Below are 133791 nucleotides of genomic sequence, written 5' to 3'. Positions count from 1 at the left end.
GTATTTGTACTTTGTACTTGAGTATCAAATTTCCAATACCTTTACTTTTACTCCACTACATCTCAGAGGTAAATATTGTACTTTTACCCACAACATTTATTTGAAAACTTTGTAGATTCATTGATTATTACAAAACATACATTAACCAATTCAACCCTATATACATTTCGGCCATTCAAAAATGGCCGATCTACAAGATTCTTTATACATTTTATACATTAGAAAACTTGACATCTACATAATGCATACTTTTTACTTTTGTCACTTTAAGTACATTTTTATACAAATACTTTGGTACTTTTACTCAAGTAGACCTAAATGTTTAATTCCAGACTTTTACTTGTGTTTCTACACTGCTGTATTGAGTAAAACCAACACCACAGATTGTTACTATACAACTGAGTTCCTGTTACAAACCTTCACAGTAGGACCTTAAGGTCTGATGCGCAATCATCAAATCATTGTTGGAACTACTATGGATATTGATGGTAATCCATCTGGAGCGAACATACTGTCGCGTCTCAAACTCCTGCAAATAACAGAAAACAAAACTCTTCTTAAAGTTCTATTAGTTGTGTGCAGGAATCAGGGAAGTGCTGGGCCCCTGATTCAGCCCGGGAAAAAGAGTTGTAGAGGCCCTCATTGCGCGCTATAGAGAGAGCTGCTACTCAAAGATTTGCCATTTCAGATCATGACAAGTGACAAGCCAGTGGGCGGCGGGCCGATTACATGAGTTATATTTTGTCATTGTCGGGTGGAAACCTTGTATGTCCAATACTAGTGAAAACAGCCGATCTACAAGCACACAACGCCTCGCACCACGAGGCGTTGTGTGCTTGTAGATCGGCTGTTTTCACTACTTTTGTGCGATAGCCTTGTATGATGAAGCAGGGCTTTGCTTTGCAAAGAAATGTACAAATTTGAAACTTGGAGATATGAGGTTTCTGCCCGACAGTGACCATTTACTTTGTTGGCCGCCCAGCCCCCAAAATGGAACGAAGGCCGACATTTTATTTTTATTTTTTTCCTAATGGCTGGCCTGGACCGGCCGGGAATGAACCGGCCGTTCGGGAGTTGTCCCGCTTTTCCCAATGGCCAGCACGTCCCTGAGAGGAATTCATCACAGGAATTCTGGTCCTATCTATCTATCTATCTATCTATCTATCTATCTGTCTATCTGTCTGTCTGTCTGTCTGTCTGTCTGTCTGTCTGTCTGTCTGTCTGTCTGTCTATCTGTCTATCTATCTATCTATATATCTATCTATCTATCTATCTATCTATAATCCCTTAGAGACAGGTAAGGTATCTAGTTATTGCAATTATCTTTGAACACAATAGATTACTTACCTCATTGATGTCTACAACACTATATTGTGGACAGGGTTCACCCCTACAGAAGGCGGTTGTCCAGCCCTGCACTGCAGACTGCATCCCCAAGACGAGGAGTAGTAGAAACACACGTTGTTCCATCCTCCCTGCTTCTCCAAAATGACAGCTCAGTTACAGTGAAGTAGTACTGTATGGACAAACTGATGACATAATGTCACTCTCATGAAGTGACTCCTCTTTATCAAAGCAGGTAAACGCAGACACTCCCCCAAAGATTCTAATCTTGAGAAGCTGAGGTATTTCTCCTCCTTCCTCAGATAAGAAATGCTGCACGTACTGCATACCTGTCACTTAAAGGAGAATTCAGTGATATATCGATTTGTTAGGCCTATACCCTGTTTTCCTGTTATTAGGTCTAGTCCAGTTTTATATACTGTATAAAAAAGCATTCTTGCCAATTTTGGCAGAGCCACAACAGGCTTGTACAGTTCACAACGGCAGCCTTGGGCCAGAGTCTTTGTATTCAGAGAGAGAGTCGCGTCACTCCTGTTCACTTCATGGGGCCAGGTCTTCTACATACACATCTATTGGCTTATAGTGAAACCGGAAGTTTACAGACTGCATTGAGGGGAAAGTGACGTTTCGAGTTACATCACGTTCTGACATCACTGTGATGTCAGGGGAACCACACTAACAGAATCTATTTTATGCCCATATATGGAGATCCTTGATGTCATCAATATCAAGACCATATCTAACAGGACTTCATATGGGAATGCCCATATATGGAGGAAGACAGCCTGGCTTATCAGCTGGGCTTTACTGGTCTGTCCAGTCCAGCAATTCACCCGATACACACCATCTGACCAGTCACCAGATATGTCCAGCTGCTAAGCTGCCGCTGGTCTTTGCTGGTCAGTCCACCCATTTGACTAGCAGAGACCAACTAGCTTTGCTTTGCTGGTCAGTCCAGCCAGCCAGCTGGCTGACCATCACAGACCAGCAGAGTCCAGCTTAGACCAGCTATAAACAATTAGGCTGACAAACCAGCCAGACAGCCTGACCAGCATGTCCAGCCTGGTATAGCATCTAAAGCAGCCTATGACCATATAAGACCAGCTAATACCAGCAACCATCCATCATAAGCTGTTTTTTTTAAAATATATAATTAAAGTAAAGACAATATCTGACTTACAAGCTCGCAACGTGGCACAAAGTGATGCGTTGTGCACTTGTAGATCTGCTATTTCCTATTTCCACTATATGGTTTCTCTCTTTTGAGTCTCGACCTGAAAAGTTTGGGAACCATGCACTGATGTACAGATGTTCCACTTGAGAACTTCACGCTTGCCATCTGCAAGACAGTGGATTGTCAGAAAATTGTTAGAACATTGACAGTGAGAAAGGAGGGCATTTGTAAAGGTGTTGTTATGTAAATATACTGTTCAGATTCTTTTTTCCAATGAAAAGAAGTGTTGAAAAGTGCCTTTTGCTTTTGTTTTCAGAAACAAAAGGGAAGAATGAGCAAGGCTAACAGTGAAAAGAACCTTGGAAAACAAGTATTTCCAGAAACAAATGCAGACATGATAGACTATATCCATGTGAATGTCTGAACACTTGTTTGTGTCTATAAATACATGTGCTTATCTCTGTGAATGCATGGTGTCAGTGATTGGCCTTCGAGCTGTTGCCAGATTTTGCGAGAGAAATAAGCAACAAGGTTTATGAAAACAAGCCCAAAAGGACAGAAAATCTTGAACAAAAACTTGAACTATTTTGAATATTTTTTAAACCTTTTAACACAAATCTGCTTTAGAGTTCCCTGGCAGGCTGGCACAAAACATTTTTAGATGGAGTGTGGAGTTGGTGGACAATTACAATTACAAATATAGCTGCAAGCAGCGATAAAGTGTCCAAGGCATAAAAAGCAGGAAAGCAATAAGGCATCAAGGGAAAGCAAAGAAGAATATCAAAGAAAAACAGGACCGAACAGGACTCTGGCAGGTCAGGTAGGTTTTTTTTTTGGCCTAGTGGTGACTCTAATAGGCCAAAGTGAAAAGGGTGCCACGTGTTCTTGGGCCTTTCACGGCAATCGGACGCTGCATGCAGGATTTGAAGCATTTTGTTCCAAAAATGTGTTTTGCAAAAATTGACCCGCTGGTGGCGCTATAACAGGCCAATGTGAGAAGGGTGGCATCTGTTCAGTGTAAATACTGAATAAAAGTACAAATGTATTGGCATCAACTTGACATTTTTTGAAAATAGCAGATCTACAAGCTCACAATGCAATGCATGAGCATTTACTGGAGTAGCGTAGAAGTAAGACTATACAAGTGAAGTATAAAATACCTCAAAATTATACTAAGGATAGTATTTGAGTAAATGTACTCAGTTACTTTTACACCACTGGCATTGTAGACCCAGATGCTTGTGAAACATGATAAAGAAATAGTCATGCAATAGTATGAATTTCAGTTTATTTACACAAAGGATTTGCAATTGCAAAATATTATAGCAGCATTATTTTCTAGCAGGCTAGCAGAGTCAGACTTAACTAAAGTTAAATTGTTTTTATTGAAAAACGTTGAGGGGAAGGCGGCTGGGGGTCAAAACTTGGAACTTTAGGGGCTCACATGGGGCTGCCGTCCTGTGGGCAGAGCAGACTATGGATTCCAATTGGGGGGTGTTGGAACCCAGCCAGCCTAGGTGGGGGAGGGAGAGAGAAATGAGGTGAGCTTCAGAATAATTACAGTTGAGCCACAAGGTAGAGAAGAGGTGTTCAATCTGCCCGTTCCACACAGTTCAGAATAATGAACCCACTTACACTGCCTTTCTTTGGCTCCAATGAAGCAATCTGGGAGCTGGTACTGATTGTCAGATGGGCTTCAGGTGTGAGGCTGAGCTTCCCCTGCATGGTTTGAAACAATGAATAAATGAATGCACTCAAACATCATTACTTTATAAAGAAACTCAAAGTCATTACTTCAAAATCAAAATAGGAATGTGTGTCACTGCGGCTGCTTTTTCCTACCCATAGGTCAGACAGGATTGTGTCAGTCTTTCTGCAGGCTCGCCATCTTTCAGATTCAGTTCTAGGGAATAAACCTGGCCTGGATCAAAGAAAAAGGCCAAATGAATAGAAAAACAACAAATTCAAATAATCTGCTGCACTACAGGCTTGAAACAAAATAATTCCATTAATCTGCCCAACTAGGCATTGGCATTAAACTCAAAATACATCAATTCAATAATCAACATTGCATTACATTCCAAAAGAAATTGTTTAACATTTAGATCCCAAAAACAACATAACATTACAGAGCACATGGTCACTCACCAAGTCACAATGTTCCTCATTCACACAGCCAGTGTAGCGAGTGGATCAGGTAGGTATGGCATCTAAAAGTCAAATTATTGCATGGGTAAGTATAAATAATTAATGAATTAAACTGTCAGAAATTGGAATAGTTGTTGAAATAAATAAAGAGTACATACCTGCTGCCTGTAACACCTCCAGTGTTGTGGACCACACTGAGCAAGTTACTGCAGAAAGTCTGGCTTTATACTGGGTGTGGTTTGATTGCAAATTGCTGGGCAGCTGTGTTTGGGTCTATTCTGCATTAGAGGTGGGATTTATGGCTCTTTGAAGTGAGACAGTACCATCGATCTGGCTCACTAAAAAGAGCCGTTCAAAAGACTGGCTCATTTGGCTCCTTGTATATTTATATATTTTTAAGAAGAATTTGTTTAAATATGAATCCACAAGGTGGCACCACATTCCTCTGCTGACAGTTGAGATCACAATTTAGTATTTACCCTTTTCATAAAATGTGTGTGTAAATTAAGCTACCTTGACTTTTGTTATTCATAAAACACCTAAAAAAAACAAGCAGGCAACAATGAACTCGCTCCTCCACTTGTTCTCTCTCTCTCACTCACTCACTGTACTCAGTCAGTACTCAGTGGAGTAGCAAGGAGATGTTGAATTGGGGGGAGGGGGTCTCCCCCCCAAATGAACGGCTCTCTACTGCGCAAACCGGATCCCATCGTTCACTTCAAAGAGCCGTTCAAAAGATTCGATTCGTTCGCGAACGTCCCAGCTCTATTCTGCATCTAGCCTAAGGCCCAGATCATGGGAAACCCCTACTCACGTCAGGGTGGGGGGTCCCCAGTTCAAATATGATTCTTTTTGGTTTCAGTGATATTTGGACTTACCCTCTACAGTATTTCATCATGAAAATGTGACTTTGCATCTATGTTTTAGAGGCAGAAGAATAATTTGCATAAAACTTGCAATGTTGATTGAATTATTAAAAAAGCATGTTTCAATTTAAAAAAAATCCGATCTGACAGATCTTTAGATATTGGTCCAAAGTTCATGTAAAAAAGGTTCCGTGCACGTGACGCGAAAGTTCCGGAATAAAAGCGGGTTTAAGTGTTTTACAAACTGCTCAAAATGGCGGAAAATCTAAGGGCGGAGCTTACTTAACAAAGACACAGATGTCTTCCGCTTGAGTCAAGGCACGCGTGTAAGCAAGTTGCATGTCTTCAAACGAAACGAGGCATGACTTATGCCCCTTTAAAGTTTGAGTTTTCAAACGCTTCGTATAGCGCCCCCCTTTGGCCAATTGGAGTAAGATTGTTTTCAGTGATATTTGGACTAACCATCTACATATTTTCCAAATGCCATGAATGTGTCACTTTGCATGTATGATTTAGAGGCAGAAGAATAATTTGCATGAAACTGCATTATACAGTGAATTATTAAAAAATAATGTTTCGCTTTAAAGAAAATCCGGCCGCTGTGCGATGACCGTGTTGGTCCAAAGTTCATGTAAAAAAAGTTTCACGCACGTTATGCGAAAATCCCAGGAGGACATAGATTTTGACTGTTTTTCATATAATTCAAAATTGTGGGAGAGGTAAAGGTCAGAGGTCAAAAGTCAGAGCGTAAAAGTTGTTCGGCATGAGGAGACGCATAAGTGTATACAGGTTTCATTGCTGTACCTGAAACAGGGCATGAGCTACACCAGTTCAAAGTTTGCACTTTTGAAGGCTTCCTACAGCGCCACCCTTTGGCCGATTGTTGCGAGCTTCGCGTTTTAGCCGTTTGGCATAGTCCTCTGCCATACTGCCATGAACGTGTCACTTTGCATGTATGATTTAGAGGCAGAAGAATAATTTGCATGAAACTGCATTATACGGTTAATTATTAAAAAATAATGTTTCGCTTTAAAGAAAATCCGGCCGCTGTGCGATGACCGTGTTGGTCCAAAGTTCATGTAAAAAAAGTTTCGCGCACATTACGCGAAAATCCCAGGAGGAGATAGATTTTGACTGTTTTGCATATAATTCAAAATTGTGAGAGAGGTAAAGGTCAGAGGTCAAAAGTCAGAGCGTAAAAGTTGTTCGGCATGAGGAGACGCATAAGTGTATACAGGTTTCATTGCTGTACCTGAAACAGGGCATGAGCTACACCAGTTCAAAGTTTGCACTTTCGAAGGCTTCCTACAGCGCCACCCTTTGGCCGATTGTTGCGAGCTTCGCGTTTTAGCCGTTTGGCATAGGCCTCTGCCATACTGCAGAGTTTCGTAAAAAGCGACTGCACGGTCTAGCCGCTAGAGCAAAAGTGGCGGAATAATAATAATAATAAATATAGCTGCAAGCAGCGATAAAGTGTCCAAGGCATAAAAAGCAGGAAAGCAATAAGGCATCAAGGGAAAGCAAAGAAGAATATCAAAGAAAAACAGGACCGAACAGGACTCTGGCAGGTTTTTTTTTTGGCCTAGTGGTGACTCTATAATAGGCCAAAGTGAAAAGGGTGCCACGTGTTCTTGGGCCTTTCACGGCAATCGGACGCTGCATGCAGGATTTGAAGCATTTTGTTCCAAAAATGTGTTTTGCAAAAATTTACCCGCTGGTGGCGCTATAACAGGCCAATGTGAGAAGGGTGGCCTCTGTTCAGTGTAAATACTGAATAAAAGTACAAAGGTATTGGCATCAACTTGACATTTTTTGAAAATAGCAGATCTACAAGCTCACAATGCAATGCATGAGCATTTACTGGAGTAGCCTAGAAGTAAGACTATACAAGTGAAGTATAAAATACCTCAAAATTATACTAAGGATAGTATTTGAGTAAATGTAATCAGTTACTTTTACACCACTGGCATTGTAGACCCAGATGCTTGTGAAACATGATAAAGAAATAGTCATGCAATAGTATGAATTTCAGTTTATTTACACAAAGGATTTGCAATTGCAAAATATTATAGCAGCATTATTTTCTGTAAGTGGCTAGCAGAGTCAGACTTAACTAAAGTTAAATTGTTTTTATTGAAAAACGTTGAGGGGAAGGCGGCTGGGGGTCAAAACTTGGAACTTTAGGGGCTCACATGGGGCTGCTGTCCTGTGGGCAGAGCAGACTATGGATTCCAATTGGGGGGTGTTGGAACCCAGCCAGCCTAGGTGGGGGAGGGAGAGAGAAATGAGGTGAACTTCAGAATAATTACAGTTGAGCCACAAGGTAGAGAAGAGGTGTTCAATCTGCCCGTTCCACACAGTTCAGAATAATGAACCCACTTACACTGCCTTTCTTTGGCTCCAATGAAGCAATCTGGGAGCTGGTACTGATTGTCAGCTGATTGTCAGATGGGCTTCAGGTGTGAGGCTGAGCTTCCCCTGCATGGTTTGAAACAATGAATAAATGAATGCACTCAAACATCATTACTTTATAAAGAAACTCAAAGTCATTACTTCAAAATCAAAATAGGAATGAGTGTCACTGCGGCTGCTTTTTCCTACCCATAGGTCAGACAGGATTGTGTCAGTCTTTCTGCAGGCTCGCCATCTTTCAGATTCAGTTCTAGGGAATAAACCTGGCCTGGATCAAAGAAAAAGGCCAAATGAATAGAAAAACAACAAATTCAAATAATCTGCTGCACTACAGGCTTGAAACAAAATAATTCCATTAATCTGCCCAACTAGGCATTGGCATTAAACTCAAAATACATCAATTCAATAATCAACATTGCAGCTAACATACAAGCATTACATTCCAAAAGAAATTGTTTAACATTTAGATCCCAAAACCAAAAACAACATAACATTACAGAGCACATGGTCACTCACCAAGTCACAATGTTCCTCATTCACACAGCCAGTGTAGCGAGTGGATCAGGTAGGTATGGTATCTAAAAGTCAAATTATTGCATGGGTAAGTATAAATAATTAATGAATTAAACTGTCAGAAATTGGAATAGTTGTTGAAATAAATAAAGAGTACATACCTGCTGCCTGTAACACCTCCAGTGTTGTGGACCACACTGAGCAAATTACTGCAGAAAGTCTGGCTTTATACTGGGTGTGGTTTGATTGCAAATTGCTGGGCAGCTGTGTTTGGGTCTATTCTGCATTAGAGGTGGGATTTATGGCTCTTTGAAGTGAGACAGTACCATCGATCTGGCTCACTAAAAAGAGCCGTTCAAAAGACTGGCTCATTTGGCTCCTTGTATATTTATATATTTTTAAGAAGAATTTGTTTAAACATGAATCCACAAGGTGGCACCACATTCCTCTGCTGACAGTTGAGATCACAATTTAGTATTTACCCTTTTCATAAAATGTGTGTGTAAATTAAGCTACCTTGACTTTTGTTATTCATAAAACACCTAAAAAAAACAAGCAGGCAACAATGAACTCGCTCCTCCACTTGTTCTCTCTCTCTCACTCACTCACTGTACTCAGTCAGTACTCAGTGGAGTAGCAAGGAGATGTTGAATTGGGGGGAGGGGGTCTCCCCCCAAATGAACGGCTCTCTACTGCGCAAACCGGATCCCATCGTTCACTTCAAAGAGCCGTTCAAAAGATTCGATTCGTTCGCGAACGTCCCAGCTCTATTCTGCATCTAGCCTAAGGCCCAGATCATGGGAAACCCCTACTCACGTCAGGGTGGGGGGTCCCCAGTTCAAATATGATTCTTTTTGGTTTCAGTGATATTTGGACTTACCCTCTACAGTATTTCATCATGAAAATGTGACTTTGCATCTATGTTTTAGAGGCAGAAGAATAATTTGCATAAAACTTGCAATGTTGATTGAATTATTAAAAAAGCATGTTTCAATTTAAAAAAAATCCGATCCGACAGATCTTTAGATATTGGTCCAAAGTTCATGTAAAAAAAGTTCCGTGCACGTGACGCGAAAGTTCCGGAATAAAAGCGGGTTTAAGTGTTTTACAAACTGCTCAAAATGGCGGAAAATCTAAGGGTGGAGCTTACTTAACAAAGACACAGATGTCTTCCGCTTGAGTCAAGGCACGCGTGTAAGCAAGTTGCATGTCTTCAAACGAAACGAGGCATGACTTATGCCCCTTTAAAGTTTGAGTTTTCAAACGCTTCGTATAGCGCCCCCCTTTGGCCAATTGGAGTAAGATTGCTTTCAGTGATATTTGTACTAACCCTCTACATATTTGCCAAATGACATGAACGTGTCACTTTGCAAGTATGATTTAGAGGCAGAAGAATAATTTGCATGAAACTGCATTATACAGTGAATTATTAAAAAATAATGTTTCGCTTTAAAAGAAATCCGGCCGCTGTGCGATGACCACATTGGTCCAAAGTTCATGTAAAAAAAGTTTCGCGCACGTTACGCGAAAATCCCAGGAGGAGATAGATTTTGACTGTTTTTCATATAATTCAAAATTGTGGGAGAGGTAAAGGTCAGAGGTCAAAAGTCAGAGCGTAAAAGTTGTTCGGCATGAGGAGACGCATAATTGTATACAGGTTTCATTGCTGTACCTGAAACAGGGCATGAGCTACACCAGTTCAAAGTTGGCATTTTTCAAAGGCTTCCTACAGCGCCACCCTTTGGCAGATTGTTGCGAGCTTCGCGTTTTAGCCGTTTGGCATAGTCCTCTGCCATACTGCCGAGTTTCGTAAAAAGCGACTGCACGGTCTAGCCGCTAGAGAAAAAGTGGCGGAATAATAATAATAAATATAGCTGCAAGCAGCGATAAAGTGGCCAAGGCAAAAGCATCAAGGGAAAGCAAAGAAGACATCAAAGAGAAACTAGAAGCAGTGTTCTTCCGAACAGGTCAGGTGTTTTTTTTGGCCCACTGGTGACTCTATAACAGGCCAATGTGAGAAGGGTGGCATCTGTTCCTTGGCCTAGTGGGAATGTGTGTGCAAAATCTCACACACATAGCAGGCTGCGTTTGAGACAATTTGTTCAAAAAGGAGCAATCCTGCAAACCTTGGAATTCAATTTTAGCCAATTAGATAGAATATGATATCGGACAAATCCGTCATGATCACATCACTGTAGAGATACTGTGTACTGATTTGTGTGATTTTCTGTCTATAGCTGCAGAGCGAGATGAACAAATCTCAGTGAGAGTTGCAAGGGCCCCATAGCCTAGTGCAGTGTTTGTTATTTTTGCCTTTTTCTTGAGTTTTGCCTTTTGTTCCCGTTCCCGAGTTCTTCATTTTTAGATTTTTGGCAAAGTTTATTTTTGCCATTTTTGAATTTTGGGTTTCACTGTACAACTGCATGGTGGGGGCTGGATAAATAAAAATCTTAACGAGACACAAATTGCTTATTATAAGCAGACATGGCAACCCAGAACCCAACTACTGACACTTTAATGCAAGGACAACAGGAAATCAAATGATGTTTTTCAGGACAGCTTTTTCAGCCCCCACCTTTTTCAGGATATGAACAGGATAACAGGGGCGGTGCCAGGAATAACATGAATATATAGAGATAAATAGTAATACTGAATAAAAGTACGAAGGTATTGGCATCAACTTGAATTTTTTTGAAAATAGCAGATCTACAAGCTCACAATGCAATGCAACGCATGAGCATTTACTGGAGTAGCCTAGAAGTAAGACTATACAAGTGAAGTATAAAATACCTCAAAATTATACTAAGGATAGTATTTGAGTAAATGTACTCAGTTACTTTTACACCCCTGGCATTGTAGACCCAGATGCTTGTGAAACATGATAAAGAAATAGTCATGCAATAGTATGAATTTCAGTTTATTTACACAAAGGATTTGCAATTGCAAAATATTTGGCAGCATTATTTTCTGTAAGTGGCTAGCAGAGTCAGACTTAACTAAACTTAAATTGTTTTTATTGAAAAACGTTGAGGGGAAGGCGGCTGGGGGTCAAAACTTGGAACTTTAGACGCTCACATGGGGCTGCCGTCCTGTGGGCAGAGCAGACTATGGATTCCAATTGGGGGGTGTTGGAACCCAGCCAGCCTAGGTGGGGGAGGGAGAGAGAAATGAGGTGAGCTTCAGAATAATTACAGTTGAGCCACAAGTTAGAGAAGAGGTGTTCAATCTGCCCGTTCCACACAATTCAGAATAATGAACCCACTTACACTGCCGTTCTTTGGCTTCAATGAAGCAATCTGGGAGCTGGTACTGATTGTCAGCTGATTGTCAGATGGGCTTCAGGTGTGAGGCTGAGCTTCCCCTGCATGGTTTGAAACAATAAACGAATAAATGAATGCACTCAAACATCATTACTTTATAAAGAAACTCAAAGTCATTACTTCAAAATCAAATCAAACTAGGAATGAGTGTCACTGCGGCTGCTTTTTCCTACCCATAACCATAGGTCAGACAGGATTGTGTCAGTCTTTCTGCAGGCTCGCCATCTTTCAGATTCAGTTCTAGGCAATAAACCTGGCCTGGATCAAAGAAAAAGGCCAAATGAATAGAAAAACAACAAATTCAAATAATCTGCTGCACTACAGGCTTGAAACAAAATAATTCCATTAATCTCCCCAACTAGGCATTGGCATTAAACTCAAAATACATCAATTCAATAATCAACGTTGCAGCTAACATACAAGCATTACATTCCAAAAGAAATCGTTTAACATTTAGATACCAAAACCAAAAACAACATAACATTTCAGAGCACATGGTCAGCTTACCAAGTGACACATTGTTCCTCCATCATACACAGCCAGTGTATCGAGTGGATCAGGTAGGTATGTTCAGGTGAGGTAAATCTAAAAGACAAATTATAGTATGGGTAAGTATAATGAATGAAACTGTTAGAAATTGGAATAGTTGTTGGAATAATGAACAGTGTACAGACCTGCAGCTGCTGCATAATGTAGCAGTGAGTAGCAGCAACCACCAGCACCATGCGGCTTCAAACAATCTGAGAGGGGGGGAGTGGCCTCAACTCAACCACTATTTATACCCTTGCTTAAGAAGGTTGCCATGTTTGGTCGGGTTGCCATGTTCAGTTGCAGTACCAGGGTTTTCACGGCAAAATGTTGTAAAATGTATTTTAAATGCATGAGGTAAGGCTTGAACAGGGGACTTCTGGAATGATAGACAAAGGCCTTACCATGTGAGCTATGCACAGCTCTGCACAGTGAGAAAATATTACTTTAAATGTTTGTTTTAGAAGCAGAAGAATAATTTGCATAAAACTTGCAATGTTGATAGAATTATTAAAAAAGCATGTTTCAATTTTTAAAAAATCCGATCTGACAGATCTTTAGATATTGGTCCAAAGTTCATGTAAAAAAAGTTCTGTGCACGTGACGCGAAAGTTCCGGAATAAAAGATGGTTTAAGTGTTTTACGAACTGCTCCAAAAGGCGGAAAATCGAAGGGCGGAGCTTACTTAACAAAGACACAGATGTCTTCAGCTTGAGTCAAGGCACGCGTGTAAGCAAGTTGCATGTCTTCAAACAAAAGGAGGCATGACTTATGCCCCTTTAAAGTTTGAGTTTTCAAACGCTTCGTATAGCGCCCCCCTTTGGCCAATTGGAGTAAGATTGCTTTCAGTGATATTTGGACTAACCCTCAACATATTTGCCAAATGCCATGAACGTGTCACTTTGCATGTATGATTTAGAGGCAGAAGAATAATTTGCATAAAACTGCAACATTGAGTGAATTATTAAAAAATAATGTTTCGCTTTAAAGAAAATCCGGCCGCTGTGCGATGACCGTGTTGGTCCAAAGTTCATGTAAAAAAAGTTTTGCGCACGTTACGCGAAAATCCCAGGAGGAGATAGATTTTGACTGTTTTTCATATAATTCAAAATTGTGGGAGAGGTAAAGGTCAGAGGTCAAAAGTCAGAGCGTAAAAGTTGTTCGGCATGAGGAGACGCATACGTGTATACAGGTTTCATTGCTGTACCTGAAACAGGGCATGAGCTACACCAGTTCAAAGTTTGCACTTTCGAAGGCTTCCTACAGCGCCACCCTTTGGCCGATTGTTGCGAGCTTCGCGTTTTAGCCGTTTGGCATAGTCCTCTGCCATACTGCCATGAACGTGTCACTTTGCATGTATGATTTAGAGGCAGAAGAATAATTTGCATGAAACTGCATTATACGGTTAATTATTAAAAAATAATGTTTCGCTTTAAAGAAAATCCGGCCGCTGTGCGATGACCGTGTTGGTCCAAAGTTCATGTAAAAAAAGTTTTGCGCACGTTACGCGAAAATCCCAGGAGGAGATAGATTTTGACTGTTTTTCATATAATTCAAAATTGTGGGAGAGGTAAAGGTCAGAGGTCAAAAGTCAGAGCGTAAAAGTTGTTCGGCATGAGGAGACGCATAAGTGTATACAGGTTTCATTGCTGTACCTGAAACAGGGCAAGAGCTACACCAGTTCAAAGTTTGCACTTTCGAAGGCTTCCTACAGCGCCACCCTTTGGCCGATTGTTGCGAGCTTCGCGTTTTAGCCGTTTGGCATAGTCCTCTGCCATACTGCCGAGTTTCGTAAAAAGCGACTGCACGGTCTAGCCGCTAGAGCAAAAGTGGCGGAATAATAATAATAATAAATATAGCTGCAAGCAGCGATAAAGTGGCCAAGGCAAAAGCATCAAGGGAAAGCAAAGAAGACATCAAAGAGAAACTAGAAGCAGTGTTCTTCCGAACAGGTCAGGTGTTTTTTTTGGCCCACTGGTGACTCTATAACAGGCCAATGTGAGAAGGGTGGCATCTGTTCCTTGGCCTAGTGGGAATGTGTGTGCAAAATCTCACACACATAGCAGGCTGCGTTTGAGACAATTTGTTCAAAAAGGAGCAATCCTGCAAACCTTGGAATTCAATTTTAGCCAATTAGATAGAATATGATATCGGACAAATCCGTCATGATCACATCACTGTAGAGATACTGTGTACTGATTTGTGTGATTTTCTGTCTATAGCTGCAGAGCGAGATGAACAAATCTCAGTGAGAGTTGCAAGGGCCCCATAGCCTAGTGCAGTGTTTGTTATTTTTGCCTTTTTCTTGAGTTTTGCCTTTTGTTCCCGTTCCCGAGTTCTTCATTTTTAGATTTTTGGCAAAGTTTATTTTTGCCATTTTTGAATTTTGGGTTTCACTGTACAACTGCATGGTGGGGGCTGGATAAATAAAAATCTTAACGAGACACAAATTGCTTATTATAAGCAGACATGGCAACCCAGAACCCAACTACTGACACTTTAATGCAAGGACAACAGGAAATCAAATGATGTTTTTCAGGACAGCTTTTTCAGCCCCCACCTTTTTCAGGATATGAACAGGATAACAGGGGCGGTGCCAGGAATAACATGAATATATAGAGATAAATAGTAATACTGAATAAAAGTACGAAGGTATTGGCATCAACTTGAATTTTTTTGAAAATAGCAGATCTACAAGCTCACAATGCAATGCAACGCATGAGCATTTACTGGAGTAGCCTAGAAGTAAGACTATACAAGTGAAGTATAAAATACCTCAAAATTATACTAAGGATAGTATTTGAGTAAATGTACTCAGTTACTTTTACACCCCTGGCATTGTAGACCCAGATGCTTGTGAAACATGATAAAGAAATAGTCATGCAATAGTATGAATTTCAGTTTATTTACACAAAGGATTTGCAATTGCAAAATATTTGGCAGCATTATTTTCTGTAAGTGGCTAGCAGAGTCAGACTTAACTAAACTTAAATTGTTTTTATTGAAAAACGTTGAGGGGAAGGCGGCTGGGGGTCAAAACTTGGAACTTTAGACGCTCACATGGGGCTGCCGTCCTGTGGGCAGAGCAGACTATGGATTCCAATTGGGGGGTGTTGGAACCCAGCCAGCCTAGGTGGGGGAGGGAGAGAGAAATGAGGTGAGCTTCAGAATAATTACAGTTGAGCCACAAGTTAGAGAAGAGGTGTTCAATCTGCCCGTTCCACACAATTCAGAATAATGAACCCACTTACACTGCCGTTCTTTGGCTTCAATGAAGCAATCTGGGAGCTGGTACTGATTGTCAGCTGATTGTCAGATGGGCTTCAGGTGTGAGGCTGAGCTTCCCCTGCATGGTTTGAAACAATAAACGAATAAATGAATGCACTCAAACATCATTACTTTATAAAGAAACTCAAAGTCATTACTTCAAAATCAAATCAAACTAGGAATGAGTGTCACTGCGGCTGCTTTTTCCTACCCATAACCATAGGTCAGACAGGATTGTGTCAGTCTTTCTGCAGGCTCGCCATCTTTCAGATTCAGTTCTAGGCAATAAACCTGGCCTGGATCAAAGAAAAAGGCCAAATGAATAGAAAAACAACAAATTCAAATAATCTGCTGCACTACAGGCTTGAAACAAAATAATTCCATTAATCTCCCCAACTAGGCATTGGCATTAAACTCAAAATACATCAATTCAATAATCAACGTTGCAGCTAACATACAAGCATTACATTCCAAAAGAAATCGTTTAACATTTAGATACCAAAACCAAAAACAACATAACATTTCAGAGCACATGGTCAGCTTACCAAGTGACACATTGTTCCTCCATCATACACAGCCAGTGTATCGAGTGGATCAGGTAGGTATGTTCAGGTGAGGTAAATCTAAAAGACAAATTATAGTATGGGTAAGTATAATGAATGAAACTGTTAGAAATTGGAATAGTTGTTGGAATAATGAACAGTGTACAGACCTGCAGCTGCTGCATAATGTAGCAGTGAGTAGCAGCAACCACCAGCACCATGCGGCTTCAAACAATCTGAGAGGGGGGGAGTGGCCTCAACTCAACCACTATTTATACCCTTGCTTAAGAAGGTTGCCATGTTTGGTCGGGTTGCCATGTTCAGTTGCAGTACCAGGGTTTTCACGGCAAAATGTTGTAAAATGTATTTTAAATGCATGAGGTAAGGCTTGAACAGGGGACTTCTGGAATGATAGACAAAGGCCTTACCATGTGAGCTATGCACAGCTCTGCACAGTGAGAAAATATTACTTTAAATGTTTGTTTTAGAAGCAGAAGAATAATTTGCATAAAACTTGCAATGTTGATAGAATTATTAAAAAAGCATGTTTCAATTTTTAAAAAATCCGATCTGACAGATCTTTAGATATTGGTCCAAAGTTCATGTAAAAAAAGTTCTGTGCACGTGACGCGAAAGTTCCGGAATAAAAGATGGTTTAAGTGTTTTACGAACTGCTCCAAAAGGCGGAAAATCGAAGGGCGGAGCTTACTTAACAAAGACACAGATGTCTTCAGCTTGAGTCAAGGCACGCGTGTAAGCAAGTTGCATGTCTTCAAACAAAAGGAGGCATGACTTATGCCCCTTTAAAGTTTGAGTTTTCAAACGCTTCGTATAGCGCCCCCCTTTGGCCAATTGGAGTAAGATTGCTTTCAGTGATATTTGGACTAACCCTCAACATATTTGCCAAATGCCATGAACGTGTCACTTTGCATGTATGATTTAGAGGCAGAAGAATAATTTGCATAAAACTGCAACATTGAGTGAATTATTAAAAAATAATGTTTCGCTTTAAAGAAAATCCGGCCGCTGTGCGATGACCGTGTTGGTCCAAAGTTCATGTAAAAAAAGTTTTGCGCACGTTACGCGAAAATCCCAGGAGGAGATAGATTTTGACTGTTTTTCATATAATTCAAAATTGTGGGAGAGGTAAAGGTCAGAGGTCAAAAGTCAGAGCGTAAAAGTTGTTCGGCATGAGGAGACGCATACGTGTATACAGGTTTCATTGCTGTACCTGAAACAGGGCATGAGCTACACCAGTTCAAAGTTTGCACTTTCGAAGGCTTCCTACAGCGCCACCCTTTGGCCGATTGTTGCGAGCTTCGCGTTTTAGCCGTTTGGCATAGTCCTCTGCCATACTGCCATGAACGTGTCACTTTGCATGTATGATTTAGAGGCAGAAGAATAATTTGCATGAAACTGCATTATACGGTTAATTATTAAAAAATAATGTTTCGCTTTAAAGAAAATCCGGCCGCTGTGCGATGACCGTGTTGGTCCAAAGTTCATGTAAAAAAAGTTTTGCGCACGTTACGCGAAAATCCCAGGAGGAGATAGATTTTGACTGTTTTTCATATAATTCAAAATTGTGGGAGAGGTAAAGGTCAGAGGTCAAAAGTCAGAGCGTAAAAGTTGTTCGGCATGAGGAGACGCATAAGTGTATACAGGTTTCATTGCTGTACCTGAAACAGGGCAAGAGCTACACCAGTTCAAAGTTTGCACTTTCGAAGGCTTCCTACAGCGCCACCCTTTGGCCGATTGTTGCGAGCTTCGCGTTTTAGCCGTTTGGCATAGTCCTCTGCCATACTGCCGAGTTTCGTAAAAAGCGACTGCACGGTCTAGCCGCTAGAGCAAAAGTGGCGGAATAATAATAATAATAATAATAGTGATGAAGTCCAATAACAATGAGTGGCCAAGGCATTGCCACTTCGTGGCCTTGGCCACTAATAATAGTGATGAAGTCCAATAACAATGAGTGGCCAAGGCATTGCCACTTCGTGGCCTTGGCCACTAATAATAATAATAGTGATGAAGTCCAATAACAATGAGTGGCCAAGGCTTTTGCCACTTCGTGGCCTTGGCCACTAATAATAATAGTGATGAAGTCCAATAACAATGAGTGGCCAAGGCATTGCCACTTCGTGGCCTTGGCCACTAATTATGGGGGTCCTCCTTGATATTAAATTGTTTAAGAAGAACTGCTAAATAACTTTAGGAAACAAGCATCTACACTTTAGAAACAAGCCCCAAAAAATGCAACCCCGTAACTACCAATATATTTACAACTTAAGCCACTTGTTTCGCAAACATTTTTATGGTTCCCTTATTTTTTTTGTTTCCTACATTTTGTTTTACATTATTATTATTTCAACAAATTAAAAACAAAATCATGAATTAAAAAATGCAATAAAGAAATTTCATGAATAAATAAAATAATAATCTAAGAAATTATATAAATGTGTCATGTTGAGAGCTTGTAGATTGGCTATTTGCACTGGTTTGGGTCCTGTGCAAACGTCTAAGTTCTCTTTTTGGGTCTTGAGCAAAAAGGTTATTTGGGAAACTTTACAGAAAAACACAGTCACTTATAATAACCGGACCTGGCAACACTGTTGGCCGCTCATCAGTTGCGTGAGCAGAGGGTGCCACAGAACACGGCCTGTTGAATATTTATGCTTGATGCGCCAGAGGAGCGGTGCTCACAGTCACAGCCTCACTCCTCACTGGTGGCAAAGTGAAGGGGCTGCAGACAAGCCCCGTCCTCTCGGCACGTTGAGGTCATGTTTACAAGCTCACTCAGTTAGTCCAGAAGTCAAGTGTGCGTCTATTCTGCAAGCAACGCGCGCTGCCATGCTATGCAGCATGATATGACATAGAAATGACTATTAAAAATGTTAGCGAGTCTGTTTGCCGACGACAAGTCAACTGTTGATATAAATCGACACACGAGGTAAATATCTTCCAAATGTGTGTAGCGTGTAGCCTACTGTAGGCCTACTGTGTGCGAGTTTGATGTGGCTATATTCAAATTGTTCTTAAACTTCTTTCTTCTCATTCAGTTTTCATAGAATATAAATTTACCCGAGTGGTTTACAAAAGGTTTAGGTTGAAGTCCTACTTTTGTCCTTTTTCTTTCCCCTTGCAGTGGAAGTTTTTATTAGCCTACTCACATTCGAAAAATCCTGCTAAAGCATTGTGGTGATGACAGATAGATAGGCTAGCACTACCATCGATGTAAAATTGGCAATTTTGTCCAAAATGTTAAACATTATATATATATATATATATATATATATATATATATATATATATATATATATATATATATATACTTTTTTTGTAATTGTCTTAGTAAAGTATCCTACATGATGTGAAGTTGATTAGTTGAACATGCATGTTAGGCATACATCTTTAATTGTTAATTGTATCCTTCAACTTCTTGTTTATGCCCCAAAATTAAATTGTTTTGTAGCAATTTTTGGCAATTGTAGAAATATAATATTAGACCTTAATTGATGAATGTTTTTAAGCATGTTCTAATCATGTATAGCCAGCCTACTTAACACCACCCACTCTTCATGCCAACCTATTTGAATTGCCATGTTGTCAATTCAAAAATAGCCAACATGGCTCACAGCTTCTTGCCGCGCTGTGAGCTTAAATCTGCTATTTAACATCTTCTCTTCTGGGCCCTTCCTCCCTGACACAAACCCCTTTCAGATGGAGGGGTCAAATGTAGCCTAGCCTATATCAATTTGGGGTCCTTGACATGAAAAGGTTTGTGAACCACAGGCGGCCATGTGCTTCTCAAACCTTTTGTGTCAAGGACCCCCAAATTGATGTATTTGGCCGTGGACCCCCATCTGAAAGTATTTTGTGCCAATAAGGACTCCATTCAAGATTTAAGTGGTTAAACAGATTTTGATATATGTTGAACCCCTGAACCCCACTTTGAGAACCCCTGCATCAGACCACCATAACGTAGTCATAGTGTGTACAAATGGACTCCAAATAGTTCCATTTGGCTCCCAGAGTTACAGCCCCATAAGGGTCCATTTACTGTAATTGGTTCCTATTTCCCAACTATCATCATTTAGCTGTGGACCCCCTCAAGAACCCCTGGGTGTCCCCGGACGGACCCCACTTTAAGAATCACTACTACTAGTAGGGCTGTCACAATTATTACATAATCGTCTAATTGTGATTATTTGACATAATCGTGATTATTTTTTCATAATCGTCATAATCGTTTCCATGTTGAAAAATCTTCATGTATTAAAATTTTAAATACAATTTAAAAATAGTGGAAATAGCAGATCTACAAGCTCACAACGCGTCGCATCGCGACGCGTTGTGAGCTTGTAGATCGGCTATTTCCACTATCAGTGTTCTTTTTTAATAAAGTTGTCAAATATGTAGTAATTTCTTTGTATATTTAGGTTGTGTCATATCTGCCATGTGTAACTTCAAAGCCTAAAAGCCAAACAGAAATGCAATGGACCAATCCCCAATCACATACACACCCATTGTAACTGTTACAATGGGTGTGTATGTGATTGGTCAAGGACAAAAACACAATTAAATCGTTAATCGCAATTATTTGAGTGACAATTAATCTCCATGTAAAATGTCATAATCGTGACAGCCCTAACTACTATATGCTATACTCTGTGTGGTGACTGACTGTTCCCCCTCATGTCTGATAACAGTTGACACATAGTGGAAGGAACGATGGTCCACTGGCAGCACCTGCTGCTGGCTGCCTGCTCAGTGCTGTGTGGTAGGACGGTTGTTGGGCTGGACAGCTGTCCAGATGCCTGTAGGACATGTGGTGTAGGAGCACACCACAACCAATGCTTGCAGTGTGAAAAGGGACGCATACTCCATGAGAACACATGTGTAGGTACTGGAATTCAACGCCCCTTTGTCTCTGTGTACATTTTTGTATTAACTTAAGTGCCAGTGGTGTTATTTACAAATTACAAATGTGGGGTATTTTTTTACTTTACTGGAGTAATTCCAATTTGCAATACTTTTACTTCTATATAGTAGGGTTAGGCTTCTAGTTACTAGATTTTGATTATTATTACAACACATGAACCACTTCAGCGCTTTGTATACTGTGCTTTGGCCATTTGAAAATAGCCGATGTCCAAGCTTGAGCTTGTAGATCTGACATTTTCAAAAGATTTCTTTACCACTTGAAATGGGTGTGAAATTGTACTTTTAAGAATATTTTGTTTCCAACATTTTGTACTTTTAATCATGTGAATTTTGAATTGAATTAGTAATACTTTTACACACTATAAGTAAAAAAAAAAAAAAAAAAAAGTACTTCTTCCAACGCTGTTGTGTTCACGTATGTGTAAATTTACGTAAAAGACCGAATCAAGAAAATGCACATTAATGAAATGCTTTGCCACGTTTCAGACATTGATGAGTGTGGCACAGAACTGGGACAGTGTTCTCCCTCCACCTACTGCTTCAACACAGAGGGTTCATACGAATGCAGAGGTCAGTGTTTTGTTCTCTATTAAACCCTGTGAATTGAATCTTGACCATCAGGTCAGAATTCGTGTCAGATCCTGTGTCTATAGGTGAGACCTTTGACACAATCTAAATGTCCCAATAGCAGAGCAGGGAGACAAAATACAACCACCCCAATTGTATATTATATTGTATTAACATACTCATTACATTTAATTATGAAAAAATAAATACAAGTTACATAGTGCCACTTTGTGTGAAAATGTAGTTAAAGCTCTATATTCAGATTATAGATCTATAGATTGCTATAGAGTTCTTGTTCAATGGTTTTCTCCAGCTCTTTAATAAAAAAGAAAATAGAAAATAGCCTACGGGTTGCCAATTCCATAAAATCAGGAGAGAGTACCCAATTGTTAGTGTTCCAATTCCAATTTTATCCACTCAGTCATTTCTTACTGCACCTATAATCTCTTCTTCCTCCACTTTGTTTTGAGTTGGATGTACGGTAGCTATTAACAGAGTCAGAGATGCAAGATGCTGAGATTTGTACTCTGCAGTAGGTCCTATGCTCAATGAAAAATAGCCGACTGACAAGCTCACAGTGCTTTATTTGTAAATGTCCTGTCTTCTGTTTTGTTTGATCATAACCAGGGATGTGCTGGCCATTGGGAAAAGCGGGACAACTCCCGAACGGCCGGTTCATTCTCGGCCGGTCCAGGCCGGGCTATTAGGAAAAAATTAAACTGTTTGCACAAAAGTAAAAATTAAACTGTTTGCACAAAAGTAGTGAAAACAGCAGATCTACAAGCACACAACGCCTCACACCGCGAGGCGTTGTGTGCTTGTAGATCGGCTGTTTTCACTAGTTTAAATCATTTTTTAAATGATAAATACAAAACAAACGGTTTTGGACATACAAGGTTTCCACCCGACAACAACGAAATATAGGCCTAATTCATGTAATTGGCCCACTGGCTTGTCACTTGTTGTCATGATCTGAAATAGCAGCAGCGCTATAGAGATAGATCTCTCTCTATAGCGTGCAATGAGGGCCTCTCCAACTCTTTTTCCCGGGCTGAATCAGGGGCCCAGCACGTCCCTGATCATAACTTCTAACTGTTGACCTGTTCTCCAGGATGTGACCAGGCCTGTGTGGGCTGTATGGGCAGGGGTCCTGCACGCTGCAAGAAATGTGCCCCTGGGTACAGGCTGACTGGAGCCAAGTGTTTGGGTAAACTTCTGAACAGACACGTTTTCACAGCCTGAAAAGGTTAAGAACCACTGCGTAGTTGACTTTTCAGCCCATGACCCCCAAAATAACCATATTTTAACTGGGGACCCCCCAGAACCCCCCAGAACTGTATAACACAGTTCTATTGTGAACTGAAAATAGCCGATCTACATTCTCACAACGCCTTGTGAGCATGGTGTGAAGGCATTGTGAGCATGTAGATCGGCTATTTTCACAATTTCTGCCTTTACTATTTGACAATATGGCCAATGTTAAATTTTTCATTTTAGATGTATAAAAAGGGTCTTAAAAGTCCTTCAATTGCCACTTTGGAAATGTGCAGATACCCTCTATACACTTAAACCTTATGTTGGTTTGTTTACTGTTGAGTGAGAAAACAATGTTGCACATTAAGCTAATCATCTGAGGACCCCTCAAAATAATTTGGGGTCCCCCCTGGGGGTCCCGACCCACAGGTTGAGAATCACTGCTTTAGCAGTGTGTGAGTATCTGGCATTCATTCCTGTGTTTTTCCCCCCATGCAGACATTGATGAATGCAGTGAGATGGTTCTGGCCTGCCCCGGCCTGGATGAGATCTGTGTGAACATGGACGGCTCGTTCCGCTGTCGCTGCGCTGAAGGATTCATTCGCAGAGACAACGTCTGTCTGAGGAAGCGGCCCCCCAGTGAGTGGTGTTCTAGCTCAGCATAACATGCATGCAGTGGTGCATTGAAAACTAAGTAACTGTGTACATTTACTCACTGAGGTACTGTTACTTTACTTGAATTCCGGACAGATTTGTCTGATACTTTATACTTGGTGAATGGTAAATGGTGCATTTACATAGCGCCTTTATCCAAGGCGCTTTACAATGATTGTGCATTACATTCACCCATTCACTCACACATTCATACACTGATGGCCGAGGGAACCATGCAAGGCACCAACCAGCTCATCGGGAGCAAATTGGGGAATCAGTGTCTTACTCAAGGACACTTCGACAGTAACGCTTGGCCAAGCTTGGTCTACATCTGTGGCCTACATCTTTGCACAAAGCGCCCAACGTTTGTTGTACTTTGGGCGGCCCAGGGTCACATTGGCCAAGACTTGCGGGACACGTAATGAAATGAACTCAAATTAGGTGTGATTTTTACTCTACTACCATTATTTGAAAACTTACCACGACAAAACTTGCAACAGCAACTTTCAAAAAAACTTTTGGTAATTTTATCGTCTAATCAGGCTTTTATGAACACCCTGAACAGTTTTTAATTTGCTTGATTCAATATTTAGATATTTAATGTAAATGTTACCAGGCCCTCCAGGCCCAGGGCCTCTCCCCACACACACGCATTGTAACTCCAAACTCCATTTTAACCATGATAGATTCATTAAAAACACCCATTATTTTTTCTGGTGACTCATATTACCCTCCTAATACGTGAGCAGGCCATGTTTTTTTCGCTAACTTTTTTCATTTATTTTTAATAATTGTTTTTTGTATTTCATTTTTTCCATTTTCCCAAATATTTTTTAAAAATAAATGAAAAAAGTTAACGAAAAAACACGGCCTTCTCACGTATTAGGAGGGTAGTTAAAAACACCCAAAATAATGGGTGTTTTTAATGAATCTATCATGGTTAAAATGTAGTTTGAAGTTACAATGGGTGTGTATGTGCATGGAGAAAAGCCCATAAGGTGTGTTCCTGTTGAAAGTGGATAATCCCTTTAAGGTAATATCCAAAATAGCAGATATAAATAGCAAACTCACATATGTACTCAGATGTACTCTCACATACAATACGTGTGCTAAGACGCACGCACGCACGCACGCACGCACGCACGCACGCGCGCACGCACGCACGCACGCACGCACGCACACACACACACACACACACACACAGGCTTTTCACTTCTCTCCTCCCCACCCAGGTGCTGATGAGAGGGGGCTGTTCGATGACATCCAGCAGGACGAGGTGGAGGTGCTGCAGCAGATGTTCTTCGGGGTGGTGCTGTGTGCTCTGGCCACGCTGGCTGCCAAGGGAGACATGGTCTACACCTCCATCTTCATGGGGGCCGTGGCGGCCATGGCAGGCTACTGGCTCTCTGACCGCGGAGACCGCATGCTCAACAGCTTTCTGAAGGGTCGTTAGATAAAGCACTCGAACCCCCATTAAGACCTGGAAAGTTTTAACCACCTTATAACCATTATTTTATGCTTTAACTTTTGAAAAAAATAGCAGATATACAAGCTCACAGCGCGGCATCGAGTGCCGCGCTGCGAGCTTGTAGATCTGCTATTTATTTTTTTGCAAATCTTTGAATATATCTTCTTAAAGCAAACAAAAATATCTTCTGGGATGTTCTTGTTACAATATTTCGAGATGGGGGTCGGCAGCCAAATACATAGGGGTCCTTGACATTAAAAAGTTTGAGAACCACTGACATACATAGACATGCGTTTTTGAAAAACCTTTTAGAAGACATTCATAGAATCGGTTGAAAAAATATTCAAAGACCTGGACAAATTTTCAAAATCTTTCAAAAATAGCAGATCGTGGCACTCGGTGCCATGCTGCGAGCTTGTTTATCTGCTATTTTTTATAGCTAAAGCTTAAAATAATGGTTAAAGCGGCTCAAGTCTAACGCGATGCGTTCCAGCTCTTAATGGGATTTATTTGAGAACCGCATTAGTAAACGGTCAATTGGGCCCATCATTATACCAGCTGAATTAACACTGAAGATTTGACTCCTGCATGTCATTGATCACAGATGGCCAAAATAACTGTAACAAAACTGCTGGTAAATTTTACACTTTCATTTTTCTATGTTTAACGCTTTCACTTTTCTATGAAGAAAGAACGATTTCTGTGGCTATATTTATCGTCCTTTCAATATTTATTATGTGCACTCTTTTGCAGAGATCGAACGTGCAAAAGAAATTGGCATGATAGGCAAAAATAATCTGTCACGTCTTTGGATTGATCAGACAAAACCAATAAATGATATATTTAATGTACAGTACCATGTTTTATCTATTGCACAGTATGTTTCCGTGAACACTAGAGGTCGCTCTCGATGTGAGCATCTGCTAAATGGCACTGTTTGTATACATCTTACATGAGCAAAAAGAAATCCTATTTATTTTACACCTCATAGGTCTTCTTCAGTGTCTTTTGGGAAATATTTACAGGTAGACAGTAAAAGCATTTCAAGCAATGATAATCAGAAAGCACCAACCTAACCCCAAGTAGGCTACTGCAAAGCTTACCTGAACAAATTCTAATCTATGAAAATTCAGTCATGTTCATTGGAGCTGCTGGCTTCGTTTAAAAAAAGAAAAAGTTTAGTTTAGTTTAGTTGATCAATTCATACATTTATACAAGTCGTACATCCACATAATTATTGTTACAGGTGATCAAAAGGAATAGGCTGAAACTGAAAGCTTGTGAATGCCTATCCTACGTATTCATGAATTAAGACATTGATTAGTTCTAGGCCTAAGATTGTTCAGATTTCTTTTTGCAGCCTCATCATAAAAAGAAAAAAAAGAAAAAAGGAAAAAGGAAAGGAAACAAAAATGTATAAAAGAGAGAAAAGAGAGAAAAGATCAAATATTATCTGCAAACTTTTACTTTCCCCCAATGTGGATTCATGTAACCTAAATGCTTTGTCATGTAGGCTACCATACAGTACATTATAAATGCTTTGTCATGTAGGCTACCATACAGTACATTATAAATGCTTTGTCATGTAGGCTACCACAGTACATTATAAATGCTTTGTCATGTAGGCTACCATACAGTACATTATAAATGCTTTGTCATGTGCTACCATACAGTACATTATAAATGCTTTGTCATGTAGGCTACCATACAGTACATTACGGGTTTGTGAAGCCTGGTTATCTCCGCCAGGCTGAAGGCCAGAGGCTATGTTTTCGTCACTGTTCGTCTATGAGTGTCTAATCTCCGGCGCCGTTGGACCGATCCACGCAACACTTTGCATGCGCAAGGAAGAACCTCTGCCCCAAATGTTTCACATCGGCCTGTTATAGTAGCCTACCACCAGGAGGCAGATTTTTGCAAAATATATTTTTGATACCTCTCAGATTTTGACAGATTTTGTCAAAACCGCATTATCTCCTTGGTCGGACTGAGGCTAATTACAACAATTACAAACAGAGACAGTCAGAAAGAAAGTCACCTTTATTTGATGGATATAAACAAGCTGGCCAACACTCAATAGTAATATTCTGATACAGCACATACAATAGCAAACTTCTGGGGCACTTAAGACAGCCTCCTAGGTTTTAAAAACAGCGAACATAATACAGAGTATCCATGCGTCATTCAATCCTCCATTCATTCTCTCAGGACATCCTGTGTTACAGTGGTTTACTTTAGAGGTTTTTTTCTCTCTTTATGTGTTCACAACACACGCACACGCACACGCACACGCACACGCACACGCACACACACACACACACACACACACACACACACACACAGTCGTCACAGTCACACAGTCACACACACATTTCACTCTTTTTTTTTAATACATTTACACCGGCAAACCCTGAAAACATGCTGCACTCTCATAAAACTGCACAGGCTGTCTACTAAGGGGATACAATAAGTGAGACACACCACGTACTCTCAAACACAACATCACACCGTCACAATGCACGATGCGGATGCAATTAATGTTCATGAGGACTGATGATGCTTTCATGGGGAGAATTAGCCCACGTTCACACACAGAAGTCATTCAGCATGCTGGACACTCACAGTTAACTTTGTTTCCTAGATCTTTACTGTACAGCTCAAAACATTTATACTTATACAAATAGTACAGTCTCAAACTGGCATATTCAATAAGCTGAAACCATAATTATAACAAAAAATAAAACAGAACTTAAATACAAAATAATGAATAAAAAAGTAAAAACAATAACATTGTTCTGTTAAACAAAAACATGTTTCTGGCATTGGTCACAGTGATTTGTTTGATCCATAGATTTGCATTTTCAGCATCATACAATAAATAAAGAGCAACATTTACCCAAAAAACAAAACAAACAACTGAATATGTATGTTAGGCTTAGAATACTCCTGTTTACTTCATTTTTTTCTTTCTCCTGAAGGCCATCTATTGGCCTTCACCTCAAGTGTACTTCCACAGAGGCTGGTTTTAAGGCATATATAGATGCAAACATCCTGAGTGGATTTCTCACCGTCTGTGGAAAGCCTCATGTTCATCTACTTGTAGGATTGTCCTCTATAAAGCCCAGAAAACCAGCCCTAAAATGTAATATTACACACACACACACACACACACACACACACACACACACACACACACACACACACAGGGGCGCCACACCAAATTCTGGGCCCTGGGTACAAGGATTCACTGCGGGCCCCCCATGAATGTTAACTATTGAAAAATAGCAGATATACAAGCTGCTGCGAGCTTGTAGATCTGCTATTTTTGAAAAAACGTGAAAATGTGTGCCAAGAAACCTATGTTTCCATGTCAGTGATGCTCAAACTTTTTCATGTGAAGGACCCCCATCTCAAAATATTTAGTTCCAGGGACCCCCCAGAAGCAAAATTTGTGTTACAAATGTTCGTGTTACATATATTCAAAGATTTGCGCACATTTTCACGACTTTTCAAAAATAGCAGATCTACAAGCTCGCAGCGCGGCACTCGGTGCCGCGCTGTGAGCTTGTATATCTGCTATTTTTCAATAGCTAAAGTTACTAGGGCCCCTCCACCTTGGGCCCTGGTAACTCAGTCCCACACACACACACACACACACACACACACACACACACACTCGGGCTCTCACTCTGCATAGACAACAGGAGATTATCCTTTTATCGTCACTTTCAGTTGGCACATTACGTAAAATCACACCAGTGTGAACTGAGTGGTGCTGCATTTCACTGCTCAACAACACCGCCCGGTGGCTGCAGCTGTTGTTGTAGTACCCGAGACATACACTCGTGCTGATGTGGACAGACACACACGGTCAAAATGTTCATGCATGGGCACGATTGAAATGTCATGTTTTCTACCATGTTAAATCATAGAAGCTAAGCTATCTGGTGGTGGTAGGAGAACCCCCCTACTTCAAGTATTTAATAGTTAAGGACCTGAAAACGGAGGATTCAAACTCCAACCCCCTGATGGTAAAAGTGAGAGGATTTTTGCTTCTCTGTCATGTCTGCATTGCCATTCCGCTTTTCAAATCGTGAACATTTCTCTCTGAACATTTTGTAAACACAAACACCAAACGATGTGATATTAATGCAGATTGTTTGTCCAATGAGAGAGAGGGTCTGTAAGGTTCCTGCTCCAAGGTGAGACACAAATAAGATGATGTATACTTTAGGGATCACCTTGTTCTGGATCCTATATGAAAGATGGACACTTTCCACAAGACTCAACGGGGACACAAACGCGCGCACACCCATACACACACACAGGCACCATATGGGAGACGGGAAATAACAGTCTAATAAATGTTCCACTACACTGGTAACAATGTCTGCCGATATCTATTTTTTTATTCAACTGTCACGGTCACATACGGTTATGTCACCACGTATCTGCATACAACAAGACCACGACGACAAACGACGACAAACACACAAAAGGTTGAGAGCAGACGATGCATTCTGACAGAGACAGAGTCACCCAAAACCTCCACTTTCTGATGTTACTACAAAGTGATAGTCCTCACTCACAAGTGCATGCCTTTCTGGCTGCTCATGTGTGCAGCAGAAATAATCTCATTGCTACTTTAGTAGTGAGCTGCAAGGTTTCTAGAGGTGCGTTTTTCACCTCCCGTTCCACTCTTGTTCTTTTACCACAGGCCATGTGGTCTCAAATGAGTCTTTAAACAAATGTCTGCACACTAAGAAAGGAATGTAGTATTATTTATTTTTTAGATTGAAGAACAGATCTATCTTTCCAATGGTCTGCTCTTCAGCCAGACAGGCAGGATTAATATATACGTGTGTGTGTGTGTGTGTGTGTGTGTGTGTGTGTGTGTGTGTGTGTGTGTGTGTGTGTGTGTGTGTGTGTGTGCGCGCATGTGCGTGCGTGTTTTTTTTAGACTGTCCAGTATTATCAGACAGGGAATGTTGCTTAGTGCTAAGGGGTGTTCTTACAACTTATAAATCTGAGGAACTTCAAGTCACTCAACACAATGAATAAAAGGTCTTTCTCTAAACTCCAGCCAGATAGAAAAATTACAATAAATAAATAAAACAAAAGAAAACAAACCAAATATATTTATCTAATATTAATCTATATATATATCTCTATATATATATATATTATATTCTCAATTTGAAATAATCTTCGGACCACATATAGACACACCCTCTATTAGATATATCTCTCTCTCTCTATGTATAATATCTGCATATCTATAATATTATATGTGTACAGTTTTTAACGAGGCACAGGCCACCTTGTTGAGAAAGATAAAACAAGTCACTATTATTTCAAGGGTGGGGGTCACACAGACTACTGCTGAAAGGGAGGAGAGGAAGGTGAATTACAAGGGGAGACATATAGTATAGCGGCAGCCATTTGAGTATTATTTATGGTGTTTTACCCAGAGACATGGCAAGAGACCTGGGTGTCAATAATAGACATCGATAGACCAATGAGGGAAAACAGCTACTGACTGCCACTTTTCCCCCTGACTTCATAAGCTTGAGATAATACTCAGTTTGTGCACGGATGTTGCGCACCGAAAATCTATTTTAATGACGTCACACGCACGTTGCTTAACCCCTACACTACTGGACTTAGCAGACCATTGATATACTGTAAATCCAGGCTCGTCCCTATGTTAATTCCCGATGGTGTGACACTACAGCTTTTGTAAACGTTGTTGAGGTGCGAATCTAAGGGTTGTTTTACATCGGTGCATGTGCGTGCGCGCGCTCCTGCTCGATAAGATTCGGAACGGCGTGTATACCCGCATGACACAGCCACAACTGGTCAAAAGGTGTTGCAGTGCAAGGTGTTGAAATGCGACGCGTTGCGACGTGAGCTTGTAGACCTGCTATTGTTGGTGAATGACAACTGTGCAGCTAAGTATAAATCAGGTCTATATTGGTATTTATAGTGTTATCATTATTATTATTTTTAATGTAGAAGAATATCACCACCCCATGCAAGCCAGGGTCTCAAAACAAAGTGAACATCATTCAGAAAGCCCCACTGAGAAACGTACGCAATGCAGTCTCCTTCAGTTGTTGTGTTAGAAGCCCCGTTAGGGATGAAAGCCTAGGTATTGACTCATTAAATGACTCAAAGATGCTGTTGTTGACCAAGGCCTTCTGACACCATGTTGTTGTGTTTGAGCACCAGCAGAAGCACCGTTAGAAAGGATCCCTGCAACGGGGAGGAGGTGCAGAGGTGCATAGTCATAGTCCATCTCATTTAATGCAATGCAATCTCATGCCTTCTGACCACCGCCACTCTGTCTTGGCCATTTTGATTGGACAGTGCATTAGCCTTTTACACCTTTCAATACCTTTTAATGGGAACAGGTAAAAGAAAAAGACGTCATTCACCCTCACTTCTATCTTGACGTCTGCATAGATTTGTTCACTGGCTGCCTCTGATTATCACGTGACAAAAACGCGAGGAGAGATTTCTTCCTTTATCGATGTAAAAAAATAATAACAACACCGGCCGAACTGTATTTTGTATGTTAGGAACATGCCCCAAAGAAGTATTTAGGGGAAAAGAACAACATATGAGCACTACTGTATATAACATTTGGAGATTTACGTTTCTACAGGTTGTGGGGGGTGGAGTGGTAATAAACTCAATTAGATGATAACAAACAAACAAAAACAAAAGAACAGCCATTCTTTGGCACCTGAAATAACGGGCTGCTGTGCAGAGTTGAGACAGGCCAGGCAGATTGAGGGGTCAGAACCCAAACCGGGCCATCATATCAGGGTTGGGGTGATGGGGGACTGGAATGTAAGCCATGATGACGAAGCCAGACGAGGCGTGTTTGCTGCCAACCAGAACCAGACCAGTGGAACAGCCAGTCAAAGACAGTCACCATGGGCCCTGCTGAGCAGGGTTGTCATTGGTCACCTGGGTTGTTCGGTCAGAAGAGGGGCCAATGGAAGGTCCAAAGAGGCGGAGCCAGTTAGGTTCCCGGTAGATGACGGACGGGTGAGCTGACCAGTGAGATCTCTGTCGTAGACAGAGAGACATCGTCCACTGCCTCTCTCTCTGTCCCTTGTTGTATTGAAGGCTATTCTTTATATCCGGTTTTCTGGTGGTTGTAGAGCAGTACTTCAATGCAGGGTTCGGGGCGGGGACCCCCAGGGGTCCTTGAGGGTGTTCCAACATCACTTTAACTCCTATATACATAGGCTATTTGAAAATAGCCGATCTACAAGCTCACATCGCGTCGCAATGTGAGCTTGTAGGTCGACTATTTAAAAATATATATTTTTGAAAAAGTTTAACAACACAAATCCCGAATGGGGGTCCCTGTAAAAAAATATTCTCAGATGGGGGCCCGCGGCCACATACACATTAATTTGGGGGTCTTTGACATGAAAAAAGATGGAGAACCACTGACATGTCTGTTGTCCCCAGTGATATGTAGATGCGGTCCTTAAGTCACCTAGAAATAACATAAAAACACATCATGGGTTTGGCTAATTGAAGTCAAGTGTGCAACGTGAGAGATTATAGTTCAGATAAAATGTCTCCTTTATTATGCTGAAATTACCTGACCAGCTGTCAGTCTCCTCACGTGGCCTGATGTCCACCTTAGTGCTTCCTCCTCTTCCCCAGAAAAACAAAAAATGGAAGGCCCCCAACGTTGAATATGAAATAAGTGATTGTGATAAAGGTTTGGTCTGGTCTGTGTTTCAACATCATGGCATGGCTGTGCACCTCCAATAGTGACTGAATCATCTGTAAAGGGGGAAAGAAGAGGAAACGGATGAAACGACAGAGCAAAACAGAGCGATGAAGTGACACGACTATACCATTCAGTTTGATACAAAAAGAAAGGAAGAAAAAATTAATGAACAGCCGCTTCAGAGAGAGCAATTAAAGCAGTGGTTTTCAACCTTTTTCATATCAAGATCCATTATTTATTCAGCATTTGAGCCACAGACCACCATTTGATGAGATTTAGCCTCTCAGACCCCAAACTTAAAATATTTTGTTATCATTGGATATGATTTTTGCCATTTGGTTTCATTGTACACTCTCAAGAGTTAAAGATCTACTGTATAAGGGTCCATTTGGTTACCAACTCTCCATCATTTAGCTGGGGACCACCTGGAACCCCCTCAAGGACCACTAGTGGTCCCGGACCACTGGTTGAATACCACTGAATTAAAGAATTGAGAACTGTAAAAGTTGCAAAAGTCTTGACATCTCACCCCTCAAAACAACATTAGAGCTTTGGTTGTCACAACGAAGATTATGCCCAAATGCCCTCTTCGTCATCCTATGGTAGACGATGACGCGGGGCAATGGCAAGGGTTAGCATGAAAGTGAAGAAAGCAGAGGTTACTGGGGTTAGCACAGATCCAAAGACGTTACAGGCAGAGCAAGCAGAGCAAAAGATATTCAGAAAGATTTGAGCAAAAGTGTCAGTGAAGTATTGACGTTTACTTTTCACAGAAACGCCATGATTTCGCATCAAAACAAACAGTCACTGTGTTGTCTGTAATCCTGCGAGGACATGGAACAGTGGTCATCAATATGTCCGTACACGGACAAATGTGTGCGCGGCGAGACTTGTCCTTGTCCGTGGGGATTTCTAGAATTTGTTTTGATCACAAGACCGAATTACTGAACGTCAGTATCCAAGTTTTCAATACAATATATAAGACTCTGATTTACTATGACACTATGTATGGCACATTAGGAGTCCACTTGGACAGTGGTTCGGAAACGTTTTATTTTCAAGGACCCCCATAACTCAGAGTCCATTTGGTTCCATTTGTACCCTCTCAGAGATACAGACCTGTAATGGTCATTTTGACAAAAATGTCCACCACAAGCCAGCGCCCAGCATGGCGATGACTCCTGACATGGAATATATTTGTGTCAAATTAAAGGGTCTGTAAGTGATATCTTTTTTTATTAAAATAATAATTGGAAGTGATGACACAAAATGAGTGGACACAATTGGAACTGGAACACTATCAAATTAAAGCTGGTATAAATGGGTTCTGTCTCCTGATTGGATTAAATTGGTGTCCCACCATTTTTGCCACCTTGAGTGGTACCGACATCTGGTCTGGCCCATGGACTAAATATATAGAGCTTTAACTTTTTAACAAACAAACAAAACAAAAACTTTGTTGAAGCAAATGTAATTCTGCATCCAACACTGCATTGTATTTGTCTTTGCAACTGAAAAGGCCTCAGAACACACAGAGAGAGAGAAAAAAACCTGCCATGGCTCACTGGAGTTTTCAGTTAAAACCATTTTTTGTTGTTGTTCAAAATCTTTATCCCACAATTTTCACCCAGTGCCAATTACCTAAATTGTAATCCTGAGCTCTGCGCTCCCTCTGCCAACCTGGGGAAGGCCCCGAACTGAGCTCATGCTTCCTTCAGTGCATGAGGAGTGAGCAGGCCGCTTCTCATCACCCGACAGGGGAGTAGCTTCCCCAGTTGGAAGTGGCACGTGGAAGGAACAAGTTATTCCAACCAGTTCCTTTCGCCTCCATCAGGCGCCCCGGCTGGCCAGGGGGAGGCATTATAGAGAGCAGGATTACTGCATGTTTTTGTGAGGGTATCAACCCTAGGAGACACGGGGAGAACATGCAAACTCCACACAGAAAGGCCCTTTTGCCAAACCCCACCTAGGGTATGGGCACTGATGACGCGGAGGAGAGAACACGCCCCCAGCGCCCACAGCGCCCCCCGGCGGGAATCGAACCTAGGACCTTCTGGCTGTGAGGTGACAGCGTGACCCAAAAGCCTAACACACTAAAGCATCTGTTCCTCCCTATGAGAAAGAGGAGCGTCTCACCTGGTCCGGGGCAGGGCGGTGACCAGCATGGGGTGGTCCCCGGGGGCCCGGCCCTCCCCGGTGGTGCGGGGGCGGGTGGCGTGGATGCTGCTGGGAGTGAGGAGGGCCGTGCTGAGGGTGATGAGGGTGCTGCGGATGCTGGGGATGGGGATGCTGCGGGTGGGGGGGCCCTTGCGGGTGCTGCTGGGGCCCTTGCGGGTGCGGGGGCCCTTGCTGGGGATGCTGGGAATGTGAATGCTGCTGTGGTGGGGGCGGTCCGTGGGGGTGCTGCTGCTGCTGCTGCCCGTGGGGGTGTTGGGCCTGTGGGTGTGGGGGCCGCGGGTGCTGCTGCTGCTGCTGGGGCGGAGGCTGCGGGTGCGGGTGCTGAGGGTGCTGCGGGTGAGGGGGGTGAGGGTACTGCTGCTGCTGGGTCTGCTGTGGGTGCGGGTGCTGCTGAGGGGGGGCCTGCAGGGGGTGCTGTTGTTGTGCGTGCGGCGCGTGAGGAGGGTGCTGGGCGTACGGAGCCTGCGGGCCGCCGTGTGGAGGGTGGGGGTACTGCGGCTGTGGCTGAGGCTGCCCGGGGTGGGGGGGCTGAGGCCCGGGGTGGTGGGGGCCGTGCGGGTGGTAGTGGTCGTCCTCATAGTTGTCGGCTATCAGCTTCATTCTGCTCTGCGTCTGTGGGGGGAATAGAAGGAGGGAAGATGCAGCATGAAGGCATGCAGCGCCGTACACAATCAACGTTTATCCAATACACTGTAACCTTGTATATTAAAGTGGGGTCAGGGGACCCCCAGGGGTCCTTGAGGGGGTTTCAGGGGGTCCCCCAGCAAGATAAGTTAATATAGCATCTTCTAAATCAGTTTAACCACCCTACTGTACTGTACATACAAATTCTAGATTTTTGTATGTGGTCGCCGGCACAGGTGATAAAGCCGCCCCTTGTTTGCAAACAGAGCCCTGATTGGTCGCTCACAACTTCGGAGGGAGTGAAATCCAATCACAACTGACTGGTGCCAGACCAAATATGCAGAGGGCTTTTTTTTGTTTGTTTTGCAAAGGCAGATTCGTCGGCTAGTAACCCGTCCCACTGAGTGGTCGGTGTGCGGTCGCCGACCACCGAAAAAATAAGGCCGAACGTGTTTTGAGGTGAGCATTCCGGTTACCTCTCGCACCACAGGACCAACCTGCTGTTTGAGCTGGTGCATCAGTCTGTCCTTCTCTCTCTTGAGGGCCAGCACCTCCTCTTGGGACTTCTTCTTGTTGGAGGCAGAGAGCTCCAGCAGAGCGATGTTAGCGTCCTTCTCGCTGATGGCCGCCAGCAGAGCTTGTTGTCTGAGGAGGATACAAAGAAACAACATTATGACGACACCAGCTTTAATTTCCTAAATGACAAAAAATGACGAGGGAGAAGTCGGTCTAAACAAAAGCATGCAGTGGTGGGCAAAGTACTCAAGCCCAGTACTAGAGTGTTGGAGTATTTGGTTGAATGGCTGTGGTATAAATACACAGCCATAGATCATCCTATGCCCGCCAGGGTAGCAGACTGATCTCGGCGGCATTTAAAATAATACAATATAATAAATGGAGTGAAAGTCATAAGTATCCCAAAATAATGATCAAGTAAAGTACAGATACTCAAAACATATTCTTAGTAAGTACATTAGTCAAGAACATTTATTTTGTTACTATGCACCACAGATTACGGCATCAGTTTTCATTTGACTGACCACGACCAGTGACGAGAGAGAAGTCGGTCAGACGACAGATGACGTTAACTCGTTACAACCGGGAAAGTATCTGTGCCATTTTACAGTTTACTTTGGCAAGCTCAAATGAGCTTGTGGATGTTGCAAACATTTTGTAACTCAAATCATTGCTTCTGGGGGGAAAACATTTAGATTTTTCAGAAAACTGTTAGGATTTAGATGACATTTTGTAGGATCTGCCTCAGGTCTTAATGGGTTTTAAGGGCACTAACTTCATTTCCAGGATCTCCTCCAGCTGTTTCCTGCGCTCCTGTCTCATGTTGGTCAGATGTCCGTCCCTCTCCTGCAGGGACTGCTGGGTGGACGAGAGACGCTGCTTGGTGGCATCCAGCTCCTGTCTGGTCCGCTCTAGAGTGTTCATGAGCTCTTCCAACTGACACGCACGCACACGCACACACACGCACACACACACACACACACGCGCGCACACACGCACACACGCACACACGCACACCCGCAACTAAGGTTATGAACTTCACACGCATGCACAAGCAACGTTTTTTTTAATTTATTTTTTTTATACATTTTTCGCTTTATTTACACTCTCAGAGTTAAAGATGCAGTGACATGAAAAATACGTTTTTCACACATTAGAGCATATCTACAGTATAGTGATAATATGGCCATACCTAACACTAGCTGCCAACAAAAAGTGAAAAAATCAAGTGTTTGTGTATTATAACCAGAGATGGGAAGTAACGAAGTACAAATACTTCGTTACTGTAACGAAGTACATTTTTCAGTACTTTGTACTTTACTGAGTATTTATTTTTCTGGGTACTTTTTACTTTTATCCGTTACATTTTCACACAAGTATCTGTACTTTTACTCCGTTACATTTTCAAAACAGGCTCGCTACTTTGGTTTTAAATGAATGTTGTGCCGCTGCACGGCAGATGAAACGAAACAATAAAATACTCAAGTAGAAATACCAGTAGCATTGTCGTAAGCGGATCCATGCTGGAGTTCAGGGAACTCCAGCATGTTATGCTATGTTCAGTCGTAAGACGGTGGTGCGCATCGAAAATAGCAGATCTATAAGCTCACAGCGCTGCTAACCGCGACGCATTGTGAATTTGTAAGTCTGCTGCAGGTCTGCTGACACCATTTCCGCATACAACGTCTCACAGCCAATCAATGACTCCTATTTCACGCATCCCTCTCTGTGATTGGATGGGATACTGTCCGGCTGTTGTTGTTGTTATTCAACGTGAAGAAAGTTGGGTGAAAACAGTGGCTATTTATTACGTTTCTGTTGGGAAATAAAAGCCAATAATCTGATTTAGGAACGCTGTATCTGCCTTTGATTACAATGGCAGCACTGATAAGTTTAACACCAACAAATAGGTTCAGTGGCGATTATGGAATATTTACAACATCTGAAAGGAAAACTGCACACAACACAAGGCAGAAGGAGATATGCATGATGAAGGCTTACACACGCTATTTCTACAAAACGGTAAGCAAAAGGCAGTCCTTATAAAGTGGCTTGTTTAAGCCATTGGTTCTCAAAGTGGGGTCCGGGGACCTACAGGCGTCCTTGAGGGAGTTCCAACCCAGGGGGTCCCCAGCTAAATGATAGTTAAGAAACCAAATGGACCCTTATGGATCTGTAGAGTGTACACAATTGAAATGCACCCCCTTGCAGCTAAATGCTAGTTTGGAAACAAATGTACAATGGGTCTGTAACTCTCACAGTGTACACTCCCAGAGTTAAATTAACATTGATTTTACCCAATAAATGGGGGTCCGTAGCCTAATGCATGTCAAACTGGGGGTCCTTGGAATTAAAATGGTTGAGCAGTGATGCTTGGTGGTCCATGGGCTAAGTAATAAGTGTCATTTTGGGTGTCCTTGACATGAAAAAGGGGTGTAACTTGGTGGGCGCTGGTGCTTCTCACTTGTTTAGCCTCGGATCAAGACAGTCTTGTATCGAGGCTGGTTATGGATTGTTATGAGTAAAACGTGATTTTATTTATTTTTTGATGGGAGAACGGAAGCTGGTCGTTCTCAGCAATACATCTATTTCTTATATATGCCTACAGTACAGTATATGTACATTATACATTTGGCCATTGCTTAAAAAGTACCAGTCATTTGGATATAAAGCTATTAGTTTTTCTTTATTTTGTTAGTAGGAATACTTTTGCCTTCTGTGTACTGTGCCTGTCTATGAATAGGATGGGGAAGGTGTACGCTATACTGTATTTTAACATGGTGGTACTTGGAGAGACAAATATTTTCTGAGTGGTACTGGTAAAAAAAATAAGGTTGAGAAACTGATCTAACCTATTATATTTTCTGAACATGCAGTAGTTTGTGTGAATTACAGTATGTGTACAAGTGGACTATTGTGTTATACAGTATGTGATTCTTTAAAATTAGATATTTTATGATAAAACTGTTAACAGTCATCATAAATTGACTAACTGAAAGTAAATAGTAGTTACTTTTAAAATTGCAGTAATCGAATTGCGTTACTGACTACAATTTTTTGGGATCGTGGGATATGTATAGGCCTATATATTTTTTATATAAGTGGTACTCAGTCTAAAAAGGTAGAAAACCTTTGCTGTATTTAGATTTCACATCATAGTTTGGAAACCAATCCTGGGCCAGTTTTTGGTGGGGATCTTTTAAGTTTATTATCCTTCAAATTCTATTGGCTTTGCACAGAAACATACGGTAAAAATACTTTTACTTTTACTTTAAAAGTACTTTTCAAAGCCTGTACTTTTTACTTTTTACTTGAGTAATTATCTGAATGGAGTACTTTTACTTTTACCAAAGTCGTTTTTTTCACAAGTACTTTTACTTCTACTTAAGTACGGAATGCGAGTACTTTTCCCATCTCTGATTATAACAAGACAATTACAGCCCTCACAGCCACCTCTGAAATGTAATTAGTTCATTAATCCATCAGCCACTGTTTCCACCTCTTTTGACTGCTTCAGAGTCACACAAAACTTCTCACAACCACTAGGCTACTTAAGCCACTTTTCCACTGACATGGCCCAACACCATACCACTCCACACCGCCCACTTTTGCCAGGTTTTCCACTACAAGGACCTGGGTAGAGTGGTGTGAAAGTGGTACTAAACGTGGTACTAAAAAGTATCCATTCCAGAGTGGGTCTGAGCTAGGCCAAACAGGGCCAAACACTTCATAATGACTGATCACTCACTGACTTTTCATTTAGACCACCAAGATATAGTTATAATATATGATAATAGATTCTATTGTGTTATAATCACTGTTATAATCTATTATAGTGTGTTATAGTTACCATAGTAATACATTAATACTTTATAGTATATTATAATCACAGTTATAATCCATTATAGTGTATTATAATTAGGATAGTTGCAATACAAATTTATTTTGTATTATAATCACAGTTAAAAGGGTCAATTTGTTTCTTGCCGATAGGGGTACTTTTGTATAATGGAAAATGTAGATATTTTTTATGTGGTGCGGTGTGGTGTGGTGTGGTGTAGTGTGGTGCAGCTGGTGCTAAAGCTGCAGTCGAAAAGGGGTTTTACAGGTCACACAATGGACTGACTATTGATACCGGTATGCATCAACCAGATCAGTCACTGCTGTTAATTAAAACTGTGACACTCAGCGTCGAGCGCCAGCCTGCCTTCTTTGCATATTAATGTCTTGAGTTATGGCCCGCCTACTTTTTGACTTTTTCAAATCACATTCCTCCGCCTTCCTGGCCCGTTTCACTCGGAAATGCGTCACCATACGGAAGTGGAGCAAGTGGAGCACTTCCGCACTTCCTTTTTTTTACACTCTCAGAGTTAAAGAAAGATTGTGATGTTTTTTTTTTACACTCTCAGAGTTAAAGAAAGATTGTGCCGCCACATTAAAACAACACAAGCGGCAACATAATTTTTAAAGAGAAACCTGCACCTTTAAATGGTCCACGGTGCCATCCTTACGAGGATCCTGCCCCAGGCCTTTCTTGTCTGCTTGAGGTCCAAGTTTAATGTTTGGACCCTTCTTAGTTTGGTCTTTGCCTCCTTGTCTGAAAACCACAAACGGATAGAAAACCACACATCAAAGGGTTAGGGTTAGGTTTATCATCTCATAGAAGCATGAGCTCGGTTCGGGACTCCCCCCAGGTTGGCAGAGGGAGAGTAGCAGCCAGGATTACAGTTTAGGCAATCAGCACGCACAGGGTGGAAAAATGGGTAATGGATTAGATTGAATACTGAATTTGCGTAAACAAAAACATGAGACCCAGCAAAGGTTAGAACAGTTTAAGCACAATGGCCAGTTGTGAATGAATACGGTATGCAAATGTGTTTAAAGGACCTACAAGGATGTCAACTGGACACATTCACAACATTCGAGTCACAGATTAATCATTCACCACAGTTTCTCATTGGTGTGTTAGACTCTAACACACCTCTAACAGTTAGAGGACCTTGTTGAGATGACTCACAGGCAGCACAGTTATGCCTAACTTCATACGCCGGAAATAGTCGATCTATGCAATGAGCTTGCAACTCATTTTTGGTGCAGGGACAGCGTTTGTAAATCTGGCATTAGAGCAGGGACGTGCTGGCCATTGGGAAAAGCGGGACAACTCCCGAACGGCCGGTTCATTCCCGGCCGGTCCAGGCCGGCCATTAGGAAAAAAATAATAATAATGTCGGCCTTCATTCCATTTTGGGGGCTGGGCGGCCAACAAAGTAAATCGTCACTGTCGGGCAGAAACCTTGTATCACCAAGTTTCAAATGTGAACATTTTTTCGCAAAGCAAAGCCCTGCTTCATCACACAAGGCCGTCGCACAAAAGTAGTGAAAACAGCAGATCTACAAGCACACAACGCCTCGCGGTGCGAGGCATTGTGTGCTTGTAGATCGGCTGTTTTCACTAGTTTGAATGGTTAAAATGGTTTTGGACATACAAGGTTTCCACCCGACAATGACGAAATATAACTCATGTAATTGGCACACTGGCTTAGTTGGCACTTGTCATGATCTGAAATGGCAAATCTTTGAGTAGCAGCAGCGCTATAGAGAGATCTCTCTCTATAGTGCGCAATGAGGGCCTCTACAACTCTTTTTCCCGGGCTGAATCAGGGGCCCAGCACGTCCCTGCATTAGAGTGAGGGTGGCAGTGTGCGTCATGTGACAGGTGGCGGTGTGGAGAGGGGCAGGGTGTCATGCCAACAGGGACGTCACTTACCGGCTGGGATTTAGACTGCAGGCAGTGGACCAGGAGAGTAAGGGGCGAGACAAGATACGAGAGGAGACAGGGGAAAGAGTAAAAGAAAAAAAGAACAACGACAGAGACATTAGACGCTCGAAATAAAACAAAACAGGAACCCCAGAGAAGATCAAGGTGCAGAATAGTTAATCGGAGCCAAATGGACCCAAGACGGTCCATTTGTATCTGTTTTATTTTTCCCCCTCACACTCTCACAGTTATAGTCACTGAGGATTCGACTGTGATGTGCTCAGCATCCACAAACAATGTGGGCGAGTTTAAGGCACCTATTAAATCACACAAAATCCTCAGTGTCAGTTTAACTCTATGAGAGTGCACAAATTGACCTATATAGGAAGCGGCCATCCACTATTTTCTTTTTCTTTCTTTTTTTTTTTTACACTCCCGGGGGTTCAATGAACCCGGGACGTTTGCTGTGTGCAACGGGCGGCTGCCTCTCAGCCGGACAGAGCTAAAACAGGGTGCAGTTACGGTACAGTCAGTACAATGTGCATCTGCCGCCAAGGCCTGGGAGTCTGGCAGACATGCAGTCGGACAGGGAGAAAAGAAGGGGAATAAGAGGAAGAAGTAGTATAGGTTGGAGCATCGAGCAAAGAGATTAAGCCAACGGTGGGTTTGAGGACAGCTCTATGCAGTTGTCTGGGTCAGGAGAGTAAGAGAGGGTGAGTGGGTACAGAAAGAGATCCAGTTGCAGTTGCGTAATACAGAGGATGACAGCTGATATGGACTGGTGGTCCACTTAAAACCTTACTGTACACGCCGGCGCCTACTACAGCAAGTACACCAATTGGTGCAGATTCTTAAACATACATACAGTAGGCCTACACAACTAAAACATATTGTACATCCGCACTCATGAAATACGTTTAAAAAATGATCGTTGCTATGATGCGTTAAAAATAAACATACTGTGTGAGTGAACATGTTTCTAATTATGCTACATTAGCGTCTGGAACCCAGCCTGGGTAAGCCCTCCCGCAACTGTGGTTCCTGGGCGAAACACCTGGGAAAGATGGAGTCCTGGGAGTGAGCTTGTATTTTCCATTTCCTTAATCTATGCTATGGTATACATTAAGAATAACAAGCAGGGGGGCGCCTGCTGGCCTAGTGGTCAAGGCGCATACCACATACTAGGCTATGATGCCTGCTGGCGTCGCCGGTTCAATTCCCTATCCGGACGACCTTTGCAACATGTCATTCCCCATCTCTCTCCCCATTTCCTGTCAGTCTACTGTCCTGTCAAATAAAGGCATAAAAAGCCCCCAAAAAAATCTTAAAAAAAAAAAAAAAAGAATAACAAGCAGGACTACGTACTCGTGATGGAGGAGCTCACGGGAGCATCAGTGACAAGCGATAATATCTCAAAGGCTGTATGCTGGACCTACCGCGCTAAATTAAATAAATATATCACCGATGTGCAGACAAGCCGGGGAGGGGAGCAGAGGCAGAGCAGGCTCGGAGCGGAGGGGGGGCACATAGGTTTTTGAACCAATCGGGAGCCGGCGTTGGATTCCACCGCAAAGTGTTTCTCCTTAGAAATGGCCGGCTCGACTAGGCTAATGCTACAGCAACGTACTAAAGACCTGCGGCATGACATCTTTATTCTTTATCCATGCAGGCCACCAACACTGTTAGTACATGATAGAGCAAGTTAGGCAGGCAGGACGGACTGCACTGAGGGGGCGCGGTGGGGGTGGAGGGGGATCTCACAGGGAAGGAGCAGACACTGGAAAACGTCATCAGAGAATAAAGCGCTATAGTTTGGTGGTGTTATTGAGAGGAGGTTGAGGGACAATGGGGAGTAAGGTTAAAAAGAGATGAGAGATGGTGATGAAGATGAGAAGCAGGGGAGATGTACTTGTACATGCTGATGACAGGAGGAAGATGACAGGGGAGATGTACTGTACATGCTGATGACAGGAGGAAGTCCTAGCTCCAATAATGACAGAACCTTCCAAATATAACGTCACTGTCGGGCAGAAACCTTGTATCTCCACGTTTGACATTTGTACGTTTTATAAAGTAAAGCCCTGCTTCATCATACAAGACGGTTGCACAAAACTAGTGAAAATAGCAGATCTACAAGCATAGATCGGCTAATTTCACGGTTTTGGAGTTTGGACACACAAGGTTTCCACCCGACAACAAAGATAAGATACACAAAACAGCCAACAAAAAAAGACACAGAACAAGGTATATAACAATAATAATGCTTTACGGCCTTGTGTGAAAGCACCATGATGCCACATCAGGCCAAAACATGAACCACAGGGCACAACAACACCAGCATGGAGTCATATTGCAGAATTTAGACTTGATACAGTACGTGACAATGATTGTTGCATAGATGATGCAAAACATTCTGCATCATGTTTATGATGTTGTATTAAAATATTGATATAACATCATAAACATCATATGCAATTTATCACCTTCCGTGTTAACCATTTTCTCATCAATGCAGAGATTGATGCTTGCAGCCATGTGCAATTTAGAGACACAGAAAATAGACACATGCACAGGCACACGTAATACATGTACATGCGCAAACAGACACATACACTGAGGGATTACAACTTGCAGCACCAACATAACAGACCCACCTTTACACATAACAAGAAATAACACAAAGGAATGAAATAATATTCCCAAAGGAATGACATGGATCTTAAGATCTTTCTATCACATGGATGGGCAAAGAAAGCAATATATAATACACAAGATTCACAGCAGAGCCCATCACTCTGTAATATAAAACAGGGGTCTTCAACGTTTACAGGCCAAGGACCCTTTCGCTGAGAGAGATATGAAGCAGGGACCCCCTCTACATATTGTATAAATGTGTGATGTGTGATTTTTATCAATTTCATGGATATATTCATAGACTTGTCTGACAGCACTGTCATCAGTCTGTTGGATTCGTGTTCTTAGTTAACTTGATCATTCACTCTGTACTTGGTCTGCCTTTTTCCCCCTCTACACCAAACCTAGTTGCAGAAAATAGCCGATCTACAAGCTCTCAACGCCTCGCAAAGCGAGGCGTTGAGTGCTTGTAGATCTGCTGTTTTTGGCTAAAGTTCTCCTCAGAATAGGGATGCGAGGGTTCAAGTTGTTAATTTAAAAGAATGATCCTATCACAAAGATTTGGCGGCCCCCCCTGTAGTAACTATGAGAACCCCCTAGGGGTCCCGGACCCCCTGTTGAAGACCCCTGATACAAAAAGATACGAAGATCTGTGAATCCGTCAGACAGCGGGCAGGCAGGCATGCAGACCCATGCATGCAGGCAGCACAGATGAAACCAGAGGTGGGTGTGGTGCTGGTGCAGCGGTCACAGTCAGTCAGTCAACGCAGACTCTATAACCACGCAGCGCCAGCAGGGGGCAGCAGAGCACTCACTTTCCCAGGAAATCCCACACCATGCCCCCTATCTGCTGGGGGGCAGCGGTCATGGAGGGGAGCGGGTCAGGGGGGGCTCTGCCACCGGGGGGACGAGGGGCGTTGGCGGCGGTGGTGGTGGCGGTGGGGCGGGGGGCGGGGGGAGGGGGAGCGGGACTGGTGGCAGGGCGGGGCACAACAAGGTATATAGAGGGAGGGAAGGGAGGCACGAGTAGGGAGGGAGAGAGAGAGAGAGAGAGAGTTGTGAGGGAGGTGGGAAGAAAGAATGAGGAGAAGGAGAAAAAAAAACAGATTGAGGAAGAAAAGTGGGAAACAAAATGGGGATTGAGAATCGTCAAAAAGAGGGTGGAGAGAGAGAGGGCAATGAGGACAGACAGGTGAGGGACGCAAGGTAGAGGACAGAGTAGAGTGGGTAAAGATGGCAAAAGAAAGGACAAAAACACTCAGTTATTCATAACACTACAGATAATCATCATGACACTGAAGTGAAAATACGGGACCGTACCTATGTTCCCCAGGTTCTATGTTCCCCAGGTTCTATGTTCCCCACTTTCTTACCACCCAAACCTACCCCTAACCCTAACCTCACTAAAACTAATGCTGTGAGGTGGGGAACATAGAGCGTGGAACATAGAACCTGGGGAACATAGGTTGGACCCCGAAAAGACTGGGCAGGGACACTGTTTGTCACTGGCAGCAGGGTGGGGACACTGACGATGTCCACTGGCAGGACACGGACACTGTCCACTGGCACGGACAGGAGACGGTGCTCACATGGATCTCTACTTCAGTGGAGATCCAGAACTATTCTCAGCCTCCCAATGGAGATCAATAACTGTTTACCACACGCTGCAAATCATCCAAACATTAAGGCCAGTTGGCTCTGACATGCGGAAACATTGTGTATGGCAGGGTTCCCCAATTAGTTTTCCCCAAGGGCCGAATTATGTCTAAGGTACCAAGCTGAGGGCCACAACATTGCAGGGAGCGACGGTGGCATTCCCACAACTCCTGCGACAGATATCGTCGTTGTCGGGTGAAAATCTTGTATGTCCAAAACCGTTTTGAATTTATCATTTTAAAAATGATTTAAACTAGTGAAAACAGCAGATCTACAAGCACGCGAGGCGTTGTGTGCTTGTAGATCGGCTGTTTTCACTACTTTTGTGTGACAGCCTTGTATGATTTGCGAAAGAACGTACACATTTGGAGATACGAGATTTCCACCCAACAACGACGATATACTAGTGTTGTTGCTGCTCTTATACCACCATTATTACTGGGTTTGGTGTGGGCCAGACAGTAGCCCCCCGCGGGCCGCAAATTGGCCCGCGGGCCGCCTATTGGGGAACCCTGGTGTATGGGTTTGTACCGCGCGTCCTGGCATGATGACCAGACTCATTTCACTCTGGCAGATCGGTCTGGTTTCCTGGCTATGTGCTGCGGGATGGGAGGGCAAAATGAGGGCACTGTCATCATTATGGATGTAGTCCATTAACTGGACATGTCTAATCCAACCCAGTCAGGACTGATACACTGTAATTATGCTGTGATTGGAAACCCTTCCCTTACAGAAGTGCTTGAGTTGGATTGAGTAGTATACATTGGTGGTCACCACAGCCAATACATTAGCTTCCAAGGTTCTCCAAATGCATATTCAATACTGTCCATTGTAAGGCCAGGCTGAATGTATCAAACAAGGATAAGTATAGCATCAGTTCACTTGCAGACTCACGTGATACACAAACATGAAAATGACTATGAACATGAAATGTTTGAAAGCTCACTTTAAGTCAGGCAATTAACCAATTAAGCCATATCAACGTTTTTCTTTTTTGTTTATTTTTTAGAATGTTTATATACTGTATGTTTATGATTCTTTACCTATCATGACATGCCCAAAACAGCATGCCAGGTTGAAAGTGGTAAAAAAGTATGATTAGCACATAGCATACAGTATGATACTCTCACGATGACACAGCACATCCATGAAGTGATCTGTGGAGCTCTAGAATGGATGACAGATGACAGCTGGGTGGAATCATCTGATAACACTGACACTGACAATAATTTAACTTCAATCAGACAAGTTAACTATTGTTAGCAAAGGCAATCATTTATAGTAAGAAATTAAATTTCTGGAGATTATTTGGGACGCACAGAGAAGTTGAAGAGGCGAAGAGGCAAGTGGGCACGATTGCGCGCATGAAACGAGCAAAGGTATTTCACGCGACCGCGGGCGGCAAAGCGGCAAAGGCTATAGATTGAGGTCTGCTTTTTTTTGGGGGCGCTACGCGCAGGAGGACAAACAACAATGATCGTGGCACGATCACCTGCTGATCCAAGCGAGAACGCCCGTGTCAATAGTCCCCCGTCTGTGGCCTAAACTCATTCTCTGCCAAAGATGAGAAATCTCGTCTCTTTCCGAAAAACGGCCCCCACAAAACTGTGAAAAGTGATGACTCATCGCTAAACCATAGTTTTATGGGGGCCGTTTTTAACCCAAGGAATGTTTTTCGTGCAAAACAAATGCTTTGAACACCTCACATTTGTTTGCCCCCTCACATGCTACTTAAAGCATATTTATTTTTTGTATTATTTTACTGTATAGAGATCTCAACTTTGATTGGCCCCCATATGATTGTTCCATATGGCATGTTCTAACTGTGTGCCAAATGTCATGCTTTTATCGTAAAGTGCACGATTCCATCAAAAATACTGCCCAAAACGCCCCGGACTATAAGTAGCAAGTGTCAAACATATTCTAAAGAAAACCTGGATTGGGTGTTATGATGAAAATAAGAAAATTATAATGGTTTGTAAAAAAGACCATGTCTTGCCATGGACACATTTTGTCTGTGTACGGACACGCAGGGGCGTCATACAAGCTCACAGCGCGGCACTCGAGCTTGTAGATCTGCTATTTTTGAAAAATCGTGAAAATGTGTGCAAGAAACCTATGTCAAGGACCCCCAAGATGATATGGCCACGGACCCCGATCTCAAAATATTTAGTTCCAGGGACCCCCAGAAGCAAAATTTGAGTTAGAAATGTTCGCTTAAAAAATACATATATTCAAAGATTTTCACACATTTTTTCACAACTTTTCAAAAATAGCAGATCTACAAGCTCGCAGCGCGGCACTCGGTGCCGCGCTGTGAGCTTGTATATCTGCTATTTTTCAATAGATAAAGTTATTAGGGCCCCTCCACCTTGGGTAACTCAGTCCCACTTTCCTACCCCTTGTGACGCCCCTGCAGACACGTGTACCCCTGCGTTTGTTATACCTTTCCAACTCTGCAATCTTCTTGTCCTTGTCGTTCTTCTCCGTCTCCACCTCCCTCAGGATGTCCAGGAGTCTCTCCACCTCCGACTGGGCCTTGCCGGCCTCGTCCTTGTAGTAGGACACCTCCTTCTCCAGGAGCTTCACCCGCTCCACGTACTCCCCGGGGTTCCCCCGGATCGGCCCCTCGTGAGCCACCTCGTGAGCCTTCTGCAATGACACGCACGCACGCACGCACGCACGCACGCACGCACGCACGCACGCACGCACGCACGCACGCACGCACGCACGCACGCACGCACGCACACACACACACACACACACACACACACACACACACACACACACACGCAAAGAGAATTATGGTAACCAGTACCTATCCACCTCGCACGGCAGATTACATTGACGCCCAATTTCTACTTTGTCATATGTCCTTGTCGCTCTCCCCCCCAAAAACAACACGATTTTCAGTGAGCGACATGGTTGTAAGACAAAGTAATAAATGAGCCATAACAACACGGTTACTGGCACACAGGAAAAAGAGATGCAAACATTCCAGTCAGCCAGCGAATTTACTATAGCTACACTTCCCTTCCTCTCTGAATGGATAAAAAGCCGTGTGGACAATTAAGGGCATCATTACTGGTGCAGCTTCATTCATAGCTAAAAAAGCTATTGTGTGGGCTTTCTCCAATACTTTTACTTCTACTCCACTACATCTGGGATCCAAATATTGTACTTTTACGCCACTATAATCATTTGAAAACTTTAGTTACTAGTTACTTTGCAGATATAAATGATTATGTTATGAAACATACATCAATCCACTTTAGCCCTATTTTATATGACACATTGTGAGCTGGTAGATCTGCTATTTTCAAACATTTTGTATTTTGATGCCAATATTTTGTACTTTTAAGTACATTTTGAATTCCGGACTATTTCTTGTAACATATTACAAGAAAGAGTATGTCTATGTAGCAGTATTGATACTTTAACTTAAGTAAAAACATTTGAGTACTTTTTCCACCACTGCCCCTACTGTGCAGTATATTTGTGTGTGCACTGTGCAGTTTGTGCACACACATGTGTATTTATGTTTGTTTGTTTTCTTACACTTGAGCTGTGAGAGGTGGTGTGAGAGTTTTAAAGCTTCAGAGTGAGGACATATTGCAAGAAAATAATATAAGCTTTAAATAATACAATATGTTGTTATTCTTTACTACGTGTGGCAGCAGTATATTTGTTCAAATCATCCTGTTCTCCTGGTAGACTGTCCCATCAGAGCACCACTGTCTGGTCACTATACAGACTAATATCACAGTTCTCTTCTATAAATTAACAGTGGAGAATTCAGGGGTGGACGCCGGTACTGTGTATCACCCTCGAAATAACACCCACCCAACCACACACACACATTGACATCATCACAGGTTGCACACAAGAGTTAACACTGAATCAAGGGAAAGCACTGCAAACAAAGCAGTTACCAAAACAGCACAGTGATCAACGACCACTGCTGGGGATCCCACCTACATTCACCACATAAAATACAGTGAAGAACGACAACAGTGATGCGTTGCAAAGGTGACACCAGGGACATGCATCAAGGGATAGAACACGTCATGCAAGCCCCACAAAGCTGCACAATCTTTGCAATGGCCAGTCCAAGAACAGAGAGAAAAGAAGCAATAGAATCCAAGTCAATCAGTAGGCAGTCACTAAAAAGTATACAAAGTAAAAATCCGTAGTGTTGATTTAACTCAAATGAAACTAAATGGACCCTTGGATTTTGTACTCTTTTCGGATTCCTTACTGGTCCATTTGGTTCCATTCGTACACTCTTCGGAGTTGAAATAACACTATAGATGTTACTGTGTAATGCCATATTTCAAGCATGAGGAGAGAGGCTGGGATTTTATTGAACGCACAATAGCAATTTTTTTTCCAAATTAATCGATTTTTATCAGTAGACTATGAACAGTCACACAACATTTGAAGCCTACAAAACAAAAAGAACTAAAGAAAACAGGCGAAACCGTCGGACCAAACTCAAAAGTCGTCTGTAGTCACGAACGTCTCCTTATCGTTTTCGCGAACAAACAGTTCGACAGCTGCACACAGTAGAGTGAAATGCACAGAATTCAGGGCGTAACACAAAGCTCGAGGAATAACAAAACAGTGCCAAAGTCAGTCAGTCCACACACACATGCATCTAAAACTCGATGAGTGAAAGCAGAACTCGCGGAGTCGACTGTGCGTGATGATCACCCAATAGAACGTTCAAAGGGCTAACATTTAGTGTCCTCATGCTTTCAAATATGTGCTTCCGTTCCGAACAGCTTCCAGAGAGTGACTTACAGGATTGTTCGTCTGACTGAATAGCTGCTCAGCTTGCTACATTGCAAAGGGGGTGGGGGGGGGAGGGAGGGGGGTGTGATTGAGGGGGGGGGGTGGGGGGGGGGGGGGGATGAGGAAGCGAGGGGGAAGACGCAGGATAGTAAACAGTTAACATTTTCATGATTGAACCAGAATGAAGAACAGTGGCGGCACCATCATCAGACAAATATTATGAGTGACTGCCTATAGTAAACGATACAGAGCCACTTGCCTGACAATAGCGCCGGGGACCAGTTTGTACCATTTTTGTACCACAATTCTTAAATGAAACAATTCTAAGATGACCCAATGTTATTTTGATTTCCATAGATAAAAAAAATATTCTGTGAAACAGGGGATGAGCGAGTGACGCCAGGACTTCGGTACTTTATTAGACAGCTTATCTAATGGACTCGGCTCCCTTTATTTTGTCTAATGATGCCGGGTGCAGCCAGTTAAGAGTTGGAAATCCAACGTATTCAAGGACATCAATCATGATGGGACTCGCTAAAAGACACGGTAGGCAGGAAGTAGCAAAGCCCCATTTAGAACCTCACCCTACGCTATTATCTCCAAGATGAGGCCCTAATAGGCTCTATACCGACGGAGGTAGAACCGTCCACATGCAGCAAAGATCGCCTTTTTCGCAACATTGTATCCAAAAAGTAAAGGTAGTCCCAGACACCTACAGATGTTTGAGGTAGCGCCGTGAAGTAAAATGTTTACGACAGGGCTGAAAAAAAAACTGTTTAAATCGCTTATTTAGTCCAGTGGTTCTCAACCAGGCCGCGACCCCCAAAATAATCATATTTTAACTGGGGACCCCCCCCCCCCCCCACACACACACACACACACCCTGATGAGCACTAAGAGTTGAGGCATTACTTTGTATATTTTGTATAACATAGAAAAAGCTGATCTTCACTGAATGTGGACGGTTCTACCTCTGCCTGTATAGAGCCTTGTAGGACCTCATCTCGGAGCTAACAGCGTAGGGGTGCAGGTTCTAAACGGGACTAGAAGTATAGCAGTGCACGCTTCTGAACAACAAGGCAGGTGCACCGACAGCAGGGCCTGGAGGCTCATGAGGCGCGGCCCCAGTGAGTCACGAGGCTGAGTGAGCGCCCATGCAGAGAGCAACCAATGGCCTTCCTGCCGCATCAACAAGCTGAGTTACATACGGAGAGAAAGGGATGTATAATTAAGCGATATTACACCAGAGGGTGTGCTTTATCATGATTATTGAGACGCCATGCCTTGCTGCAGTAACGAGCCGACAGGCGGTATCCGTAGGCAGGGCTGAAGTGCAGATAATCACGATAAAGCACGGCCCTCAAGTGTAATATTGCGATTATACAACAGTTTAAAAAAAAACATGTCAGCTTAATTTCATTGTAATTAACACACTGGGGGCCCAGGATGAAACCAAGAATCCCTAAGTGCCCAAAATGTAATTGATTTGACCTTATTTCGGAGACTCAGAGTAAAAGTAATCTGAGTAGATGTAATCCGAGTATGTCCTGTTTCTTTTTTTTTGCGATAGTATTTTCTTTCACTCAGAACAGAAAAATAACAACCGCGACCATCAGTGCTTTTGTAGAGTAGGGTTTGTTTTAAACATGAACGTGATTTAAAAGTTAGATTAGGAGATAAATGCACTTTTGTGAATCTCATAACACTGCTCTCTATGAGGGAACCGCACTTCCCAGTCACGTGATCTCACGTGACTCCCAGGAATTGGAGTGTTTCTCTTCAGCCACGGGTGTCTCGTAAAGTAAGCTACGGTTTAACGTATGCTTACTGTAAAACTTGTGAAACGCGTCGTTGGCACTGGGAGACATCAAAGAGTTTGACGTGTTGGCACGTCGTGGGCATCCAGATTTCGCCACTATGTCCCTGAACTTCACATGAAAACTACTAGGGTAGCCTCTTAGCATAGTGCTGGGACAGGACCCGGCACAGCTGATGTTTACATTTGATTAGACCAGTGTGGTAATGCTCATTATTCGCACAGGTAGAAAGCTATTTCAACCAATCGGATTGCTTCGTCGGAACTACCTGTTGTATAATCTTGCATATCGTTGCTGTCGGGGTGAAAAACTCGCATGTCCGTTACTTTTCAGGAAATGGACAGAATAACTTGTGTTCAAATGTCTCAGTTGTTATACTTTTCATGAAGCATATTTTTGGTTCATGAATGATCACCATTCAACATAGCTAGCTTAGTTGGGCGTAGCTTAACTTGACAAGATGACCCAGTGCCAGCAAACACAGAATCATTCATCATTCACACACACACCACTTCCGTGAGACGTGGTGAAACACCTGCTTTTTAGGGAGTCCCCAATTATGACAGCAACCTGCGGTGGCTAAAGCCGCTAAAGGGATCCTTTTCACAGGTAAATGCAGTTGAAGGTAATAACATTTGGTATGGGTATGTTTCATTTAATTGTTTCTGTGTGCCAAAATGGCCGCTGTGAAAAGGGTCTATTGGTCCTTCATGGCATTTAGGAGCAATATTCTGTCACTGTTAAAAAAAAACAATAAGGTATTTTAACCTAAGAAAATGTGCTGCCAGTTATGTATAGTTGAGTAAAGAGTAACTTAAAGGAGTTGTTCACCCAAACAATGACTTACTTTCTATCAATTACACACCCCCTGAAGCCTTGGCTTGAATTCACGGAGGCTTTTAGTTTTTGTTGCATTCCCAAGCCAATACTTTGATGACCGGCGGAATCTCCATTAGGACCAAATTGACCTGCATTTGAGTCTCCTAATTGATAGAAAGTAAGTAATGTTTTGAAATGAAATACTCCTCTAAACATCCATACATATTTTATGGACGGCGTATGTTATTGAAATGAATTTGCCTTCGCTAAATTATGTATGGTATAATTACTTGTTGTCCATGACATCAGACCGAATGTACTATCGCACTGGTTTAGTGATGATCTGGATAAATGAAAGGAACGACAGGAATGTGATCTGCACTCTGAGACAAACGCCTACCTTTTGCAACTGTGTCTCCAACTTACTACACTCCTCTTTTTTTTGCTCGATAGCGATCTCGAGGGACTTGAGCTTTGAGTCCTTCTTGAGGCCGTGGGAGGCCAGGGACGAGGCGTGCTCCTTCAGGTCGATGAGGCTGGACTGCAGAGGAGGCACACAGAAAAGATGCTGACCACCAGAACCAGCCAGGGGAGCAGACAAGACAGACAGACAGGTCAGCAACGATACCAGACAGTTCTGGTCTCAAAGCACCAGAGGGCACATCACAAACAGTCAGCAGGGTTCCCACACATTTTTACCAATTAATTTTCAAAACTTTTCCAAAACCTTTCCAGAATATTTAACCCAATTTCCAGGACTATATAACAATAATTCAGCTCAATAACAGGTCGCCTACTCCTATGCGCAATGCCCAAAGACAGGTAGTGTATGCCAGTGGTTCTCAACCTTTTCAATGAGCACTAAGAGTTGAGGAAATTTGTGTAACACAGTTCTATTGTGAAAATAGCAGATCTACATGCTCACAACGCCTCGCAACGATCGGCTATTTTCACAATTTCTGCCTCTAATATTTGACAATTTGGCCCATGTTTCATTTGTAATTTCAGAGGTATTTAACAAAATCAATAACCAAAGACAATGCATAGCTATTCTTTCCAGGACCTTCCAGGACCCTTGATAAATTCCAAAACCTTTCCAGTACTGGAAAAATATATTTCTAATTTCAAAATATTTCCAGGAATTTCATGACCGTGGGATAAAAACGCAGTGGGGGAAATCCCTGCCAGATATGGCCAATTATGTCATTCTGACCTTGATGACCTTGAGGGGGACCTTGACTTTTGACTTCATGATTCAAAGGTTAATCATTGCTTCGGGGGCAGCCTACTGATCATTCCCACCCAGTTTCATGAAAATCTGCTCATCCATTCTCAAATGATTTTGATCACACACATAGGCTTATTATAGGCTTAGCTCTGGTCCATAGCGTTACAAAATACACCTTTTGTCCAGAAAAGAAAATATTTCGCCTGAAGAAAAATAAAAAAATTAGTTACTCCACTGCGCCCTCTACAGATCTTGTCAATCGAAAAATGTCATTGATGCAGGAGGGAGAAAGCTGTCCTCAACGTCTTCTTGCAGAAATATCCGGCCAAACTAAGCTTCATTGACCAGATTTTGCCTTCCGGTGAAATATTTTCTTTTCTGACCAATTTCTTTTAGACGTGAGGTGGAGGGTTCAGAGTGTTCCCACTAGGGAAAGTAGCAAGGCTTTCAACTCCCTAAACCCATATGGCCCCATATTATGAGGGAAATATTTTGGCAAACTTGAATTAGACAAACTTGACTTATTAGAGCCACATGACAAGATATGAACACATATTACTCTCTCTCTCTCTCTCTCTCTCTCTCTCTCTCTCTCTCCCTCTCTCTCTCTCTCTCTCTCTCTCTCTCACACTGACCTCTTTCTCTGTTAGTTCCAGCTGCAGAGTGTTGACCTTCTCCTTCAGGTCCTTGTTCTCCTTCTTGTAGGAGTCGGTCTCTTCCAGGCGCTCTCTGTCCTCTCGTTCTCTTTGGTCCTTTAGACGCTCTATGATTCTCTCCTGTGACAAGAGAACGCACACACACGCACACGCACACGCACACACGCACACACGCGCACACACGCACACACGCACACACACACACACACACACACACACACACACACACACACACACACACACACACACACACACAAATGTTTTGTGAACTAAAGGTCCATTGGGGAAGATGCAATTAAACCTGACCTTGATTAGTCAAATAGTCGACTAATTGATCGAAGTATATTAAGGCCAGTCCACACCAATGCTACTACTTGCAACTACTCGTAAGTCGTAACCATTATACCCAATGGCAGTTGCAAGGAGTTGCATTTTTCGGACTCAACAGTGAACAAACCAACATACAGCATAAGTGTATGTTGCACTGCTGCAACCCACAATTGGGTCCCGACTAGGGATGGAGCTCTAATTTGTATTGGGTACTCAATAGATTTGTTATCGAGTTTGTAGCGGGCCCTTGTTTCGGCCTCCATCCCTAGTCCCGACCTGGCCTGAAATTTCATCATTTTAGGGGCAAGGCCACTTGGCCTTTGGTGTTGTCCATTTTTTGGGGGGGCACAAAGGCCAAATGCCAGGGCAGGAAAGCCATCAAATAAAACCAAATTTTAGTGCATTGAAAGAATTTGTTGAATTTAAGGGATACGGATGATAACCTAATCTGCAGTGAAATAGATGAATTATGGTATTTACAATCTGATCCATGCTCAGCCCTGCATCAATCAAATCATATAGTCACTGGATTGGTTTAAAGATGGGGACTCGGGGTAGTTAAGATTTCAGAATCTCAACAAAATACACTGCTGTACATGACAAGAAAGAGACACCGGTGTCCACTGTCTACATATTGACAAGAAAGAGACAGAGGAGGAAGTGGTACAGTCAGCTGGGGTATTAAGGCCACTGTGGCCTCAGGTCATGCCATTGTTTTGAGGGGCTTAAGGCCAAACTGAGGGGCAACAGCGGCCATGGCCTTCATGGCCTCCATGAAATTCCTGCCCTCCTGACCCACTGTTTGGGAAAAAGTGATCTCCAGTATATTACCTTCTCAGAGAGCGCCTCCTCCAGGGTGGCCAGGGCAGTGTCAGTGTTACTGGAGTCTGTCTGCAGGGACTTGACGCGGTCCTTCAGGTTCCCCAGCTGCTTGTCCTTGTCCCGCAGCTGCTCCTGGAGGTTCTCAATCTGTCCACATGGGGGCAGACACACACAGAGGTGGTTATTACAGTAACATGGGTTGGATTCAAGATAGTGTTGATTTCCTTGACTAAAATATGACTTAAAGTAAACGAAATTGTATTCAAAAGACAAAAGACAGTGGGTTCTTGAAGAATGACACTCTCTTGCTGATGGGGCGGGACAGGACGGGACGCGTGCCAGCGGGCTTTACCGCAAAGGGCAGCCAAGAAGCGCTTGCCCTTTCAGAAGGAAATTATATCTAGTGTCGCCGGATTGCCCTGATTGGAGGAAGTCCTAATGGAGCTGCTCTCGCTGAGAATGATAAGAGAAAGGTGTACAGTATATACTGTACACTGCAGTGGTCATCGCCATGCTGGCTTATGGGGGACATTTTTGTCCAAATACTTTTTTTTTTATCACGGACATACAAAATCAGTTTGCACACAGGCGCGTTTATCCGCACGGATAAAACGGACAATTTCATTTTTTTTTAGAAGAAAACAATGATTCTCTACGACCTCATGCACACGGGATCCGAATTAGCCGTGCGATGAGTGGCTGCGGCCGTGCGTTTTTTTCTCGATCGAACCCAGTTCGATTTGTGCGTCTTGTCGCATGCGGTAAAAAACTCATCACTCCTTTTATGACTCCTTTTGGGATCCGCAGCGCCGATTCCGCACAGCATTGCACACCAAATCCAATGCGTTTTATTCATGCAGCAAACCAAAAAAACGCAACTGTCCTGTGTGCAAAGGGCTTTAAAGGGATAGTTCATCCCCAAAGTGACTCTTTTTCTATCGATTACTCACCCCATGGAGATTTGAATTCATGGATATCTTTTAGTTATTGTCGCATTCCTATAAGCCAATCATTTGAGGATACTCTTTGTGTCCCCATAGGGAACAAAGCAGGCTCTTTGTGTCTCCATAGGGAGTATATGCCATATACTGTATAGTGTTGTAGTAAATCAGTGTCATAAATATTCTGAAAGAAAACCTGGAGACTTGACATTCAGTAATTGGATATTATGATCAAAATAAGAACATTATAACAACAGTGTGTAAAAAATAAAATCCAAAATTTAGCCACGGACAAGGCTAAGTCTTTGCCACAGACACATTTTGTCTGTGTACGGACATACCGTCGACCCTCCTGCACTGCAGATTAACCCATTCAGAACGGGTACACTATATTGTGTATCATTATTTTATGCTTTAACTATTGAAAAATAGCAGATCTACAAGCTCACAGCTGCGAGCTTGTAGATCTGCTATTTTTGAAAAATCGTGAAAATTAGAATTTTTACCCCATTCTATAAGTGTCTTTTGAATCCTTCAAAGATTTTTTGAAAAACCTATGTTTCTATGTCAGCAATCTGGCTAGCCATCGTCAAAGAAAAGGACCTTTTCACTTACAGTAAATGGAGCTCAGTTAGTCTGTTCTTGAGAGACTACTATGTCAGTGGTTCTCAAACCTTTTCATTTGAAGGACCCCCGAACTGATATTTATTTGGCCACGGACCCCCCTCTCAAAATATCTAGTTCCAGGGACCACCCAGGAAACAAAATTTGAGTTACAAACGTTCGCTTTGAAAATACATATATTCAAAGATTTGCACACATTTTCACGACCTTTTCAAAAATAGCAGATCTACCAGCTCGCAGCGCGGCACACGGTGCCGCGCTGTGAGCTTGTATATCTGCTATTTTTCACTGGTTAAAGCATTCAATAAAGACTGGCTGATAACTGTCTCACAGGACACGCGGACAGAATAAAAGGCACGTCATTGTTACTGACCAGGCCAGCTAGCCAATGCAGGGGTTGCTGTGCGACAAAGATATCTGTAGGCGTATAACAAGGGGGACAGAGTCTGAAAAACCGCGGTCGATGTAATGAAAGAGTCTCAGGAAAGCAGACTGATAAGAGAGAGAAAGGAGTGAATGGAGAGGCATTGCACACACAGGGCACAGAATGGATAGGAGCAGCAAGCAGCACAGTGGAGAGAGCAGGAAGAGAAAGGCCAGATGGGCATGGACGAGGGAGGTCAGGGTGAGAGGGAGAGAGAGAGAGAGAGAGAGAGAGAGAGAGGGAGAGAGAGAGAGAGAGAGAGAGAGAGAGAGGAGAGAGAGAGAGAGAGAGAGAGAGAGAGAGAGGAGAGAGAGAGAGAGAGAGAGAGAGAGAGAGAGAGAGAGAGGGAGAGAGGGAGAGAGGGAGAGAGAGTAACACTCAATGTATTTATAGAACACACTAGAGTCGGTGAAGCAGAAACATCTCCTTCCTTGTCCGTTCAAGACATTTCCCCCCCCCCCCCGAGAGCAACAGAGACTCTCATCCCTTAATGGAGAGAGAGAGAGAGAGAGAGAAACGACTCGTATTCATTTTATTAGAGTTTAGTTTAGTTCGGGGGCTTTTTTTTTTTACTGCGCTAATATTTATTTGCCACCTAGCCCATACGTTAATTTAAATTTTGGATGTAATGCTTCTTATTTTTGGGTTGGAAAAAATGTGAATGAATGAATGAATGAATGAATGAATGAATACATAAATGAATGAATGCATAAATGAATGAATGAATGAATGATTCTCAATAGATTAAAACAATTAAAAATATATGTAAGACGGAATTGTATTTCCAACCAATTCTTTCTTTCAATTCTTTCTTCCTCACTTTTTCCAACCTGAGGCGCTATAAGCTCAGCAAGTATTTTCCTCTGAAATGTAGTGGAGTAGAAGAGAAAGTATTGAGAAAAACTCCATAAAGTAAAAGCACCTCAAAGTTGTACTTAAGTACAGCACTTGAGTAAAGGTACCAACGAGTTCCTTTCCACCACTGGACCTCGTGTACGTGCTGACCTTCTTCTGCAGGACGTTGATCTTCCTCTCCTTGACCTCCAGCATGTCCTTCATGTCCCGGATCTCCCCGGCCAGCGTTCCCTTCTCCTCAGTCAGGTCCTGCAGCTGCTTGGTCTTCTTGCTCAGGAAGCTCTCCTTCTCCTCCAGACGCAGGCGCAGGGCGTCCACCTGGAGAGGAGCACAGCAGTGGCGTCAGTTCAGAAAAAGGTAAGGTATGGCAACATGACTGGTGTCTTGCACGCACGCGAAGGCGCGCGTGCAAGACACCAGTCATGTTGCCATACCTTAGCAACAGGCATGATACATTTATTTTAAGAGGTACATTCTATTTCTTTCCCCCAAAATTTCTACGGTTTCTTGGGCTGGATATGGCAGCCTGGAACAGTCGTTCAAGTGTGGCTAAACTTGGCATGTTAGTAAACGTGCCACAATTAATAATAATGAATTGCACCTGTGCAGCTGACCTGCGGAACCTGGGAATGTACCATTCTGTCAAGATGGGGAGAATAAAAGTGTGGAGAATATAATTATAATAGCCTACCTTGTTAAATTTTGCATTTGTAGTTATTTTACTGTAATTTAACAACATAACCAGCACAGATAGACAAAGAGACATTCATGGATTTATATATTAAAGTAACTTGTATTTTCCCCCCTGGACCCAGGGTATGGCAGCTGCATACCCCTGCCATACCCAATTGACGCCCCTGGAGCACAGCAACCCAGTGTTGGTTTTTGACAGCAAACTTTTATTAGTGTGGTTGCCCTAGTCTCGTGTAGCCAGACAACTATTCCACAAATCTCCGAATGCTGTATAGAGTCTGGAACTACAGCTCCCGAACGGCGAGTAATGGAAGCTGGCATTTCCATTCACGGAAATATATTTCAAATTGACATTTCTGCTAAGCAGCAAGCTAAATATCGTCGTTGTCGGGTGGAAACCTCGTATCTCCAAGTTTCAAATGTGTATGTTCTTTCGCAAAGTAAAGCCCTGCTTCATTGTACAAGGCCATCGCACAAAAGTAGTGAAAACAGCAGATCTACAAGCACACAACGCCTCACGGTGCGAGGCGTTGTGTGCTTGTAGATCGGCTGTTTTCACTAGTTTAAATCATTTTTTAAATGAAAAATGCAAAACAAACAGCTTTGGACATACAAGGTTTTCACCCGACAACGGCGATATGCTTAGACGATTTTTATTTATATTAGGATAAATGTGCGCGATGTTAAAAACAAAACGGAAGTGGGGAGGAGGCTTCGCTTCCGCTTTAACCAGATACTCATCATAAGACCTCCGTCGCCCCAGACTGTATGGCGGGAGCATTTGCAAATCGCAGGAGTCAACAGTCTGGCCACGCGAGCCACTTGTGAGCTTGTAGATCGGCTTTTTTCAAATGGCCGAAATGTATATAGGGCTGAAGTGGGTAATGTATGTATGTTTTGTAATGATAATCATGATATACAAAGTAACTAAAGTTTTCAAATAAATGTAGTGGAGTCAAAAGTACAATATTTAGATCTGAGATGTAGTGGAGTAGAAGTAAAAATATTGGAAATTGGAAATACTCAAGGTAAAGTAAAAACACCTCAACGGTGTACTTAAGTGCAGTACTTAAGTAAATCTACACTTTCTTTCCACCACTGCTGCCTGCCCCTTTGGGAAGCCCTGCTCCATACTAGCAGCAGTTTGGGAAACACCTGTGTGCTTGCTGTTACCTCTGTTTGCAGGATGGCAGCGCGTTGCTCCTTGGCAGTGAGAGACTCCTTGAGCACCTCTATGTGCTGCTTGCAGTCTGAGTTCTGGTTGTTGAGGGTCTCCAGCTTGGTCTGCAGGGCCAGGAGCTCCGACTCCTTCTTGGACAGCTCCTGCTTCAGCTGGTCGATCTGCTCACCACACAAGACCACCACGGTGACGTTTAGCACGCGTTACAATTTACAATCTAGGCATTTAGCAGACGCTCTTAACCCAGAGAGACTTACGACAAGCAAGGTAATACATCAACATCAATACATCAAATGCATAGAAATAGTAATCTAAGAAAAACGTAGGTAGACCTAACGTTATAGAAAATAAAATAAAAAACATAAAAAAATCTAAATTACATGTGTATGGTCATTGAGGCCAGGGCATAAGAGCTACGGTAGGGTTATGGGCTAAGGTGGAGTCTGAATAGGTGGGACTCGGCGGAAGCTAGGGAGTGAGTCTGCAGTTCTAAGTGCAATGGGGAGTTTATTCCACAGGGAGTTTATTCCACAATACGTTCATTCCACAATACGTTCCCCATGTACTGAATATTTGTTCTGTTCTGCTGATGATGCACTACTACAGTTCCCAAACGTTTTAGCTCGAGACCCAAAAGACAAATTAAGACGTTTAGCCCAGGGGGAACCAAACTAGTGAAAATAGCAGATCTACAAGCTCACAACGCGTCACTTCATGCCGCGTTCCGATCTTGCAAGATCTGCTATTTTCGCCACTTCTTAAACATTTTTATTTTATCCATTTTATTTGGGATTATTTGATTTGATTCATGTTGGAAATTGTTTTTAATTGATGAAAAGCTTCTTTACATATAATAATACACTTTCATCTTTAAATTAAAAATAAATAAATTGCTCACGAACCATATAACAATAATTGGTCCTCAAACTTGGGTCCTGAGTCCAGACCCACTGTTTGGGAAACAGTGCACTTACTCAGTGTACACATGTGTGTTACTGAGAACAAAATACTGTACATGTTCACTGTACGTTAAACAGCAGAGGTGCATACAGTAGTATATTAACTAGTTATTACCCCCATAAATCCAGCACTGATATAATAACAAAAGGCTTTTGGTTAGAGGAAGGGTGGGTCCACTAAAGTAAAGCTTTCTCCGCATGTTTTCCGTCATCACCATGCTTTCCTCTCTCATTAAAGATGCATTTAGGACCGACTCCCCTGCATTCGTCATGTATTATAAATCCCTTCCATCTATGATGGATGAAAAGAGCTCTAAAAATAGGAGAACAAAACCGCGGCTGGTCCGTCGCAGCCTAGCTGACTAATATCATAAGAGAGGATGTAAACACCAGGCCTAGACCAGTGGTTCTCAAACCTTTTCATGTCAAGGACCGCCTGGAACTCCCTCAAGGACTCCTGGGGGTCCCCAGACCCCACTTTGAGAACCAATGGCTTAAACCCCATTTAAACCTGTTGTTGCGACCGCAGTTTAGTATGTGAACAACAACAGCTTGACCATATCTCTGTCTGTCTGTAACGTCTGACACTGTGGTTCCCCTGACACATCACTGTGACATCACAGGTGACATCACAGTGATGTCAGATACTCAGAGCAGGGATCTCCATATATGGGCATAAAAGGGATCTCCATATATGGGCATAAAAGGGATTGTAAGTATGATGTCAGACGACAGAATTCAAAACGAACGGTTTTGGACATACAAGGTTTTCACCCGACAACGACGATATCTGAACTGTCGCTGGAGTAACAGGAACGCCGCCGTCGCCCCCCGCAATGCTGTGGCCCTCGGCTTGGTACCCTAGACATAATTCGGCCCTTGGGGAAAACTAATTGGGGAACCCTGCTATACAGTATACGTTGTTAAGTCTTTAAAGCATTGGAACGCATCTGTGTCGTTTTAGTTGTTTCTATATATGGCTGTTTTCTTGTTTTCTCATCTCCGTTATTCTAACTTGTTATGTTTTTTTTTGTCTTAAATTATTAATGCCCTACTTTATCATACTACAGCGTCACACAAAAGCATCAAAAGTAGCAGATCCACAAGCTCGAAACGTGTTGCTCGAAAACGAAGCGAAGCGGTTTGAGCTCGTACTGTACATCTGCTACTTGTGCTATTTTTGAATTCGAATCCTGAAAGGTTTTGGACATATGAGGTGTCCAAAACTTGAGGAGAGATAGCAACATGATGTTTGCTTTAATTTTTTGAATAGAAAAATATATATTTTCAGAAAACATAGGTTAGGATTTAAAGGGTGCTTTTAGAAGGCCGCATGTCTAGTCTGATTGATAATACTTTCCCGCACAGCCGGTGTTGCTGACTGAAAATAGAAAGTTTTTTCTTGAATTCATGGAGATTTTTGTTGTTTTTGTTGCATTCCTAGGCAAATGATTTGAGGAGACTCTTTGTGTCTCCATAGGGAACAAAGCAGGTTATTTGTGTCTCCATAGGGAACCACTACTGGTCATCAAATTATTGGCTTAGGAATAAGACAAAAACTGGGTTTAAAGGAGTAGTTCACCCCCAAAATGACTTTTTTCCCCCCTATTGATTACTCACACCATGGAGACTTGAGTTCAATAATATATTTTTGTTTTTGTCACATTCCTAAGACAATAATTTGATTCCAATAAATATACCCCATTGATTCTGGATGGGGACCCAAATGCATTTGGGTCAATAGTAAAAAAATAAGTCATTTTGGGGGTGAACTACTCCTTTAAGTAGTTAAAGCAAAGAAAGTGGCGTAGTCAGACAAAATGGCGTAGTGGGAACCAGTCGACGTCGGAAAAACAGCTTGTAGAAAAAGGAATTAATTAATTGAGAATTACAAATACTGTATAAGTAAGGGGTGGTTATAGCTGGCACGACAAAGCAATTAGGCACCTCCGTCTGAACAAGCCTCTGGATACATTAGCTAATTATATTGTTAAAGGTTTCCTTGTCATTGCTATTGCACTGTGCTAGAGGGAAAAAAAGCAATGCCTCAGCCAGAGAGTTGCCAACGAAACACTTTGCTGATGACACCGTCCATTTAATGCTAAAGTGAGCGTGTTCCAGCGAAGGTTGCCAGCTAGCTCAATCGGTTCACGTCAGTCCAGTAAGTCCACACAGCAGCAAGCCATGCAGTGCAGTTTGTGGGATGACAGTGAGCGTTTCATCGATGTAAATGACGTCAAGGTATTGTAGGTCTGTGTACTGTATATGCCATTCTCAAAGTGGGATCCGGGGACCACCAAATCCCTTTATACACTGGATATTCAAAAATATCTACAAGCTTGTAGATCTGCTATTTTTGACATTTTTTTTAAAACATACAGAAGATTTTGAATACTTTTGATAATTTTGAACATAATTCCTCTCTTCTGGAAGGTCCCTGGCTTAAAACATTTTCAGATGGATGTCCGTGGTCCAAAAACACATGATTTGGGGTTTCCTTGACATGAAAAAGTTTGGGAACCACTGGAATATACAATTTCCCTGCTTTCCCCATCCTTCCCTCTCTCTCTCTCCCTTCCCCACACAGCGTGCATACCTTGGACTTCATGAACTTGGAGTGGTTCTTGTACACCTCCATTTGCTTGATCTCCTCCTCCCGGTCCTCTGTGTTCAGCAAGCCGTTGGCCTTCAACATCTGGATCTCGTCCTCCAGATCGCGGATGTTGCGCTCCAGAGAGGCGATCTTGGTGTCCTGAGGAAGCGCGCAAACACGCAGAAGAGGAGAGACACCCCGTCACAACAACCCCGACGACAGGCATTTCCACAAAAGTTGCGTGCGGCAAAAACAACAACACAGTGCGTCCGAAACATCGGACACAGAGACACACACACACACAGACAAAAAGAGAAGCAGTGAGCAGCAGAAAGTGAAAATGAGAGCCCAGTAGAAAGAGAGAGGGAAAGAGAGAGAGATAGAGAGAGAGAGGGGGGGAGGGAGGGAGAGAGAGGGAAAGGGAGAGATAGAGATGGAGATTGACGTAGCTGAGAGCGACTGCGGTATCTACGGGGTGAAATCGGACGCTTTCTCTCCAGCCACACTCACTCACTCAGAGGATTAATCACCATTTGAAAGTATTGAGCACACATCCGGCCGCGGAGACAGAGAGATCAGCCCGACCGGAGGGAAACAACGTGAGGCGTGGAAGAAGTGAGAGCCGCGGCGGCAGCGTGTTGCCGCTGTAGTCGCTGCATGGCAGATCAATGCAGAGGAAGTTACAGCCTGGACCGCCACTGCTGCCAAGTGAAGCTTTTTAAATAAATAATACCATGTCTTTAAGATTTAGCCATGGTCCATCTCCCCTCTACTGCGGAGCACTGAACTAGAACCTTGTTTTTTTCTCTCTCTCTCTCTCTCTCTCTCTCTCTCTCTCTCTCTCTCTCTCTCCCTCCCCCTCTTTCTCTCCCCCCCCCCCCCCCCCCCCTCCAGGTTTTTCTGAACTTCTGAACTTCTGTCTCGTGTCGGGGGCCAGGTATAGCAAAAAAAAAAAAAAAAAAAAATCTTTCCTTCCTCACCCAAGTGAGCAACGAAACGGCAACAACATCAACGATCAAACAAGCGCTGTGTGCACGCAAACAAGCGCTGTTCACGCAAGTCCTGAGTGTTGTTGGTTTAAGTTTTGGAGAGCGCAGAAAAAAAGGACCCGTTTTCCAATGAATCGAGGATCCATTTTCTGCACTCTCTCTCTCTCGGAGGACTTTGATCATGTGCACAAGCATGTATACTTCCACAGAAATAGAAGAAGTATCTCCTCGTTCTGAAGACGCATCGCAGCCCTGGTTTCCGAGGCAGGTGTGACAGACAGGACAGCATACTGTACCTCAAGAGGTCACGGCCGGGTTCAACTCCTGCATCCAAACGCTTTCAGTGGCTCATCGACCCGGGTCAGTGAATCTTGTCCTTTCTCATCCCTCTCTTTTCCTCCCTCCCTCCCTCTCTGTCTCTCTCTCTCTCTCTCTCTGCATACTGGCATCTCACTGTCATAAACAACCACACCTGTTTCCATGGCAGCAGCAGGCAGGCTGCGTGTGTGCTCTGTGGTGTCTCTAGTGAGTGAGTGAGCGAGAGAGAGAGAGAGAGAGAGGGAGAGAGGTGGAGGGGTGAAGGGAGAGACGGAAGGATGGATGGAGAGTGTGAGGGAGGGAGGGAGGGAGGGAGGGAGGGGGGAGGTAGGATTACTCCCGCTGCTATTAGCATCCATACAGCCCTGGAGGAGCAGAAAGAGAGAGATAGAGAGAGAGTGTGGAGGAGAGAGAGAGAGAGAGAGAGAGAGAGAGAGAGAGAGAGAGAGAGAGAGAAGCGGGGAGTTCCTTCACAGCGGAGGGGGCGGGGCCTTCCCCTGCTCGGCGCCCGCATGCAAATCCACAGGAGCACATCGTCATGCTGTCGCGTGGAAACCTTGCATCTCCAAGTTTCAAAAGTGTATGTTTTTTTTTTTTTGTAAATTAGAGCCCTACTAAGTAGTGAAAACAGCAGATCTACAAGCACACAACGCCTCGCATCGCGAGGCGTCGTGTGCTTGTAGATCGGCTTTCACATCGGTTTTCACTATTTTAAATAGTTTTTAAAATAATAACCAAAAAAGGAAGGTTCTGGACATACAAGGTTTCCACGCGACAGCGACGACATCATGACGGACGGGGTGGTCACATGACCTGCGCTAGGGGATGCTGGGACATGTAGTTCAGTTCCGAGGAGAAGGTTGTGTCAGCTCAGCGGAGCGGTGATGTCATGATTTATTTTGAGGAAGTGATGTCATGGCTCTGCAGTTATAGGCTGCTGTACAGGGCTCTGCAATATTTCTCTGGGGTTGGTCTGTTTCTCTATCTATTAATAATGCAGGAATGGGTTAAGCCAGAGGTTTTCAACCTTTTTCACTTCCAAGGTCCATTATTTATTGGGCATTTGAACCACGGACCACCATTTGATGAGATTTACGGCTATATTTTTCGTCCATGCCTTACCCCTTTGCCTTTTTTTTACTAATTTGAAAAACATTTTAAAATACTTCAAATAGCCGATCTGCATCAACATGTTGTGAGCTTGTAGATCAGCTATTTGAAATATTTCAAAATGCTTTTCAAAATAGTAAAACTTGGCAAAAGAGATAGGGCCCTTAGCCTCTCAGACCCAAAACCTTTACGAATATTTTGTTATCGATAAGATTTTGTCAACATTTCCATGCTGTATTGATGTTGGTACCATAGGAGAGATAAGAGGCAATTTTTGACCAAAATAAAATAATTATTTTCACATTCTCTTTGTGAAGACTTTTTGTGAATGAAGTAATGCAGATATTTAACAGAACCCCCTCAAACACTGGGTTAAACCCCCAGACCAGACTATATAGGCACTGTTGTTGTGAGGAGACATTATTATTCCTCAGCGATGGCACATACTGCAGTCTGCAGCCGAGACTGTGATTTATAGAAATAGTTATGACACAGCCATGCACAATAGTAGTAGTGAAAATAGCTGATCTACGAGGCAAAACGTCATGCATGTGTTTAAGTTAAGAATGTGTCCTACCTTCATCTCTATGATGGTTTGCAGGGCCTTCGTTTTACTTGGATCCTGGTGCAACTGATTTCTCCTGTGTAGTTCCTTAGAACAATGACACAAGTTAGGCTATTAAAGCACTCGCTTTGAAAATAGCAGATCTACAAGCTTGTAGATCAAGTGTAAAATCAGCCTTAAGATGCCATCAAGGCCCGCCAAAACACATTTTAGTCTACAAAATAAACTGTAGATTTAGTCGACTAAGACTAAACTAAAACTAAAACTTTTCAGATTACTAAAATATGACTAAAACTAAATGAAATGTTATTCAAAAGACCATGACTAAAACTAAATCAAAATTTGCTGTCAAAATCAACACTAAACTGAACTGAACTGAACACAACATACCCTTCAACGAAAGATGGAAGCAAATACAGTAGCCTGAAATAAATTGCCCAGCAATTCATAGCAAAATGTCAGCTTCCGTGATCTGGACATTCCATTGCCATTGAGCTGGGAGTTGCTTTACAATTCATGCCACACATGAGGTGGAGGGTTACCATTCAAATCTCCTCAATATTCTACATTACATTGCAATACAGTTTGAAGCCCAGTGCTGCCCTCTAGTGATGAGAAGTCAAATAACACCCTGATGATCCAGTCAGACTTGTTCTCAGCAACACAAAGCAAAATCCTTTTAAAATGTAACTTTAGTTAACCACTTACGGTAAGCCACACGTTTTATACTCAGAGGTAAAATGGTGTCATGCAGCGAAAATAGTAAAAGCCCACAGCGCGTCACATCGCGACAGATTGCAAGCTTATAGATATGCTCATTTTGCTTTTGTCTTTAATGTGTCAAAAACATGCCCAAAATACGGACGCAAGGTTGAAAAGGGGTTAAATTAACACTGAGGATTGTGCAGTGTATTTATATGTTTCATTGTCCTTACCAGTGTTGGGGGTAACAGCGTTACAAGTAGCCAGTGGTGTACATCTCAGATAGAAATATTGTAGTTACTAGTTACTTTGCAGATATAAATGATTATATTATGGGTGCGTTCGGAAATGCGCACTCAACGCACTGGTGTGCCATGTTGTCGTTCGTTTATTCGGTGCACTTGGTGCGTTGTCGTTCGGAAATCCAGTGTGCGGCACACCGGTGTGCTGAGTGCACGCACTGAACAACCCTACACAGAAGATGGGGTTTGATGGTGTGGTGCGGCAGTGCAGTGTTTTCATTGGTTGGTTTTCATGGCCATGTCTCGAGTGCTTCTCAGCTGTGAACAATGGAGGAAATGACCGCAAAATGCAGCATTTGCAGCTTAATTGGTCGTTTGAGCTTGATAGTTTCACACGCATCAACGTGTAAACTAACAGCAGGTATGCCAATGTTATGAATTACATCTCGTTTCAATAGCAACGTTACGTTAGCAGCCAACTGTTGCTTCTCAACGTCACCGCCCACTGCACTCACTACACTGAGCACACACCCGGTGCGCATTTCCGAACGCACCCTAAAACAAACATTAACCACTTTAGCCCTTGTGTCGTACAGTAGCCTCTGCCTTTCCCCTCGTCATCATTTACCTCTCGGAGGTGGATGTTCTCCTTCTCCTTCTGGTCCAGGATCACCTCCAGGTGTCCCAGCTGGTTCTCGGCCTCGGCGATGCGCCGCGCCCTCTCCTGCTCCTCCTCCTCGCCCCCCCGGCCCAGGCCCCCTGGTGGCAGCCCCTTGCTCTGCAGCATCTCCAGCAGCTTCTTGATGGACTCGTCGCGCGCGCCCAGCGTCTGCTTCTGGGTCTCGATCCTCAGCTCCATCTCCTCCAGCGTCTTCCTGAGCAGGAACAGCTCCTTGGCCTGGCGGTCGTGCTCCGCCTGCAAGCAGACAGTGTTGGAATTTCATCGACTGTACCAACGATGTAAAAATGTCCGTCAAAGCAACTTTTTAACTGAAGAAAACTAAATAAAAACTAGGCTATGGTGACTAAAGTATGACTAAATATACAGAAAATCTCAACATTTTCAACAATTACAAATCACACCCAGTGTGAAGTGACCAGTGCTATTTATGAGTTAATTTCATTAAGCATCCCGCAAAGCTTGGCCAATGTGACCCTGTGTGTAAACTGTGGACAGAGTTTGTTCGATGCCCATTAAGTTCTTAATGAAGCATCCCGCAAAGCTTGGCCAATGTGACCCTGGGCGTACAACAAACTTTGGACAAATGGACAAAGCCAGCTCCTTCCAGGAGCACTGCTAAAAAAACTAGCATAAAATGGCTAGTGAGGGACTAGATAGTCACCTCTAACACATCCAATAGAACTGAGACAAGTCATCATGGTGTGGGTGTCACAGACCGAAAATAGCTGATCTACAAGCTCTACAAGTGATGTGATGCGTTCTATTTTCAGCATGCAGCTAAGAGTAAACCAGCCATTACGACACCATCACGGCGACTATATCAACTGCAGATTCAGTTGACTAAAGGCTGATCATATTTAGTCAATTAAAACTAGACCAAAACCGAAACATTTCAGTGACTACATTTTATTCAACAGACTGAATAAACTCATTCTCTGCCATGGGGCAAGAGAATGATTTTTTGATACTGGATGACGCTGCTCGCTAGCCTTTGGGTCACCAAATGCTAGCGAACATCCCCCGTGTCATCCCCCGTGTCATCCCCCGTTGACACCATGACGTAACCGGAACCAAAACAGCCTTTCCCTTTTTTTTAGAAAAATATAAATGAAATCCAATAAAATCCTTGTGTATGTTGTGTATGTTGGGAGAGGGGCTTGCTGGACTCGGAAGCCCGTATCTTTCAAATGGATCGTCGTGGTCGGACAACGAATATATTCCGATTCGACAAGACCGGTGGGCGTCTTTTGAATGCTTCCGTGCGCGGATATTCTGCGCGACGCAGAATATTCCGCGATTTTCAAAGGTACGTGAAAACGCTCTTTTTTGGGGGGGGGGGGCAAAGAATGAGTTAAAACTTTCATGTGTCAAAAATCAACACTGGCCTGCAGACGGCGGAAGTTCTCCTCGGTCAGCTCGATGGTGGTGAAGTGCTCCCCGGAGCGGCCGCCCTCTTGCTGCAGCAGGTGGTTCAGGTCTCGTTGCGTGCGCAGCTCGTCCTGCAGGGCCTGGATGGTCAGCTGGAGATGCTGTGTGTATGGGAATCACACGTACTGTAGGTATTACATTTAGCCTTTAAGGTCTTTGCAAACAAGAATTACACAGGGCAGATATGACACATGAGCTTTAGAACAAGGACACCAGCGCTCACTTTAGAACCGTGTCGAAACGCCTGTTGTTTTGCTGCTTGAATAATTTGAATAATTCGTTCTAGTGAGTGCTGGTGTCCTTGTTCTAAAGTTCATTGTTTGCCCGAACCGTGCACCCAAGACTAGTATATTGGTGAACTACTCTTTGACGAGTGCTCCCCTTTCCTTTTCTCAGATACCGTATGACAAATAACTTAAATATATAAAGAAATTACTGACATATTTAATGATTTAAACTTTCAAGATTTGTCAAAAAGGGCGAAAATAAATAGTTCCTCTTCAAGCTCACAGCACGTCGATGCGACGTGCTGCGAGCTTGTGCGCGCACACACACACACACACACGTACACATCTAGGAATGCACGCACCATGCACACCCCTGCACAAACAAGCACACGGAGAAAGCACACCAGGAATTCTCCAAAATGAATGCAATACTTTGAAGTAGGCATTACTCAATGCAAGGTGTTTTTTAAGTAACCCACAGAATACTGACATACTGTCCCCAAGGTTCTGTGAAAAATGTAGACACGAAACATGTTAGAGTACTTCAGACATAGGCTTATAGGGACACAAGACCTTACCTTAGAATGACATGAAAATGTATTGAATTCATTTGACCAAAGATGACATAGTCCTTCCAGGAGAAGATTCGAGAGGACAAATTAATAATATAGCAGCATTAACTTTGGTCCATACGTAGTCATAGCATATTCCTCAGAGATCTAATCATTTGAAACGTCCTTTTCAAATGTGTTTATACATAGCTGTCCGCTGCAATTGTGTACATGAACAGCGGCCATTGGAGGACTCAAAATGTGAGATAATCCAACAGGAAGAGCTGTGAAATATAGGTGTACAGCACGCGATTATTCCTACCGTAGGAGACAGTGTTATAGTACATAAATTAGAAGGCGCGGCTTGTGATTGGCTGGAGCGGAGGTCTGCAGCGCTCGGCTGTGGTCACTTGGACCGCGCGGGTGTGAATGTTAACCTCTATGCCTAAACGTAACCCAAAAAGCCATGCCTAACTCTAACCCTAACCCTAACCTTAACCTCAGTAAAACTATATCTAACTCTAACCCTAACCCAAACCTTAACCTCAGTAAAACTATGCCTAAACCTAACCCTAACCTCGGCGCGCGTGAACGGAAAAGAAGCGCTCCTTCAACCACCGTCTCCTACGTTTGGAATAATAGCGTACAGTACACTGTAGGCATATCTGTGGGTGCAGGACGTGCCCCGAAGGGGGTTCCTGTCTTGAAAGATAAAAACCCCAAAAGGGGTTTCTGTCAAATGGGTTAAAAGTGTGTGTTAAATAGTAATCATTGCTATGAGTGTTGGTTCAGCAGCAAGGGGCTCTCCATCTCTTTCATAAACCGAAAATACATTTTCAGGTTGGGATACCAATTTTATCCAATCAGAAGAGAAAAGTCATAATGAGATTACAGGATAAAGGGGTGAAATCAGAAGTGATGACACAATGAATTGAGCAGCCAAAATTGGAACCCGGAACAATATAAAATTGAAGCTGATAAATGGGTACTTTCTCCTGATTGGGTGATATTGGCAACCCACCTGAACATTTATTTTCTGTTAATTAAAAACCTGGAGAGATAGGGAGACGAGTCGACTGTTGCTTATAGCGCTTTCAATGTTTCACATTTATATCACTTTAATGTGTGTAACTTTAATGTGTGCCGAAGAGTTCATGTTTGGTTTTGAGCATTTAAACATCAATGTTTCCATGAAGCATTAAGACTCTTAGAAAATAGGTTCAGCGGGTTCACAGCAGGATAAAGTGGACACAGGGTGTTTCAGATTCTAATAGAGGGTATGTGTGTGACATCATACCCGGAAGTTATGCGTGAATGCCGACTGAGTGGCAAAAAAACAGAGTCGGCTGAAGTCATGAAGAGGAGTCAGGAGGAGTTTCCAAACAAGCGCTTCCAAACTCCAATGCTTCATGCTGCTTCATGTTTTGCCGCTCAGTAGAACTGAAATTGATTCCAGTTTCCTGGGTGTACGCAAGGTTGTAGAATGTGAAACATTATAGGGTAGAGATAGTGCACTAGACATGGTTGGAGTGAAATATATATATCTTTTTTAAGGGGGTGGGAGGGGATGGGGAGTAGGAAAGTTCACAAGACAAGGGAAAAGGCTCAAAATGTGTGTGCGTCTCACCCTCAAATGTCATATTGTGACTTTGGTGACATTCACACCAGGATGTTTTACTGCGATTAAAACTAATCCTGGAGCGTACTGTCGGAAGGCTGATGTGAATTCCATTCCGGATCAAACAAACAAATTCTAATCCTTTTTGTAGATATCTGTTCTATGACTACTGTCCACAGTGTTATTTTACTTCCTGAAGTCTTGCAAAACAAGATTTTGTCACCTGTGACATCGTCCAAAGTTCCCTTTGAGCGGAGGTAGTCCACTCCAGAGGCTCATTTTGGATGAAAATGAACCGAACAATACAAATAAGCGATTTACTCGGAATGAAAAACAAAAGCAAAAATCTGTACCACTCGGGAGGGATATTATAAAATCACATTACAGTAAGAAAATGGGTGGTCAGGAATTCTCCTTTAACTGATTTTTTTTTGTTTGACCGTTTTTGAGAGACCGTCAAAAACTTGACTGGAGAACTGGACTTCTCAGCATCCTGAAAAGTCTTTTTTTGTATCCCCCCCCCCCCCCCCCCCCCCCCACACACACACGCCTCCCCCCCAAGTCACATGTTGACATTTGGTTAATAAGTGAAAAATATTACTTTTTGGGGGGTGAGACAGACAGTGTTGGTCTGTGTCTGTGTGTGTGTGTGTACAGTGTACAGTGTACAGTATGTGTGTGTTTGTGGTTCAAAGGGATAGCCAGGCCTCTGTCATAAACACGCGTCACACAACAGGTGACTCTATGTTGTGCAGACGACATGGTGTTGCAAACATAGCTGACAAACCTTGGTTCTCCTGGCATCCAGCAGCTGCAGAGCATGGGCACACGGACAGAACACAAAAACAAAACAAAACAAGAATGGTAAAACACAGCGTCAGAGAGAATGACTGATCGCAACACACAATGGATGGTCGACACAAATATGAGTGAGAGGCAGTCAGTCGTCAGCCAGCCGCTCCCTCTCTGTCCCAACTGTGCATCCTGTATGTCCACCATCCCCAAGGTTCTCAGTCCGTGATGTTGAGAACCAGTGTATTATACTATCATACTGTATGTCAACCTGATACTGTATATCAGGGTTCCCCAATAGGCGGCCCACGGGCCATTTGCGTCCGCGGGGGGCTACTGTCTGGCCCACACCAACGCCAGTAATAATGGTGGTATAAGAGCAGCAACAACACTAGTATATCGTTGTTGCCGGCTGGAGATCTCGTATCTCCAAATTTGTATGTTCTTTCGCAAATCATACAAGGCCGTCGCACAAAAGTAGTGAAAACAGCAGCTCTACAAGCACACAACGCCTCGCGATGCGAGGCGTTGTGTGCTTGTAGATCGGCTGTTTTCACTAGTTTAAATAATTTTTAAAATTATAAATTCAAAACGAACGGTTTTGGACATACAAGATTTTCACCCGACAACGACGATATCTGAACTGTCGCTGGAGTAGCAGGAACGCCGCCGTCGCCCCTGCAATGTTGTGGCCCTCGGCTTGGTACCCTAGACATAATTCGGCCCTTGGGGAAAACTAATTGGGGAACCCTGCTGTATATAATTATACTGTACGACAGGGCCGTGCAGAGAGCACTGACGGGGCAGGTACTCCCAGAAAAGGGCACATATATGCCTTAGCACGCACCAATTTTTGGGATGGTCTTTTAGTGGGGGTACGTTGTGCCATTTCAAACCAGAAATGAAGTACATTTAGATGTCTTATGCTAATGGTGCAAGATGTCCCACAAAAACTTGGCCCATGTCATTGAACTAAAATAAGCAATACGTCGTCATTACAATGTAAAAATTAAAATAATTAACATTTCTCTTTGTAGCCTATAATTGGCCATTATTCCAAGACTGGGAATGATGGCCAATAGGCTACAAAGATAAATGTTTGTAGTTGCAAGGTTAACGAGGTGGGAGGGCACTTAACATCTCTGCATCAGGGGAAAAGTCAAACTGAAACTGACTGATGGCAGCCAGCTCATTTCAAATATAATTAAGCTATAAATAATAATTATGATAGTGAAATTATAATTATTTGTCAAATGTTCATCCTGATAAGGGCCAGGGATGTTGGGCAGGCCATAATTTTGTTGTTGTTGTTGTTGTTGTTGTTGCAAAGGGGCACTGCTGTACGACATACTGTACATACATCACTGTCATCTCGGTCATCGCTGTCATCACTGTCACAAATGTACCTTCTGTCACAGAACCTCTTCTGGAAAGAGCTGAATTAGAGCTTTGAATAATAAGCTGGCTGGGCGATTCCATGCAATTTCGTGTAACTCTGTGTAATGTGAATAGAATATCAATCAGTCAAACAAACAGTTGTTAAACTATTACAAAAGGGATGCTTTATAGAGTGTAAAGCAGTTTGGATTTGGAAAGTAAAAAAAAAAATCATTTCATTTTCTCCACAGAACAGCGGTTCCCAATCTTTACTGGATCAGGGGCAGGGCCCATTAAAGGAAATCTCGCGAGACGGACGAGACTTCATTCCTCTTCTCTGAATGTAAACATCGCCATTTCAGGATGTGGAATGCTGTTAGGGGATTAACTGCGGGCTACAACGTCTTTTGGAACTATAAATAGATGATTTATGAAGAAAAAAGTAACTTTGCAGCGGTGAAAATTAGCGCTTTTGGAGGACTGCATTTACCCCCGTTTTGGCTGTGGGGAGGGATCTGGAAGAGTCCTGGGATGTAGAAACAGGGACGACTATAACAGAAATCCATCATACAAGGTATGTACATACGTGATAAAAGGCTGATTAAGGGGGGGATATGTTTTATTCTGGAATTTTCCTGAGGCCAATTCTACAAATCATCTCGCGTTGTGAGCTTGTAGATCTGCTATTATCAAAAAATTGTATACATTTTTAAATGGGACATTTTCATGGCAGCAACATTCTCAGCTGCGCCGCTCAGCCCACAAATGCATGTTCCCTAACAGATGGAGCACAATTCAAATGGGAAATAAATGAACAGGTTTTACAACAGCATAAAGGTTATTGCCAAGAAGCATTGTCACTTCAGAGACAAATGATTATATTTTTTGTTCTAAATTATATCCACGGGTTGCCAGACATGTTCTGGACACTTTTATATGGTGTACATTTCCATAGACAATTCTACATAGAAATACCAGCCCTACGTGTCTGTTTACAAACATTCCCGACATGGCATGTGTTTGAAACATATGCTCTTCCACCCAGCAGGGGGCAGCGCTTGTGCTGCCAGAAGGTCTTTTCTGGACAGTGCTGCCCCTGCCAGTTCATCTTACTTCCACCACAGCCACAACATTATGTAAGCCACAGCCATTTTAATCCTTACTCTAAAACCAACTTAAAGCCCCTCAAATGTTCACACGCACGCACGCACTCACGCATGCACGCACTCACGCACGCACGCACACACACACACACGCACACACTTGCACACACTTGCACACACACGCTGACTGCCATCCATTTGATCACACATAGGCCTACAGTAGCTACTATTCACACATCCACACACAGGCCTATGCTGTCACCTGCCTTCACTTAGAAAGGTCCACTATATATGCTGGCTTTGTATATCTGCCCTCTAACTAGGAATGGAGCCCTAAACAAGGGTAGCTCGATAACCCAATAACAGATGTATTGAGTACCCGGTATCAATAAGCTTTGGGCTTATCAAGCTTGTTATCGAGCATATATGATGTCATGTTTAGGCGATCAATAAATTATTAAAGTACTATCCATAAGATAAAGCCATTTACTTTTGTTAATTGTCATCTTCATAGATGGTGGTCAGCCACAAACTCACAGTCGTAACAACTGGCCAATAAAAAAAGATACCAGTTCTGTTCAGAATTCACTCACGTCTTTCCACAAAATATTAGAAAACGCTCAATAGTGGGCTAGATAAAAGCCTGGCTCAATCGATAAGGTGCTCATTATCAATAAAAATTAATGAGCTCCATCCCTACCTCTAACAGTAATAATAATTTTATTCTGATAGTATAAAAAGAGTTAAATGAACAGTCCAGATTTTACTGTATCTTACTATTCTATTCGGTCTCTGGCATCATTGAATTTATTTTGGGACACGTACTGTGATGCTAAATTGGTGTGACAGGGCATGAAAATGTAAAGTCCCAAACTCCCTCTCATAAACCATTTTTAGCCCCGCAAGCAGCAGGGCTCTAAGGATAGCTGTCAATCAGTCAGTCCATCCACCACTTTAGTCTCAAACACTTGTAAACTACAGGGTGGATTTATTAGACACACACCGACCCTAAACTTCGCACGGCCCAAATAATCGCCCCCCTCTTATTGAAAATGAATTACTAGAACGCGGCAACCGCGCCCCGTCTTAAAGGCGCTTTAGTCTTTTGAATAAGACACCATTTAGTTTTAGTCCTCCTTAGTCATCTGAAATGGTTTAGTCTTGGTCTAGTCGACTAAATATCAAAATCTTAGTCTTTTAGTCTTAGTCAACAAAATTAACTCTACTTCATGGGATGTGTAATTGATAGACGATTTTGGGGCGGCGAAGCACTCCTTTAAGCGATGGTGATGAAGGGTGGGTCATGAGCGAAAGAATATGGTCACGGATACAATCGGACAAAGTGAATTTTCTCAGACGGGTGGTGGTCAAAGATGAATGAATGGATGGATACTCCTTTAAGCACAGAGGTTATTCCCAAAGCACAAAGCACTAGTAGTGATATTCCACTTCTTCTCCCGCCCTGCCAGTGGTATGCTGAGTTCTAACCTCACGTCACTCGGAAGGAAAGCCTGGTGTTCATTTACAACAGGCTGATCTGATCCGGTTTGGACCGGATGGCATCCCAGACCGGATGACAGAAGAAGTAGTCTCGCGTAGCCAGACAACTCTTTCACAGTCAACAGTCTGGCCACACGAGACTACAGAAGCGTGCCATCCGGTTTGGTGTGCAATCCGGCCTATCATCCGGCCAAAGTGTAGTCCGTTTTGACTACAAAATGGCGTAGGACGCCATCCGCTCCCAACCGGATCAGAAGCCAGAAATTGGAAGCGATCCCAGGCTAGCTGAGGTCAGGGAACATGTTTCTCTTATACTGACCGTTCCCCAGCTTTCCCCTCCCTCTGCCTCTCTCACCACTTTGTCATCTTGACAGCAGTGGTGGAAAAAAGTATTATCAATACTGCAATATAGGAATACTCTGTTAGGGTGCCCTCACACCAAAATACCTATGAGAGTGGAATCCGCGTTCCGCCAATGCATTTCAATGAGAGTGAAGCGGTTTCATGCCAGCAGAGGATTTCGGCAAAAAACGCTCCCTTATCATTGAAATGCATTGGCGGAACGCAGATTCCACTCTCATAGGTATTTTGGTGTGAGGGCACCCTTACAAGGAAAAGTCTGTAATTCAAAATTTACTTGAGTAAAAATTATGAAAGTGTTGGCATCAAATTGTGTACCAAAAATGCCGGTCACTTATCTCCCGATTAGGGAGTCTTACTGGTATCTGCAAAGTAACTAGTAACTATAGTTTTCAAATAAATGCAGTGGAGTAAAAGTACAATATTTGGATCCGAGATGTAGTGGAGTAGAAGTAAAAAAAAAAATGGAAATACTCTTACTACTACTCTTACTGGTATCTGCAAAGTAACTAGTAACTATAGTTTTCAAATAAATGCAGTGGAGTAAAAGTACAATATTTGGATCCGAGATGCAGTGGAGTCTCTGAAAAAAAAATGGAAATACTCATGTAAAGTACAAATACCTTGAATTGTACTTAAGTACAGTACTTGAGTAAATGTACTTACTTAGTTACTTTACACCACTGCCTCCCTCTGCCTCTCTTACCACTTTGTCATCTCAACTGCCAATACCCCTCCCCCTTTCCCAAATTTCATTCCGCTCTGTCTTGATCTCCCTCTCTCTCGGGCCTGATCAATATTCTGTCTTCTTCTTGGAGCTGAATTGGAGGAGGCAGTCCAATGAATCCATTTGCATAATTGTGCAGAGGGTTAAAACATTGACAGTGGTCAATTCCATTTATTGGAGTACTGTGTACAGTAGGCCTTCTTAAAGGACAACTTTGTTTTTTTTTTTACAGCCAGGGTTCATATTTTTGGGTCCATTTGGTTTCATTTGACACTCTCAAGAGTAAATAATATAGTTAAACATCTGCATTACTTCGTTTACAAGAAGTCTACACAATTAGAGAAAGTTCTTTTCATCAATTATCTGTTATCTCTCCAACGGGATACAGGATGGAATTGTGGACAAAATATTGTCCAACGACAACAGAATATTAAATGTTTTGGTTCTGAGATGCAAAATCTCATCAAATGGTGGTCCGTGGCTCAAATGCTGAATAAATAATAGACCTTCATTTCACATAAACATTTGTTATCATACTACTTTTACAGTTCAAAACTTTTTGAACTGCGATCACGCAAGTTTCGCCTGTTCATTTGATGGCCAACCCAAACCCTTTTGTTTTGGAGAGAAAGTGAGAACTTGTGAAATCTTTGGTTGGTAAGTGTGTACGTGAAATTATCCTGTGTGGTCATGGGATACTACCAGAGTTGGGTGTAACGCGGTTACTGTAATAATACTACTTTTTTCGGTAACGAGTAGTGTAATGGCACTACTCCTCCAAAATAATAATAACACTACAAATACTGCCTGGTCGCGTTACTCGCTACTCGCTACTTTCGTGCCTGCCGTTCCTGCTTCTGCCTTCAGCAGGAACCAATTGTAAACATCATCACTTGTCTTTTAGAACATTGGAACTGCCATTTCCCTAAAATAACTAACCAAAGAAGAGGTAATCAAACACTTGATTACACATTTGATTTTCAGCGCAGCAGCAGGTCATGGTGACACTGTGGCAATCAAGCAGCAGCCACCCGACATTTGATAACCGTCGCATATAGATTAATACAAGGGACTAAAAACGGCAAAACCCCCAAATAAGGAGATTTATAATATCAAGCAAAGAAATGAATTACCGTTTGCCTGTGTTTCGAGAGAGAGAGAGAAAGAGAGAGAGAGAAAAGAGAAAAAAAGAGTGGCACGGCAGTGCATCACGAGGTGCGCAAAGCCGACGTTTGAATCACAGCATAGATTAATATCCTACATGTGACAAGATAAATAAAAACACCCTATTAAATATCCAGCGACTGCGAGCCACAGGAATGAATTAGCCTACTGGAAATCAATGCACGGTAGGCTGAGGGAGAGAGGGAAAAAGAGCACCTCACCTAGCTCTGCGACTCTGACATGACGCTCATGATGACGGACAATTAATAATTCCTTATGCAAAAACATCGCTGTTATGTTGCTTTTTTAAGCAAATGGGAAGTTTTCCGCTGCTAGAATCAGTTTGACATTGTTTTAGTGCTTCTGCTGGAGTCTGGAGTCATCTCCTTAGTTCATGCACTTTCGCCTGCTACAGTATGACCTGCTGCGCTCTGTGGGGGGAAGATCTCCACCAGTTCATGCACTTTCGCCTGCTACAGTATGACCTGCTGCGCTCTGTGGGGGGAAGATCTCCGCCAGGTCATGTCCACCTCTGGACTGTAAAATTCATAGGAGCCAAATGCAATGAAATCTGCTTAAACCTACTGACATACGGATACAGAAATATAGGCTATATAATGTCAGGTGGAAACCTTGTATGTCCATAAATAAATGAATAAACTCATGAATGTATGTGAGCTGCACAAACCTAAATTACAACAAGGCCACAGGGGCTCAGAAATAATTACATTATTATAATTTTTATTTATTGTTACCCTTCTTCTTATTAATAATATTATTATTATTATTAGTCTCATTCAAATGACCACCAGTGAGCCCTGGGACTCACTTCATTGAACAACATAACTGTATTGTATTAGATATTATAATAATATATAATAAATATTTAATACATCTAATATATGGCAATGCATCTCAGGCTTTTTTATGGAGTAACTCAAAAGTAGTGTAACGAGTAGTGTAACTAGTTACTTTCTCCGGGGAGTAATGAAGTAGTGTAAGGCACTACTTTTTTCAAAGGTAATATGTAATATGTAGTGCACTACTTTTTTGAGTAACGGATCCCAACTCTGGATACTACCATCCATGCACATCGTACGTGCACACACACATGCACGAATTGCACGTACACACGTTCACAAGCAAGCTAGCACGCACGCATGTACGCACGCACACACACGCACGCACGCACGCATGTACGCACGCACACACACGCACGCACACACACGCACGCACGCACGCACGCACGCACGCACGCACGCACGCACGCACGCACGCACACACACACACACACACACACACACACACACACACACACACACACACAAAGAGCTCAGTTTATGAACTTGGAATTCTGAGTTATTTGTATAATATGACTCTACAAAATGGTCCTTCAATGTGGTTAAGATTCTATAAGAGAAAATATTCAATCACTCTCAGAGTTCACTTGATTTCTTCTTTATTCCATAATTCATATGGCCAAGGGGAGTCATTCGTATACTCCTCCTAGCTGTAAAACATACCCCAGGTTGTAGCGTCCAGGATTACATTAGATAATTGCCACGGGGTGAAAAATGGGTTGCAAAATCGTGGGATAAAAAATAAAATAAAAATAAAGAATTATAGCTCTGCACTCTACAATCAAAATTCTTTTTTTATATATGTTATTCTGTGATGGTGTCATAACACCATATTTCTGTGACTCAATAGTGAACTTAGATTTACACAATATCAATAGTTTACTTTTTTTATAGCCTACTTATCAGTTTTCAGCTTAACCAAGCTGAGTGCTGCCCACAGAGGAGGGGAGCAGATAGGGGTTAAGTACTGTTTGCTCATAGACACTTCCACACATTGCTGAGGGCTGGAATAGTACCTTAGAGACTACCAGATAAAATTAGGTTATATTCAAATATCATTCTCAGAATCATCATATTTTATTTAACTCACTCAATGCCAATGACGTCTCATGACTGCTTTTTTCAATGGGCCCTGTGTGCCAATGACGTCTTTGACGTCTTTAGATCAAAGGCTATAATATATATATATTTTTTTTTAATAAAAATTATAAAAAAAATTGCATAGTAAAGAAAAACATACAAAATCATGGCCCATCTACCTTGGAGCCATTTTGGGCATTTTTAACTAGAATGATTGGATTCCATTTTTATTTAATGTTAACATGTTCATATAATAGCCACAAAATCAAGGACACAATTATATTGAGTATATTTCACTTCATAATATTGCTTAAATAATACTCAACAAAAGAACAATTTCTAACAGTGCACTATAACCACTCAGCCCGATAGTAAGTTTTAATTTAATTTAATGTTTTACTTACTGTAAGTGAGGGAAAATGCATTAAAAATTTTCATGCATTTTTTCTCAATGAGGTGTTTGAACATGTTATGTTCAATATCGCCCTATAGCTCCAACATCGTGACTTCATGCTTGTTCCCCAGAGCTGTGAAGTGTGAACTGTTTGCGCGTGCGTGTGTGTGTGTGTGTGTGTGTGTGTGTGCGTGCGTGCGTGTGTGTGCGTGCGTGCGTGTGTGTGTGTCCTTAAATGGAACACATAGACAGTCCTATAAAGTGCTGACTCAGACCACCCTGCTGCGTGCTGCATTTCTAAACTGTGTGTTGTGATGTGATGATGGCTGACAATATACTGTTACACTCACAACCAACCCAGCAGAGCACAGCATTTATTCACCTGCACTTGGCCCTGAGGAGAGTTGATACAGGTAGCAGGCCAGAGGTGGAAATAAATGTGAATTTTTATTTTAGAATCGACTAAATCGATGAACCACTTCATCTCTATTTTATATTTTTGTCATACAACGGTGTTGCGGGAAATCCATCTACAGTACAAGCTCACAAGATTCATCGATTTTGCTTTTCTTTTTTTTAATATTATTAATATTTTATAATCAATTAAACCATTTAGTGTGATTAACAGTTACAGCCCTAAATACAGCTGTAGGCTAAAAGGTAACTTGAGTCTAGGGCCGGGGTAAGTGCAGGAGAGGCGTTGCTGAACATCAATACTGAACGACTCTCTGGAGAATCTTGAGAGATGGGAGTGAAAGGACACACATGGGCCGGCAGTGGCTTGGTAGAGTGGCCGGTAGAGCGGCCGGATGGGAACCGCAAGGTTTCCGGTTCGATCCTGGGATCCCCCAGAGTTAGTGTTGTAGTGTCCTTGAGCAAATCACTGAACGGTTCAACCCCATCAAATTATTGGCTCAGGAACGCGACAAAAACAAAACTCTGAATTCAAGGCTTTGTGGGGTGTGTAATTTATCAGGAACGTGCAGAGGGGGGTGGGGCTTTGGGCACCTGCCCTTTTGCCTCAAAATAATGGCCTGCCCAACATCTGTGGCCCATATTATTATTTATAATCATAACTTAAATGAGCTGGCTGCCATCAATCAGTCCTAGTTTCACCTGATGCAGAGATGTCAAGTTCCCTACCACCTCGTTAACCCTGCAGCTGCAAACAACTTTATTTGAGACTGCCATAAGTTCTATGTACTAGCTCCATTTCTGGTGTGAAATGGCTCAAGGGACCCCCACCAAAAGACCACCCTAAAAGTCTGCGAGCACGCTACGCTTTGTGAGATTTGAGCACCTGCCCACTCAGTGGTCTCTGCCCTGCCCTGTAATTTATAGAAAACAAGTCATGTGGTTTCATATTTTGAGTATGATACTGTATCTTTTCTGAGTTTCACTGGAATCTATTCTTGAAGACCAACTAACAGATACCGTGTAACAAAAGTTACCTCACTGCAACATAAAAGTAAACATACACACAATATGCTGTGCACAAAAATGCCATTGTGCCATAGAGAATATATTTAGTTCATGTGAATTAATCAGCATAACATTAATGTGCAGTGACGGAATTTGCTTGTTCAAATGCTAACTTATTGTAATAATGAATAAGTAGTGGTGCATTAATCATACACTTTATTTTTGCATCGTTCTGATTCATGCAAAGGTGTCTGTATGTGAATCGTTGTAGGGCAAATGGGGTTCTGATCGCGCAAAGGGACTGACCTACATAGAAGACGAAGATATTATTGGATGTATTTGATATGTGATAAATAATTACACACACACAATTGCAATTTCCTTATTTGACCGTGCCCTAACAGACCATTTGTAAATTGTGGCATGGTTACTTTTACTTAAAGGTACATGAAACCCAGCCTCTTTATTTATTTGATCAGAATTCAGAATATGAAAAGAAATCTAAAATGTAGGCGTGGTTATATGCTGTTATGGGGGGAGGGGGCGGGGTTGAGCATGCATATCATATGTTCTGAAACTAGCCTCAGAGAAGCTATACGAACTTGCTGTCTGCATTTCAGAAGTACATTTTTTTTGCAGGTGTAAAACATTATGAAGATTCCGCAACTCCATGGCATATTTACCGGTAAAAATGCAAGTCTTTTACAAACAAGCCGTCTGAGATTTTATCCATGGTTTAACTTTCCCCACCCGTACTCATGTAGACTGTTTACTCAGAACGAGTCAACGATGGCGAACAACCCATCGCTAAAATACTAAAATGGAATATATCCTACTAAAACCATTGAAAATACTAATATGATAAAACACCAAATACGAAGAAGCTACCCTAAAATCTAAAGAACTGTCCGAATTGTGAGAGAGAACCAGGAAACACAGACACTACACAGTGTAAACTGTGGGCGGTCTGCTGACGGAGTCTCTGCTCTCTGGCTGCAAGTACAGTGAAACCACGCCCCACTGATACAAATCTATATAAAACAAAGAAAAAGAATGGAGTGAGCAAGTGAGTGGCGCCAAATCTTTCTTTTCTACACAGAAACTGAAAGTACAGAGAATTAGCTACAGAAACAGCAGAAAGCTTTGAATCCACAAGCCTATGGGCAAATTGAAACATATCATTGCTCCCTATCACAAGTGACTCATTTATATAATATATATTTATAGAAAAGGTGATTTGGGGTTTCATGCACCTTTAAGTAAAACATTTGAGTACTTTTTCCACCACTGGCCCAGTGAGAAGGAGCCAAGGCGGAACGAAGCATTTTGCACCAGCTGTTAGGCTAGGCCACATGTTACTGTGGTGTTCCCCCAACTGGCTGTGGAGACAGAGTCACTTCAGTCCACACACCCTCTCCCTCCCTGGGGAGAACCTCACCACACACATCCACTATGGCTTGTTAAGTCTTTTAGACAAGACCGTAGGAGCTACGACGGGAAGGGCAGCAGGATCAATGCTTCATTTTAACCCATTAAGATCTGAGGGCGATTCTACAAAATGCCTTCTAGATCGGTGGCTCTAAAACGTTTTCTGTGCCCCAAAACCATATGGCCGCGGACCCCCCCCCCCCCGAATAACATCACAGAGGCAGCGGCAGTAGGTAATGAGTGATTCTGGACCATAAATGACCATAAGTTGAAATAAATTGCAAATAATGGCCCAGGCGTTTAAACGAACCTGGCGTTTATTTGAGACAGGCGTTTATTGCGCAAAATGGGGTCAGACCCCGGGCATTTAAAAGAGACCAGGAGGCAGTTTGCCATCGGGCTACTAATTGGTAATATACGGTACATTAACTACTAACTAATACGGTCCCGCCCCCTTTTTGTTGGAGAAAGACAACGTGACCTACTGTAGCATAATGTAATATTTCGATGCGTGACATACCTTTAAGTATAAGTGTAAATACTGCAACCTAGATATGCTCTGTTAAACAAGTAAAAAAGTATGGTATTCTATTACTTAAGTAGGCAACGAGGTCTTATGCACACCTGATAGGCTTAGAGACGGGTGCGTAGGCAGGGATCAATGTATACTTTCAATCATGCACAAATAGTACATATGACCCGCACACCATCTTAAACTTGGCCCAAGAACTCTTTTATTTAATAATGCAACGTTTCGAAGAAGGTCGTTGACCGAAACGTTGCATTATTAAATAATAAAGAGTTCTTGGGCCAAGTGTAAGATGGTGTGTGGGTCATATGTACTATTTGTGCATGATTGAAAGTATTCTATTCTTAAGTAAAAGTGCAAAGGTATTGGCATCAAAATGTACGTTAGGTACCAAAATTATAAAGTACTCATTATGCAGAATGTCCTATTTAACACATTCCCCACCATTTAACAATACCTTCGTACTCTATGGTGCCTCTGGTCTCCATAGACTTCCATGTAATTCATAGTGCACGGATCATGCACACCCATGCCTAGATAATGCACCACGTGTGTCCACATTGCTCACAGCTTTCAAACAAAAAAATCCGAATGGAAATCCGTTCAGGCATTCATGAGATACAAGCCATTATGTTTTCCTAAAATGTAAACAAAGATGGCTGCCATGTTTGATAGATGGGGTTGCTATGGGGGTTAAACATGCAATTTCGCGATTTCTATCATGCCTACTACATTTTTTGGGGTCCAATTTTTTTTTGAAAAAAATCTTTTTTTGAAAAAATTATTATTTTTTTTTTCAAAATGGCGGAAATTCTCGGGACTATCGGGCCTGGCAGGGAAAGACATTAAAATAATCTCGGGACTATCGGGCCTGGCATGCAATGAGTTAACATGTTTTTTACAGTGTACAGTATAAATGTATAAAAAGCATTATGAGCTTGGAGATCGGATATTTTCAAATGGTCGAAATTATAGGGCTGAAGTGAGTAATAAATGTTTTGTAATAATCAAAATCTACAAAGTAACTAGTAACTATTTTTCAAATAATTATAGTGGAGTAAAAGTACAATAATATGTAGTGGAGTAGAACCTTAACCCTACTCCAGAAAATTAAAAGTACCTCAAAGTACAGTACTTGAGTAAATCTATACTTAGTCAGTCTTAGCGAGGCAGATAAAGTGCATATTACAGGTGAATCGTTCACATTGCGGATACAAGCACCAAAATTGGCACACATACTCCTTAGGCATTGCTCTTTCAGAAAACCATCTGGCCAAAAAAAAAATCAAGATGGCGGCCAATTTTCATGATGGCCGCCATTGAATATACAGTAATCTTGCATCCGCAATAAAATCCCATAGACCTGTCCTATTTGAATGATTTTGGTGTCAAATCATACATTTATCACTATGTAGAATCCAAATTTGGACCCCTGGACTTACTCAATGGCTTCCTTGTACCATATATCAGTCCCGGAATCTTAATATTCTGCTAAATTAGAGGTTTGTGTTATGTCTGACTCGGTAAAATGGGTGGTAGTGTATATCTTAGTATTGTTAGAGGTGTATAGTGTTTATGTGTGTGTGTTTATGTGTGTGTGTGTGTGTGGGGGGGGGGGGGGGGGGGGGGGGGGGGGGGAATGTAGTAATGTAGTAACTCAACAGAGCGGATTTCAATGCACAGCGGCTGACGTGGCTAAAATGCATGGTAGATATAATAGCGCTGTGGGATCACTCTTGTCTAGTCTCTATCTTCGACCTTTTCGACTTGGGTAACCTGCCAGGAGTACAAGACTCCTGCCGACATAGCTCTGGGGGTCATGGAGACACACAAACTGCCTCACCACGATAAGGTGATGATCCCATCGAGTTTTTTTATTTTTTTTAATTTTTTTTTACGTTTTTTCTATCTAGGGCCTAGGCAGTATAGTACAATAGTATAGTAGGCCTAGACTACAAACGCTTCTAAACCTCGCACCTGCAGCTGCACAGTGCCGTGCAGGTCAGACCAAAGTGGCAGCATTCCAACTTGCATCCACACTTGGTCAGCTGCTGGCAACTCTCTGCAATGGGTGGGAGCTCAGTCCATTCAATCTGCCACAGATCTCCTTTCTTGGTCCAGCCCCAGTTGTCAGGAGTCTGCATTTCTGGTTGACATACTGTTGACTGACTCCAGATGCAGGCCGCTTGATAGGAAGCGCGCTTCACATGTTGCTTCAGTGCTGCTTGCGTTGGAGGAATGGCTTCGTATGGCCTCTGCTTCCGAGCAAACAAGTCCAACCTCGCATCATTGACACCTTCAGCTGTGCTGGATCGGTCGTACATCATGATCACAAACTTCTCCAAGGTTTTCAGGTCTTCATCATCCACTACAGGTGGGTAATGGCTGAGTTTGCTGAAGACACCGGAAGCCTCATCACAAACATTCCAGGTTTGCCACGCAGACTTCTTCCCCTTTCCGCGGAATGCTGAAACAACATCGCAGCCAGTGAAGGCATGGAAGAAGAGCATCCCTTTGCTCTTTTCTGCAAGAGTGCAACACAGGTCATGAACAGGAATCCACTTTAAGTTCTGTCTTTGGCCAAAGGCAACCCACAACTGCTGCAGACCGAGCTCCTGAAGTGCCTGCAGAACACTGACTGCGATGACAACAACATCTGTGTCGTTGGCTTTGACCATGATGACCTTGCTGCCTGCTTCTGTGGCATGCCTGGCATGCACAAAGATCTGTGTGTCCGCTTCTTCGTGACTGCATGGTGCCACCCCAGCCAGATTGATAGTGCTGTTGCTATTCAACGTTCTGGCTCATAAGATAGCATGTGTGGCCTCACCAAATGTGGTCATTGTGACCAAGGAAGAAGATGCTCTCAGCAACAGCACTATCAATCTGGCTGGGGTGGCACCATGCAGTCACGAAGAAGCGGACACACAGATCTTTGTGCATGCCAGGCATGCCACAGAAGCAGGCAGCAAGGTCATCATGGTCAAAGCCAACGACACAGATGTTGTTGTCATCGCAGTCAGTGTTCTGCAGGCACTTCAGGAGCTCGGTCTGCAGCAGTTGTGGGTTGCCTTTGGCCAAAGACAGAACTTAAAGTGGATTCCTGTTCATGACCCCTATTCAACGTTCTGGCTGATAAGATAGCATGTGTGGCCTCACCAAATGTGGTCATTGTGACCAAGGAAGAAGATGCTCTCAGCAACAGCACTATCAATCTGGCTGGGGTGGCACCATGCAGTCACGAAGAAGCGGACACACGGATCTTTGTGCATGCCAGGCATGCCACAGAAGCAGGCAGCAAGGTCATCATGGTCAAAGCCAACGACACAGATGTTGTTGTCATCGCAGTCAGTGTTCTGCAGGCACTTCAGGAGCTTGGTCTGCAGCAGTTGTGGGTTGCCTTTGGCCAAAGACAGAACTTAAAGTGGATTCCTGTTCATGACCTGTGTTGCACTCTTGCAGAAAAGAGCAAAGGGATGCTCTTCTTCCATGCCTTCACTGGCTGCAATGTTGTTTCAGCATTCCGCAGAAAGGGGAAGAAGTCTGCGTGGCAAACCTGGAATGTTTGTGATGAGGCTTCCGGTGTCTTCAGCAAACTCAGCCATTACCCACCTGTAGTGGATGATGAAGACCTGAAAACCTTGGAGAAGTTTGTGATCATGATGTACGACCGATCCAGAACAGCTGAAGGTGTCAATGATGCGAGGTTGGACTTGTTTGCTCGGAAGCAGAGGCCATACGAAGCCATTCCTCCAACGCAAGCAGCACTGAAGCAACATGTGAAGCGCGCTTCCTATCAAGCGGCCTGCATCTGGAGTCAGTCAACAGTATGTCAACCAGAAATGCAGACTCCTGACAACTGGGGCTGGACCAAGAAAGGAGATCTGTGGCAGATTGAATGGACTGAGCTCCCACCCATTGCAGAGAGTTGCCAGCAGCTGACCAAGTGTGGATGCAAGTTGGAATGCTGCAGTCGATGCAAATGCTACCGCTTTGGTCTGACCTGCACGGCACTGTGCAGCTGCAGGTGCGAGGTTTAGAAGCGTTGTAGTCTAGGCCTACTATACTATTGTACTATACTGCCTAGGCCCTAGATAGAAAAAACGTGAAAAGACAAAAAAAAAACTACCTCCTGCCTCGACGGGATCATCACCTTATCGTGGTGACTGGTGAGGCAGTTTGCGTGTCTCCATGACCCCCAGAGCTATGTCGGCAGGAGTCTTGTACTCCTGGCATGGTTACCCTAGTCGAAAAGGTCGAAGAATAGAGACTAGACAAAGAGTGATCCCACGGCGCTATTATATCTACCATGCATTTTAGCCGCGTCAGCCGCTGTGCATTGAAATCCGCTCTGTTGAGTTACTACATTACTACATTACCACCCCCCCCCCCCCCCCCCACACACACACACACACACACACACACACACACACACACACACACACACACACACACACACACACACACACACACACACACACACATACACACACTATAAACCTCTAACAATACTAAGATATACACTACCACCCATTTTACACGAGTCAGACATAACACAAACCTCTAATTTAGCAGAATATTAGGATTCCGGGACTGATATATGGTACAAGGAAGCCAGTGAGTAAGTCCATGGGTCCAAATTTGGATTCTACATAGTGAAAAATGTATTATTTGACACCAAGATCATTCAAATAGGACAGGTCTATGGTATTTTATTGCGGAATGCAAGATTACTGTATATTCAATGGTGGCCATCTTGAAACATGGCCGCCATCTTGAAATTTTATTTGGCCAGATGGTTTTATGAAAAGAGCAATCCCTAAGGAGTATGTGTGCCAATTTTGGTGCTTGTATCCGCAAGTGAACGATTATTTCTGTTATCTGCCCGGCTATCTCTAACCTCGCCCACCAGGCTTTCTGAGAGAAAGCCTGGTGTTCGTTCACAATATGCCGTTTGGTTTCCGCCTAGAGCGCGGAAACCACTAGAAGAAGCAGCGTCGCTTTGATTTGGTTCCCTCCGTTTGTTTCCACAATCCCTATTAAAATGCTTGAGTAGCCTTGTGTAGTCTTGCCAGTCGCTAAAAGTTGGACTAAAAGATGCATATACCAAACGAATTTTTCAAAAGCAAAACTACTCCGCATCAAGGAGTTTATTAGGTAGGTCCTAAAAGTGTGTCCTTGAGCGCAGGGGAATATTTTGGGTTAAAACTGAATCCGGTTTGATCTTTCCGGCAAATTGTAGTCCTTTTAGTACTACAACATGCCGTTTTGTGGTTTCCGCTCCAGACCGGTTACAAACCCGAAAAGTGAAGTGATCCCAGACTAGTTAGTCTTCACCACTGAAAGCTAGGAGCCATATATCTGCAGAGATGGATTTCCGGAGAAGGAGCAGTGGGGTCTGTTCGCACGCACAATGACTGTCCACATGATACTTCCTGTGTCCATGGCACACAGCGGGGCATACATACTAGTCTAGTATATGGCATGACATCATCTGCATATCAATACTCTGACCACTAATATAAGCTGTAGATAACGTTCGATGACGATTGTGTTATCTGTCACTAGCAGCTCATTGATGCATGAACCAGCAGACCCAGAATGGCCTAACCAATCCAAACGAGAGGCACCGTGATTGGTTAATCGCAAGCAGGCTATATACTTTCTGGACCACTGACAGAGCTTCTCACATGATAAATGAAGCGAACATGTTAGTTTATGCAGCACACAGGAGTCGTCCCGCCCAGCTGTAGTCAGCTGTCAGTCAGCTCTGTTCTCAATCCTCATTCTCGTATCTGCTGGTCATTAGGTCACATGACTGCCATACTCCAATCAAAGCTCTCAATCAGTAGGGAAAGCGCCTTTAAACACGGCTTGCTTTCTCTACCTATGCTTGGTTTCCGAAGCTTCGGAAATCATTCGCTGCTAGCTGCCTCCTCCACCCCAGCCTCCACCTTTGCACGATCAGTCTGGCTAAGCTCAAATACTTTTGTTTGTCTGATTAAGTTACATGTCAATGTTAAGCTCAAATACTGTTATTTTGACTAAGTCACATGTCAATGTATTGCTATTGTTCTTCTATTGTATCCCTATGGGGGGTATTGCTTAGCGTTACCTGATTTTGCTTAGCATGCTCAAAAAGCATGCACAAAATTCATGGAACATCTCAGAAATCAGAGCCCTTTAACGCCAAGATTAACTGTATTCCATGTATGCAATAAATGGTTAAATCTACTTAGAGTGAGTGTTCCTGACTAAAATGAAAAGTTTTAGAGGCAGACTGAGGCCCATAGAAGTGTTGCATACAGAGACTAGATTTCTTTAGGAAGCATTATAGCCTCTATAATATAATAACATTTAAATTTAAAATTTAAATAAGCTATCGCCAAAAATCTGCTTATGTCAGCAGAACACTACATCTGCTTTAATGTTCATATGTTCATTGTTTATGTCTTGTTTATTATTGTAAATTATTGTACATCGTCCAATGCCTTGATGAATTGAATAAACAGGACCACGATGGAAACAATTAAGCCCCCAGGGCTTTTTGTGTTATCCTTTTAACAATCATTGTAAAAATCTTACCTCTGTACTTACTATTTTGCAATTCAATCAATACAAATAAAACCACCTGCTGTACTGTGTGAATAATGGCTACATTGATTGACTGATTGATTATTTTATTTTTGTGTCCTGCACACAAAGTGCTCAACCCTCATGGGTTTCTAAGACACCACTTTATGGTTACAGCATGTTTATGTCATAGACCGTAAAAAGACCGTAAAAACCGTCACGTGACCCATTGGTTTCTATCAGAGCGAAATTTAATTCGTTTTTGCCCTTGTATGGGGTCCGCCATCACTGGCCAGAAAGCAGTTTTTGTCTCAGGGCACCCCATAAATATGATTTTAATCCGAGGCACCCCTACATTATAATTTTCACTCCCAGCACCTTATATTTATAGCATATCGTAGTTGTCGGGTGGAAACCTTGTATGTCCAAACTGTTCGTTTTGTATTTATCATCTATAAAATGTACCAAACTAGTGAAAACAGCTTTCACTAGTTTTGTATGACAGTCTTGTATGATGAAGCAGGGCTTTGCTTTACCAAAAGACGTACACATTTGAAACTTGGAGATACGAGGTTTCTGCCCGACAGCGACGATATTTTAGTGATTATGTTGCAAGGAAAATGTTGAGATAATAGCCATTTTGGTTAGAACTGACTGAAAATAACTTTGTACTTCAAGTTTAAAATGATACTTAATATTTTTTCAAGTGTCCAAATAAATTCCAAATATTATCAAATTATCTTGTGGCACCCCTGGACTGCCGTCATGGCACCCCAGGGTGCCCCGTCACCCACTTTGAAAACCCCTGGCCTATACTCCCCGCCCCAGTGTTGAAAAAGACAGTCCTTCCCCTAGCGGGGGCCATTTATAGTGTACAGCACATCTGTCTTTTCACTGCATGGTGACATATATGCAACAACCCAGAGCTCAAAGTTGTTGTTTTTTTACCATGGCTTCAGCAGAAAACCATGTCACGTCTCAAGAAGCTGTGGCCCAGCTATCTGTGCATAAACAGCAGGGTGATATGGGAGGCTTAGCCTCCATTTTGGGGATTGGCTTGATGGGTGGCTGACTGGCTGACTGAGCAGAAGGCCTCCTGAATCAGTCAGATATGGTACAGTAGTAGGCTACACTCAGTGGTGGAAAAAGTACTCACACTTTTTACTTGGAAAAAAAAAGTACTGCAATATAGAAATAATCTTGTCACAAGTACTGTAGAAGTCCGGAATTCCACATTTACTTGAGTAAAAGTACATACAGTAAGTATTGGTATCAAAATGTAGAACCATTTAAAGAACCAAAAGTAGAAAGTACTCATCATGCATAATATGTCCCATTTTTTTCAGCACAAAGGAAATATTTTCCCATAAACCTTCAAATATAGCGAAAGCTCCCAACATGTCACAAATGATTACAGAAATGTACATTGTCATCACGATATAGGTACAATATTGATATTACAGCATTTTCTCAAAAATACTGTAATATTTGATTTTATCCATGTTGCCTATTATCCCTACATTGTTGTACAATTAATGGTCAGGTCTTAGTACTTAAACCATCTCACTATTCTCAGGAAGAAGCAAATGTCTTGTGCTGTAGACAGTTTTTTTTTTTTTTGCCATTTATAACCACTTAAGCCTGAGATCGACATAAGAGGAAAATAGCTGAAGTACAGTCCAAGCTCACACAGGCACATTGAATGTGTATAATTTAAGGACATGCCAGGGCTATTTTAGAGAATGTTTGGCCATGACAACATGCCCAAAATAGGGAGGCCAGCAGCGTTAATGTGGCCTAGCAGCGGTGGCATTAGAATAGATTAACTCACGGTATTACAAACCTTGTAAAACATGGATTGTTACTCTGACACCATCTGACTATACACCCATCTCTTTGTAGAGATGGTGGAGGAGTAACAATGCATTTCTCCGGTCAAAATGTTCACAGTATAAATTATTTATTATGTTTGCTTGCGCTAATAGAGGCTTAAGGCACCTGAGGCAAAACTGCAAAGATCTTCTCTGAGACAGATGTGATGATTGGCCTAAAATGACTCTATAATTAATGAGCCAATTCTTTCTCCGTTCAAGCCTCTCAACTAGCCCAATGGGTAGGAGCAAAACCTTCCCACTAGAACCTTGTTTGCGTCAGGACTCATGCATCCCACAAATCAAGACACAAATGAGCAGTTACAGTAACTAGGCACATCTGCCTTTTATTAGCCGACACACTTCATTAACTCTGGCGGGGAGGGATGCAGAGATCATTCACAGCATTACAGCCAGCGATCTTCAAGGCTAAAAAGACAGACATGGAATCCTGCCATTGTACAGAACACATGCACAGTAAAAACAAGGACCCTTCTGCACACTTTCTGTGTTACATAAGGATAAATGAACACAGGATTTTAACTGTGTACCCATGAAAGCCTGTGCTGTTGCTATGCATTTTATAGTGAACAAAATTTAGCTTCTACTTAATCAAGCTGAATAGACAAGCTCTTATTACAATCAATATTTACCAGCACAGAGAATGGTGAATAACTGATATTATGAATAGTACCTCCATCAGAGGCTGTGTGTACTGTACAGTATACCATATATATTTTACAGGGCTGGAAAGTGAGCACATTTTAACAATTTTCAGTATTTTTACATCTACTCCACTACATCTCAGAGGGAAATATTTTACTTTTACTGCACTATAATTATTTGAAAACTTTAGTTACTACTTAGTAGATTTTTATTATTTGTAATTATCATTGCATACATTACCCACTTCAGCCCTATATACATTCTGGCCATTTGAAAATAGCCGATCTACATAAGCTCACCATTGTGAGTTTGAAGATCTGCTTGAAGATTTCTATACATTTTAAACCTTTTTGAAAACTTGTGAAATGGGACACTCTGCATAATGAGTACATTTTGATACCAATACCTTTGTACTTATACTCAACGTGCCCTAAGTGCACGGTCACAGCAGAATAATATTCTACCTATGAGGGCGGATACTGCCAATGCATTTCAATGGGAATGCAGTACTTTGCTGCCAGAAGCGGATTTCTGAAAATAAAAACAGCAAAATTCCCATTGAAATGCAATGGCAGAATCCGTCCTCACAGGTAGAATAAAAGTGCTGTGTGACCGTGCCCTGACAGAGTATGTCTACAGGGGCGTCACAAGGGGTAGGAAAGTGGGACTGAGTTACTAGGGCCCAAGGTGGTGGAGGGGCCCTAGTAACTTTAGCTATTGAAAAATAGCAGATATACAAGCTCACAGCGCGGCACCGAGTGCCGCGCTGCGAGCTTGTAGATCTGCTATTTTTGAAAAGTCGTGAACATGTGCGCAAATCTTTGAATATATGTATTTTTAAGTGAACATTTGTAACTCAAAGTTTGCTTCTGGGGGGTCCCTGGAACTACATATTTTGAGATGGGGGGTCCTTCACATGAAAAAGTTTGAGCATCACTGACATGGAAACATGGCACACATTTTCAAGATTTTCCAAAAATAGCAGATCTACAAGCTCGCAGCGCGGCACTCGGTGCCGCGCTGTGAGCTTGTATATCTGCTATTTTTCAATAGTTAACATTCATGGGGGGCCCGCAGGGAATCCTTGTACCCAGGGCCCAGAATTTGGTGTGACGCCCCTGTATGTCTACATTGCAGTATTGATACTTTTACTCCCGAGTACTGTTTCCACCACTGGGTATAGGGGACCTCTACTGTAGGTGCACATTTATCAAACTCTCTCTAGGCTCAGCTGCCAGGCTATAGATTTCAGATGTGAGGGAAATGTGAGGTCCCTCTGTGATGTCCCCTCTAGGGATGTCCATTCTCCAGAGCTCCAGGGCATCCACTTGAATGAATGGAATGGAATGGATTTTATTTTGTCATTGCACGCAAGTGCACAACGAAATTGACTTGATGGCACCAATCCAATGTGAAAGGCAGCAACACAGGTATCAATAAAAACAGTCATACTGTATAAAAGGTCAGTGTATGAGTTCATGTGTCCTGGGGGAGTTAAGAGTCCAACAGAATGATCACAGAAGGGAAGAAGCTGTTTCTAGATCTAGCCGTAGATGTATTGAGGCATCTGTAGCCCTTTCGCCTCTGTGACCCCCCGGCTCCACCGGGCGCGTCGAGCGTCGCGTCAACGTCAACGCTGGGAACGCTCCCGTTTTAATCAATGAAGGGTGCTCCACTGCCGACGTCAACGTCCGCGTCGGACGCTCAAATTCGCCCCGGTTCATTTTTTGACGCCGTCCGACGCCGGCACGACGCCGTCATTTTGGTGGAGCCCTAGCCTGAGCGAGAGGGGTGAAACAGTTGTGAAGCAGAATGCTGGGTATCCTAGTGGCAGTTTATAGGTCAATTCTCCGAAGACCAGCCAGCGTGCACTGACTGCAGATGGCGTTACCTCTGGTGAACCGAAGAACTCTGTTTTCAAAGATTTGCACACATTTTCACGACTTTTTTCAAAAATAGCAGATCTACAAGCCCGCAGCGCGGCACTCGGTGCCGCGCTGTGAGCTTGTATATCTGCTATTTTTCACTGGTTAAAGCATTCAATAATTCTAATGTTTAGAAAAAGGATCGGCAGACTCGGCACGTGTGCACAATTGTGTGCACGCAGCTGACACACCCTCCTCTCAACACACACATACAAACACGCGTGTGTGCACGCACACGCACACACACATGCACGGTGCAGACATCAGACATCAGACTAATAGTATCCTGCTGTAACCTTGAGAGGTGGAGTGACAGTGTCTGCTAGCTGTGAGTAATGAATAGCTATAGCCTGCTGCTGAGGATATCGGCAGCCATCACTCAAGTAGGCTACTCTGATCTATGCTGCATCGCGTCAAATCATCGACAAAAAAAGAACGCATAAAAAAAGAAAAAATATATATATATATATATTATTTTCTCGGTCGACACGTCACGCAAATGTTTGTAGCCGCCACACATAAATCAGGCCTCCTTCAGACATGCGCTGAGGAGAACACAGCACAACCAGCTGGCACTTTTCAGCCACTGAAATTGAGCTTGAGGCGTTTAGCAATTTGCTGCATCACGGCTCGCCTGGCCTCAAAACTCACGGCGGAGCCCAGCGTAGTAACATGTGACACCTTCCTCCACATTAAACCATTCATTTATTGTACCGTGTGTTCTGTTTGTCTGCAGCTGCAACACTGCACAAAACAATCTACTTTACATCCAAAAAGGTGTGTCACTGCTACAGGATGTAACAACAGATGTGTAGATCTATTCAGCTGAGCAGAGCACACGTTTTCAAAGTGGGGGTTCGCCAAGGGGTGCCAGCCAAGTGGGCCAAATGGAAAGGAGAGAAGAAGAAAGGGGGAAAAAGTTATCATAAACTATAAAAGTTGCCTACCCAAGGCCTGCAAACTTTGGAAGGCAGTCATAGCCAAAGTCTGCACGCACGCACGCACACACGGCGCACGCACGCACGCACGCACGCACGCACGCACGCACGCACGCACGCACGCACGCACGCACGCACGCACGCACGCACGCACGCACGCACGCACGCACGCACACACACACACACACACACACACACACACACACACACACACACACACACACACACACACAGGTTCTTGAAATACAACGAACAAGAAATACCATGCCAGTCATGGATTCGCCCAGTTATCTTTCTCTCAAACAGTATTATCAGAAACTACAGTATGGGGCTGAATTAATTCACAATATGAACCAGTTAATGAGAATCAAATCAACTTATTCCGTATTGTCCTAGCAGATCATGAAACAGTATACATAAAACGTGTGTAAACACACAACTCTTTCCAGAGAGGTTCAGCAATGCATTGATCGAGATAACTTGGTGTGATAAGAGCAAGAGTATATTCAGAGATCGACAAAGTGAGCCTTTGGAGAAACAAGAATGACGAGACGAGCACAAAGCACAAGGAAGGACAGTGAGAGAGAGAGAGACTGACGGTGAAAGGCAGCGACCAAAAAGCAAAGAGAATGGATTGAGAACAAATGAAAAACTCCGGCGTTCAAGCGGACCAGTGAATGTGAGGGTGAGATGGCACACGGACTGGACACACGGCCTTTACCTGGTTCTCCTCGTGGGTGACTCTCATCTGCTCCTTCAGGATGGAGGTGCGCGCCGCCTCCTCCTTGCGCATGATGCGCTCCTTCTTCAGCTCGGGGCTCCAGAAGCTCTTGATGCTGTTTGTGGAGGAGCCCAGCTTGCTGTCCTTCAGGTCCAGCTCCCGGCGCAGCAGCTCGTTCTCCCGCTGCGTGTCCCGGAGCTGCGCCTGCATCTCCAGGATCTCGCCGCCGCTGCTCCTCATGGCCTGCCTCAGCAGGGCCCCCTGGTGGTGGTGGTGGTGGTGCAGCATGGACAGGGAGCCCAGGTCGCTGTAGGACAGCAGGTCGGCCTGGTGGTGCAGCCCCACCGAGGCGATGTTGGGGCTGCTGCCCATGGCCGTGACGCGGCCCCCGTACATGGCCGCTCTGGCACGCCCCAGGGTCATGGTGCCCTTAAGAATAATAATAATAAACGTTATTTGTATAGCACCTTTCATGACATGAAATGCAGCTCAAAGTGCTTTACAGAGCAAAAATGAAGTGCTTAACAGAAAAAGTACACATGATTAACAATAAAGCAGAAAAGAAAAGTAAAAACATAAAACAACATTAAAAAGATTTAGAACTTCAATAAGGACTCTACCATAAAAACTACATTTTTAAAATAGTGTTGACATGTATGCACAGCTAGGGATTTTTAAATCAGCTAAAAGCAAGAGTGAAGAAATAGGTCTTGAGCTGTGCTTTAAAGCTATCCACAGAGGATGACTGTCTTAAGCCGGCATCATAGTCGCCTGGGCGGTGGAAGGCTTTACACCGCGGTGTAGTCTTTTCGAGTCTTTTTGAGTCATGAAACTACAACGTTACATCATTCCTCACGGTGGAGAGCTTTACACCGCAAGTCCCAACACATCTCTCTGTTTTTACTATCAGACAGACAGGCTCTACACCCCGTTCACCGATTGGTCGATCTAGACCAGTCAGTCAAGGCGTACAGGACTCCACCGTGAGTGACTATGATGTACTGCACTTATTTTCTGACTTGAGGTGGAAAGCTTTCCACCTCAAATTTGCGGTGGATAGCTCTCCACCGTACACTCTGATACAGGCTTTAGATGTGCTGGGAGTTTATTCCAGGCCGTCGGCCCGTTGAAGCAGAATGCTGCTTCACCGTATCTTTTATATGCCATTGTAGGCACTTCGAACAAGTTTGGAACATATCCGTCATAGAGGTACGAAGGTGCCAGACCATTGAGAGCGTTATAAACAAGTAAAATCATTTTAAAATCAATCCCCAAAAAAAAAACAATCCAGGAACCAGTGGACCTACCTTGGGGTAGGTGGCGGTGGAGCCCAGGCCCTCGTGGTCGCTGAGGTACATGGGGCCCGACGTGGCGTAGGCAGCGTTGAGGGACTGGATGTTCTCCATGGAGAGCGTCTTGCCGCCGCCCCCCGCGCCACCCCCGCCCCCACTGTTGGCCCTCCGGTGGCCCAGGCGGGGGGACCTCGGCAGGCGCGGGGACCGCGCGGGGCTGCTCTCTATGTGGCCTACTGCTCTGGCACTGCCGTACATGTCCTGCCACTGCACAGTGGGAGGTGTAAACCAACCACCGGGGGGGAGGGGGGGGGGGGGGTCCTCTTACCAGGGGCGCGCTGTAATGAGACTGCTCCGATTCTCCCAATCACACATTGGAGTGGTTTGTTGCGTTGTTTGCCCAAAGAGGTGGGGGGAGCGTTGCTTCAAAGTCTGATCTGAGAAAAACAAAAACATAACAGAAGCAAAGTAATTGTCAGATGAAAGGTTAAAAAAATGTGTCGGATAAAAGAAGAGACACAAGACAGATTTATAATGCGGTGATGGGGCTACAGTATGGCGCTGCCCTGGAGACAAATACTGACACCCTCTGCTTGAGGCCAGGGTTGTGTAGGGAGAAAGGGGACAGCTTTATTGGTCTTAGGGAAGCATGAGTCACTCACGACCAGTTGTCTAAAGTAACTAAGTACATTTACTTAAGTACTGTACTTAAGTACAATTTTTTGGTATTTACTTGAGTATTTCCAGTTTTCAGTACTTTTAGTTCCACTCCACTACAACTCAAAGGAAAATATTACATTTATTTGAAAACATCTTCGCGTCACGGCAACCACACTTGCATCTTTCTAGTTGTTTTAATGCCCCAATCAGTGGTTTCTCAATTGTTGTTATGTTGGGGAATGATATCTTTCACAACCAATCAAAAGTATGGAGGGTTGGTGTTCACTTGCACAGTATGAAATCATTGTTCATACAATGTTTTTCATAAAAGAAATCTATTCAGATTGATGAAGACCTGTATTATAATATTTCAATAACGTGTTTTTTTCCCATAAATACACAAATGCATCATGATCATGTCAATTACAGAGGACATAAAAAAAAAATTTGAGATCATTTAGAAAATTCAACTATACTCAGATAGTTAAAGGAGTGGCGACACCGGCCGAAATTTAACATTATGATACAGTAGGTCACGTGGTGTTTCTTCAAACAGTCTGAAAAGGAGGCGGGGCCATATCAGTTAGTAGTGAATGTATACTTCGTCCGTCGTGCGGTGCCGCGCAATGTATACTTCGTCCGTTGTGCGGTTCCCCGCGCACAACGTGATGCCTTGTTGTTAGCGTGTAGCCCGGCTAGCACTGCACCGCACGGCTATTTGCAAGAGCTATTGTGTGTGTACACACACACGCGCGAAAGCACACACACACAGGCTACACACACACAGAGTGTATGAGCCACGGACCTCCTCTGCGGAGGAGGAGGAGGAGATCGCTGGACCCTCGTCGTTCTACGCTTGCTCCGGTGTCCCGGGTGCTCCAGTCAGGTTAGGGTAAGAGACAGCAGGGTATGGCCGACGAAACCGTCTCATAGACGGGGAGAAGCATGTTGACCCTCGTACACCTTTTTTGACACCTTTTTTGAAGAATACATGTACTTTTTTATCGGTCTAACCATTGATTTTATAGCGAATGCTATATAATTTTTACCCCTAGAACTGATAGTTTTAAAGTTGGTTTAGAAAGTCGGAAACACACCTCGGACAGCTTTTTTTGGGGCAGTTTCAAAAGATAATGATATGGATAATCAACTCCGCAAGTCTCCGCCCCTCCCCCCATATTAGCCCAATCAAATTAATGTATTGCCGTTACTGTACAGAAAGTACTACTTTCAGTACAGTAACTACAATAAATTAATTTGATTGGGTAATTTAACATGGGGGTACATGACATCATTAAAAAAATTGGCTAATTTGATAGCCATAATTAGCTGTTTTGGCTGTGTCACGCCCCCTTTAATAGATAAAAGTAGAAGAAGCGCTACGTGGGTCCGTGGGTAATGCAAAGAACTGTAGTGTAGACAGGTGCTCTTTGGAGAGGGTATACAGATAAGAGGACAAAAAATCTAGTTCCATTCCGTTATATTAAAAGATGTGTAGGGATGAGGTGGGGAACTTAGACAAGATCCAAGGCAACTCTGTTACTTGCAAGTAGAAAACTATTTTATTAGATCATGGCAGCAGGATTAAAAACGCGTTTCAGCCTCGTAGGGCCTTCATCAGGGTCTGCTAGAAATGAGAGATACTCAGATAGTGGTTGCACAGGGAGCTTGGCTTTACTAGGTGGATTCTCTTTCTTCATGTGCAAAGTAATAATATCCATATTGATTTACTCAGATAAATTTAGTAGGCACACTACTACGGTACATGCACTGATCTGAAAATAGTCATATCTTGAGCTTTGAACTTACGTCAATCAATATCTTTCATGGTTAAGTGTGTGCTCCCCTCCCCCTTTTACGAGAATCAATCTCAAATGAAATTTGAGATTCCGGGTTTTGCTGTGGTCTCTAAATACTGCAGCCTATCGTTGTTGGAAACCTTGTATGTCCAAAACCGTTTCGTTTTGTACTTTGCACTAAAAATGATTTAAACTATAGTGAAAATAGCCGATCTACAAGCAAACAACGCCTCGCATCACAAGGCATTGTGTGCTTGTCGATCTGCTATTTTCACCAGTCTTGTGTGGTGAAGCAGGGCTTTACTTTACGAAAAAACGTACAAATTTGAAACTAGGAGATACAGTATGCGGTTTCTGCCCGACAGTGATGCTATCTATGCTGGCTACAGAGGGAAGTGAGCCTAATGAGAGGGGCTTATTTGTTTATCACAAAGTAATGACATGGATATTGCAAATTAGCTTTCCCCCCCAAGCACAGATATAGAATAATTAGAGCACAAACTGTAAAGCTGTACAATCAGCAAACGAAAAAGATATTACAGATAATGAGGGTATATTAAAATCTAGGCTATTTGACACGTAAGATACAGAAGTTAATGAAAGCGTAAAAAAGCCAGTTGAATGAATTGCGGTGTTGATGATGACTAACTTCATGGAGCTGTTAATGTCATAATTGTACTGATCATTAATAATAAAGGACATGGCTTCCTTCCCCGATGTCAAAGTTCAACTTCTGTGATTAAAAAAAAAAAGTTTTGTGAGCGCTCGCTCATGTATGACCAACAACAACATCCACTCAGACTACAGGCCAGCTCATTGATTTCCGTGTGCATCACACAGCACGGCCCACATTCGGCTCAACAATAATTACATTTTGCCTCGGCAGGCGATAGTCATTCGCCTGCATTCTCACATGTTCTGTGCACTAAATAATCAGGCCACTCTCTCACCTGTTTCCACTTTCCCCTCATCAGCCACTACATGGACCATTCCCCACTCACTCGTGGCCTTATTGTCAAGTGCTGTTGTTACCTACAGTGCTTCAAGATCTGACTCCCAACCTCTGCTTTGCATTCTGTTTGTCCAAAACTGGTTTCCGCCTGATGATCTGTGTGTTTGCCCTTTTCGCCCTGATCTCTGAATATTGGATTCTCACCCTGCTCCTTGTGGATTTGTTTGAGAGACGTCTGTTGCCAAGGTGATGACTAAGGCGGCGTTCAGACGACGCAGTTTCCACGATAAAACACCAAAATGAAATGTCAGATATGCCTTCAGTTCAGATGAGCGACAAGGGCATTTTTGGGGGTTGGAAACGCAAAAAGGAAAACCTTTTCCCAGAGTGAAAATCTTTGAAACGATCATCCTTGCGTTTCCATCTAAACAGGCGAGGATACAGGGAATTCGCCAAATGTCTGAACGCTGGATTAAATGAGAGAACGCAACAACATTTTGCCGCTTTCTCTGGAGACCGTTGTCATCTAAAGGTGGCGTATGGCTGTGCTATAACACGGATGAAGCACCTAGATACAGTAGTCTTATATAAATTTAAATTAAAAAAGGGAGAAACAAATGATAACTGTGGTGAATTCCGACAGAGGATGAAATCAGAGGCTACAGATGGTCTGTTCATGTTTCGGTTGTTCCTGCTGCTACATTGCCAGGGTGATTACGAGATGGACAAAAGACGTTGTTGAACTAATACAGCGCCATGGATACAGGTGCACCAGCTTTCCACTTCATACAACATCCATCCCAGCCTTTCTTTGAGGGACAGATGCAATTGAAAAAATGACAACGGCAATCATACACAAAAGAGTGTCACCTATTGAGGGACAGAGTCGGCCACCAAATTTGATCCAGAATGAGATAAACGGCTGCACGCACGCACGCACACACGTACACACACACACACACACACACACACACACACACACACACACACACACACACACACACACACACACACACACACACACACACACACACACACACACACACACAATGGGCAGTTGAGGTATCCTGAGTAGCAAAATACTTGACCAGGGGCAATCACATCTGACTGACAGAGGAGGACGTGCCATTTCTTCCTTAGCTGTGTTGGGGGCACTTTGAGCGAGCACTTTGGGACGGAAGCCTACGAAAGACAAAATGGCAAAAAACGTTGCTGAAACTCTGCAGCTTAATCTTCACGTACTGTACATGCACTGATACTCTTCTTGCACTAACGTCTAGGAACAGAGACGAGCTGCTATATGCTAATACACTCATGTCATGCTACAGATGTGCCGTTTCAAGTCTTCGGTATTTACTGCTCTTTTCCTGAAAATGACCTGCGAAAGCATTTTTTCCACAGGTTTCTTTCCCTGTTTTGCATTTTAAAATTTTTATGGCGAATGGAGCGCATTTTTGCCGAAACTCGCAAATGGCAAGAAACCACTCCATTCCCATTGAAAATCAGAATCCACCTTCATAGGTAGATTTTAACTGACTTCAAAGTCATAGAAGGTCATAAAAATTAGCTGATCTACATGCTAAATGTTCTGCAAATCCCCTGAAAATCTACTGTCTTGCCAATTGCAGGACATGTGACGTTTTTAAATGGCACATCTGTATGTGCAAATATGTAGATACATTGTTGTCTCTTTTTTATTCCTTCTTTTTTTCGTTCCCTTGCCTCCCCCACTTCTTTCTCTTTTTCTGGAAACAATCAAAAAGATGGAGCTTGTTGCAAAAAAATTTAAGAAAAAAAATCACCCACTGTTTTACACCTGTAAACCTGTGATGTGACAATAAAGATGATTCCGATTCTACATTAGAGGAGAGATTTGGAACAGCTGTTAATGTATGTGCAGAAAAAGAATCTTCATCCATCAGCAGATAGCCGTCCCTCTGAGAGACACCAGCTAATTAAACGCACACAGAGAGAGAGACATGCATACTTTGTAACACCAGGCATGCTCTGCCATTCTTATCTTCAGTGGCCCTGCTGGTCTGTGAAGACAGGATAGAGATTGCTTAAAAAAGGACTATAGCAGACTTCTGGCCATTAGCAGGGACTCAGACTGGCATGGCCATGACAAATATCACTGCGTAGATATTGGTCTGGAATCTCTATGTACTAACCAGCATTTCCAAGGTCCGAATGAAAAAGATTGCAATGGCAGATTCGTTCGGTTTCCAGTCTAGCAGAGACTGCCCCTATCTTCAAAACATTGCATGTAAAATACATACTGTAAGTGTATGCATTATAGGTTCAGTATTTGTAGTGCCCCCCTTATCCAGTTAGTACATGCAGTCCGAAGAACGACGCGAACGCTCGCTTCGGTATCTTTATCTATCGCGTCCTGACAGCCAATCAGCTTTGATGTTGTCCAGAGGCACAGACATGATTTTGGTGTTTGGAGTTGGGACTCCCTTTTTTCTGGGTGTTTCGCCTTGATTCCAACGGGAGCCTACGGGACATGAATTTTTTTACCAACGCAGACCTGCGCGACCAAAGTGAAGAAATAGCTTCAGGTTTGAACCCAGCTTAAGAGCCAACAAGAACTCAGTCACACTGTCAGTCAGTCTCAACAGGAGGGAGCAGAGGCTAAACAAACACACACATACAGTTATGTACAGACAACCCACAAAACACAACAAGTGAACCTCGGAGTCCTCTACAGTTAAAATGATATACTAGGTTTAGTGTAGGTTTAGTAGCCTCCATTTATAACATCATTCACTTAATCACCTTTCATTCATGTTGAAAAAGTGAGCAAAAACACCCTACGATAGCTTAAAGTTGCTGGTTATAGCTAGGCAATTCACCCTTTTGAAAGACACATTGTTTATTTTATGTAAAATGACTGTATTATTACTGTAACACAAGCCAAGGGAGTCGCGGAGCTGAATTCCTTATACGCCTGTTAAAATAATTCAATTTCAAAAGTACAATCTAGTTGCCATAAAAGCCATTGTGCCGGTGTGAGGGCCAGGTACATACAGCTGTTACAGTTGTTTATGTGAACAAATCTATACGGTACCATCAAAACAGTGGGCCTCGTTCAAAATCGTTTATTATGAAGCATTGATTAATTTTGTTATGCGGCATAAACATACAATGGAGAGTGATGGAAAATATGGAGCACAAACAGGAGGGGAAGATCTATCAAGGAAATGATAGATGGTCCTGGGCCCACAAGGCTAAATGGCTCACAATCCAATTACAAGGGTGACCCAGTCTCTTAGATTTGACAGTCCCTTAAACACCGGCATGGATACTTTACAGGAATTCCACATGGATATAGATAAAGAAGAGACGTATAAATCAAAGAGTAAAACATTACCCCTCAGAAACCCACAATCTTCTTTCATACGAGTGGTATTCTGACACAATAACATTCTTTTTTTCCCAACCCCTTATGCATTGATTCTTCCCTTTACACGTTTGACTCCTACTGGCTCACCTGCCAATGAGGAGCCCCCACTGGGAAGACACAGAAACCTACTCCTCCCGTCCCACCTAACACTCCGTAAAGTAGCCTAAGTCTTAAGGAATTCGTCTTGCTGAGCCCTGAGGGCCATAGGGCAGGAGCCTGTTTCCTTAGCGTGAGGCAGTTTGATCATTTACTGTACAAAGTGCACACCCTGGACGCTAGTAGTACCGATATGTTGCAGGGACTTACCCCGAATCAAACCAATGATGCAGGCAGGCACTGGGTCACATTTTCAGAGTCTTTGGTATGACCATGAGCTGGTTTGCACACCATCTTAATGCTCCCAAAATAATGTATTAATTGAGTGTTTTATTTATTTTTTTATTAATAAATTATTTCTTCTCTTTCTTTACAGTTGATCTATTTGTCTCCCCAATCCACACCTCTCCAGCTTTTTAATGTGTACTAAAGAGGCGGAGACACTGGGAAACCCCTGTTACTGAACAAATAAACTCTACTGTATAGCAATGACTATGGTAGATATTCAACACTTATTCTAACACAACTTACACTTACAACTTATCACGTACACCTCCTTTAACTTTTCTTTCTTATCTTCTTTCTATATATTTTTCAAAGTTTGCATATCTTGGGACCATGGTCATTTTTACGAGAAATAAGCAACCATATGAAAACAAAGCCCAATGGTAAAGAACAATGGTAGCCGTATGCATCGGCCTTGCATCAGCACTTTAGACAAATATGTATCAGTTATTTGAAAATGATCGATCGACACGTTGTGAGAAAAGAAAAAAAAAAACTAACCCTTTTAAAAACACAAATCTGGTATGGGCATCCCATTCCCTGGCACAAAATGTTTTCAGATGAGGCTATGCAGTCATATTTTGAGGGGTCCTTGACACAAAAATGATTAAGAACCACAGGTTTAAACAAAATAAGGAAACAAGCCCCAAATAAGCAACTACACCAGTTAGAAACAAGCCCAAAAAATAAACGCAACCCGCAACCACCAATATTTACAACCGACTTTACAGGAAAAACAAGCCCAAAGTAGCTTATAGTAAGATAGACATCATTGCAACACTGGTTGTACTGTATGGAAGGGTTTTGGACCAAGTTGCAGCAGGGAAGTAAGTGATATATATTGGGGATTGGGAGAACATCACTGCACCATGCCAACTGTCTACAATCCAGCAATTCACTATACTTTTGGTATTAAGCTTCTCTGCATCTCCCCAACCAAGAGAAAGAAAGTGGTGCAGCTTATTTTCCCTCTTTTTTTCTCCAAAGGCCCCAGTAGAGTATAGCGGGGTAGGCAGTAAGAAGGAGGATCATAAAACAATGTGCATATTGCTTTTTATTACTTCAAACACTGCATTCGTTGTAAACAAATAACTTACCCACAGATATTAGAAGAGCTATGACTGCATATTGTGCCCAACATGACATAATGGTTATGATATGGGGCTTGATTGTGTTCTGTTTACTGTACATATTTTTCTTTTTGATTACTACTTGTTTATATATCGTCGTTGTCGGGTGGAAACCTTGTATGTCCAAAACCGCTAGTTTTGTATTTATACATTTTAAAATGAATGAAACTAGTGAAAACAGCCGATCTACAAGCACACAACGCCTCGCATCGCGAGGCGTTGTGTGCTTTTAGATCTGCTGTTTTCACTACTTTCGTGCAACGGCCTTGTATGATGAAGCAGGGCTTTACTTTGCAAAAGAAGGTACACATTTGAAACTTGGAGATACGAGGTTTCCACCCGACAACGACGATATGTTTTTGCCTGTCACTTAATTTTCAATTAATTTAATACACGGGACCCCAATGGAAATGAGCCATAGCGCTTTCTTTGCAGTAGTCAATAAATCAATGTGCATACTGTACTGAATTCAGTAATTTTTGATTATAGATAGGCCTGTTCATCCATCTATATCAGCCATTATGAAACATCCATACTGTAAGTTTACACGCAGCAAATGCCCATTGCTGAAGGAATTATCACTGGTAATTCACAGATAATTAGTGGTGCAGAAACAGAACAGAGCATGGTGTATACGAGGCATGAGAAAAGGATTTCAACGTGGGCAGTGAGCCAGCAAACTTGGCTCTTGAGGCTAAATGCTTTATTTCTATAAGAGCAGCATGCAGCTACCATGCCTGTCATTCCCTTTTCACAACGTGAGGGCATATAGGCACTGTATTGCCTTTGAACACTTTTATCCAGGATTTTTGCTCTATATAACTCAACTGCAACGGCATGAATTTCGATTCATGATTGAATATACTGTAGTGTGAGAGATTGTAAATTGCATGCACTATAAGATTAATTCAAAGGATATGAAGCTCTGGACTTTACCACAGCAGTAAAAAAAAAATCTGCTTCTTTGTATTGTTTTATTTGAGTTTAAACGTTATGTAGCCCATGTGTATTTTCACTCAAATTATAGGCTATTTGGTAATACACTTTGACACACAGTGATGCGATGATCTCCAAATTGGCATTTGAGCCATGCATAATGCCAATTTGGAGATATTATGATATTATCATATATTATGAGAAACATTCATATTTGTTTTTGTGGGATAAGAATTGACCTGTGAGATTAATGTTAAGCTGTTACCTGTTCTGACTGAAAGTACATAGCCTACTGTGGCCTACCGTATGTTCTATAGGTTTTAATATCAGATCCTGGATATTAAAGACAAATAGATAGCATGCCATAAGGAATAAATTCCACTCATAGGCCTATATTCTAATTCTACTATGGAACCTAGATGGTCCTATAAGAAACAACGCCCCTCCCGCTGGCTTCAATGATTGGTCGATTTCGATCAAAGAAATGAAAACGTGCTTTTGCCAAATGGTCCCTTCTCCTGTCAGCCAAAAATGGCACATTTTATCCACGGTAGCCTGCATCACACAGGGGACACATGTAGCTGCTGTAGCCTACTTCTTAACGCACAGAATATCAAATATGAAGCACAAAATGTCCACCAGATATAGTGCATTCATTATTCCATCCAGTAGCTTTAGTAGACTGACACAGTAGAATGTTACAAATGAGATGTCGAAACGATACGGCTACGGAATGTGGCTACGATCTAGCTCTGGTCCATAGCGTTAGGAGTTCTCCTTAACCGTTAAGGAGAACTAGCGTTAAGGCTTAACGCTATGTCACCGATGAGCCCTTGCCTCACAGCTGCTCAGCCTGCTCAGTCAGTCTGTAGTAAAAATAAAACAATACAATTTCGCTATACTCACCAAAACAAAGACGGTTCTATATTGAAAGCCTACTTTCCTTCGTGGGAACATTCGGAGCCCCCCACCTTACGTCTAAAATACACTTTTTGGCCAGAAAAGAAAATTGTTCACCGGTAGTTTTAGCTACTCCACACCGCCCTCTACAGATCTTGTCGACAAAAAAATGCCATTTACCAGATTTTGCCTTCCGGTGAAATATTTTCTTTTCTGTCTAAAAAGTGTATTTTAGACGTGAGGAGGGGGGCTCAGAGTGTTCCCACTGAGGAAAGTAGGCTTTCAACTCCACAAAGACGGCTTTGTTTTAGTGAGTAGCGAAACTATTGTCTTTATTCTTACTACAGACGAGAAGGTGCGCAGCCATTCCTGCTGGCGCAGGGATCATCGGTGACATAGCGTTAAGGAGACCTCCTTCTAACGCCATGGACCAGAGCTAGCCACGACTAGGCTACTAGTGCTTATACAGTTAAGTTCTAGGCCTCGATCGCTATTGTGAAATAATTAAAAAGAAATTGACCGCGTGTGTAGGCTATTACTATTAACTGAGACGAATGTAGCCTACACATTGCAATTCAATAGGCCTACATGTAACATTTGATGTGACTCCACTGTCCAAAACGTGGCGTGCGTGCGTCGTGCGCTCGAGTGGACCAATGAAATAGACCTAACGTTAATATGATGTGCAAACTGTCATTAAGACGCCCGTTGAAACCTATATAGCTATATTGTACCATTGCATAATATGCAATGCATATTATAGCTGGGGTTTACGTTTAGAATAAGGCATCCATCCAAACTGACCGGTGACAGCTCATCCATCGACGAAGTGCTTTCCCTTTCCCCCCCCCATCAAGTCATTGAGCGAAATCCAACGAATCCAGATACAGGTAGTAGATCTATATGTGCTTGGTAGAATCAAAAAATGAAATGCTAACATAACTCGACATGTAGCCAATAAAACGATAATGAAACAACCAGAATAAAGGTACAGGCATCATACCTTTTCGATGTTAATTCCTCTCCTCCCCATCATCATCACCAGTCACACCAGACGGTATGTCTTGTTGCCTCCATTCACAGGGGCAGCAGCATCCTGCCAGCCAGCCTCCAGTGTCGCTGCACGCCTCCTCCTCGCAGCATCCTGCCCTGTCATTGGGCAGCGCGTCTACACACTAGAGAGCAGCAGCAGCAGCATCACCAGCATCACCACTTCTGCATGTGCACGCACGCGGGCACGGTAGGATGCATGCATGGGAGGGATGGATGTTGGCTGGATCATGGATGGATGGGCGGATGAAATGTCATGTGGTGGTGGTTGGCCTTAAAAGCAGTTTCAACCCTTTTCATTTCAAGGTCCATTATTTATTCTGCATCTCAGACCCAAAACATAGAATATTTTGTTATCGTTGGATACGATTTTGTCCACGATTCCATGCTGTAGCCTATTGATGTGGTGCCACAGGAGAGGCAACAGGCAAACGTTGATCAAAATAACAATTTTCTCTAATTGTGTAGACTTCTTGTAAATTAAGTAATGCAGATGTTAAACAATAATTTAACTCTTGAGAGCTAAATATCTCATTTTACACTCAGGAGCTAAAGATCTATAATGGTTAATGTGGTTACCGACACTCCATCATTTAGTTGGGGACCTCAAGGACCACTACACTCTACATTCAATGTTAGATCTTCATGAATTATTGCTTGTCACCAGTCGCAGTCCCTTGACTTATAATGGTGATGTGCGCTATTATTAATGGCCCATTCATTTTACTCTACATAGTGTCCTGACTCTGAGAAAGCTATAATAGACCACTAAAAAGGACCATTTTAGACACCCTTTTTTACCCTCAATTTGATATAGCTACCAGTAAGACACCCTAAGGGTGAGAATTGACCTCGCCCTAAAGGGCATCCGCCTGGGTGACAGCGGACTGCCATGGGCGCGCACTGGCGCTTTGGCATGGGATCAACCTTTTCTCTGCGTCCTAAAATAAATATTGGCACTTTGTGTGGCATGGCTGCTTCTTTTAAAGACTATTAATGGGATCAACTTTGACCAAAAAAATGCAGACCTTGTTGGTTGTTTAAGTTGGACAAAATGTGGAAATATCTTAAATATGCAGATGAATGACGTCTGACATCATAGATGTTTGATGTCATAGACCAAATGAGACTGACGCAATATGTCCATATATGGGCATTCCCAGATATGGGCTTAATGTTTATGACATCAGGGATCTCTCTGACAAGGACAGAATTAATTTGCAAGTGTGACTTGCATTGCGGTTGGCTGTTTGATTAAGTTGGACAAAATGTGGCCATATTTTCCCAAATATGGATGAGCTGGGATGAGGTGTCACGCACTGTGAAACATGGGCTTAATATTGATGACATCATAGATCTCCATATATGGGCATAAAAGGGACAAGGGCGGAATTCATTTGCAACATCATTGTGATGTTAGAACAGGTCAGCGATATCCTTCTGCTGAACTGGGATGAGGATGAGGTGATGTCAGAACAGGTCAGCTAAATTGTGATGTCATTGTAATGTCAGAAGAGTGACAGACTCAGAAGTGTAGTATACTAAGTAGCGACCTACGGTCGCAATAATAGGCCTATGTCTGACATATGGGGTAACATGATGATACAACGGTGCCTGGATTAAAGTTCTCAATCGCCAAGACTGCGATTTCATTTGGATTCCACAGAAGCATGTTGTGTACCGAAAATAACAGGTCTACAAGCTCACAACATATAGCTTGTAGATCAGTTAGTTATTTTACGATTAGGTTATTAGTTATTCTAAGATTAAAGAGTATTTGAAGTGATCAAACTATAGCAATAGCATTTAGAAGCATCTTCCATATAAACATGCATGGTCTCAGAAATGTCATAAAAGCAAAGGTTAAGGTTACCTCAAACCTGTGATTTATTGAACTGTTTAGGCTGTATGTGGAACAGCAGCAACATGATAAAAAATAATACCTAAAAACATCATCAATAAACTTTCAGTCATGAGCTTTTATTTTTGCTTTATTCCATGCATACAGTACAACACACAGATATAACAGCCTATAACACTGTACATTCAACAATCTGCAGGAAGATATGTCAGTTTATGTATATTTCAGTTTGTACCACATCAACTACAGTCAATAATTTGGGTAGGGGAAAAAAACGTATTTGATGTCTTCCTCACCCAAAAAACAATAAACTATCCAGAAAGCCCTCATTTTTTGCGTGACCTGAGACAAAATAGTTTGAGAACCACTGCAGTAGAGGCTATACTGTAGATAATTCAGTTTTAAGGAATGCTGCGAGAATGCTGGAGATTCAAGTAATCTGCTGCAATAACACACTAAAGAGTCTATACAAACACAATTGGGTGTGTTCTGGGGAAGCGGGGAGGGTGATATTTGTTACTGCACATATTCCTACAGGCTGGGAGCGGCATCTGTCAGCAGGGAGTGTTGGGCGGGAGGAGTAGAAAAAAGGCTATACGTCTTCCCGGTGGGGGATCCTCACTAGTGGCAGGTGAGTCAGTAGGATAGGGCAGGGTTCCCACGGTCATGAAATTCCTGGAAATATTTTGAAATTAGAAAAATATTTTTCCAGTACTGGAAAGGTTTTGGAATTGATCAAGGGTCCTAGAAAGAAGGTCCTGGGTAAAATAGCTATGCATTGTCTTTGGTTATTGATTTTGTTAATACCTCTGAAATGACAAATTAAACATTGGCCAAATTGTCAAATATTAGAGGCAGAAATTGTGAAAATAGCAGATCTACATGCTCACAACGTTATTGTTATATAGTCCTGGAAATCGGGTTAAATATTCTGGAAAAGGTTTGGAAAAGCTTTGGAAATTAATTGGTAAAGATGTGTGGGAACCCTGGTGTGGGGAGGATTCAATGACTAAATTGGGAAGAAAATGGGGGTAAAAAAATCAGTGTTTGACAGAGGGACATGCATCACCATTATGGTTGCTTGCATGAATATATAGCCTTAAATAAAATCCTCCTAATAGGAACTATATGGTGTGCGGACCGTTCTGCTCTGATCCTAAATGAAATACTCCTTCAGGACCAGTTCCCATTGCTTTAGATAGAACTGAGAACTGGTGAAAGGACTGTTTAATTACCAAAGGGCTGTGTATTGATTATGCAGTCTGAATCTCAAGTAAATAAATAAAGACTATGACTGACAGGTGAGAGAGGAAAACCTGAGCAGACAGTTCTCCCCAGACTCCTCATCTGTCATCTTGCTCAGGAGCAAGCAAAGTAATTAACAGGTTTGTAAAAGTGCTCTCTGCTGACCTCTTGTGGCTCCTTTGCAGTGGTGTAAAGTAACTAAATATATATGTACTGAGGTACTGTACTTAAGTTTCTTTTTAGGTATTTTTTTACTTTACTGGAACATTTCAAAATGTCAGTACTTTTACTTCTACTCCACTACATCTCAGAGGAAAATATTCCTACAATTATTTGAAAACTTTAGTTAGCCTACTTTGTAGATTTTGATTATTAAAACATACATTAAAAACGTTGGCGCTATATACATTTTGGCCATTTGAAAATAGCCGATCAACAAGCTCACAATGCGCTGATGATGTGAATGGTGGGTTAGAAAGTGAGTTGGTTAAATTCTGGGAAATGGGCTCCATTATAATATCTGTAAGTGCAGGCTGCCTAGTTAAAGATGGCACATGATGAATCCGTTTGGCTGAGTTCTTTGTTCTGGTACAGTATACTGTATGGCTGGCTTACTCATGTCCCCTGCCTCCAACTGTCTGTCACCTTTCCCATCACTGACATCACACGACTCACAAAAACACATTGAGCTCACTGATGGAACTATAATGGTATAACCCAACCCAGGCCTGGAATTTCGTCATTTTAGGGGCAAGGCCACTTGGCCTTTGGTGTTGTACATTTTTGGAGGGCACAAAAGCCAAATGCCAGGGCAGGAAGGCCATCAAATAAAACCAAGTGAAATAGATAAATGATGGTGTTTACAATCTGATCCATGCTCAGCCCTGCACCAATCAAAGTCACTGGATAGGTTTAAAGATTTCAGAATCTCAACAAAGACACTGGTATCTACTGTACATGACAAAAAAGAGACACCGGTGTCTACTGTCTACATATTGACAAGAAAGAGACGGAGGAGAAAGTAGTACAGTCAGCTGGGCTGGGGCATTAAGGCCACTGTGGCCTCGGGTAATGACATTGGTTTGAGGGGCACAAGGCCACTGTGGCCTCGGGTAATGCCATTGGTTTGAGGGGCACAAGGCCAAACTGAGGGGCAACGACGGCCATGGCCTTCATGGCCTCCATGAAATTCCTGCCCTGACCCAACCTAACACTTACTGTAAATGCGTTGAGGATCCTGGCATTTTGAGTTTCAGGAAACGTCTGTATAATGATTACAGCATCACAAGTACAGACCAGTGATTAATATTTAACGGAATAGTATTAGCCTACATTGTGACCTATATGCCTCGTTATGGTTAATTTGTCTGTTTTTGCGTCAGTCTGCTGGAATGAGTCATGCAAGCACTGACTCACCCTCTTTACCAGTGGGTGCCAAGACTAATTGTTTAAAAGCAATCCCTAGTAGCAGCCCCTGTAGGCTGGACCTCAGCACGTTGACTCAGAACAACATTGTCAACCTTGGGCTAAAAATAAAACATTACCATTCATTCATAATTAAAAAATCTGAAAAGGGCTAAAGGCAATGGGGTCCATAATACTGACTGACGTGAAGGGTAAATGGACTGCATTTATACAGTGCTTTTCTCCAAAGCGCTTTACAACGTACTTCACATTCACACACACATTCACACACCGATGGCGGAGGAAACAATGCAGCAAGGCACCAACCTGCTCATCGTTTAGGGGTTCAATGTCTTGCTCAAGGACACACACCTGGAACCTTCGGATTCCAAGTCAGCCATTCGCTCTTGCCACTGCCACCCCTGACACGATACTGACCATGATACTGACCATGACACTGACCATGATACTGACCATGACACTGACCATGATACTGACCATGACACTGACCATGATACTTACCATGACACTGACCATGATACTTACCATGACACTGCCCATGATACTGACCATGACACTGACCATGATACTGACCATGATACTGACCATGATACTGACCATGATACTTACCATGACATTGACCATGCTACTGACCATGACACTGACCATGATACAGCCCCTGATACTGACCATGATACTGACCATGCTACTGACCATGACACTGACCATGATACTTACCATGACACTGACCATGACACTGACCATGATACGGGTGGCTAGGTGGGTGGATGCTGTCCGCTGGGCAGTATAGCTGGGTGGGTGGGTGCTATTTGCTGGGTGGTATAGCTGGGTGGGTGGGTGGGTGCTATTTGCTGGGTGGTATAGCTGGGTGGGTGGGTGGGTGCTATTTGCTGGGCAGTATAGCTGGGTGGGTGGGTGCTATTTGCTGGGCAGTATAGCTGGGTGGATGGGTGCTATTTGCTGGGTGGTATAGCTGGGTCGGTGGATGGGTGCTGACCACCGGGTCCAGTTTGGTTGAGTCACTCTGTCACGTGCTGGTGTGCTGAGGTATTTTAATACAGGACACGGGTGAAAAGAACATCTCATTCAAACAAACATTGTGACACTAAGACTCAACAAGTAGGCTACTGACTGAGTGAATTGAGTAACAACACTGATGGTGATGATATACACATGATGGGTGATTACAAATCAGATACAGCTGTGGCAAAGAGAAACATAGAACCTAGAACTTGACCAGGGAACAAAGAAGTACAATAGACATCACACTACAATCAGTGCATGAGATAAGTCTGTGACTGTGACAAAAGCATGAAAATGAAAAAGAAAAAAAAGAAATGCAGCACTGGTATTACCACCTCACAACTCATTGGTTGGTTGTGCGGCTGTCCCGGGGCAAGACACTGAACCCCACACTGCCTCCAAGGAGTTGGTGGGTGCTAGCCTGCCACCATTGGTGTGTGAATGTGGGAAGTGAGGATGCTGGCGTCGAATGTTCGCCGATTCACTTCCGAATGTATGAATGATTGGACCATTGGAAAAGCGCTATAAAAATGCAATCCATTATTATTATTAAATCGAAGCGTTTAGTATTTTTCACATAGGCTAATGGGAGGGTAAATAGTTTCAAATATTATGGAGAAATCAACTGTATTTTAAGGCCAGATTGCACCGATCTTCAGAATATGTAAGACACTGGACACTGATAACATACTGTAGTAGGCCTACTGTAAGTTTGATTATGAGTAACTAAGTTGGCTCCAAAAGTATTAAATTATACTTTGAAGTCAGTGTGGTCTTTGACCTTGGTGTAAATGGTGCATGTATATAGCACCTTTATCCAAGGTGCTTTACATACATTTTTTTACTATTAAATCTTATCTTGTTTTGTCCCTTGAGTCTATACTGTTGTCTGTATCAGTCTTTCACTGATGTTGCTCATGCGTAGGCGTTCTAGATGGCAGTGTCATTTGGTTCAAACCACTTGGATCCAGTTAGTTGCGGCTGTCTGTCTGACTGTACTGTACTGTACTGTACTGTACTGCCGTGGTTCTCAACCTTTTCAGGCTGCAACCCCCAAAATAATCATATTTTAACTGGGGACCCCCCCCCCACCCCAACGAGCACTAGGAGTTGAGGCATTACATTTTGTATAACACGGTTCTATTGCGAAAATAGCAGATCTACATGCTCTGTACTGTACTGTACTGTACTGTACTGTACTGTACTGTACTGTACTGTACATATCACCTGTTGTGCTGGACTGGGGTGGTGGGATATCCAAATACAGAATTTTGGCATGCCTTGCTTAAAGTTCATTTCATGACCAGGTGAGGGCAGTCAAGGTCTATATGGCTGTTCAAGCCAAGGGGTCTTCTCTTCACAGCAGTTCCAGAGGAGTGTAGGCCTATTCATGATGCATGGGGGTTCACACTGTAGTAATCTCTCGAGACAGACCGAGAGACAGACCGATAGGTGTCGCCCTTTCTTTGACGATGGGTTCCCAGATTGACACTGTAGTAGCTGCTGCAACTCAGTGGTTCATTCACATAGAGTAAAACTCCTCTGTACAGCACTAGTGTAGCATCACATTTTCAGACATGTACTTGTACACTAATACATGAAAATTCAGGCCGCGTCCCCTCAAAATAATCATTATTTGAACTGGGGACCACCCAAAATAATCATATCTGAACTGGGGACCGCCCAAAATAATCACTCACACACACACACACACACACACACACACACACACACACACACACACACACACACACACACACACACACACACACACACACACAATTTTGTCCACAATTCCATCTATGCTATATTGATGTGGTATCAAAAGGAGCGATAACAAACGATAGGCAAACGTTGATAAAAAAATATAAAAAATCTTTAAGTAATGCAGGTGTTAAACAATAATTTAACTGAAAAAAGAAAATAAACCAAAAATGGACCTGTAAGAGACGAGTCCATTTGGTTTCATTTTACACTCTCAAAAGTTAATGATGGGTCTATTTGGTTACCAGCTCTCCTTCATTTAACTGGGGACCACCTGGAACACCCTCAAGGACCACTGGTTGAGAACCACTGGCTTCTTTCAAAACAGGCCTAAAAATGCATCTTTCAGGAGACCACAAAGAGAGGTAAACTCACCATCCGTTTACCCCGTTTTCTACTTTGTACATACAGTCAGGGGCGTCACACCAAATTCTGGGCCCTGGGTACAAGGATTCACTGCGGGCCCCCCATGAATGTTAACTATTGAAAAATAGCAGATATACAAGCTCACATTTTGAAAAATCGTGAAAATGTGTGCCAAGAAACCTATGTTTATTGTCATACCTCCAGACAAGGTCCCCCTATGGGATAACAGCGCCATCTGGCGCTGCAACAGAGTAAAACTCATAAGCTCCCGTACGAGAAATATCATTTGTCGGGAGGGCTGTCAATCACAAACGAGGGCACCGCCCCCGAGTGTATATAAGCCCTGTGGGCTATCATAACTTCCTCTCTTCCGCACCTCTGCTTACCTGCAACTAGAGTGTCGCGAACTCAGCCATATAAGTATTCATTCTGTAAAGTTTAGCCTAAAGCGACGGCTAGGAAGTCGGCCACTGGCCTTTATAGATTATCTCCCGTACGTTTTCTACTTCTATATTCTTCCTACAGTTCGGTTTTTTCTTCACTTTCGCTTTGAGTCTTTTACTTCTTCTCTGTACGTTCTGCCACGTGTTTCCCTGCCCTAGCTTAGCTTCGCTTAGCTTCGGTTAGCTCACGATGGCGGCTCGTCGGCCCACAGTTAGCAGCCTGCTAGCCAGGGTACCGAAGAAGTGCGGCCTTCCCAGCTGCAAAGGCCTCATCGCCAATGAAGATACTCATCCGTTCTGCATTGTCTGCATGGGGGTAGGACACGCCTTGGCCTCTCTGTCCCCTCCGGCCCCGGCCACGGGGGTGAACTGTACTGACTGCCTCCAGTATGATGTTCCAGCCCTCGAGGCCCGCTGTGAGATCGCTGGCGCTGGTTACGGCCTTCACACCACGGTCTCCGCCGGATCCCTCCCAGACACCTCTCCTCGTGTGCCGGACAGCGCTGTACGCCACAGCGCTGCTTCTCGCCACGTGGTTAGGCCTCCAGCGGCCTCGCCCTCAGCTAGCTTCGGTAGCCCCGATGCTAGCGGGTCTGCTGCCCCTGCTATCCCTGCTGTTTCTCCGACGGGCTCGACTGGTGCCGTGCCCAAGAAGAGAACATGCAAGACCGCCCACGTTGCTCCACCGCCAGCTGCAACCTGGACCGTCCCCCCCAAAGAATTCCACCCTCTAGTCGTCGGTGACATTCCTCTCTCTTTCTCCGTCCCCCAGCTACGGGCTATGCGGCCACCTAGCCCCGTCTCCTGGCATGCTAGCGACGGAGACGAACCGGAGCTAGAGGACTACGACATGGATGAGGTGGACACGGAGGGTGAGTACTCGGAGGAAGACGAGTCCACTTTCCCCTCCGGACAGGGCGGAGGCGCGGCCAGGGTGGTTCCTCATGCCGAGGCTTCCACCTCCGCCGCGTCCTCCCAAGCCCCTTCTGCCTCTCTCCCCCCTTCCATGCCGGCTGGGGCGAGAGGGGCAGCGGCACAAGACCCAGACTCCATCCCCATGGACGAGCTCTCGGTGCTGGAACGTGCTACCATCCGTTGTGGCCTGGAGCTGCCGCTCGGAGACGCGCCACTCGGACCACGGGCTAGAGTTCCCCTCCTTGGCCAGGATGTGGAATCCTCTCCCCCGCTTCGAATGGAAAAGCTCCCACTGGTCCCAGGCTTTGCAGAGGCCCTGCATTCAACCTGGACTACACACAAGGACCCCCCCAAGCTCCCCTTCTTGGTCGACTGCCGCGACGCAGAGAAGGCGGGAATCCCCTTGTGTCCTCCCATGGACAAACTGATGGCGCAGTCCCTTGTCGGGAGCATCAAGCCAGGTCATGAGCGGACCGGTCCTGGAGGCCGCAATCCCCTCAATCTGTCCGTGGGGAAGAAGCCTCCTGGGTTTGCCATCCCCTTTGACGACAAGCAGTCTTCCAGGGTTAGGAACTCTTACAGAGCCTCCGCACTGGCAGCCAGGACGATGAACGCCACCCAGCTGCTGCTTTTCTCCACCAGGCGCCTCCTTAGCGAGATGCGGGAGGTGCCTGACGTGATGGTGGAGGAAATGGACAAGTCGCTGCGCATGCTGATGGACCTGAATGTCCACGCCATCGAGTGGCTTGGACACGGCATGGATTACTGCATCCAGGCGGAACGTGCCAGGTGGCTTGATAAGGTAAAGTGTCCTGGCAGTTCCGGAGAGGAGACCGAGAAGGTCCTGCAAGACCTCCCCGGCCACCCTACCTCCCTCATGGGCGGTGGACTGGAGCTTCTCCGCCAGGAGGTGGCGGATAAGAAGATCACTCTGGAACTCCTGGAGGCCACGACGGACCCCCAGGTACCCAGAAAGGAAAAGAGACAGGGACGGAGCAAGGCCCCTGGTCAGGCTGACAGGGGGCGCTCTTCCTCCAAGCAGGGGAAACAGAACAATCCCCCTAGGACCCCCTCTTCTTCCTCCGCGGCACCCTCCCAGGCACGGGATACCGGCCAGCTCCCACAAAGCCCGTGGGAAGCCGCCGCGAAAGTGACACTGGACTCTGGCGGGGTCCCCCTGAAAATTCAGGGGACCCCCCCTTGCAAGCGCAGACGCTTGGACAATATGAACATTTTTTCTTATGCCAAGAAAGCAATGTTTATTCCTCCTCTGTGCTCTCCTCCAGTGCCTGTATTAAAAAGTGTGTTGATAAAACAATGCCTGTTTATTTCAAACCCACCTGCTTTAGTACAGACGACCCCATTTTGCATGAATTTAGCCAGTGTAGAGAAGTCCAGGCTGGAATTTCTTTCCACTCAGAAAATATCGCTTCCTCCAGTCACGCAGACAGGTTACAAGCAGAATATTTCTCTTTGCAAAATGTTCCCAGACAAGCTAATTCCTATTCACATTGGTATGGTTTCACTAGTGTGCAATACCCCTCTGTCTCCACCGAGCGGCACTGTTATGCCGACTCTAGTTCAGGACAGGAGTTTGGTCTTAGCGTCAGGGAAGAAGCCAACACATATCACCCAGGGTCGGCCTCGTCTTCCCGTAAGGAAGCATATAAAGGCCTTAGCACAGGTTGTAAACGTAAATACAATTCCCCGAGCCGGGGATTATGTTACTTATGCGATGAACCCTGTCCCCCGGGCTCCACGCTATGTGCCGCCTGTATTTTTAACAAGCGAGGCTTCTTGGAGGTCACGTGTCCGTCTCCCACCGGATACGGAAATAAGCGTACCGGAAACGGAAACGCTCTTTCCGCTGGTGTCTCCGCGCCTTCCGGCCCGGCGTCTAACGGATACGGATACGTGCCCGGATACGGAACCTCTCGGTCCCGTCCTTCCTCTCCCTCCCGGCCCAGTAGTCCCGCTCAGGCGGTACAACCCCAAGGCTTCTCCGTTGCTCAGCAACACGTTAGCACAGTGTGCAGAGCAATGGAAGCGTTGCAATCCGAATCACTGGGTGTTTCGGACGGTGACACAGGGCTACAGACTACAGTTCGCGGAAATACCCTCCCTATCCAGCAAGGTTATTTACACTCGAGCCCGCGGCTTGAAAGCGGATGCCTTGAGGGAGGAGATAGACTCACTATTGCGCAAGGGCGCTATAGTGGAGTTATCACGCGACCAGAGCCGTTTAGGCTTCTGGAGCCGTTATTTTCTGGTTTTTCTGGTTATTTTCAGGGGGGCTGCGTCCGATTATGGACTTACGTGCTCTGAACAAGCACTTGAAAAAGTTCAAATTCAGGATGCTGACGTCAGAGTCACTGATGAAATCAGTGAGACAGGGGGATTTCCACTGTTCAGTGGATCTGAGGGACGCTTATCAGCACATCCTCATTTATCCCCCACACAGGAAGTTCCTGCGGTTCGCCTTCGAGGGGCGCCTGTACGAGTACACGGTCCTCCCTTTCGGTCTTTCCCTGAGCCCTCGGGTTTTCGTGAAGGTGACCGAGGCAGCCATTGCTCCACTGAGGCATCAGGGAGTCAGGCTGGCGAACTACATAGACGATTGGATGATTTCCGCCGCCTCCTGCTCAGAAGCGGCGCGCCATACCAATCTGGTGTTGTCACACCTGAAGGCTTTGGGTTTCAACGTCAATTTTGGCAAAAGCATGTTGTCACCCTCCCAGCAGATTTCCTTTATAGGAATATCTCTGGATTCGGCCACCATGTCCGCTCGCCTCTCCCCGGAGAGGGTGGACAGGTTTCTGACTTGTCTCGGCTCCTTCCGACTGAACCAGGTGGTCAGGTACAAGGAGTGCATGAAGTTGACTGGGCTGATGGCGTCAGCGGTGCAACTTCTGCGTCTGGGCAGGTTTCATATGAGACCCTTCCAGCGGTGGTCACTGGCGCTCAGGATTCCTTCCCTGCAAGGGTACAGGAAGGTGACAGTCAGCCAGGTCTGCATGGACGCTCTGGTCCCATGGAGGGACCAGGCGTTGTTGACGAGTGGGGTCTCCATGGGCGAAGTGGTGTCACGCAAGGTGATCACCACAGACGCCAGCCGCTCAGGGTGGGGCGCCACCCACGAGGGGCGCTCAGCCAGGGGCCTTTGGACCCAGGCCATGTTGGAGTACCACATCATCTGGAGTTAATGGCGATCTACTTGGCGCTCAAGCATTTCGAACCATTTCTCCGGGGTTGCCATGTCCTGGTCAGGACGGACAACACGGCGGCCCTGTATTATCTCAACAAACAGGGCGGCCTCTCCTCGCGTACGCTGGATCAGCTGGCGCGCGAGATGACCCTCTGGTGCTTGCCTCGGTTGAGGTCCATCAGAGCCTCCCATGTCCCGGGCCTTCAGAACGGCGGCGCCGATCTGTTGTCCAGGGGGGAGCCTCGTTACGAGGATTGGTCTCTCCACCCTGCGGTGGTGAGGCAGATTTTCTCCAGGTTCGGTCAACCTCGAGTCGATCTCTTTGCCTCCCAGGAGAACGCGAAGTGTCCCCTTTACTTCTCAGTGAGGGGACCTTCTCCTCTGGGGACGGACGCGTTTGCTTACGAGTGGCAACAAGGTCTTCTCTACGCGTTTCCACCCCTGGAACTGATCCTTCCCACTCTGGAGAGGATCAGATGTTCCAACCAGGAGGTTCTTCTGGTGACACCATCCAGGGGAGTGTGGAGGTCTCTGATCACCCCACTGCTCTCTCGACCCCCTTGGCGGCTTCCCTGGCACAGGGATCTGCTGCGCCAGGCAGGGGACGAGATCTTCCATCCAGACCCACGGGGCCTAGACCTGTGGGTTTGGCCCGTGAGAGGGAGAACCTGCTCGCAGCAGGCTTCTCACCGACGGTTGTAGCCACTATTCAGAGTGCTAGAGCCCCCTCTACTAGGGCTGTGTATGATGGAAGGTGGAATGCCTTTTTGGACTGGTGTGAGCTACAGGAGCCACCTGTGGTGGCTCATTTAGCTTCGGCCCAGAGGGTGTTAGATTTCCTGCAGGACCGCCTGGACCTTGGCCTGGCGTTCTCTACACTGAGGGGTTATTTAGCGGCTATTGATGCCTGCCACCTGGGGGTGGCAGGTAAAGGCCTTTCTAAAATCCCTGAGGTGGTCCAGTTCATGCATGGTGTTGACCATTTGAGACCTGTGACTAGAGCCTTGTTTCCTGTGTGGGATCTACAAGTGGTTCTTGAGGGCCTTTGCAAGGCACCCTTTGAACCGATTGGGAGGACCTCTTTGAAACATTTAAGTTTCAAAACAGCTCTTTTGCTTGCCTTGTCTACGGCTAAGCGTGTGAGCGACCTTCATGCGCTCTCTGTGAGCCCTGATTGTATGAGGTTTCTCAATAATGACTCCAAGGTTCTTCTTAAACCTCATTTGAGTTTTATTCCTAAGAACCGTGTGGTTCCGAAGGAACCTGTTGTTTTGACGGCTTTCCATCCTCCTCCGTTTGCATCGGAGGAGGATAGGCGTCTTCATTGTCTTTGTCCAGTTAGGGCCCTGAAGGCCTACTGTGATAGGACGGTGGACAGCAGGTCTACTTCTCAGCTTTTCGTGGTCATGAATGCCCGTCAACGAAAAGCGGTGTCCAAGCCCACTCTGTCGAGATGGCTTGTGGATGCAATTAGGTTGGCTTACACCCGGTCTGGGTCTGAAGTGCCGGAAGCACTTAAGGCCCACAGTACTAGGGGTGTGTCTACCTCTTGGGCTTTGTCCAAAGGTGTCTCCATTGAGGAGATTTGTGCAGCGGCGAATTGGTCTTCGCCGTCCACCTTTGCGACCTACTATCACCTGGACGTTGCGCCTTCTGCTATGGCGCATACGGTTCTGGGTGCTGCTGCCCTTCCTACTATGTAGTGGGGCGGCTCTCTCCCCTTCCTGAGACAGCATGCTACTGTCTCTAGGATACATGGGGGGGGACCCTGAGTTTTTCCCTTATATTACTGCAGTTTTATAAGGTGGACCTGTGTCTGCCCTTAGTGCATAAGGCAGGCCTCGGTCTGTCAGGGTCTTTTTCTGTCTGAACACGCCCAGGCCCTGTGGGTCTGGGTCGGATCAGTCCTGAAAGGGGTCACGTCGGTTGACGGGACCTCCTTCCGGGTGTGGTCGGTGTGCACGACAGTATTGTCGGTTCATGGCTTCTCGGGGAGTGTATGAGTCCCATAGGGGGACCTTGTCTGGAGGTATGACAATAAACGTATAGGTTCCGGACGGAACCATGTTTATTTAATACCGGAGGACAAGGTCCCCCGAATAAAGCCCCTCGGTTCGCTAGTTGCGGGCGCAGAGGTGCGGCTTTAGAGGAAGTTATGATAGCCCACAGGGCTTATATACACTCGGGGGCGGTGCCCTCGTTTGTGATTGACAGCCCTCCCGACAAATGATATTTCTCGTACGGGAGCTTATGAGTTTTACTCTGTTGCAGCGCCAGATGGCGCTGTTATCCCATAGGGGGACCTTGTCCTCCGGTATTAAATAAACATGGTTCCGTCCGGAACCTATACGTTTTCATGTCAGTGATGCTCAAACTTTTTCATGTGAAGGACCCCCCCCCATCTCAAAATATTTAGTTCCAGGGACCCCCCCAGAAGCAAAATTTGAGTTACAAATGTTCACTTAAAAAATACATATATTCAAAGGTTTGCGCAAATTTTCACGACTTTTCAAAAATAGCAGATCTACAAGCTCGCAGCGCGGCACTCGGTGCCGCGCTGTGAGCTTGTATATCTGCTATTTTTCAATAGCTTAAGTTACTAGGGCCCCTCCACCTTGGGCCCTGGTAACTCAGTCCCACTTTCCTACCCCTTGTGACGCCCCTGAGTATAGTGTTCTATATTTGTTGATGATTGATTGATTGATTGATTGATTGATTGATTGATTGATGGATGGATGGATGATATTTTGGTGTTAGCTTTGCTGTTGATGAATTGAATACATACGGTATATTGGACCACAATGGAAACAAGTCCCTGGAGGACTTTTATTTGTGTAGTGCTTTTAGCCCACATGTGTGACGTGTACCTTGTGCTGTTTACATTTCTCTCTGATAAAGTATTCAATCAATCGATTAATCAATCAATTAATAAATCAATCAAGGTGGTCATTCAGTGGGGCATTCCATAGGCTGCGCAGCAGCCATATTGGAAAGAAATTGGGCATCTTCCTTACTTTCTTCACAGGTTTTGGCTCTGTTCTGACTATACAAGTGGGCCTGTCACCATTTTTTGCCACCATTTCAGGATAGTTACAGTCATTTTTGGGCTGGGCGACCACTGCGTCTCAGGTCCTTAAATACCGGTACATCCTATTTCCTATTTCCTTGCTTGTATGTTAGTCCCTCCCTTTAAATGTCCCATTTCTGATGACAACATCACAGGTGATGGCCAACTCCCTTGTAGGGGCGTTCTATTGTCAGTGGGCGGGACTAACATACAAGGAAATAGGATAGAAGTGTAGGAAATATGATTTAATTTAAGAACGAGAGACGCAGCAGAGGGCCAATCCTTCAGTAGCATCGGCCCATTAGAATCATTGGTAACGCCTGTGAAGTAAGTAAGGAAGAGGACCAATTTCTTTCCAACATGGCTGCTGTGCATATAGTGTGTGCCAACGGTGACGCAATTGTAGTCCTTAGCGGCCATCTTTTGGGTCAAAACACAGGAGTTTCAATTGTTTGATTGCATAGAACTAATGCTCTACTCCAATCAGAACACCTGTGTAAGGCTGTGTTGACCCAAGAAATGGCCGCTCTTAGAACTACATTTGGCACACCCTATAGAGCCTATTTTGCAAAAGAGAAGGGTGAGGCATAATGTCATGTTATTATTGAAGACAATAACCATCATTATCATTTTCTCTTTATTCCTTTTCTGATTGGAAATTGCAGGGTCAATATTTTTCATTTATCACATTACTGGACATGATGCACCAAAAATTGTACTCGATCATCTGTTTACAGGAATACACTGAATAGAACACAAGGTTTCACAATGGATACACGACTGACGTTTCGCCCAATGCACTTACAACAGTGAATGACATTTTGTTTGTTTGTTTAATTTTCTCTTCGGCGTTCTTTAATTCTTATCATCGCCTAGTTATCACATCCATCGACTTTAAAACCTCATGGTAGTCTGACAAAAGCATTCCTTATTGCACTTGCCACGGAGGTTTTAATGAATCTTTTTGTCTTCGTCTTACAAACACAATATGAATAGAAACCCCTATAAAGAATGGATTTGTTTCTGAATACTAATTTGTTCCACTGTTGTCAACAGCCAATACAAGTCAGCCACACATACACTATGCTTGTTCAATAATAATAATAATCATCATCATTATCATCATCATCATCATCGCCCTCATCAATGACATATTTTATACACAAAAAAGTTGGCAGCAAATACGGCAATAGGGATGCACATGAAAGCCGTATTCTGAACTGAAAAGCTGTACAGAGGAGTCGATCTGTATTTACAGTAAGAATGTGTGTCTGTCTGCCCTTTCTGTCTGTCTATATCTGGATGGTTGCAGTGAACGAAGGCTATATTGTCTCATGTGTGCCTTATCTTCTTTCTATATCAACCAGAGTTGTTCATTATGGTCCTATATGTGGAGTTGGAACCATTAGCAGTTAAGCCCCCTGGTGGCGATGCTGGAACACATCGGCCATCATATTTCTGCATGTTATCTAGTGACAGCTGCAACCAGTCAGGCTTGTTGTGCTCCCCCCCCCCCCCCCCCCCCCCCCCAAAAAAAAAAAGAAAAAACAACATGATGTGAATATTTCCCCCCTACTAATCGTTTGTTTTCTAGATTGGCCTGTGGTGAAGTTTCATAGTTAGGTAGATGAACGACCTTTGGTGGAAATAAAACATGCCTCGTTTGTGTTCATTCAGGTATAAACTCTCAAGAATAATAAGGTCTAATCATGCACCTTTCCTGGTTTTGAACGGTCTAAATAACAGGGGTCTTCAACACTTTTCTCAGGCCAAGGACCCCGTAGCGGAGAGACAGACAGGGGGGGAGTTTCCCCGGTAGAACGTAGTGCGTGGAAGGAACATGTTATTCCAACCAGTTCCTTTCCCCTCCATCAGGTGCCCTGCAGTATAGCGACCCTATGGGGGGGGGGGACATCCACACAGAAAGGCCCTTTCGCCAAAAATAGCGGATCTACTTGATCAGTTATCGTCAGAAAAGGAATTCTAGGGTTCAAGTGGTAAAAAAAAAAAGGTTCCTATCACACAAACATTTGGTGGCCGCCCACCTGTAGTATCTCTGACCCCCCCCCCCCCCCCCCCCCTACTAGGGATCCCGGACCCCCTGTTGTTGAAGACCCCTGGTCTAATAATCAACCAACTAGGGATAGCCTCCTATCATCATCATATAGAACCATTCCGTTTCACCCCCTCCCTTTCACAGAATATTGTACCGACACCCAATATTATGTACATTGACACGTATTTAATGAGAACTGCTGCTGACCAATCATCTGCATCACAGGTTTCATAGCAGCACGGACAGTAAAACTTGGAAGCCAAACACGGAGCAGCCCTCTGGTCAGCCACCACAACACACAAAGACTGAATGAGGGCTTTTAAAAGCGTTGTTTATACCGGGTCGCTACGACCGTGTCGCTTGCAGCGCTGCAGTGTTAACTTCCGTCGACCGAAAACTACAACAAAGAAATGTCTGTCGACGTACCTTTTTTCACTGACAAAAACTACACGAAAACTGGATTAATGTTAGGTAGGGGACTGGTGGAGAAGAGATCCAGTAGCGCCAAGACATAAGATTTTATGCTTGGTTGCGCTCTAAAAATAGCCGGTCTACAAGCTCACAACGCGTCGCAGCTTGTACATCGGCTGTTTACGGCATGCAGCCACGTGTAAATGATGCATTGCGACGCCATTGTGGCCCACCTAAAGACATTTCATCAGACTAAATCATCTGTAGATTTAGTCAACCAAAACCTTATTGAGATCTAGTGAATTAAAACTAAAATGGAAACGTTTCAGATTAATATAATATGACTAGAACTACAGATGTACCATTTCAAAACTTCACACGTCCTGCCATTGGCAAGACAGTAGATTTCCAGTGGATTGGCAGAACATTGAGCTTGTAGATCAGCTATTTTTATGACCTTTTCTGACTTTGAAGTTTAAATCTACCAATGAAGGTGGATTCTGCTTTCAAAGGGAATGGAGTGGTTTCTTGCCATTTGCGAGTTTCTGCAAAAATACGCTCCATTCTCCCCCAAAAAATTGAAAGGCAAAACAGAGAAAGAAACCTGTGGAAATAATGTATTTGTAGGAATCTTTCAGGAAAAGAGCAGTAAATACTGACGACTAATTGAAACGGCACATCTGTACATTTGAATTTCATTCAAAAGACTATATATGACAAAAAACGACTTCAAAATGTACTGTTGGGAAATCAGCAAATCTTTGCAAGCGACGCGGTCGGAATGACAAAGTATAAAGTAGCCATGACGAACAGCCGGACAAAGCCAAGCAAACCCATGCTTAAAGCGACATGATGGTGCTGGACAGTCTACACATTTAACCCTTTGGCAACAAGTCCCCAAATGGGGGGGGGGGGGGGGGGGGGGGGGGGAGGAGGTAGGGAGGGGGTCTTAAACATGCCACAAAAAAACAAACAAAAAAAAACAACAAAACAAAACAAAAAAGATTCTAGTTCATTATTCAAATTCATACACGGGTTGCTAGGTAGGTACAAATATTTCCATAACCTTTTTTTTTTTTTTTTTTTTTTTACGTTTTAGTTCACAATTTTGTTGATTTCTTGTGAATTACAATGATGGTGATGAACTGTTATTTATTTTTGAATCGCTTCCGGTTTTTCAGAATGAGTCATTGCATAGAACATTTGAATTGACAATAAATTGCTTTCAACCACTCCTTTGTGTGTGAGAGTGTGTGTGTGTGTGTGTGTGTGTGTGTGTGTGTGTGTGTGTGTGTGTGTGTGTGTGTGTGTGTGTGTGTGTGTGTGTGTGTGTGTGTGTGTGTGTGTGTGGGCATATGTGCGTGTGTGTGCGTGTGTGCATGTGCGTGCGTGTGCGTTGCATTTCGTGGTGTTGCCAAAATGTGTGGGTCCAGCTTGTTAGTGGATTGGCAAGCAGTAGGATTTGGACCCGCAGGGCTGTTCAATGGAGAGAAGATTTAACCCTGGCCTTGAACTGTAACTGGGAAGGGGTGTGTGTGTGTGTGTGTGTGTGTGTGTGTGTGTGTGTGTGTGTGTGTGTGTGTGTGTGCGTGCGTGCGTGCGCGCGCGTGTGTGCGTGCGTGTGTGTGTGTGTGTGTGTGTGTACCTGCCTGCATGCTTGTATTATGCACCTGCGCACGTGACATGCATGTCTGGAGTGGACATGGTACTGTGGTTGTAAACCCTCTTGACAAAATTATATCTACGACTATTTATCAAACAAATGTTTTTGATATTTCCGACAACCAATTTAAACAACATTGATGCCATTGTGCTATATACCATTTTCTGCATGCTATTGCTTAAAAAATATATATAACAATTAACAAGCAAATTATTGGATTGCAGAAAAACAAAAGGTCAAAACCGATAGAAAATGAAAATATAAATAGTTTTACCAAAGAGAAAAACATGGAACAAAACAAAAAAAAAGTCACTGATTCATAAATACACAAATTATTCATTTACATAATTAGTTCTCTCATCTTTTTATGTACATACAATAGTATACAGTTGTGCAAAAACAAATTAAAGATATGGATGTCTCAAAACATATGAGGTATATAAGTAAAAATATGTACTGAATAAGGCTCTTCTTTTTAGTGAACATCAGGCAAAAATGAAAAGAAACTATAAGAGATGAGAACGAATAAAAATGAAAGCAACCGTTGTCCCACGTTGGGACCGACTATTTATTAATTTATGATGGCTTTGCGATGGCTAATAAAGAGCCGTGGCCACTCTTTCATTTTGGTCCTCTCCTTTTTGTCGTGTGAATCTCACACGTTTTGTGGGCACACTGGTAGTCATTCCCTTCCCCAAACACGTATACCGTTTTAAAAATGTCTGGTGGCCTTGTTGTAGGTGGTGAAAACAAAACGACATGGTATGGGCTTCTTCTTTGTATCATTGTCTTTATAGTTTTCTTTTTTCTTTTTTTCTTTTTAAATCTTTGTGCGTGCATTTTCATGTCCAACATTTACACATAGCATTCTGTAGACATGAAAAAAGAATAATAATAATTAACCAAATAAAATGAAAACACATTCAAAGAAAGGGTCAAATTCCCTATACTGGAATGTAGAGAGATCTTAGAAACCAAGCATTCGAGGGATATTTAGTGGGGGTTCAGTTTTGTCATTGCCGTGATACTTCTGGTCTCCAGCCAGGCATTCTTAATGTCATCGCAGACTAACAGCCGGTCTCTTTGGTACGAGGAAAACCTATGAAAATCTCCTTTCTTGCAATTGTTGTGTGTTGTTCATGGTGATAAGGCTCCGTATGCATCAATGTAGAATCAAATATCCTTGCCAGATGCGTGAAATCCTCAGACACGAGTGGCTTTTCAATAGAATCCCCAGCAGAGAGCGTTGTTGAAACTTCCTTCCCAGATCACTCCCGTATTATTCTTTTTTGCCAAGAGACTTTTCTTGTTGGTGCAAGGGGGGCACGTGGACTGCCTGCCTTCTCCCACGGCTTCCAGGAGAAGCTGCCTGACTAATTGGGTCCTTCAATGCGCAACTGAAGCTGGTTTTAGCCTGTGGTCTCAGTCAGATCCCCCGCAGGGTTGGTGAGCAGCACTCACGTCCCCCCACTCTCTCTTCATCCTTTTCATTTTGTCATCCACATCCTGATTAATGACCTTTTTTTTTGTTGTTTGTCTGAAAGAGAAAACAGACAGCAAACATGTTAGTAATACGCCACAACTCTGTGTTTACACAGAACTTAAGTACGAATTTTGCTTTGCTTTCTAGGAGCAAAGACAGAATCTAGTTTGGATTTCAGTACCTCGTTCTAACTCAAGAGGGCACAAGAGAGAGACAGTCAGCAGCACAACTGCAGGAATAGATAGAAGCATTGAAGTACTGTATTTACTTTGTCTCAACAAATAGCCAAGGGGGGGAGGAATAATTATCTTTAATCTTCCCTTACTTCATGCATTATTATCTTGTACATCTATGTACATTTGGATGGGAGAAGGGCAATTTTTCATTAAATCCCAAAGATGTTGCAAAGTGTCTGAATTGCTTAGAAAACCGTATAATCCAAGTACATTTGCGAGTAAATTGCCACGACATTCTGTGTCTCCTAATTCCATTCCACTGGTCTTGTCGTGGGTATACAGTACATGCACCACCACATACAGTGGTAAAAGTATCAATACTGCAAAGTAGGAATACTTTGTTACAAGGAAAAGTCTGGAATTCAAAATGTACCTGTACTTGAGTAAAAGTATGAAAGTATTGCCATCAAAATATACTTATAGTACCAAAAGTAAAAGTAGTCATTGTGCAGAGTGTCCCATTTCAACTGTATAAACATCTTGATGCGATGGATTGTGAGCTTGTAGATCGGCTATTTTCAATTGGCTGAAATATATAGGGCTGAAGTGGTTAATGTATGTTTTGTTTTGTAATAATAATCCAAGAAACTAGTAACAAAAGTTGGCAAATAAATGTAGCGGAGTAAAAGTACAATATTTGAATCCAAGATATAGTGGAGTAAAAGTAAAAGTATTGGAAATTGGAAATAAGTAAAGTAACGCATGCACGCAAAATTGTACTCAAGTACAGTACTTAAGTAAATGTACTTGGTTACTTTACACCACTGCAGACTACTGACACAATCCCTCCAATGTCCCCTGCTATGTGTCACAGCTGTGCCAGGCCTGGCTACGCCTATCTGACTTCACAGGATGCTCCGGCCAATCCCGGCCCTCCTGGGATTGACCGTAATCCCTGGGCTGAGCAGGCTTGCCTGCTGCTCAAAGAGGCACTGAGTAGGGTTTTATCTCTGGATTCCTCCACTAGCGATACACACCAATACTTAGAGTAGCCACAGACACATGGCATGACTGGCATGGCCAACGACCGCAATAACAATAATACCCCCCCCCCCTTTCAATAATAAGAAATAAATCATATTTTTTTTACATAATTACGATTTGTTTTGGTCTTCATTTTATGATATTGTTTAAAAGTAATCTGTTATATACTGTATGTACATACATCATGGTTTGACTTTCTTTTTTGAGGGAAATCGATTAATCTTGTGAGAGGGTTAAGAAGCGGCCTGCCATGCCAGATGCAATAAACTGTTACTATTGCTAGCAGACAAACTATAGACTACATGTCTATATTAAAGGACAACTTTAGTTTTTTACAACAAGGGTTCATATTTTAGATTGTAATTAAAGAATATAAAAGATGAGCATTAAATTGATTTCATTTACTTCTTTCTAT

General features: G+C 43.3%; 2 protein-coding genes across 2 annotated transcripts; one reads left to right on the top strand and one right to left on the bottom strand.

The window, feature by feature from the left end:
• Positions 1 to 20842: 20842 nt before the first annotated feature.
• On the top strand, positions 20843 to 24983 carry LOC308287022 (protein disulfide isomerase CRELD1-like; the record flags this gene model as incomplete). The annotated part of the gene is made up of 5 exons (XM_080728143.1): positions 20843 to 20930; positions 21542 to 21625; positions 22734 to 22829; positions 23375 to 23515; positions 24763 to 24983. 5 exons carry the CDS (start codon positions 20843 to 20845, stop codon positions 24981 to 24983), a joined length of 630 nt encoding a protein of 209 aa, XP_080584269.1.
• An 8344-nt stretch (positions 24984 to 33327) lies between these two features.
• erc2 (ELKS/RAB6-interacting/CAST family member 2) lies at positions 33328 to 100270 on the bottom strand (the record flags this gene model as incomplete). The annotated part of the gene is made up of 20 exons (XM_080727810.1): positions 33328 to 33354; positions 34894 to 35547; positions 36057 to 36204; positions 36851 to 37011; positions 40558 to 40672; positions 45283 to 45438; positions 48570 to 48775; positions 50927 to 50962; positions 53954 to 54094; positions 55417 to 55557; positions 56599 to 56736; positions 59584 to 59751; positions 61300 to 61467; positions 64862 to 65017; positions 67853 to 67927; positions 69413 to 69700; positions 70852 to 70995; positions 74078 to 74101; positions 98721 to 99149; positions 100028 to 100270. The coding sequence occupies 20 exons, from the start codon at positions 100268 to 100270 to the stop codon at positions 33328 to 33330; spliced, it is 3618 nt and encodes a 1205-aa protein (XP_080583936.1).
• Between the last annotated feature and the right edge of the window lie 33521 nt (positions 100271 to 133791).

This window comes from Nannobrachium achirus (genome assembly GCF_963921795.1).
Source record: "Nannobrachium achirus genome assembly, chromosome: 6".
NCBI lineage: Eukaryota > Metazoa > Chordata > Actinopteri > Myctophiformes > Myctophidae > Nannobrachium > Nannobrachium achirus.
This window is presented reverse-complemented; position numbering and strand designations above follow the sequence as displayed.